Genomic DNA, 138,355 nt, shown 5'->3' on the forward strand with positions numbered 1-138,355 from the left:
TCTTTCAGTACTACAGTTGAAATTATATGTAAATTAACATATATAATAAAAAATAATTATTATAATGTACCTAGAAAGCCATGGATTACTTAGGGATTAATAAAATCATCTTATGTTAAAGAATGATTATATAAGCTATGGTAAAAAATATAAAAAACTAAACAATAAAAAACTCATACAAAAAACATGCTAAAAAATTTAATTCATTGTTAATAGCAAAAATGGAATACAAAAAGTCTAAATTGAATGAGTATAAAAGTGTTCCAAAAAGGACAAGGAATTTTGTGAACAGTAAAATTGGCAGAGGAAAATATTCAGTAGGGAGTTTGATTCTATAATAAACAAAAATAATAACAATGAACGTTTAACCGAAGCAGCTAGTATAGTCAATTATTTCAATCATTACTTTGGAAATGTAGGAAAAGTTACAGCAGGTTCCATTAAACAGCCGGCCTCTGTGATGTGAATAGTAGCATCTTGGCGTTTCATTTGGAGGTCTGGGATTTGAATCCCAGTCAGGCATTGTATTTTTCACACGCAATAAAACATTCATCTCATTCTCTGAAGCAATACCTAACAGTGATCCCGGAGATTCCATTAAACATACCCAGTTGTATAACTAAACATAGAAAAACCACCACATTAAAAAATAGGTATATTTTTAAAAACAACCTCCCTATTGAAGTTATACATACAATAATGTAACTAAAAAACAAATCTGGTGGTGTACACAACATCATGCTAAAATCATACAGGAAATTGGTGCATATAATACGAATTCTCTAGTATTTTTAATCAATCTAATATTTGAGAAAGGCATCTGTCCTAGTCATTCCAAATCAGCAGAGGTAATTCCTGGTTTTAAGTCAACTGATAGTAAATTAGCTACAAATTATAGACCTATATCATTGTTTTTGAACTTTACAAAAATATTTGGAAAAATATTGCAAACAAAATTATCAAACGTTTTTGAAAAGTACAATATTATATCTAAAGTCTCAGTTTTGTTTAAAAAAAGTTAAAGGAATAAAAGATGCCATTGCTGAAATTACGAAATCGATTGATGAAAATTTAAACAGTAAAAAACCAATAGCTGCAATTTTTGTACAAATTGCAGATTTATAAATGACAAAGGCTTTTGATACTGTTAACCATAAATCACTTTTATAGAAATAAAAAATATAGGTATAAGAGGAAACGTATTATAATTAATAAAAGATTATTTCTATAATAGAAAACAAATTGTGAAAATTATAAATATCAAAATTCTATACAATAAATATTTTTTTTTGTCAATATAACAATAGATACTGGAGTACCACAAGGTAAAATACTTGAGCCTTTGTTATTTACATTATATATAAATATTTATACCCGTTTATATTGCCCGTTAGATTTTTGTCAGGCTGCGTACTGATGCTTAAGCATCTCTGCACGGTTCAATGTATAGTTATGTATTGTATCTTATTCTGTAATGTATAAATGTACTATAAATATATTGTGTCTTATTCTGTAATGTATCGTATTCTGTAATGATCAATAAATAAATATTAGTTTCTATTGTTCATTATAAAGTTTTTAGTAAATTGAACGGATTTTGGTATTTATAATGTGTCATTAAATCAATTTTGACTTTTTATTTGAACTACTATTTTGCATGTTATATATATTTATTTTATTTTAAACAATTTTGGAGTAATAAATCATATTTATAAGAAATTTTTATATTTGTTAGCTAGTCTCTAAATATCCTTGTCAAACAGCATACATGGGGGCAAAATATTTAATTACAATTTAAAACATTAGTAATATAATAATTTATATATTAATTCACAAGAAACATGTCCCAATTATGGTAATAAAAATTACTTTGTAGGGATAAAAGTAGAATTGACAAAAATGTCAAAACCCATAGGGAAACTAGATTAAAGATGAAATAATTTAGGAGTCAGAACATTAGTCTTTAATACCAACTGAGTGCATAATTAATTTTGTCTAATCTCTTCTAAACATTCACTTTTTTAGATTTATAACAATTTTTTTAAACTTAAATTAAGACTATACTGCCTCAAACCAGGCACACAGAATTTGAAAGTTAGCTTAACCTAGTTCCAGACTCATCAGTCCTGAGACCCTACCAGAATCCTAATTAAAATGTTAATAATAGTACATCACTTACTCAAATAATGTAAAGTGTTATGAAGTTATTATGTTCCCTAAGTTTATACATTTTATTTAAACTATTATCTTAAAAAAAAAGAAAATAATAGCAATTATGAAAATAAAGAAGATATTTACTAAAATATTTTTCACTTCTTGGAAATCATCACTAATCAGAATTTGTTAACAAGGTACTATTACTTTTCAGATAGTATTCTGATAACCATGCAGGTTACGATAAGTTACAAATACGCAAGTGTTCATTGTCATTTAATAATTGCAATTTATGTGTTCATACAGAACACTCACATGTACTTCCTTGATTACAACATCCAAATTAATTTTGTTAAAAAACAGTAGTTTATATATTACTGATGGTGAGGAAAATGTATTATTTTTTGTACAATCTAGATTCATATTTTATGATTACACATGAGTCTTTAAAAGACCATTTCAAAAACAAATTCTATAATGCTTTTGAATAATTACTAAGATTAAAAAAAAAATCAAGTAAGCTTTGCCATTGAAAAATGTTAACATATGTTTTATAAAAATTATCTGAGATTAACTTGCATTTATAAGCATGAAGTTTGTGAAACTGTAAATTTCATAAAAGATTGACATTGAAATGGGTTAACAGTTTTATAAGAAATAAGATTAACAAAATAATTCGGGAAAATCATTAAAATAGATAATTTTACTTTTTAAAAAAATTAAATGTTATTTTAAAATATATTCTAGATAAAACACTTCTTCAGTGAGGAAAAATCAGCTGATAAGTGGGTTCCTCAATGAAAAATTCATACTTTGTTCAAAATCAGGTTAAATTATTCTTTAGTTAAACATGAATGTTTATATTACTGGGATAATTTACTCTATCACAATTAATGTTTATAACTGTTTCTTTGGAATGATCAGCTACACCCTGAACAAGACCAACTGCTGAACAGTAATTGGACTTATACAGCCACATAATCTAATATAAACAAAAACATTACAATTTAAGATAAATTTTCATTCATAATTTGAAGCTTCTGCAAATAGCAAGAATATCCATTATTCTTAAGCCTTATTAGTAAAACTTTTATATAAATGTAAATCTTTAAATAATAAACAATATAATTCATTAATAGTAACTCTACATATTTTGTTAGTGCATTTCAAACTATCACTGAAGAACAAATATTAATTTTAAAATTTCCAAAAGGTGTGTAGTCAACTATTACATCATTATTATTATTTTTTATGTAAAACAATATCTTTTGTTGATTCAACAGAATATCTAATTAAATTAAACAAAAATTACTATTATTATTTCAATTATTTATTTTGCATTATTTTTTGAAAATAATATTCAATTGTACATTTATGTACGACGTGTTATATGCACAATGTTTTATGTTGAAATTTGATTCATTCACTAAAAGTAAACAGGAAAAACAAATAATTATAAATGGGTTTATCAATATAAGGGAAGTAAGGGTTTGAATAATCCATTAGTCACATAATACATTTAAAAAAAATAACAATTTGTTCCTTGATGTCACAAAAGAGTGTATATATATTCATATGTGTGGGTGTATATATATATATATATATATATATATGCATTAAACACAACACAAATAGTTTTATTAACAAATAAACTTAAAACATTTTAAGAAAAACACATTAATCAAATTAAAAATAATATTATGACAGAAAAACTGTATAACATATTTTAACTCCTAAAGAATAGTTTTATTGTGTTTTTTTTAAACAATGATTTATTATTTTATGTTTTTTTTTAAATTTCTATATCACTATTATTTGTTAAATTATTTTTGCATTCTAAATACAGTGGGAAAAATAAATGTTGAATACATTAGCAGTCTTATTTGTAAATTCATATTATTTTCAAAATAATAATAATTTAGTTAATTTTGAATATTATTAACTAAACATCAATGGATTGATAACATGAAAAAATAATTAAGGAAAAGATTTTATAATCTGGATAAAAATACAATAAGAATTCACAGTATTATAAACAATTTATAAATATATATTTATATTATTTAATTATGTAACTGGCACTGAATTTTATATTTTATATCATGACAGAAAAGTTCTTACAGTTCCTAGAATTTCTTTACGACATAAGGGACAATCACTCAGTGAATGTGCACACTGAACGCAAGTGACGAGATGGCCACATGGTAAGAAGACTATCTCTATTTCTCTATCCATACAGATCTTGCATAATCTTGCTTCTTTCAGTCGTCTATTTTCTTCCTCCAATGAGACTAAACAATAAATTATATTTTACATTACAATTAAAATTCTATGGCATAAAATAATTATTCTAGTACTGAAATGATAAAAGATTATATTTTTCATTGGGAGTATAAAGGGGTTTTTTTAAAACAAAACAGTAATATAAAATAATACAATAGTCTACCAAATATCACAAGTGATAAATCTTAAGACCTACTACTGATAGACACAAACTCATGGATAGGAGAGAGAATTTTATATATATTATTAAATACAAGATTTGTCCAAAAGAAACCTGAACTTTTGACTCATATTTATCACCTTTGAAGTAATAATATCCGCTTTTAATACACCAATAGCAGTAATTTTTTCAATATTGGAATAGATTTTGGAATATGTTTTGAGGAATGTTCTGCAAGCCCTACAACAAATTTTCTTTAATATGAAAAATGTATAATTTCAGGGTGAAGGCAACTAAAAAAAAAAAACAAAACCTCTGAAAACAAAAAAAAATAAGTCACAGAAGCTACATCAGGTGTACAGGGGACTGGGTTACAAAGCTGTGCTATGCTTCACCAAAAAACACTCAGGTGGCTTTAACGTGTTTGATTTGAAAAGTTGTTACCAACTTTAAACACTACTTTCTTCCACATAAGCTTCTTATAATATTTTCAGTGTTTCTGTAAATGTCTTGTCCAACTGAAATAAAATTTCAGAAAACATGGTGTACTTTTCAAGAATCCTTATTTTCTTTACATCAAAAGATTGACAAAAGTACAAAATACAACCTTACTTATAAGCTTAGACCACATATTATTAGAAATATGTATTATATTATATATTCTTCCACTCTTATCTTATATTTTTAATATACATCAATGTATACTAAACGTCAGGGAAAGTATCTTAATGACTATTATTACAAATTAATATAATTAATTGTTGAATTTGAAAAAAATTTAATAAATGATATTGTGTAAGCAATATATTTCAAGTATATGAATTATTACTCATAATCTATCAGTAATTTGGAAAGGTAACAAATTCTGGGTGATTTGTTATATGACAGAATGGTTTATTAATCAAAATGGTAAATGTCAGTAAAAAGGTAATACAGTGTAACTGTAAAATAATAGTGGGATTTTAAATGGTTATAGCTTCGTTACAAAGTATTGTAGAGATATAAATTATATGTTAAATGAAAGAGAAACACTTCCAAGTTTCTTACCTGTTCAGTAGATTTCGATGTGTGCTTCCTTAGTTGCCCTGCAGACATCAAGACAATATTCAGTCTATTGCCATATATGGCAGAGAACATCCAGCATGATAGAGGAAACAGCTTCAGCGATCCTTTCTTTTAAATGATCCAGATTTCAAACTTGAATGGAATACACTTGTATTTTTACATAACTCCAAAAACTAGAACTCCATGGGGGTAAGGTCTGGAGACCATGGGAGCCAGGCAATCCAGCCTTCTTTCTCATCCAACCCATCGCTGGGAAAATGTTTTGTGAAGAAACTTTTGTGTGATTGTGGCAAAATGTGGAAGAACTCCATCTAACTAAAAAATGCAATTCTCCGGTATTTGGGGTGCTGCATAACTTTCTAACATATCCAGGAAGGCGTTCTCTGTTATTGTTTTTTTCAGAAAAAAAGAAGGGGCCAATAACTCTGTCTTGTCCAATAGCGCACCACACATTCACTTTTTCACTATGAAGTCGATGTTCAACAATGGCATGAGGAGGTTCAGTGCCCATATACAAACACTATTATGGTGTACTCATTCAGAAACATGAAACATTGCTTCACCACTGAAAATGAACTTGTTTAAAACACAATCATCTTTCTACTCTTATCTATCCAGAATGTCTATAGCAAAATCAAATTGTTTAATTTTGTCCTGTGAATAATATTGTTCTAACACTTGAATTTTGTACATAATCAAGCATAATCATCTTTTTAATACATTGTCAACAGTTGTTTTAGGAATCCCCAACTGTTGAACACTTCCACATGGATTTCTTCAGGATAAGCAAGAAATTTGTTCACTTTGCTTCAATTGTTTCATCAAACAATGATAACCATCCTGGACATGTTCATTTCAGTAGGCTGCCTGTTTCCCATCATTGAACATAATTTTCATGTGGGGGGGTCTTCATTTTACAACGATGGTACGCCTAATACATGCAACCGACTCAAACATAGCAAGCCAAAACACACATTGAACATTTCTCTGCACTGCAAACACGATGACTAACACGCACTTGCTGCTTGCATCTATTGAAAATACAATACACGTGCGCTAAAACTTTTGCAAACATAAACTTGGAGTGTTTCTCTTTCATTTAACACACAGATCATCTCTCAACAGTGCTTTGTTCTGAAGCTAAAACTATTTAAAACCCCACTATTATTTTATGGAGACACTGTACTTGACTGAAAAGTACACCATACAACCTCAAATTAAATTAAGTAATGTACAGATAACATTTTTACTGCCAAATACAACTTTTACTGCCATCAAGTGGAGCAAGGCAGAAGTCAATTTCAAACTTCACAAAAGGAAAATCTAACTATGCAATATTTGCTCTTTGAACGAATCTGTCGCATTTCTTTACTCAATTACATTTATAAATGAGCAAATTAGTTTTTAATCAGTAACTATTCCCATCATTCAAAAATGTATAAAGTTATTCTAATGAAAAATATAATCTATTAAAAATTTTCTTTAAAAAAATTCTAAAATTTACAATATGTATATACATAATAAACAAACTTAGAAGTAAATAAAAAACAAAATATTTCCTTTTATCTTTTCTGGTGATTCAAATAATACGTATAAAATTATATAAATAATCCATTAAAGGACTAGGCAATTTAGAATTAAGTAAAGTATTCTGAGTTAAATGAATATAATCTCACACAGAGAATGTATTCTGAGCAAATTAGAAAGAACAACTTGAAAGAAGAGCAAACAAACTTTATACAATTTTAATATATTCATCAAGACAAAAGATATATTGGATGTCCACGGAAAAATGATTTTAATATTGTGAACTGTAGCAAACAGAAGCTTGTTGTGAAAAGCGAAGACCATTAAAGGATTAAGGATGGATTGAACAAAAAAGTCAGTATCTTAATAACTACAACACATCAAAGAATGCAAAAAGAAAAACATAAAAGATACAACTCATGAATAAGAAGAGTTTTAAGCAGGAAACTGAAGAGATGAGATCACCAAAGGAATTTCCTCTAGAAGCTAAACAAAACATATTCAAAGTGGTAGTTCTTTGCTAAACACACTAGGTCTTGCATATACATTAAAAAAAAGTTTATAGATATAGATAAAATCGACAAACTCATCCTTTTTTTAGTTGTTTAAAAATTAAATGGTAACTAATTTAATACAATAATTAACAATTAAATGAACTGCAAAAACCTTTCATAAGAAATACATATAAGCCTAAATTCATTATAATACCTTTTTGTGTAGTGTCTTCTGGAGTAAAATTAGATATAGGAGGGCTAGCTCTATCCCCTGCCCCGATTACAGTTGGTGCTTCATCTACTTCTTGCCTAACTTCATCATCAATAACTCCATTTTCAATTTCATCATCAGATGGTGGTTCAATAGGAGTTGGAAACTGATCATCACTGAAATATAATGGTAAATAAAATTTATCAACAAATCCTTATATTTATTACAGTTCATAGTTATTCAAACCATTAAATTTTACCAGCTCAAATAGATGTTGATAATTTCATTAGGAATTATCTTTTTTTTTAAATGAGGACTATTCAGAATGTAACAAAGCGATTATATCTTTGCACAGTTGAATAGCCTGGTTCAGTGCAGTTCTAGTACTGTTACTGGAAATATTACTCACTTGTTTGTTCCTGTAAAACTCTTGTTCAAAATGGCTACTGTCACAGAAAATCTTACAGATATGAAGTGCGTGCCACCATCCATGACGTATCTCATAATATTCATGATATCTCATACCTCATGATATTTATTCCCTTCACGCAAAAAACTTGTCAGCTGCTGAAATTCATGGAGAACTTTGTGCAGTACATGGATGAATATCATGAGTGACAGTGCGGTAAGACAATAGTGCCATACGTTTTGGGAAGGTTGAACAAACATTCATGACAATGAAAGAAATTTTGACCCTTAATTGTCACAGATGAACTTATCGCAAGTGTTAAAATGAAAATTCGAGAATACTGTCAATTCATAATAACAGAATTATCCAAATTTTTTCTTCACTTACCGCAAGATTGTGAACAGATTGAGAAGGGCCAAACAAAACAAACAATGTGGCATACTGAGTTCAGGCACTGTTTTTCTTCATGACAATGCTTGCCCACATATTGCAGTAGGTACTCAATGCCAAGTCGATAGTTTCAAATGGGACTTGTTCAACCATTCTCCATACAGTCCAGATTTGGCTCCCAATGATTATAACTTTTTCCCAAAAATGAATAAATGGTAAGCAACTCAGCGTTTTGTCAATTACCAGATTACAAGGACTTGAAAAACGGTGTTACTACCTAGCTTAACTCACAGGTGGCAGGGTTTTATGATAAGGATATTCAAAAACTTGTTTACAGATATGACAAGTACCTTAATTTGGATGGCAATTATGTAGAAAAGTAGCTACAAGATACATACAACAAATTGTTTTTTTACCACTTTATCAATTGGTTTTTTTAAATAACAAATCTAATTTACTTTACAAATAGCCCTCATAAATAATATGAAATTACAGATTAAATTAAAAAAACAACAAAACATCTGGCTTTTTCCCTTCTAAAACACCAGTAAATTAATAATTCATTACAGCAATTATCTTTTACTGACATTAAATTTTTCTTAAGTCGCTGATATATCTTACAAGCTTCAACACGTAAGTCAATACTGAACTGAAGAATACTACTCGAATTGCTAAAAAAATATGAACAGTAATTACAATTCAAAGGATTTTGTTTAAAAACATTAAACAAGATCCACTACACAATAAATAATTAACAATACCTAATTAATGAGAAAATTAATTTTTAAAGATATTACAGGAAGGATCATTGGGAAAAAAAAGATGAATGGATGAGTAAGGAGAGAAAAATTAAAAACTGATTAATTTTCATGTTAAAGAGCTCAGAAAATTACAGCTGATGTACAATTTTATACATAAGTTACAATATTTCAAATCTACTTAACAGAAATAATACACCCTTAATTAACCCATTCTATTAGTCTCATTAGCATGGCTACCTATAAATTCACTCAGTCTTCTACTACCTTGATAGGTCTAACTGGGAGCTGTACCATATTCATCTATGTCAAAACAAAGTTTTCAATGTGTTTTAAATTAAATTATAATTTATGGTAGTTCTAAACACTGCTCCTGGATGTCAAATAAAATATAAAATAGAAGTGATGAAAAGTATTATGATATCAGCTAAATCCCTTTTCATTTATAAAATGTTATCAAAATTTTAATAAATTTAACAATTTAATAAAATAACTTGCCTAACCTCTTTTATTACAGTACATGTGTTTATTCAGTAGTATACCTAATCTACTGTTATTCTATTAGTACTCTATAGACATTTTTAAGTGATTATTTTATTTCTTGTTTTATAAAATTTATCCATCAAATAAACACAAATTAAAAAATCTTATTTTAAACTTCCTATTAGTGAAAAAATCTTTCCAATTCAGAATGAATTAGTGTAAAAAAAATTAATTTTGCAGTATAAAACAAGGGAGATATTAGAAAATATAACCCTAGTAAATGCTACAGGGCATTTATGTTGATTTACGCTACATTTTACTTAAAAAAAAACTATTTTCCATACAATATAAATACAGTTTCTTCACATTATTTTTACTATAATTTAAGTTCACTTTAAACCAAATTTCAGGTAGTTTAAAAATAAACATACGTCAGAGCATAGTAATATAGGTCTAATTTTGTACCCTTCTATGAAGATCCTTCTTTCTTTAGACAAGAAGTACTTATAAATATTATCATTATAAATGGCTATGTTTTTATTTTGATGGTAGCATTTTTTCTCATGATATTACTGTGTTTTTCATTTTCCTTAGGTAAATATGACTAGCAAATAGATGCATATGTGTATAGAAGTATGCATGTGTTTGTGTATATGTATATATATTGTATGTATGTGTATGTTATCAGCTGGACTAGACATCTCTCCTATCAATACACATTTTAATTAAATTTAAAAATATTAACCTGAAACTTATAACTCATTACTGCAATTGTATTATTCATATTCATAATTTGTGACTGAATTGTATATTGCACTGTAATATTAGCATACGTATTAATTAATTTTTTTTATTTTTAAATGTAATTTTATTAGCTGTTGGCTGAATTAATTCCTCCATGTAAATTTCATATCCATTCAGGAATTAATTTCAGCAGCGGAAATGTTTAATTTGTACTAAGTGTTTGAAATTATAATTATTTATATTAAATAAACAAAATAATTAATTTCTGATTAATGACATGAGTTACTTTAGAGATAAATATTGTTGAGCTAACTGGCTCATAAAATAAAACATAAAAGACATATCAAATTACTTTACATTTCTCTATGCAATTGTATGTAAAAATTGGTTACTTATATAAGAGAAAAAGCTTCTTGGAATTCTGATCTTAAAATTTTTACTGGAAATGAAATAATTGAAATTATTCAAGATCAATTAAATCATAATTTAACTGCTTTATCTGCACAAATATTTGTTCCACAAGTTTTGTATAGTTGAGAATTAAGTACTTATGTATTATAACAGTGCCAATTTGGTTGGAAGGTAATATATAATAGGTCTGTAAATTTATGATGTTAGGAATAAAGTAGAAACACAAAACTAGAAATTGAATTATTTATTCAAATTAACCGTTTTTTCTCGTTTAGCTTTCAGGAATCATCGTCAGGTATTACTTCAAAGAATGAATGAGGATGATATGTATGAGTGTAAGTGACGTGTAGTATTGCACAGTCTCAGGTCGACCATTTCTGAGATGTGTGGTTAATTGAAACCCTACCACCAAAGAACACCAGTATCTACAATCTAGTATTCAAATCCATATAAAAGTAACTAGGATTTGAATGTTGGAACTCTCGACTTCGAAATCAGGTGATTTGCTAAGACGCATTTATCACTAGACCAGCCCGGTGGGGTATATTCAAATAAACCTAACCTAACCTAGAAAAATCTAACAGCTTCCACAACATGGGAGATCCCAAATTCTAAGTGCACACATTTTATTTATAAGTCCATCATTAACTTTAACAAATATTTTTATTTTAACGTCTTACTGACAAGAAGTAGAATGTGGTTATCACACTGGTTATAACCTCCCAACGATAGTGGCGCCATTATAATACAAAAGTACCAAGAATTAATCTGCATAGGTCAGAAGTCTGAATTTTCTTCAATTTATTACAACATATCAAACGAAACTTAAAAAATCTCAAAAGTCAGTCACTTGAGGCAAATCGGAACCAAAAAGGGGTGGGTTTAGCAAAACAGTCTTTTTTTTTTCTAACAAAGGAATAATATCCCTCATCACTTCGTAACCATCAGTCAGTTATGCAATACTCAGATATTTATGAAGCAATTTTTATCAAAAACTTTCCTTTAAATAAATTTATTAACTGCAAAAAGTAAACAACAGTAATCTGTACATCTAAACATTAATTCAAAAATGACAGTGCATAATAAAGAAACTCATTAAAAGATCCTATTTTGTAAATTTTGTTTCATGAAATTCTTAGAAATACGCTTATATGCTATGAGGGACATTCAGTAATTAACGAGACAAATTAATGTAGAGAAAAAGTGATTCATTCAATGACAATGAAACTTACAATACTTTTCAACATAGTCTCCAGCAACATTTGGACACTTGTCCCACTGTTCTGTGAGCTTTCTGATTCCCGCAGCAAGGTAAGTCTTTACCTTGGTATTTGAACTATTCATGTATCGTTCTTTTTACTGCTTTGTTGTTGTGAAACTTCTTGCTGCGTAAAAAATCTTTGAGCAAGCCAAACAAATGAAAATTGGATGGAGGCGAGATCTGGGCTGTAAGGAGGATATGGCAACACTTCCTAACCCAACTTCTCAAGCATTTCTTCCACTCTCTGAGCAATATGGGAGCACGTGTTCATGCAAGAGAATTAAACCTTTTGAGAAAGCACCCTGACTCTTCACCTTATCGCAGGTCTCTTTTTCTATTGGAGCAGAATAGTACTCACTGTTCACGGTACACCTGTCTTCGCGAATAAGATCATTTATGTGATTTTACAGCGCGGTAGTTGAAACTTCAACTGGTCTTCCAGAGTGATGGAGATCAGTTACACTTGTTCTGGCTGAATTAAAGTTTCACAAACTTATACACGTTACTGTGGTTTAAATAGTTTTCACCATGCTGTTTCAACATTTTTGAGTAAATTTCCGCTGGTTTCACACCTGATAACAAAAATCTTATCACTTAACATTGCTCTTTCATGTACATGTTTCAAGTGGAGCTAACATTCTGAAATCAACAAAGTGGTTATGTTTAGATTAATTATGATCGAGCAGCTGATTAAATGTATTCCCAAGATTGCCAACTTGATCCTCAAAAAGTTTCATTGTTATTGAATGAATGTTTTTTTCTCTACATCAATTTGTCTAGTTAATTATTGAATGTCCTTTGTATTAGGATGATTGTTTTGATATCAGGGCCATATAAAGGTTTATAAATCAGGGCCGTATAAAACTTTCATTCCAAGAGATCAATCCATTTCAAACTCAAATTTATTTATTAATTAATTAAAATGAGTAATACAATTACAATATGTTCAATGCTACAGAAATATATTTCGGTATTAGAACCATATAGTATCTTAACTTTCATTATCAGAGATCAATTCATCTAAAAACTCAAATCTGTTTATTAATTATTTAGAAAGAGTAATAATTGCAATACATACAATGTTGCAGACGTATAGTCTACAGCATCTTCTGGCTCTGTGGCATTATCTTCTGATGCAGTTTCACTTTGTGTTTGTTCATTACATCGTGGCCATAATGTAACAGGAGAACTAGGAGGAGTACCCCTAAAAGAACATGAATATTATATTAAAATTAAAGCTAAATGCAGATAAATAGTAATAAATAGATAAATGCAAATGGTGATTTACTATACTAGATAACTCTGAGATTCCTACCTAATGCCTACATAATTAAATTACATACAGCAGATCTATCAAATCTACAGTGGACTATTTCCTTTGTAGACTATTAAATTAAAAAACATTAACATTTTAAAAAATAGATTTTACATACAAAAAATAAATAAATCCTATCTCTAATTTTTGTTTAAGATTTAATAAGAACCTACCGATTATTTGTAGATGTAACAAATAATGCTAGAAATGAAATAATCAAAAACAAATCATCAAGCCAATCTAACAACATTGTAAAAACATATTTTTATGATTCATTCTCAAACTGATTTTATTCATTTAAAATCTTTATTTATTTACTAAATTAGTAGTAGATAACTACTAAATATTATTAACTTTTTGTAAATTGCTACACTGTAAATTTAAAAATAAAATTAGCAACACATGTGCTAATTTTTTTTATTTTTATAATGTCACATTCTATATTGAAAAATAAATAAAAAACAAATTATTGGAAAAAGGAGAAAATTAAGACTATATAAAATAGATTATTTTTATTTAAGTACAACATGGCTCACTGACGGATATAAACAAAAAACGTTGAAGATGGGAACATGAGACAAATTAGGGTCCTAAAATATTAGAAAAGGAAAGAGAAAGAACCGTACCTGACTTGAGAAAAATGGAAGGAGGTCAGTAATGATGAAATACCTATTAAGGTGACATAGGTGGACATAGATAAAATATTAGGCAACTACAGTGGGAAGAAATATAAAAGCAATTATGCAGATTATCAAGCAGTAATAGTAGAAGTAAAGCAGAATTATAAAGAATGATAAACTGAATACAAAAGAACAAAAATGAGAATACATAGTGAAAAGACAAATATTAAAATTTCAAAATGATTGTATTTTTAGACAGATGTAGAAATAGAGATCAAACAAGTGGGAGTAAGTACAGTGTTTATTTATGAAGCGCTATTACATGTAATGGTTCAACTAAGTATGAAGTAAAGGACAAGATAATGCATGAAAGATTCATGTTTTTGACAGTAAGAAATCTAGTAATAAATAAAACCATTTGAAATTGAGGAGTTTTATTTAATGCTTTATGTAGAGTATAATATTATATGGTTGCAAAATTTGTGAAAGAAGAAAAGGAACATTTGGAAACTTTTTGAGATCTTGGGTGGTAAAAGATGAAGGAACAAAATAGACAAAATAGCTAATGTAAAAAAAAAAAAAATAAGAAACTATATTACATGTACTAAGAAAAAACAAAAGAACCAAAGGGAAGATCATATACTTTGCAAAAAATAAAAAATAAAAACCATCACATATTTCAGTGCTGTGGGCTACACTAGCCTCTGCCTCTGCTGGATCATGCAATTAATTTAATGTGATACGGTTTTGGTTTTAATAATGAGACTGAATACACTGTTGAGTTTTTGTTTATTTTTCTAGTTTTCACCATGGCTATGTAGTTAATAATAGGATGGTAAGTTTTTATATTCTAAAATTAGTTTCCTTTTCTATGAAGTTTTGTATTTTTAAAAGATTTCATTACATTTTTTACCATTCTATGTTTTTATCATATCATTTCATTAATATAATTAAAAATAATTTTTAATATTTCATTTTATTAATATAAGCATTAAAACATTTATGTATCTCTTACCCATTTAACAAAGTTATATTAGGCCAAATATAATATAGTATGTTTTTGAGCCAAATATTTTGTCTTTTACCCATTTTTCTTGAAAACTACTAAAAATACTATTCTAGGACCTGGTTTTTTTCAATTTTTCAGGTTAGATTTCATATAAAATCATTAAATTTATTCTTAATATGGATCATGACGATTACTGTATTAACTTAATTTTACCAAAAGTGCAGAAATTAGGGCAAAATCTTTAACCAGCCAACGTTTGCTAAAGAAGTGTTTTTGAACCTATGAGGTGTGTGAGAAAAGTAATGAGACTGACTTTTTACTTACCAAAGTTTTTATTTTTTTCAAACAATATTATCCCTTCAAAGTAGTTCCCTTTGCAGCTAAACACCGATGGAGTCGTTATACTCACTCCTGGTAGCAGTGCTGGAAGGCTTCAACTGGTAGGGCTGGTCGGTCACAGTCTTTTGAATGTTCTCCAGAGTTCCAAAATGACATCCTTTTAAGGCATGTTTCAATTTCCGGAAAAGGAAAAAGTCACAAGGACTCAAATCAAGTGAATAGGGGGGTTGAGGAACCGTAGGAATGTGTTTTGAGGTAAAAAATTCCCTGATGGAAATGCCCGTGTGACACGGGGCATTGTCATGATGAAGCATCCACTTGCCTGCAATGACTGGTCTCACGCGAATCACTCTTTTCCTGAACCTTTCAAGGACACCTTTGTAAAATACTTGGTTGACAGTTTGTCGTCCTGGAGGAACAAATTCTTTATGCACGATACTCCTTCTGTCAAAAAAGCAAATCAGCATGGTTTTGATCTTTGATTTGCTCATTTGACATTTTTTCGGTCGAGGAGATGATGGGGTGTGCCACTCTTCACTTTACTGCTTTGTTTCAGAATCATACGCAAATATCCAGGATTCATCACCTGTGATCACACAATTGAAGAATTCTTGGTCATTGTCAATACTCTCAAGAAGATTAACGCACATGTTTCTTTGATTGTCCTTCTGTTCCGTCATGAGATTTTTCAGCACTAATTTCGCACAAACCTTTCGCATGTCCAAATTGTCTGTCAAAATTTGATGTAACGTGAAAGTTTTTAAATTTAACTGTTCACTCATCATCCTTATTGTTAAACGACAGTCTGATCTCACAAGAACTCTCACATGCCCAACATTTTCATCAGATTTTGAAGTTGGAGGTCTCCCTGAACGAGGTTGATCTTGAATGTGTTCTCAGCCTTCCAAAAATGATTGTGCCAGCAGAAAACTTGTGTTCTTGATAAACAATGTTCCCCATAGGCCTGTTTCAACTTTTCAAAGGTCACACTTGCGAATTCTCCAAGTTTAACACAAAACTTGATTGCACAACATTGCTCTAAATTCCGATGCACAAAAATAATGTGTTGGCTGAACGGAGTTAAAACTCATACTGAGCATGTGGAAGGGATGAACAAACCGGTCTAGCACAGACCAGTAGACAGTGTTGCCAGATCAGTGTTACCAATCTCATTACTTTTCTCACACACCTCATATATTTATACTGTATTTTTTTATGTTGTTAATGTTCTATTTTGGATAAATTATCATAAGGCATTTGTAAATGGAAGTATATTTCAATCAAAATAAAATACAGACAGAATAAAATATTGTAATGCGACAGATTCTAAGACATTGAATATTCTAACTTTTATAATGTTCTGTAATTAAAAATCTACTATACACAAAAAATTATTTTTGACAAAAAGAACACAATCATATAACAAATTTCAATAACTTTTTCAAGGTAGATAATAAAAGAAATATGTTATAAATTTTAAAAAAAACATACCAAGCTTCAGAGATTTCTGGTTCAGGTACTTCTTCAAGTTGTACATCAAGAGCAGCATTTATAAGTGCTTCAGTTGAATGAAATGGTAGGCCACCAGTTTCAGCTCTCTGTCTAAGGGCAACCTTCACCCTTGAGACTTCAAGACCAACCTGCAGTGCAGCCTGTAAAAAAAAAAACATTATAAAATTACCTTATGTAATGTATTTTATAAGCTATTAACAATTTTTTATTTATTTATAATTTTTATTATTATATTAACCAAATCATAAATCTGCTGAATGAGTAATCTAGTGCAAAAAAACAAGAATTATTTCTTTGTCAGAATATTCGAAGTACATGTGACAATTATGTTCCGTAACTGATATATTACACTTACATTCTTCAGATTTATACTACTGGTTAAAAAGAACAGTTTTTTATGGATGAAAGTTTCAACCTGTTCAGCTGATACACTTAAGAGTAATAATTGTTATAGCAGTGTTTGTTTTTTTTTGTGTTTAAGTTTAAAAATGGAACAGAAAGCAGTGATTAAACTTTGTATAAAGTTACAGAAAGTAACTATCAAAACATTTAAAATTCTATATGGTGAAGAATCGTTATTGAGAATAACCGTTTTTGAGTGGAATAAACAATTTGAAGGATGAAAGTCAGTAGCAGATGATGAACAAATAGGACATCCTCATTCAACTTCCTGGACACAAAAATTGGCTACTACAGTGATTCAAAATCATTTGACCGATGGTAAAACTTCTGAATGTTAAGATGTAAGAATAAATAACAGATAACAGGGATTAATAGAAAGACAGACAATAAGTATCAATGTAACTGAAGATCTGAAAAAGAAAAAGCATACACACTTTGTTCCTCATTTGTTGACATCAGAATAAAGATGTCATGTGTCTACTGAATATATTAAGATGGTTGAAAATGAGATACTTTTTAAATTAGACTGTAGTGCAGGATGAAAGTCAGAACTTCATCATGTAAGATCCCACAACAAATATTATAGAGTATTTGGCCAAAATTCAAAAAGTGAAATTGCAAAATCTTGATTAAACAATGCCGATTGTAATTTTTTAAACAAACTTTAACATAAATTCAAACTGGAAAATCAAACTGTAAACAATAGATTTTAAGCAGCCAAAATAAATTAAATAATGCTAGTGACCTCTTGAATTCATCATATTCGATTTGAATTTCCGAAAAATGGGTTCTGATTTCTTCAGAAAGACAATTCACCAGCACAATCTTCAATCATTACCCTTTCTATCTATGAACCAAATTTATTACGGTAAATATGTTTTTCCTAAAATAAAAATGGTGAAGAAAGGGATCAAAAGTTCAAGGATGTCTCATTGATCCAGAAAACAACTTCAAAGGAAGCATTTTTTATTCATTTATGTATTTTTTTAAACATGTTTACTGTTTATTTTACATCTTAGATGTGCATAAGATAACATTAACATAAATAATATTGTCAATAAAAAAAACCTTCATTGATTTGTATATCTAATTGAATAACTGATTTGAATATCTAATTAGGCAACCCAAGGTCCTATTTTAATTAAATCTTTGGTATTTTTTATTTGTAATATAATAATGGGTACATGCCCTTTACTAATTTTTTATGAAAGTAAGGTTCCTTGCATTAGTTGGAATAATGGGTAATTAACAAATAATTGTTCATAACATTTTTATTTTAAAATTGCAGCCAGTACATCTGTTGGAAATACCTGACTGTAAGCCTTAACTCACTGAATCACTTTTTTCATACTGTTTTGTAAACATTAATTTTGTTATATATTTAATGTAAGCTGTAGCCAAAAACATTTTACAAATTGGGGATATAATGAAAGTACAACAACATGAAAGTTCTCAACAACCATGTCAGTGATGTCTAGTGTTTCTAAATATATATTGCTTATGATATTGTCTATGTAGCAAAATCATTTTTACAACTGGCTAAATCTACAGTGAAATCTGTTTTATAATAAATTTTAAATTTCACTTTATTAATTCAATTTTGTTGTACCACGCAATATTCTGAAATAAATTTAGAACTCATGTGATAAAATAGCAATTATTCTAATAGTACTCACATGAGAGTATACATAATAACTACACAGTAACATTTGTCATTGTTTAAAATAAATAATTATAATATAAAAAGTGATTCAGGAGGCAAGGGAAATAATTTGGGAACTGATTTTAGAACTTGAAATAAGGAAAAGTTCATACAAACATTTGTCTGAAAATGCTTTTTTATTGAGTTATGGCTAAAGAAAAATTTTGCCTGGATTTCAGTTCCCCTGGAGAAATGAGGTCATATTGAAAATTTTAAGATGTTATATAAGGGTTAAACCTGATGGTCTCTTATGTTTGTTAAACTGAAAAATCAATGTTAAATCCCTAAGAAATGCATAAATTTTATTATGAGAACAGAAAATTCAATTCTGAAAAATTAATTTAACAGTCTATGAAAATAAAAATATCAACAACTTTTATTATTAAGAATAAAACACAACAAAACTTACAGAAAAATTTTATGAATTTGCAGAAATTAAAAACAACTGTTTTTATTACAATAAATTTAGACCTTTGAAAAATTAAAATACTTTTAATTTACTTACTAATCAGTACTAACTGGTCATAGATCTGCTAACTTTTTTGTTTTAAAATTAAAATTTCGATTACAGGACAGAGATTTGAGACAAATAAAGGGTCCTTGAAAGAAAATTAGTAGAATGCCGTGAAAGGTTATTCGAAGAGTGCATTCTAGACCTGCTTCTTAACATGGAAGGGACTTCAGGAAAAGTGTGCAGAATGGGAAGAAAAGCACTTAAAAAAATATTAATCATATAACAGTGTAAGTAATCAATAAATCTTTTGTTGTTAGAAAAGGTTTGGTTATATTTTTTTAAAGAGACATCGTATACAGTGATTTTTATTATCAATAATAAATAAAATAATATAAAAATATCACTTACTGCTTTTTTTTGTTGAAAAAATTCACATTAGCGCTTTCATAGAGCACACTGCTTCATCAGATATTAAAATTTAAAAAAAAGAAGGATGTTACCCATTCTAAGTTAGATGGTAAAAAATGGTAATTTTTTTATTCTCCTAATGTGTACATTGCAACTAAACTTGTGTAGTTTATATTGTGTACTCTATATTGTTCAACTAATGAACAATAAGCAAACCCCCACAATGGCTAAATGAGATGAGAATAATATGTATGACATGTAAATGAGGTCTAGTTTTGTACAGACTAAGGCTGATCATTCCCGAGACGTGTGGTTAATTGAAACCCAACCACTAAAGTACATCGGTATCCATTGTCTAGCACTCAAATCTGTATACAGCAAATAAGTTTTAATAGGCTTTATAACTCAGAACCTCCCACTTCAAAAATAGCTGTTATACAACTGATTTGCTACGAGTTAACCACTAGACCAGCCCATTGGGTTAAATGGTAATTTGAAGGAAAATTTATCACTGATAATAATATACACAGCTATCTATTGGATGAATTTATAATTATATAAGTTCTACTAATTGTTTAATGTGTTCATAATATTCAAAATTCACTTGCTCATTTATATATTAATAACACTGTACTTTATTACAAATATTTTTTCAAGAAACTGTGTTTTTGATTTACTATTACTAATTTCTAATACTTTTACATTCAGTAAATTTGAAAATGAATGTCTGTTGTATTTTATGAGATCTGCCTAGTTTGATTTATGTTTATTACATTTAAATGCTTGTAAGTGTTCCTTACATTTTTTTAAGTGTTCTATTCATCATACCTGTATAGAATTTATTACAATTCTTACATGTGGTATTCTGCCTGTTGGCAAGTCCCTGGCACTACTGTTGTCTCCATCTATTTCTGTCCCAAGCTTTTCTTTTTGCCTCATCATAACCTTTTATGTCATTTATTAACTTCAGCCTCTCCTTCCTTTTATTTTTTCACCTTCATTGAAACTCAACCACCTTGAAGTTTCTTGAAGGCTCTGTTCAACAATAGAGCCTTAAGGAAATGTATTTATTATTCCTTTTCCTGTAATTATATGCTCAATCCAGTTTCCTTTCCTCCTTCAGATAGTCACCAATATTGTTTTATTTTCATTTCTTCTTTTTAATATTTCTACGTTACTTATTCTGACTCATTTTATCTTCTCCATTCTCCTCCACACCCAGATCTCAAAAGCCTCATTCCTATCTTTTTCCTTTTCCCCCAGTGTCCATGTTTCACAACTGTATAAAAGTATACTCTAAACATAGCACTTTACCAATCTCTTCCTCAGGTTCAGATCCAAGTTGTTGAAGTTTTTTTCTAAGGAAAAAAAGGCTCCTTTGCCATTAGAATTCTCATCTCAATCTCTTTACTCTTCCCATTTTCAGTTAGTACTGTCCTGAAATACTTGAACAAGTAAAAAGATATATCTCAGTCTTCTGCTGTTACAACATCCGTAACTTCCCTCTCATTCACCTTTATAACTTTTGTTTTCCTCACATTTATTTTCATCCCATATTCCTTCATCCCTATTCCTAATGCTTTTATCATTCCTTGTAGTATCAGAGTATCTTTAGCTACAATCAGCAAAACTGACAATTTATATTTCTTCCATCTATGCTTGTTATTCATGTCTTTAATAGCTTGTACAACTTCAGATCTAAAAAATTGGTGGGCCTTTCTTCTCTTCTATAAACTTTTCTCCCACCTCAGCTTCCATTTCCTTCTCCTCTACATGCAGGTCCTATATATGAATGACATCATTTCTTTATCTCATCTTCTTTATAAATGCTTTTACCATCATCTTTCTTCTCAATTTCTAACATTTTATAAGTAGGATTCTTCTATCCCACGTGACATTTTTTATCTTCTTATGCAACATGTCGTACTTCCTTTCTTTTCTAAATCTTCTATGTCTTTACATTCTTCTTTTAGCTAACTTTCCCTAACTTTATTGTTTCTTTCTTTAATTCGTTATGCAATCTTCAATAGACTGGTCTGTTGTACTTTTTCCTTATTTTTATATTTTCTTCTTTCTTCCATTTTTCATATTATTTCTTGTTAGCCAAGATTACATTGCCTAGGATCCTTCATAGAAACCAATTCCTTTCACTGCAGCTTCCTTTCCAATAATGTGCATCCAAGAAATGCACTTTCTAAAAGATATGGTAGTACTAGAGGCTATTTCTGTGAGAGATGCGACTGACTGTCTCACAGAGACAGCACCACAGCAGAGAAAGTGGTGGAGTTGCTATTTTCATGCAGAATGAGGTGTCGGATACCACTAGCTACCCTCATTCCTGCTGCTGCTGCTGCAAAAATCTCTGACTCCTTTAAATTGCATATCTGCAATCTGTATCTCTCACCGAACTCTGAGTTCAATTCTCTAGACATATCAAATCTCATCACACAGATTCCATTGCCATCATTAATAGTAGGAGACTTTCTTTAATGCCACCACATTTCATGGCGCTCATCTTTTTGCTCCTATCAAGGAAAAATGATTAACACAGTGAGACAAGACTTAGACTTCTGTCTACTAAATGATGGGTCATACACATTCATGTTGTTATTGTCTGGTACACTGTCCAACATCGACCTCTCCTTATGCTCACCAGTTTTACTTCCTGGTCTTAATTGGTCTACTTGTGATGACTTATGACAGTGACCACAGGCCAATTATTATATTTTTGGTGTCAAACGCAGAGTGAACAAAAGAGAATGGAGATGGATTGGTGAAAAATCTAACTGGAACGGTTATCCTTCTCCTTCACAGCCTCCTCGGTTAGCCTTTTCCTTCGGTTAGCCTTCTCATCACAGTATGACGATGGTGCTTAACTTACCTCTTTTACATCCCTGGTACTTGAGAATGCTAATAGATATATTCACAAACATCTGAAAACAATAGACATCCTTCCATTTCTTGGTGGAATGATGACTGCCAAAATGCTATTAGGAAACAGTGCAAATTAACCAACAGGCCTACAAATGAACATTTAAATTTGTACCATAAGGCTACAGCGGTTTGCCATTGGGTATTCTAGACAAAATATGTGGACATCATCTCATGCACTGCTCCTATGTCTGCTGTGTGAAAGAAGCGTTGTGCAATCACCGAAATTATTTTGTGCAGATCACTGAAAAAGTCCATTCTCGAACTCATTCATGAAGGAGAACTCCTTTCATAATCTTCTGTTGTGGCAACTACCTTAGCAGATTCTTTCTGCTTGGTGTCTCTCACTTCATCATACACTAACAAATTTCAGACGTACAAGATACAGATGGAAGTATTATTGTTAAACGCAGCTGATTTGGTCGGTACATTAAATGCTCCATTTACATTCAACAAATGTAAATTTTTAAGTGTCACACATGCTTAAAAACTTAAGTGACACCTCTCCTGGACATTCGCCTCAGTATGCATGCTCTCACACCTTATCCATTTAGAGATACAATATCTATTGCGTACTTATAGTTGTTTATTCTCTGCACAAGTTTTCCCCCCAGTCTAATCAGAAGCCACTGTCGTACCAATACTTAAACCTGGAAAAGACAAAGCATGCTCCTAAAGCTACCGCCCTATCTCCTTGACAAGCATTTTATGCAAACTGATGGAGAGAATGGTGAACTGCAGGTTTACATGGTACTTAGAAAGCCATGGCCTCTTATCTACAGAACAGTATGGTTTCTGCCAAGGAAGATTTTCCATTGACCATTTAGTATCACTGCAAGTTATTCAAAATGCTTTCCTACTCGACCAGCACCTTGTTGCTATCTTTTTTGATATCAGCAAGGTGTACAACATGGCCTGATTTCGTATTTTAAACACTCTTAAAGAATGGGCAGTCAGGGCAATAGGCTTCTATTTATTAGGAGTTTCTTAAATGACCAAACTTTCTGTGTTCGTGTAGGAGATTCTTTATCAGGTAGCATGCTTATGGGTACCTTGGAGAAAGGAGTGCCTCAAGATAGTGCATGAAGTGCCACCTTCTTCGCTATGGCCATCAACAATATTACTGAAAGTGTGCAATCCCTATTTCATGTTCTTTATCTTTTGATGATTTTCCTATATATATTATGTCCTGCTCAACAGCCACAGTAAAGAGACTACTACAGAACACTACATCTCACCTTGAAGCTTGGTCCAAAGTTACTGGCTTCACTTTTTCACCCAAGAAAACAAAATGTGTAGTCTTTTCTCACATGTGGGTCCCTTTTATACCACACATTTTTCTAAATGGAGAGCTAATTGTCTCCTGATGATGGGAGAGCTGCGCAGTCAGCTTCTAGGTGGAAGTGACGCTTGTGCAGGTATGTATGTATACTGTACTCCCATTTACATCTGAGCTGCTAGCGTTGCATTCGCCAACGTGAAACTCAGCATGTATGTGGCAACAAGATCACTAGCCCGTCACTAGCATACTTGTTGAATGCAGTGAAGCATCACTTTGGGATAGATGGGACCAACTTCTAGCATCTTACTTTGCATGTCTTAAAGGGCAACCGAATCATCCGGCTTTTAACACAGTCCTTGCAAATCCTAATTTACGAAGGTATGAAGAACATCCATGTTATACTGTACCTATGGGTGTGTTATCCGACATTTACACCTAATAAATATTGATACACCTTCTATTTTTCCAATGTATCTATGTTCATATTCTCCGTGGAGAATTAACCTTATAAATTTTTTGTTTGACCTTTTATGATATATAATAAAGAATCAAAAAGGACGAAATGATTCCGGAACCGATTTAAACTTTCTCCATACTTAAAATCTCAATTAAAAAAAATCGGTTTGCGCCTCCACGTTGGTTCGTCTGGATAACCAGTTAGAAACGTGGAGATTTCTACTGGTGAACTAAATCGGAATCACCTCTCTGGATCACATCCAGAGTTGTAACTCAGGAATTTATTCCCACCCAAGGCTGACTTGCCTTTGAAAGTCAAATATGGAAGGTCTTTTAAGAAAAAATCCACCGTCTGGTAAATACCAGAGAAGGCTGCACTCGGATCCGGTGGGCAGCTGCTTAAAAGATAACAATGAATCAGAGCGTTTGGAAACACCCAAAAACAACACAACTTCAAAATTGAGGATAAGACACAAGCAAATAAACTACATTGCCACTCACAACATTAATTCTCTAACTCAACCCGGCAAACTAAAAACTCTAACAGACATAATGGACAAACAAAATATCCTAATCGCAGGACTTCAAGAAATGAGAAACACCGATCGACAGCCGTTTGAATCTCAGGGTTACAGAATTTACAAAGGAATCCCCGGGAAACGTGTGATGAAGAATTGCCCACAGTTCGGAACAGGATTTGCAATCAATCTTAAAATAATTGACTCAGTCGTAGAATTTAAGTCTTACTCCCCCAGGATTTCAACCTTAACCCTAAAATCAGCCAATAAATTCTACACCATAATAAATGTCCATGCTCCCACCAATGACAAAAACAATCTTAAAAAAGATAGAGAAGAGATGGACAAATTCTGGGAACTTCTTGACCAAACTGCAAACAACATAAATAAGACCCACACGAAGATTTTAATAGGGGACTTTAATGCCCAACTTGGTAAAGAACGAAGATATCGTGATATTATCGGAAAATGGCCTGCCCAAAAGAAAACTAACAAGAACGGCCAAAGACTTGTCGAATTTTGCAGAAACCATAATATGATCTCAAAATCCACCTATTTTATGAGAAAACCAAACAAATTGAAGACTTGGAAACACCCAGATTGGAAAAAAGGAGAATGGCAACTGGATCATGTTTGCATGGACCGGAATTATCACAAGGAGATTTATAATGTAAAAGTCTTGAGAGGAACAGATACTGGATCGGACCATTACTTAATTAAAGTTAAAATAAAATTCACCCCGCATAAAAAGAAAAAATCCCAACCTAAAAACAAAAGAGCTTATGATCCACATAAATTAATAAACAATGCCATCTTTGAAGAAACAACAAAAAAAATCAAATTAACTAATAATTTAAAAGAACTGACATCCCAACTGAAAGAAATAGCTGAAGAACTAGCCCCTATAAACCCAAGAAAAAAACACCAATGGTGGAATGAAGAATGTGACAAAGCAGTCAAAGACCGACACCGGGCTTGGATCAACCACCAAACCCAGAAAACTGAAGAATCTAACCATGAATTCACCAAACAAAGGAAAATAACTCAGAAAATTATAAGAGGAACCAAACGACAAGCCCAAAAAAACTTGATTCAGCAAATAGAAGAAAGTTCCAAGAAAACTAATTTCCGAGACTATTATAAAATTTTTGATCAGGCTCTTCAAAGATATGAACCACCCACCCTTATGCTGAGAGGAAAAAAAGGAAATATGGCCCACACCAATAAAGAAAATGCTGAAATTTTGGCAGAAACCTTCAATAGAATCCTCAACTGTGACGACCCCCCAGAGCTTTTTGAGATTGACACTGAAACTCCAGTTAAAACTTCACCAGTAAATATCAACCCGCCAACAATTCAAGAAGTTCTCGCAGCCTTAAATGAAATAAAAAACTACAAAGCAAGCGGAGAAGACCAGCTTTTCGCAGAACTCTGGAAACACTCATCAGTTTATTCAGTCAAAACTTCCCTACATCTATGCCTCGTGAAAATATGGAACGAAGAAAAACTTCCAGAACACTGGACCACAGCCCTCATCCATCCATTACATAAAAAAGGGGATAAAACTAATCCTGAAAACTACAGAGGCATATCTCTCCTGGATTGCACATACAAAATCCTGTCGAGAATCATATACAACCGATGCAAAGACCAACTTGAACTGGAACTTGGGGAATACCAAGGGGGATTTAGGCCATGGAGAGGTTGCCCGGAGCAAATAATATCCCTAAAACTTATGATGAACTTATATAAAAGACGGAAAAAACAACTAATAATCACCTTCGTCGACTTTAAAAGGGCCTATGATTGTATACACCGACCATCCATGCTGAATATTCTGAGAAACCTGGGCCTTCACCCTAAACTCGTAAACATGATAAAATTAACTTTAACCAATACCCAGTCCAGAGTGAAATTCAGAGGTGAACTCTCTCAACCCTTCTACATAAAAACTGGATTGAGGCAAGGAGACGGCCTCTCACCACTCCTTTTTAACTGCGCCCTTGAATTTGTCATGAGAAAATGGTATGAAATAAATCCCAAAAATATAAAAATGGGTACTAAGAAAAACTCCATCACACTAAATTGCCTAGGATTTGCAGATGACCTCGCTCTTTTAGCAAATAATATTCAAGAAGCCAAAACACAAATCATGAGCCTTCAAAACCTAGCACAAAAGATAGGTCTTCATATCTCTTTCGAAAAAACTGAACTAATGGCCATAGATCCTCTGGTAATAGAGCACATTACGGTAAACAATCAGAAAATTAAAATAGTAAAACAATTTAAATATCTAGGGGAAATAATAACTTATAATTTAAATGAAAAAGTGACATGGCAAAACAGGACAAATAAAATGATTAAATCCCAAAAATTAACTTGGTCAACATATAACAAAAAATGCCTTTCTGCTAAAACAAAACTTAAACATTATAAAACTGTAGTACAGCCAGAAGTCACCTACGAAAGCGAGACCCTTTTCAAAATCACTCAGAAAAACCGAACTGAAAAAATTCTGAAAATAGAGAGGAGAATTGTCAGAACGTGTATCCATAAAAAACACCAAAAAGAAGGCCAATGGTGGATTGTGCCAAATGAGGTGGTGTATCGAGAAATAGAGCCTGTTACTGATACTATGCGGAAAAAAAGAATCTCTTTCTTCGGTCATCTCATAAGGACACCGCAAACAAGACTGTCAAGAAATATCATTGAAAAGCTCTGGTTCCAAAAGCTAGAAGTAGGATGGATCAAAGAAATTAGAGAAGATATGAAAGAATTGGGAATTTCCCTGACCGACCTACAGAATAAAACTGGAAAAATTACAAAGCTAAAAGATAAAAGCATTAGATTTAAACAAAAGACAGACAAACGACAAAATACAACGAAGAGGGTGTTTACGGATGAAGAAAAGAAAGCAAGATCTGAACGGATGAAGAAATACTGGGCAGCTCGAAAGAGTAAAATAACACGCTTTTCTCAGAAAAGATCCAACTAAAATCGACTTAAGTGGTCCCATGTTGGCCGTAAAAGCATAATAATAATAATAAAGAATCAAAACCACCTATTATCTTTTAGCAAATGTTTCTCCATATTCTCTGCAAAATAAACCCAGACACAATAGCATACACAGATGGATCAAAACAGAATGATACTGTTGGATGCGCATTTGTTGTTTGTTAACAACAGAAGCTGTATGTTTGGGCTCCCTAATATTATAAGTGTATTTACTGCTGTACCGTACGTTACCAATAAGGTTTTGAATATCATTAACCCAAAATACTGTCATATCCTTATCTGTAGTGATGCATATAGTGCACTTTAAGCTCTAGATGATTTGTACTTGATAGACATCCTATTGTCACTGAAATTTATAATGCAATTGCTGAGTTGAACTATTGCAACAAACAAGTGTGTTTTTGCTGGATCCCTAGCCACATGGGAATTCCGAACAAGGAATGTGCAGATTCTGCTGCTAAAGATGCATATAGTCAACCTGTCCTTCACCACTTGTTATTACATGTGATTTTATTAACTGTGTAAAACACAGTCTTCAAGCAAAGTGGTAAGGTGACTGGACTGGTATAGTCGATAATAAATTCCGGCACATTAAAGACAATGTGTTGCCATGGGAATCCTCACGCAGAAAACTTTGTCAGGAGAAAGTGGTCATTTGAGTTTAGGCCATACCATAACAGTCAATCACAGGAATCTAATGTCAACAGTAAATGCACCAATCTGTGTATGATGCAACAGCCACTTGACTGTGTGCCACATGCTTGTGGATTGCATATGTTGTGCAGCCTTGCGTTGTAAATTTAAATTGCCCAAGAACATACGTCAAAGCCTGGGCAATGATAAAAAGTTAGACAGAGTGTTTTTATTTCTGCGACATTAGTATTTTACATACCTTTTAATGTTGTTATAATTCTTTTTTTAATAATTGTTATAAATTTTGTTAGAACTTTATTCTTTCTGTTATCCAAGAAAGAGCCCTTTACACTCCTCTAGGACTTTGTTTTATATGTAATTTTTCAGTTAGCTGTGACAGTAGTTGTACGTTTTATTTTTTCAAATTTTAATTTTTATATATTGTTTGTTATATTTAAAATTTTTGTTTTCCGGGCAATGATAACATGAAAATGGTTTGGCCACAAAAAAAAATTGCCTTTGTGCTGACAAAAGTAAAAGTAAAAGTGGGTGAAATGCTGATTTCACCCACTTTTACTCTCCCTATGCTCTCTATATTCCATTTTTTTACCTTTATTGCAGTTTGAATTCTTTTTAATTTTATTTTCATTTCTATCATTAATAGTTAATAATCACTTCCTATGTCGGCTTCTGGAAGCCTATTTGCCTTAACAGCGTTCATGTATATATTTTCAACCAAAAAATGATCTATTAGAAAGCCAAATCCAATTGTCGGTCTTGTCCAAGTACACCTTCTTCATTTGATTCTTAAAAAACTGTATTCATAATGAACAAATCCTTCTCTTGGCAAAATTCAACCAGCCTGTTTCTTCTTTCATTTTGTGTTCCCAATCCAAACTTACCCACTGTCTTTCCATCTTCGTCTTCTCCCACCAGCTGGGCGATGAAAAAAAAAAAAAAATTCTTTCACCAGTGCATTCCAGTTCCCTATAATTATTTTACAGCAATCCTGTTCATTCTCTAATATCTCCTCAATGTTATTGTACATCTTTTTAATATCTTCATCCTTATATTCAGACAGCAGCATGTAAACTTGAAAACTGTTACTTCCTTTGGCAGCATTCCAATCCTTAAACCTATTACTCCATCATCCAGATAAATTACTTTTTGTACTTTTCTTGCTACACTATTTTTTTTTACAGCTATTTCTACTCTGTTTTTTCCTCTTTCAATGCCTGAGTAACATAGGTAATTTAAACACTTCTTAACTCTCCTTTTCCCTCCCATCTAACCTCGCTTATCCCTCCCACATCCATTTTATTTGTTTTTATTTCTCTCTTCACGTATTCCAACTTACCTGATGACAATAATGTTCTTACATTCTGTGTACCCAATCTCAATGCTTTGTCTTTTCTTTCACACTCCTTCTGCTGCTTTCACTTGAGATCCAAATGGGAAGCCAATTTACCTATGGAATATTTAACAAAAGAAGACATCACCATGGTGTCTGATTAGGAAAAAGTAATATAGTGGTATTCCATTGCTTTCTGTATCCTAATGCTGTTGACTTCCTATAGAAATTTCTTCTGCCTTTGGAGGCAATTTCTGCCCCTCATCTGCCCACCAGAAAGACTGTTGGTATTTGTAGGGGCAGAGCTCCTTATCCAGAGTGGTTTCTTTATTTGTTAGCTGCTTGTATATACCAACAATCAACTTTAATACACACACTCATTGCCCCTCTACACCGTGGGGAGGTGAATTTCAGGATTTTCCCTTTATGAAATCTAATACCTAATTAACATTTCTTAGATTCTCTAGTATTTTTAGAGAGGTCAAATCTTATAACCACAAATAATTCTACACACACCTGGTTAATCATAACTAATTTTTTGTAATTAGTTTTAGGAACTTTTTTATAAAAGTTCTGAGACATTTTAAAATTCATGGAGTTTTTTGTTGGCTGATGATTAATTCACTACAAAAAATTCAAAGCTTGTGTTTGGGAATACGAAATGGGTGAAAAAATGTCATTTCTCAACATGAATTGGACTCGGGAACTTCTGGATAAATAAAAAAAAGCTACTTGGTCGTTAAAACCAACAGTGAAGAAAACCCAAAAAAATGAATACTATAATAAAAATAACCTCTAATATGACAATACTATGTACAAAAGGAAATACATTCATAAAATAAACTAATAAGAAAATAACACATAAAAACTATTACTTTATGGGTCAGGGTGACACAAAGAGGTTAATACTATTTTCTTGTACAAAAAGTTATAAGGCCACGTCAGATCAGTTATATCTCAATACTGCCTCCTGTTATGTCAATACTCACCTCCTGTTGCTGTTGTGGTTAACAGCACACCCGGCCTGGCTATTCTGGGTTATAACAAACAATAGCTACATTCTCTACACAAACAAGGGATACATATGCCAATGGATCCAGATTCAAAAAAAGTGTTCATATGATATTTGACTGACAGGAATCAATTACTTGTATAATAGAGAACTGACCCATTCAAAATTTCTATTATGGTTACCTACATAGAAAAATGACAATATTAAATTAACAGAATTACTAATACAATCTTTTATAACCTTACCACAGCCTCTGGTGAACTTAAAAGTTCTTGTAGCTCAGCTTCTGTAATTGGTACAAGAGGTCTTGGTGGATGTACAAAGCTTCCTTCACGTTCATTTTGTTTTACTCCTTCCAAGTGTGCCAGCTGCTCAACAAAATAATAAAATTTAATACTACTTTTATATTTACTCTAGAATACAACACAAAAAAATGAATAAAAAAAATAATACATAAAACTCAGATAAATAATAAGTTTAATTACTTTTTTAAATTTATATAAGAATAGTCACTTGCTTAATAAAAGTTATTTTATTCCTCTCATATGACTGAACACCCACAAATATTTAATGGAAATTTTCCAATGATCTGCAATGACCATTTTACATCATCAGAAATACAATATTATAGAGCTGGTCTAATTAAAAGCCAAACTATTTTTAAAAACTAACAACTACTTAGAATGGTAGTGATGTAATTAAAGTAATTCTACAGTTTTATATCTATTGATGCAATCCTCGACTATAATATCATCTATTCTAGTGTTATGCGCGCACACACACACAAAAAAAAAGGTTTTACAAAAAATACATGGAATTTTTTAATTTTCCAGGCTGTATAAGTCAAATTATCACAATTTTTTTTGTGTTGATTCACTTGGCCCTAATGTATGTTTACATTGATATCCATATTGGAAGCTTAATTTTAGCTGATGAAAACATCACATGTGTTTTGATATGGTCAGCAATTTTTAATTTATGGAAAAAATGAAACAAAGAATTTGCTTTAATAATGGAACAGAGTGCAGTACTGCATTGGAAATACTGAATGTTGCTTTTGATGATTTTTCTAAAAATAAAACAAGCATTTACAAGTGGTACAAACATTTCAAAGAGGGCCTTGAAGACATTGAAGATGATGTACGCCCAGGATGTCCCAGCATATAAAAAAAACCGATGACGTCAAAAAAGTGAAGAAAATGATTATGGACAATTGCCAAATCACTATCAGAGAGTCAATAAGGTTTATACCTGCAAGCTCTACACCGTTTGTGTGAAACAATCTGAAGAAAATGCTCAGATCTGTGGTGAAACAATTCATGGCAATTGAACCATGATAATGCACCTGCTCACACTAGACTGCTTCTTTGTAAATTTTTGGCCAAAAACAACAATGTTATGATGCCTCAACCTCTGTATTTGCCCATCATGGCTGCCCCGGACTTCTTGCTAATCCCCAAGCTGAAAAGAACCATTAATGACGACGCTTTGCCAACACTGAAGAGATAAAGACAAGATCGCTAAAGGAGCTAAACGCCATACCGGAAATTGCATTCCAGAGATGCTTCGAGAATGGAAAAGTGCTGGCACAAATGTATATCTGAAAAGGAGTACTTTGAAAGTGACAAAATCAGTATTGATGAATAAATAAAAATCTTTTAAGAAAAACTAAAATTCAATGTATTTTTTTTTATCAAACCTCATATGTATGCAGATATATATATATATCATACACAATGGCCACTAATATATATATTATGTGATTTTTGCTTTGTGAAATTTGTAATTTCTTTCATGAAATGAAAAGTATTCTAAACTTTGTTCATTTGTTATTATGATTTGTATAATTTTGTTTTGACTGTTAAATATTTTATTTTCAAATTTTAAAGGATTAAATTAAATTTTTAAAAGTTTATTTTTATGTATTTAATATTAATTTTCTTATTTTTGTTTTTAACTTGATGTAAATTTGTTTGATTAACTATTATTCATCAATTCTATATTTACTTTACAGTACAGAACATTTTATTTTAGTTTTGAATAGAATTCTTTCTTTTCATTCGTTCTTTCTTACATTTAACTGGCCCCCAATAGTTCGCTAATAAGTATTGTATCCACTGCAGACCATTAAGGTTTTCATTCTTTCTCATAAGCATCTCTTTCACTTTTCCTATATTTTCTTTGAATAGTTTTCACCAGCTGGGTCTGATCATTTCGTTCTTACATCCACAATGTTTTGCTTCATTGTGTCAGTGGAAAGAAGCATTTATTTTTCAGTAAGGTTTTGAACTCATACATTTATTTACCTTAAAAACAATAAAATTGAAGAATTACAATTGCTTTTCTTTTTAATTATAAATGATGGATGTATAAATAATACATAATTTTTCTAAAATAAATTTCTTTAAGCAAATGGAAAATATTATCACATCGGAAATATTACCTCAGAATTACTGCCACTTCATTTTACATTTTAATAATTTTTACAGAAGGTTAGCTGTTTTTTCTTTTTATCATAACTGCTTTCTTTTTAGATTATTTGTATTCTTTGTTTATCTTTGCTAAACCTGGGACATTTTTTTATTTTAACATGAAAAACACATCATCCTCCATCCCAGTATTGAGCTCTGTTGGAGTAGTAGTAGTGTGGTGGAGACTAAGGGTGAGTGAGCGAGTCGCGGTCCAGATGCCGGCTCGGACAGTCCAGTGCTGTTATTAAACGTATTCTAAACGTAAACTTAAACGACATGCTGTTTCATATAGCAGTCGCGGACTCGCTGCCATGGACTGCAAACGTATATCAATCTAAAACAGATGTGTGTAAACGCAGTATTAAACTTATACTTATGTTATACTTTATGTTAAACCTTTTATACTTTATACTATGTCAAGCTCAAATAAACTGTGGAACTTAAACGAGTGAATCTTATTTCACCTGCATTTTTAAACTATTAACATGGTGAACTCGACGTGATTGATTACGAAAACCTTTTGTGAATGTGAAAACCTTTTGAGTGATTCGGCAGTCTTCAAAGTTAAACGTAAGCTTAAACTATTATTATAAACTATAAACAATTCGTAATTTATACATTCTTAATTGTGGTGATGCACTGAACTTTAGTTTGAAAACATTAAACCAATAAATGTTATCGTTATTTAAACATCATTATTGTATGGGAAATCTTAAACTGAAGGTATTTTAATTTTATATTATTTGTATGCTGATTTGTGTGGGGCTACGGATCATTCCACTGCATTCTACGTTGACTACGTACTACGATATCATCAGTTCGCACTCACTGAGGTATATCATCAGCCGACGTATGCTTCGCAAACTGCTTGAACTGCGTTTCGCTCATGATAATTTGTATCCTCTTTATACACATTCTACTGAAATTAATAGTTATGTGAAAACTTTGTTTTCTTTAGGTTAAGATGTTTTATAAGTAATTTATCGATTTCATGTTTATGCGCTATTATATTATTTTGGTGTAATGTCAATCAAAGTTGTGAATTTGTTGTATGTTGTTTTCAGTTAGACACCGATATTTTTTATTTTTGTATGTTGCCATTTCACTATTAAGTAAAGTAAACAGTTATAGGTATTTTTTATTGTTCGAATGTATTTGATGTTTTTGTTAAAGGCACAGTTTTTGCTATAAATACGCCTACAAGTTTTTAAAAGTAAAAATCATTCATTAGGTGAATTTCAGGTTATATGTATTATTGTTTGTTTGTTATATGTTTCGTTATGAACATTTGAAGTATTAAAAAATATGGTTATGTTGCATTTTTATGTTATTTAGAGTAGAGCCTACGTGTTTAACCTACGCACATTTTAATTTATGTTTATTATCAACTCATTCTTGTGCACTTACGCTTATCAGTTTCTTAATGATCTTATGTTTGTTTTGTCTAACTATAATGTCCTAATTAATATATTTTTAAGATTACATAAACCTTCAGAATTTATTAGTCATTAGTAATCTTTGTTTTATGTTATGTACAAGCATTAATTCCAAGAATTTGAATTAAGGATTTCACTTGTTAACATTTATATTTGTTTAGTATTATTCTTAAATTCTTTCATGGTTATACTTAGAATAATTATTCAATCATGCTACTGATAAAAATACTTATTTTTATTTTCACTGTTTATTTTTCCCGTATATTTGACCCAATTGGTCTTGTATCACCTATTGTAATAGCAGCAAAATTATTAATGCAAGAAATTTGGATGAACAAAGACCTCGGTTGGGATGAATCAGTTCCTGATAATATTAAACAGAAATGGAGTGCATACAGACAATCACTTATCTCATTAAATCAGTTAACAGTTGATAGAAGAGTCCTCAGTGGAAACAAGGGTCAATGATTTGAAATACATGGGTTTTCCGACGCGTCAGAGAAGGCTTTTGGTGCTTGTATATATATTCGTACGATTCAATTTCAGTTAAATTACTCTGTTCCAAATCACGAGTAGCTCCGATAAAATCAGTCTCGTTACCACGGCTAGAACTATACGGAGCGCTACTGGTTGCAGAACTGCTCCATAAAATTCGTGACTCCATTAAATTGAACATACATTCTATCACTCTTTGGACGGATTCAACGATAGTATTACATTGGCTAAATTCACCAGCAAATACATGGCAAGCATTTGTCAGCAACAGGGTGGCTCAGATACAAGAATTAACTGGTGACTGTATTTGGAAACATGTCCGCTCACAGCATAACTCTGCAGACTTAATATCAAGATCAACTACGCCAAGTATACTTATCTCTTCATCTCTTTGGTGGCATGGACCACATGGGCTATCTGAAGCTGAAGATGAATGGCCTGAAGCTCTTCAAACAATTACTATCAGTCCAGAATTAGAAGAGCGTAAAAAGACAAAAGTTGTAGCAATATTTGTACCTAGCTGTTGACTTAATGAACAGATTTCCTTCTTGGTCTAAGCTGTTACAAGTCACTGCTTTGTGTCAACAGTTTACACATAACTGCAGAAACTCTAAAACTAGAAAAACTGGTCATGTTGATGCTAACAACCTACAAAATGCAGAAATCCTTTGGATTAAACAGGTACAACAAACATTTGATGAAGACATTAAAAAAAAAGATTGGAAAGATCGTGAGTAACAAAATTAAATCATTAAATCCATTCATTGATGAAAACAATATTCTTCGAGTAGGTGGAAGATTAAAAAACACTCTAATCGATTCAAATTACAAAAATCCAATTCTTCTTCCATATGATCATACTATTACTAAACTAATATTTAATGAAACGCACATTAACACACTACACGCTGGCATTATTTGGCATTTTATTCCTCCTAAATCACCTCATTTTGGAGGTATTTGGGAAGCGGGAGTTAAAACTGTAAAAAAATCACCTTAAACGAGTGCTAGGAAACCATATCTTAAAGTATGATGAACTAGAAACTTTATTCATAAAGATCGAAGCGTGTGTAAACTCTAGACCTATGACAGCTTTATCTACTGACCCAAACGATTTAAATCCTTTGACACCCGCTCACTTCCTAATTGGACAATCTTTGACATCCTTTCCTGTTCCTGAAATGATCGATTTAAACATAACCGACTTGACTACTGGCAACGCATACAACTTCTTTACCAGATAATTGAAGTTTTCACCTTCAATGGGGGTGGCATGTTGGAGTAGTAATAGTGTGGTGGGGACTAAGGGTGAGTGAGCGAGTTGCGGTCCAGATGCCGGCTCGGACAGTCCTGTGCTGTTACTAAACATATTCTAAATGTAAATTTAAACAACATGCTGTTTCTTATAGCAGTTGCGGACTCGCTGCCGTGGACTGCAAACGTAGGTCAATCTTAAACAGATGTGTGTAAACGCAGTATTAAACTTATACTTATGTTATACTTTATGTTAAACCTTTTATACTTTATACTATGCCAAGCTCAAATAAACTGTGGAACCTAAACGAGTGAATCTTTTTTCACCTGCATTTTTAAACTATAAACAAGCTCATTGGGTGTTTGCCTCTACATCACCATATGTCTGGAAAAGTATTACTTTGACTTTATGTTGATAAAGTATTATGGATATGAAAACTTACTCTTACAGAATAAGCTGGACATGAATTTTGAGAAATATGTCTCATTTAAACTTCTTAATTGATAAAGATGCAACACTGACTTTACAAATTTACTAACTTTTACTTTTGATCCTACTAACATTATTAAACTTCTCATAAAATAATCTTACATTTTAATTTCATTTTAAAAACAATAAATCTAAAGCATCCACATAACTTTTCTTACTTCATTTTTAAAATCCTTTTTTAAGGGTTAATTTATAACAAATTTTATTTTAATTTAAACAGTATTTTGTAAACAAAATTGCTCAATCTAAAACCTACATCTTTGATTTTATTTTTATTTTTACTGGGAGTGTACTCATTTTTGAATGAATATTACATAGTTAATTTAACACAAACTTTATTAATTTTGTTTTAAAATATATTTGAACTAATGCTATTTATTTTACATTTATTTCAGCCCTTTCATTCACCCTGAATGACTATGGTGTGTGATATCCAAACATAACATTATCACTCCTTATTTTTTTTTGAAGAGGAGGGTGTAGTGATAACAGTGAACTCCGATTGCTACACGTACATAACAAACACCTCTTTTCTGCCAGAACTACAAATATTGAACTCAGATCGAGATGTGAGGCTCCGAGAAGGTAGGGCTATAGCCCACACCACTAAACATTCCATGAACATCCTATGGTGAATGTTTCCTGGTAATCTGATTTCCAGGTTTGGAGATGGACCTTGGCCTCCTCGATCTCCCAACCTCAGTAAGAGTGACTTCTTTCTGTAGGGGTATTTACAGGAGCGAGTTTACATTGAAAAAGAGTTTACATTAGTCAAACATAAAGCTATTCATAGAGAGATGCAGCAAATCAGTCAGAAAACACTGGAATGCATATGGAGCAGCTTCACCTCTCAACTTGAAAATTCCATTATGGATGATGGACATCACCTTCCAGATGCGATTTTTTCTACACAACAAAAATGGAATTCCTTCCCACACCTATTCAAATCAAAGTAATAAAGTTTGGTGTATAATTATATATGTAATGTTCATTCAAAAACGAGTACACTCCCTTGTGTCACCTACATAATACATAAACTATATTCTTTATTATTTATTTATAATTTTTGTTATCTAAATTCTGGATACCAAAATGGTGTAATTTTTATAACCATAAATTTGTGACTTTCATCTCCTCTCTTTATTATCATGTTACAGAATATACGTATACAAATAAGTTTGCATATTTCTATTAAACAACGGATGTTTATGTTAAAATATCTATTAACAAAATAACCTAGATTTTCCCCATCTGAGTTGAAACAATTTATATAACATATATTCACAACAGAAACGAATACATTATTTTGTTACTTTACTACACTATCTGCCCCATTCTTTCTTGTAGCTGCGACAGATGTAAAGCAGGTGTGTTTTATAAGAGGCATCAATCAGCGTTGTTTTCACTGAGAGTAATGAGATTTACCATGTAACTGTCCCTATCGTGAATAGAGTGAAGTTACTTACAAGTCTTAATTTCATCTACATTTCAATGAGTTTTGCAAGCTGAAATGGAACTGTACATTTGGCTCAGTAAAGAAGGGAACTAATTTACTTTCTATATACACCAGGCAAGGAATATTTGCTATTCTTAAGAATGCCTATATCACCTTTCAGGAATGGCTCACGTCAGGTCAATGATAAACATTAAGGTTATGAAATTTAATGTATAAAAATAATAATTAACTTTTTAACATATTTAAAAATTTAATGATTGAATAAAATTGTAAATTAAAAATAAGCAGAATGAATAAATAATTCTCTGAACATAAGAAAAGAATAAAGTAAAATAAAAGCATGAAAATATAATTGGTGTTTTACATGAGTATTAACTATACCAAATAAATAAATAATTTACTTATCATATAACAAAAATCTACTATAGTTGCTGCAATGAATCTTGAAGCTTAGACTACGACAGCTAGTACAATGCATGTTATCCAAACTGAAAGCATTCATTTTAGTTCATTTTATTTCGTTTTTAATTTTAGGTATTATGGATTACTTTCAAATATTTCTAATTTTGCTGTTTATACTTAATAATGAAGTATTTTGCCATAAAAAGAAATGTTACAGTATATTTTTAAATGTTACAAAAATATAGGGCTATTCTCAATAATTATTATAATTTCATTAGCAGACAAACACTAAATGATAAATTTTAACTAACATTACAATAGTCCAATTATAAACATAGTTTATAATCTATTGTGATCTTGTTTATCATAAAAGTAAACACAGACAAGCCAAGTATTATAACTCTAGAACTGAGTAACCTTTCTCAGAATTATATCAAGAAACAATGTAATTACATTGTTTGCTATGTGCTCACAGTTTTCAAATACAGCCAGGCTAATGAAAAGATAAATAATTACTCATAAGCCTACATTATTGAATAGTATAATACAATTGACTCGAAAATGTCATTGCCAAGGTACTGAAGATGACCTCCGGTAAAGCCCATAAGGGCTAGGTATGGAGGGGGTGGCGTGGCGATCAAAACCACCACATGAAGGGTGACTTCCCCTATGGGATCAGGATGTCTATGTGTTTGACAAACTTTTACAAAAAAAAAAGAAAGGAATGATGTTCTCCAACTACCTCCATACCACATAGATTTAAATCCTGTCGAGATGCTTTGGTCAGAAGTTAAAGGATAAGTAGCATAACTTTTGATACCAAAGATGTTCAAAGGCCATGTGAAAATAAAGTGGCTGACAAGAATGAAAAAATTAAGAAGCTGTATTGTGAAAAAGTCAAAGAAACAGTAGCTGAATACATGCAACAAGTACACAATATTGACAATAGTATGGAATCATTTATTTCTTTGCAAGTGAAAGTGACAGTGATGATTATGATGATGATTGTGATGACAGTAACCTCAGAAATTCTGGTATTTCTTGTGATATGGATGGCATTCACCCTTTTTAATTAATATGATTTTATTTTGTTCTAACATTTAAAAATAATTAAGTTTCTTCTATAATTTCCAATTCCATTATTTAATGTATTTAATCATTATCTTTCATTAACTTTTGAATATCTGTTGGAAACTAAAATGGAACACCAGCAAACAATGAAGGTAATAAATTTTGATTAAAACACTTTGTGTGTAGGCCTATTATTGTACAATTCTCAGCTTCATATAAGTACTTCTGTAATTCTTGTCGTGTTTACCATTTTGAAAAATGCATAATAATATATTTTTTTTGTAGAAAACGATCAGATATATTCACTAAAAATTTTTCAGTGAGCCAATTAAATTTGACATTAACATATATAATATACACACACACACACACACACACACACACACACACACACACACACACACACACACATTATTCTACTGAAATTAATATTTTTAAGATTCAAATTATTCCTCTGTGCTATTAAATTATATTTAAATTCTACTAAATAAACCATCTAGTACAGAACATTGAAAAGATAATCTTATCTTAATTTTTCATGAAATTACAGGATACAGGATCACATGAAAGTACTAGATATAATCTAGAATGACATTTTAAATTATAATAATAATTTAAAATAACTTTCTAAATAATATCCTTTGGAACCGATTGCCCCTAAATTAATTGGACTACCAAAAATTCATAAATTACACATCCCAATTTGACCTATAATCAATTTTAAATCTGCCCCCTGTTATATCCAAAATAATAGATAAAATTCTTAGGAATAAAATGAACTTACCTAATACTATTAATACAAAAAATGGTTTTGAATTGGTAATTAAATAGTTTAAATGTAAATAAGGGCACTAAACATTCTAGAATGTTTAGTTATTAGGGATTTCCATATCAGAAATTATGTCAAAAATAAATTTACAAATTTTGTGAGTACATTAGTAAATGGCATCACTCATACACATAAAATATTTTAATGTGGACATGGTATGTTGATGATATTCTCATTATATATAACCCGGTAATAAATAATAAACATCCAATAATATTAAAGAAATTAGATTCATATGATGCAGTCTATGAAACCATAACATAAGTCAGCATGCGTTATTTTGCAGCAGGACAAAAATTAACAAGTGAAAAAAAACATGAAATTAACACGTGAAAAAATTTATTTTTAGGTTTTAATAGCATCTGTTGAATGAATTCAATAACTAAACTTTCAACTAAATTCATACGTTGCCAACAGCTTTTAAAATACCAAAAACGGATCTTGAAATACACACTACGCATTTTAGAAACCATGCCATAAGTCAGTAATGTTAAAACTCCATTGCGACTTATGACATGGTTTCTTCAGAGCTTGTTGCAATGAAAGTACTGTAATATTTATTATGTTAATCCAGTTTTACAAGATTTAGGAAATTATTTTTTAAATAAAAAATATTAATTACAATTTCAGTCAATTATTTTGCACAAATTTTACTACTACTTTTTGTAAAGTTGGTTACAACAGCCACATGTCTCCATTTCTTGTTTATGTTGTGTAGAGTGATGTTCATGATTTTTTAAGTAATTTTTTATAATAAGTTGTATGGTTTTGTTATTCATTTTGTTTCACTTTATTCATAACAGTAATGTCGCTTTGTATTATTAGTAATTTTTTATTTGTTTCTTTGAGTTCAGTAAATGAACTGCTAATGAAATTGGAATTTTTTAAAAATTCTGGAATTCTTGATGTGAAAATAATGTAATTTCTTCAGAACTTCCTACGATACTTCTTTATTAAAAAATGTTAAAATGATTCTGTTTATTTTTTTAGAATATATAACATAATTCTATACAAAATTCTGAAAATTTTAATAAAATATTCTCATGGAAACATTCTTTCTTTCCTGAGTTATTGAATTTTACTTCTCAAAAACTTTAAATGCATTTTCCTGAAAATCAACATTTCACAAAAACGAATTTGAAAAATCAAATAAAAATTTCGTATTTATGATAGAAGATTGATTATAGTGTCAAAATTTTCAGAATTTTGTGTTTATTAGAAACAGTAAAAACCAGAAAATGATTTTTCCTACTTATGGCATGGTTTCATAGACTGCATCACATATAATGATAATAAAATTCACATCTGAAATAGATAATAAAATGTTAAATTATTTAGATGTCAATATTGAAATAAACAAGGACAACCAAACCAAAACATCAGTAAATAGAAAACCTACATCAAATAATATAACAATTCATAAAAAATCAAATCACCCTTGGCCTCTCATAAAATTAACAGTTAACAAATATGATTAATAAAGCAATAAAAAATACACACAAAGAAAAGTTAAATAATGAAATAAATATCATAAAACACATAGTGGTTGAAAATGAATATGATTCTACTTTAATTAATAATTTTTATAAAAAAACAACTACTAAAACAAAATAACTACCTTACAACCAATACGTAATAAGACAAAAAAGAGTGAATAAATATACATTAAGTATTGAAAAATATACACTAACACTATGAATGAAAACATTACTAAAATTTACAATTAAGAAATATTTAAACCAGCATACAAACCTAACGCCACATAATAAAGTATTTAAAAAACAAAAATAATAAAGTAAATAATCTGTGTGGAATTTATAATATTAAATTTAATGATTATAATGATATTTAAATAGGAAAAACAAATAGATGCTTTAAAATTAGATTTCTTGAACGTAACAGAAATTATATCAATAATAATTTAGGTTTATCTAATATGGCAGAGTATCTAATAAACAATAAACATTCCATTTTAGACACAAACACAAATTTAGAAATTAATAAAGATGACAATAAATTACGTATACTTACTAAATTAAGTATATTAGGGCAATATTAATTTATAAATACACAAAATTTCAATTTGATAAATCATCAGACAGTGTTTGAGGCAGACGACCTTATAAAAACAGCAACAGATAACAGCATCCATATAGATTAATAGGCAATTTTCATTATTTTAGTATTTTTATTTTAAAATTTTTATGCAATAATGGAATTATTTCAATAAATATTCATGGGATGCAGGATCCTGTGAAAGTACTGGGTGATTACAAATGATTCACTGGGTTTTAAAAATCTGTATTTAAAAAAGTGGCAAGCATAAATTTATGAATGATACATGAAAATAAACAGAGGCTGTCCAAGTTTCAGGCGATTCAAAGTGATCACAGACAGGTAGCAGAAAAGTTTCAGTTTCTAAAATCGCGTCTACGCAACATTCTGTGTCTTAGAGTATGAGAAATGTTTATCGATTGTTACCATGCAGCATTTATTCCAGAGACGGTTTGAAACAGAACCACCGGCCACCAAAGCATTCTAAGATGGTATCGACAGTTTAAAGCTACTGGTTTTTTTGTTCAAAGGTAAAATCACCAGATGCCCAAGCATTTCAGATGAAACAGTGGAGAGAGTTAGGGCAAGTTTCATTCCTAGCTCAAAGAACTCAACTCAACATGCTAGTAGTGAACTTGATATTTTGCAGCCAACTGTCTGGAATATTTTGTAAACTAAATTACGACTGAAACCGTATTGTTTAAAGTTATTACAAAAATTACAACCAAATAACTTAAACAAACGATACAAATTTTGTAATGACATGCAGGAAGCTATAGAGGATGATAATTCTGCTAACCGTCTGGTGTTTAGAAACGAGGCAACATTTCACTTAAATGGAAAGATGAATCACCATAACGTCAGGGTATGAGGTACTGAACAATCTAATTCTGTAGAACGTGAATGTAATTTCCCAAAACTTAATGTTTTTGGCACAATTTCTAAAACAAAGGTGTACAAACCATTTTTCTTCTCAGAGAATAACATGACGAGTACTTCATACCTCAATATGATGCAGTTGTGATATTGTTTCCTCAATTGAAAGATGACTCCAATAACTTTGTATCACAACAAAATGGGGCTTTGCCTCACTGGCAGTCCCTCACTGGCACTGAAATATGAGGCTTCCTGAATGAAGAACTCCCACGCCACTGGATCGAGTGATGTACAGATGATGACTTAGTGCTCTTAAAATGGCCTCCTGGTTTAGATTTTTTTCCTTTGGGGATATGTTGAAGACTGTGCTTACATGCCACCACACCGAATAACTCTAGCTGAGCTACAGAAATGCATTACAGCTGCATTTATGACCATCAATAGGGATATGTTAACACGTGTGTGAGCTGAACTGGACGACCGCATAGATGTGTGTCATGTGATGAATGGAGGCCATAGGTATGCCTGAAACTTAGACAGTTTCTTTTATTTTCATCTATCATTCATAATTTTATGTGTACTTCTTTTTAAGTACAGATTTTTAAAACCCAATGAATCATTTGTAATCACCCTGTACTTTAATGAAAAATTAAGATAAGATATGTTTTATCTCAACTACGCCCCATTCGCTGTTAAATAATGAAGCAAATGTTAGTCATGCTAAAAGGATAGTAGAATGATTTGAATTGGAGTAGTTGCTGCCGTGGAACCAAGCATCAAGATTCATTGCACCGCCTGTACATACCTCTTCAGCATCTAATGGTGGATAATCTTTTAATACATTTTCTACAAATGACTGACCCTTAACAAGTATTATATAACCACATTCTGGATACCATCTGGCATGTTCTACCCACGGATCATCATGAGGATCCCACATCCGAAGACCGCCATCACAGTGAAAACATTTTACTTGATCACCACAACCTGTGTTAAATAAATAGTGACTGCTTTAAAAACAAAATGTGCAGTGAAATAAAAAAAAAAAAATATTTATCACACTTACCTCCTTTCAAACAGGAAAGATTTTTTTATTGAAATTTTTCCCATCTAGAAATAATCTTAATAAGTGAATAAAGTAAGTTAATTAAAGCTTCAATAAACTATAACAGCTACAATAAAAAAGATTTTATTATGATACATATCCCCCAAAATTGCTTTTTTTTCAACAAATAACTACAATCAAAGAAACAGCAATGATAAATGTTTACCGAGATGAAATAACCAAGGGAAAAACACTCAAGAACTTTGGCAAAAAAAAATCTATAAAGGACGTGCATTATAGTTATTAAACAAACATTATCAATAGATACAGTGTAGCCCAAAAGCATAATTAGTTATATTTTTTATTCATTTTACAACTCTAGGTAGTAACAATTATATAAACAAATAGCATGATATGGTAATGCCACAACCCAGAACCTAGACTAAACTGCTCTTATAACAAGAAGGAGCATCTCTTTATTATGGTTTACATTAAAAGAATCACAGCAAGAAGCGATGTTTATATGCTACATCATCCAAGGTCTACTCTCCTACCAAGTTCAGAATTTATGGGGATACTTTCTGATTAAATGGGAGCCATCCTAACAGAGCGCACTGTGACTGTTAGGTTGAGGTTCATTTGCTATCTATGTTGAAGAAAATACTCTTCTTAATAGATTGGCGCTTATTGTGGTCAAGGTCAAGTTAGGGCCAAGGTTATTTAGATTCGTATCTGGCTGAATACATGTGGCGATCAGTGGCCGGAGGCAAAATATTCAACAAGCTCCTCAGCGACATTGTTGTTTTGGGACTCTGTTCAAGCACAAAAGTAGTTCATGAAATTTTGAAAATTTTGTATGATATAAATGAAGGCCTATACTGAGTGTAAATGCTTGAGTTTTTTTTTTAAAAACATCATTCTTCTTTCTGAAAACAGATGGCCTCCATTTAATAAGAAAAGTACCTTATTGGGTTCACCTGTCAGTTTCAGTTATCTTTGCACTTGCACTAAATGTAGTTGTGTTAGTGAGTTGAAGTTTGTACTCTTACTGAATTCTGTGTTGTGCTCTGAGTAGAAAACAGAATAGAGTTGTAGTTTCTCTTAAAATGAAATTTTTTGTGATAAAACAGTTGGGACAATGGCAAGTCAATTAAAAAGGTCGCTGCCAAAGTTGGAGAAGTGACCATTAGGGATTGGAGACTTAACTCGAAAGAAATTGAAAAATTTGTAAACAAAAGTGTGAGTGGAGTCGGTGGTTTGAGTCAAAAAACTTTGAACAGGGCAACTAAGAGCGGATGCCTGAGGTATTTTTTCTGTGGCTCTCATGGCTGCAAGAGATGGGAAGTCGTATAAGTGGGCCAATGCTTCAAACTAAGGTGCTTGAATTCCACAAGGTGTTTAATGACGGCGAAGAAACACTCACTGCAGTGATAGGTGGCTTGTCAGGTGGAAGAAATATGGTACAAGGCAGCTGAATATTAGTAGGGAGAAACTGTCAGCTGACTCATCTGCAATTGCAGAATTTCAGTCTAAAATCGAAGAAATTGTTTTCAAGGAAGGATTAACATCTGATTAAATTTTTATCTCTGACTAGACTGATCTTAACTTTCAAATGCAACCTTCAAAAACCTTATAAGCAAAATCTGAAAAAAATGTTCCTGGATTTAAAAAAGTAAAGAGCGAGTCACAATTCTGGCTACCTGCAATGCTTATGGTTTTTTTGAAACTAAGGCCTCTGCTTATTGGAAAATTTAAAAACCCATGGGCCTTTAAAAATATCGAAGTCAACTGTCTGCCAACAATGTACTGCAATGAAAGAAGTGAATGGATAGAAAGCCAAATTTTTAGTGACTGGTTTTTTAATGAATTTGTTCCCACCTCTAAAGCATTTTTAAAGAAAAGTAAGCTCCCCAGGAAAGCTATTTTATTATTGAACTATGCACTGTCTCACCTAGATGCCAAAGAACTATGTAGTGGTGATATTAGTCATATTTCTACTCCTAATGTGACACCACTTATACAACCTTTAGACCAAGGGGCTCTAGAAATGATGAAGAGAAATTACCTTCAAAGGCTACTACAGATGTTGATTGCAAGATTAGACGAAGGAATTACTGTTATGGAGGCTCAAAAAAAAGTAACACTAAAAGATGTAGCATATTGGATTGGTTCAGCGTGGGATGTGGTGAAAACCACTACCATTCAAAAATCTTGGAAGAATTTATTTGGCTTAGAAAGAATTTCCAATAAAATGCCAGAACAGGACAATGCAAGTTAACTAGTGCAACTAGCCAATGAGCTATCTGTTGAAGATCAAATCAACAGTGAAGATATTCATGATTGGTGCAATAAGGTGTGCAGATGGAGATCACTGATGAGGCAATTATCAATAGGGTGGTCAATAATGCTAAAAATAGTGAAGAGGACATGATACAGAGGAGATAACCCCCAAAGATATTACACTCTGTTAGGCTGAAAGCAATTGAAGCCATTCTTGCTTACACAGAGCAATAGGAAGAGTGCATGCCACATGATATACTGTCTCTACAGCATTGGGGTAACATCACATCGTCTAAGAGAGCACAGAGGTTGACTTAAAAATCAGAATTTTTAAAAAAATTCTCCTGTTTCTATATGCTTACAGGTCTGTATTTATGTTTACATTCTTTCTTGCAATAAACTAATTCTGTACATTTTTAACTAGTTTTTTTATTATTTTTAGCCCAATAGCACCTAACCTCCATATTGTTTTTCCATATCCAAGGCAATCTTGGTCCCAATTACCTTGGATAATCACTAGTCTACTGTAATAACAAAAAACTGAAAAATAAAAAATAATCTCACTTAACTGTGGATGGCTCAAATAGTAAAAGGCTCAATGAAAAAACCAGGCCAGTAAGTTAACAGTTCAAGTAGTAATGACCATTATTTTTTATATTATCTGTTTTCCATCAACCTCTTCACACATAATTTCTGCTATTTTTAATTTCCTGGCATCATAACTGTAGAGCATTTGTTCTCAAAGTGGGTGATAGTTCCCTTGTGGGCGCTGGAGGCCTTCAGAGGGGGGTGGTAGAAAGCCTACAGAAAATTGGGGGCCTTCAAGCGATCTAGGAAGGCGATGGCTGATTAAAAAAAGGCAAAAATGATGTTTTCCTGATATTTACATGGATTTGAATACTAGATCGTGGATACCGGTGTTCTTTGGTGGTTGGGTTTCAATTAACCACACATCTCAGGAATGGTCGAACTGAGAATGTACAAGACTAACACTTCATTTACACTCATACATATCATCCTCATTCATCCTCTGAAGAATTATCTAAACGGTAGTTACCGGAGGCTAAACAGGAAAAAGAAGAAGAAGAAGGGGGTGCTAGGAAATTTTTGATTCTCAATGTTGGTGGTGGGTGAAAAAGTTTGAGAATCAATGCTCTAGAGCTATGGTGTAAAGAGGAAAGTATGGTAATCAGTCAAAAAATGGGGTAAAAATGGGGGTTTTGTTTTTCTTGATAATTCATGACCCAGGATTCCAAAAACCAAAAAAAGTGAAGAATAATGTTCATATTTACATATACTGACATTTTGAAGCTTGATAATGTTTGACTCGATACACTAATTTTGATGAAATTTGGTGCAGAAATTCATTTATATGAGGAAATTTGTTGTAAAATTTTGAGATCAATATTTCCAGGTGGTGGGAGGGGGTAAAATTTCTCAAAATTGAAAAAGCTACATTTTTATTTATTGCATATTTTTTAACTGATTTATATGTCTTCCTAGGCATACTAGTGGTGCAAGTGACCCCAAAAAATACTCTGAGAACAATATTGAGGATGGGGGAGCTGATAAAAATTCAAAGATATCAATTTTCTGAACTTTTTAAAAAGTTTTTGATTAAAACTTAATATTATAAGATTACTACTTAATCTTTAATATTAATATTACAATACAATTTCATCATAATTCACCCTCCCCCATACACAAAAAAGAAATCTTAGGAAACTTTTATTGGTTGTACATTTTTCAGTAGAATTTTTTTTTAGTTTTTACTATTTAACACAGTAAATGTAGGAAAAGTTTCTTGAAAGGTGATTTTGGAGGTGGGACAGCAGAAGAGAAAAATTACTATCAATTACTTGAATTTTTAAAACTTTTTTTGGTTATTTTAACATATAGTGATCATTTTATCATAAATTACCCATAAAGCAAAAAAAATCTTGGGTAACTTTTTCATGTTATCAATCTAAGAACAAATAACCATAGCCAGGAAAGTATTACAACTTTGCACTCAGTTTTTTTAGTGTAGCCTTACTTAAATAAATACAACTATAATTTCTGTGTAGGTATATAAATTACTAAAATTTTACATATCAAATTTAGAATTAAACACAGAAAAATTTTAAAATGATTAAATCTTTTAAAAATAACTTACTACAAAAAGCAGCTGAAGAATACATAAACACATTATTTCACAAAATACCTGCATAATAAAATCCAGCTGAAGCAAGATCATCTGGAGTCTGAAGAACATCACCCGGCCAGTTGACAAATGTTTGAAGTCGCGCTTCATGCATAGAATATTTAGGGTGTTTAGCTCTTTTATGGGATTGCACACCAAGATCTCTCAAACTAACAGAATCACCTAAAAACAAAAAACAATGAACATAAGCCAAAAGAGAAGAGATTTAATTTTTCCTATACAATCTTCTATAACTGCTGTAAAAAAACTCCTTCCTTATCTTTGGTTAATTGCACTAAAACAAATCTCCCACAAACATATAATAGACTTTTCTTCTTCTTTTTCTTTGTTGCAATAAAATTGTAACTTACAACCTGAAAGCATTAATTTTTATCTCATTTTACTCTTCAACTGTAAAAAAAAATCCTAAATAAGGTATAAGTTAAGAGTTACAGCCAAGTTGATTCCTTTCTCCTACACAAAGTAGGAAGTAATGCATTGGTACTAATAACTAAAGTAAATGAGTTTGTTCAAAAAGTTCTAAATATGCTGCCATTGTAAAGTCACAGTATTATACTGTAAATGGTACTTCATAGTAGCTTGTTTTATGATTAATCAACTTCATGATTCTACGATGGACATTTACTAAGCTATAGCTGTCTCTTTACATTTATTTAACATGTTTTATGATATTCAAGATGGCTGATATTAAATGCAGTGAATCAACACTAAAATTGCTTAAAACTTAAGAAAACAATTACTGAGAGATGTGAAATGTTGAATTAAGCTTATATTTATCAGTGCATGATCTGTACAGATTGTTATGAATAGTTTTGGGATGTAAGGTGTCAGTCAACAGATGAAGATCGGCCTTCAATATCATATGATGATGTTCATGTGTGAGTTCATTAAGTTGTATGTTAAGATACGCTCCAGTAAATAGTGCAAAACCACAATGACCATATAAGTCTCAACATTATGAAAAATAAATCAGGTACAGAGGTGTGAAAATTATTAGAATTGGGAATCTTTGAAAAAAAAGAAAAGAGTATCATTCCTTTACTTAAAATTAAAAACACATTAGTATCCAGTTCTTTGCTCTTTGTGAGAGAGTCAATGTGTTTTGGCATGTTTTCCACAAATTTTTTACGAGTGTCTTTGATTTCATCATCATGTGCCAAATCTTAATAAGTTTTATTATAGATTGATCTTTGTTGTAATGCTAATTTTCTTCTCTTCACAATGGACCAAAGGTTGTCTAGAAGGTTCATATCTGATCTATTTCCAGGCCAATTCAGGGTTTTTATGTTGTTTACAGTTAAAAACCTTGTAACAGACTTAGTATTATGGCACGGTGTAGCATCACGCATGAATACGAAGTCATTATCTGGGAACCATTTCTCAAGCGATAATAACCTATTTTCAAGTACTTTTTTGTACTGATGCTGATTAATATACCATTCAAAATGCATAAACCTTGAGCTGAGATTACACTCCAAACCATCACCAGGGTAGGATGTTTGATTGTTAATGCTATGGACTGAGGCGAGAATTCTTGATCAGAACTTCTCCTTACATACTGACTGCTTTCTTTTGATTTTTTCAAACATGGATTCATCAGAAAAACAAACCTGAAAGATAAAAATGTCCTTCATTACAGTATAAATCACAATTTAGCAAACATTAAAAAAAAATCCTACAGCAGTTGTACTGTTAAAACTTTAGTCAATACTTTTCAATACTCTGCACGTTTTTTTGGAAAAAGTGAAACTTTAAATTTAATAAAGGAAACTTAGTATTTCTTACCTTGCTACAGTTGTTTCTGAATTGTACTTGTATTTACTTGGCCCAAGCAAGCCTCTTCTTTGCCATTTCAGATGTGATTTCAAAAATAGTCCAGCAGCAATCAATACTTGAAGAATCACAAACACTCACTCCACTCATTTTCAAGTGTTTGCTGGTGGCTGTTCTGTTTTTCTTAGCAATTTTAATTTGTTTCCCTTCTGCTCTTGGGCTAAATTTATTTTTCTGACCACATTTTCCTACACGAGAGAGTGAATATTCAGTGCCAGAGTCTAAAGACTTCTTCAATCTACACAGAGATGTTTGCAAAATTTTTAACCTACCACTTCTTGCATATATTGTTTTAATTGCAGAAGACACTTGGCCGTGCCAGCTTTCTAAAATAAAAATCACTTGTCTTGCCCATTGTCTAAAAATTCTTAACTCACAAAGATGTATAGAGTACAACAATTAACTTAAAAGATGTGAAAATTTATGGTAAAACTTTAAAAACGGCACAAAAATCTCCTGGTAATCTGTAACAACATGAAATAAAACTGTAACACCAAAAAATAACATAACCTCACTTTGAAAATTGTTTGTTAACCAGTTGATTTCTCTATTCAGTAATGATAACATGACATTTATGAAAATGTTTTCTCAAGTTGAAACCAGTCAAAATTAAAAAAATATATACACCAAATCATTTTTAAGAGATGCAAAATGATACATACTACAAAAAAGATACATGTCATAAAATATTTACAATTATTCTAATAATTTTCATACCTCTGTAGTTGAAAAAATTAACCTACGACTGACTTTTAAGAAAAATCAATTGCATTGCCATATCAGTTCTTATCAATCTACATTGCCATATAAAGTTTTATCAATAACTATTAGTCTATGCTAATTAAAATGAGAACCTTCTAAAAAGAATTACAATAGACATAAAATGCATGTTTACGAATTCTACGCAGAATAAAAAATGTAATCAAAATGGATGAAAAATAATTAGCAAGACTAAAATATATAAGAGATAAAGTAAAATGTGAAAATCATGGCAACAGGTTTTTTTTAATATTAAAGGTGTTTTGCATCAAGGGTTCCTACAAAGACAAACTGTTGTAATCTCAAAATAGTATGGGAAGAAGAACCGAATAATGAAGAAACATTTTTTACTTTTTTGGCAAAAACTAAGAAAACATTCCTTTCTCAGCCACCTGAGCTTCGTCCAGCAATTTTTTTTTTTTTTATCAAACTAAAATTCTCTAAGAAAGTATGGAAACACCTTTCTGCTTATACAGTTCTCAAATCTATTATGGGATAAGATATTAAACAAAATTCACACACAGACCGTACAAAATTCTGAAAGTTCTACAAGAACTATTTTAAAAGTAGTAAGTTTTGAGAGTGATCCACCACCATAGTATGTGAGTACTTCATGAAAGGTAAGAATTATTAATAATAATAGACATCTTCAAGATTCTTATATTTTTCAACCTTTAATCTAATATGTACTCAAATACACGATGTCCTCCTCAATATTTTATTCTTCATTACTTAATAATAAAGAAATTCATTTACTTAAAAAATGAATATTTAATCATTTTAAACCAAATAAAATTGCTGATCATTGTGGCGTTCCTACGTTTGAATCCTGGTCTAGTATGGCATTTTTCATATGCTACAAAATTCCATTCCACACACAAGCTTCAAGCTTAACTTAAATAGTGACATCATCAAGCAACAAAAAGAGATTTATGATTCATTAAACTTACTGTAAACGTTAAAAATAACAAATTTTTGTAGATGTAGAGGTAAATGTTAATATGAGGGTTTTTTTTTTCAAGGTCCGATCGGTCACGAAATAAAACCTGCACAAAAATCAGATAAAGCTTTGCGTATATGTGTTGCGCAACGTCTCTAGTATGGCCTTCAATCTCGCTGTGTCACTTCGTTTAGTTCTGAACACACAGTTAGCATATAAACATGTCTACAACAATAGCATCTCCCGCCAACTGTGAAGTGCGTGCGGTAATTCGATTTCTTCAGGCTGAGGGGTGTAATGCGGCTGAAATTCATAGACGAATAAGTAATATGTACAGTGAAACTTCAATGAGTGACAGCAAAGTGAGACAATGGAGCAGGAACTTTAAAGCAGGACGTACAAATGTTCATGATGGAGGCAGTCAGGGAAGGAAGCGAGTGTCAACCGATGATCACGTTGAGCGAGTGGATAATGAATAATTATCGTAACAATAATGAATAAAGTTAAATAATGATAGTGGTTTTTTTTTAATCAACACATCAATATGAGATCTGTTCAGAAAATAACTGAACATTTTTAATTACATGCCAATATCAATATTTAGAGACGTGTGGTTGGCAGCATTGTGTTCCACATAAACTACTCTGTTAACTACATGTTCTTGGACTATTCCATCTCGTTTAGTTTTCATGTTAATGTTGTCTGAGTGTATTCCATCTCGTTTAGTTTTCATGTTAATGTTGTCTGAGTGCAATGTGTTTAAATGTTAGTAGCAATTTCTAGAAGCAATGACACAACGTAAAATTTAATGTGAAACTGGGGAAAACTTTCAGAGAAACATTTCAACTTTTGAACAAGTTTACGAACATGATACTCCGGATCGTACACAATGAGTGCCGATTGAATGTCAGAGAACTTGCAGAAGAGGTTAGCATTTCGATTGGATCATGCCAATGAAATTTTGACTGAAAAATTGAACATGCATCAAGTTGCAGCAATGTTTATTCCTCATTTGATGATGACCAAAAAACAAAAAAAAAACATCAAGTGGACGTTTGTCAAATGAACAAAACAATGACAATGAACATTCATGCAAAGAATCACAATGAGATGAAAGCTGGCTTTACGGCTACAACACAGAGATAAAGGTTCAATCATCACAATGAATTGCCAAACATCTCCAAGCTCAAGAAAGTATGTCAGTCACGATCCAATGTCAAAATGATGCTCTCTGTTTTTTTCAATTTTAATGGAACTGTGCATTTTGAATTCTTACCTCAAGGTGAAACAGTGAACTGTGCGTACTATGAAGGCATTATTTTACAATGGTTACATGAAAAAATCCGCAAAAAGATACCAGAGTTGTGGAGAGACAACTCACAATACCTTCACCATGACAATGTGCCCGCACAACTCAGCTATGTCAATTCATTAGTTTTGTGCATCCCTACTCGTCAGACCTGATTCCTTGCGATTTTCTTATCTTCAAAATTAAAATCAGTGATGAAAGAACACGGTTTTGTAACTACTGATGATATTAAAGCAAATTCATCATGAACCTTAAAGGCCATTTCAAATGGACAGCTTCACAAACTGTAAACACAGCTGGGAAAAGTGTGTTGAATAGGGAAGGGGAGTACTTTGATGGAGGCAAGGAACAGTAATCTGTAAAATTAATAATAAATATTAAAAAAATTAATTTTCTGAGCAGACCTTATATAACCACAAAAAATTAAAAACCACCCTAACTGGTTTGTTCACATTAAAAACCATGTAAACCACCAAATTTGCCACTTAATTTGTATCCTAATAATTTTCAGTATGGCTTCATTTTGCCCTTTGAGAAGTAATCAAGGTGAAATATTTTACCAACTGTAACTAAGAAATAAAGCACTTAAGAACAAATATATGTAATAAGAACTTTTTTCCTTACATTAAAATCCAAAATCAGTTCCTGATGTACTGTGATGCAATTTTAAATTATTTAACTAGTTAGCATTATGACTAACATACAACATTTGTTATGAAATATAATGACTAATATTTCTTTGCTGTAATTTGCATACCATGACCCACAATTACACATTAAAATTTACATAAAATGACCTAATTTTATTGGTGCAGTATCAACATTGAGATTAATACAAAATATTAATGAAATAGCTAATTTAAACAATCTAACCTTTAAATACGGAATGTATGAAATGAAATCGTATATTGATAATAATATAACTTAAAAGAATTAAAGTATCATTAACTAACTCTATTTAATGTCTCTCCACTCCGTGGTGGAGAGAAAGTGGAACATTTACAATAACTAGAGGAAAATATATTTTGTAATTTTCCTCTTCAAAAAAATTGAAAAAGTTACATTAGAGGCAACTATTTATAGATTACATTTCACAGGGATTTTTCAAAAAAGTAATCAATGCAGAACAATGGGACAAATTATTTTTTTAATTCTTTATGTAAACTACATCTAAAAAATTAATTAAACTTATATTTGTGTAAGTGTAGAACTGCAGTACTTTACATTTGAGGTCAGAAAGAGGGAAATTTTTTGAGTAGCCTTCATATAAAAAGTAAGCATTTCTGAACCTAATTTTTATATAAATTTTTTTTATTGTTTTAATACAAGATTAAACCTGTAAAATTTGTCAGGAATCTTGTATTGTTTATTTATATACATTACAAATACAAGTTTTAACTTTAAAAAAAAAATGTCATGTGAGATTATGAAAAAAATTACTTAAGGTAAAACTATCCATACTGGATGCACCTTCAGTAGAAGTAAACAAGAATTAAGGAGAATAGATAATATGAATAATAATAAATCAGAAGAGATAATGTGATAAGAAATGTAATTTGCATACTACAACCGTGTTAACAAAATTTTTTATATCATAAATTTTATAAAAGTTTTATTCAAAATTTGATGGCTCATAATAATACAGTTGAAACTCGATATTACGAAAACCTCAATTTTACAAATTTTTTACTGCACCGTGACATTTTAATAAAACTATTGGTCTAAGATCCGGCAGCTGATTTCTGCAGCTACCTGTGTTTTTTAAAGAAACTTGATTTAAATGAATGATTAATGATAATTTAATATATTACTGCCGGATTGTCTAGCAAAAATTGGCCACAATTACCTTAAATTAAATATATTGTAATTAATTTATTTTAACGAATTGCAGCTATATTTTTTTAAAGAGAAGTAAACATCATTTAAAAGAAAATGATGTGAAGAATGTAAAAAAAAACGGTTGCCAGCTCTCAGTCAGCTGTAACCTCCAAGTTGCCTGGTGTGAATAGGTATGTTATTGTTAATTATTTACACTCATCGTGTTTTTCAAAAAAATTATATACTAAATTGCTGATTAATTTTTTCTGTACATGATAACACATGGTTGAATGTAAAAAAAATGGCTGCAAGCAGCAGTTGCCATTATTTGAAGTCTAAAATTGATTTTCAATGTCTTTATTTGAAAAAAATATATAAACATACACTTATAACAGTTGCTGTGCATTCTTGTTTACAACATGAAGCAGTGCATGCATTCCTTCTCTCATTCACTCATCCAGACTGAAAGTAGTCAGTTCAAATGGTTCAATGGATCAGGGGGTAATTAAAAATCTTAAACTGCACTACCAAAAAAGAATTCTGAAAAAAGTTGAAATATATTGTAGAAAATAATGAGACTATCCCTGATAATATTGTTGACTTCTGGAGGTACATTTCTGAATTATGAAAAGTATGGACCAATGATGTTAGCAATGAAACAATATTCCATTGTTTTTGTAAAGCTGGTTTCAGTACGGAATAAAGATCATATAGCACTAGTGCAGTTAAAAAGTCACTGGAATTTATTCCAAACAACTGGAAATGTCCAGTAACGAAGTTTCACTGGAAGATTTTGTCACTGCTGATGGACAGGTTACTATTGTTTCTGATTTTCCAGATGAAGACACACTTCATAGTGTTGGTAAGTCCTCTGAGCCAGTTGAAGAAGAGCTGATGATGACAAAAATTGCAAAGACTAGCAAAAGGAGAGAAAACCTACTGATGATGAGGTTTTGGTGAATTAAAACAAGCAGACTTGGACTACAGCTCCGGGATGAAGTACCTAACAATATTTTTGAGTATTTAAGTATATGTGAATCGTTTTTGAACATAGTACCTTATTCAAACACAGAAAACAAATGAAAATTACTCATTTTTTTGAGTAATAAATTAATAATGTATTAAAAATTATATGCTGTAAACATTACCTATCAGTATCTATCAAAAACTAAAGAATGCATTAGGATTAGTGCTTTTTTAACCAATTTAAAAAAAAAATGTTAGTGTATTCATTTTTTGAGTTATCATTGTGAAAAAATTATGTGCTAGAAATAAAAATACAGTTAACATACAACTGAATACAACAAGCTTTTAAGAATAGCCTACATCCATTCAAAGTACAAGGTATGTCCTTACCTGAGATACATACTTTTGTATCTGTAACACATAACATAAAAAAAATACATACACATTTTTTTTTCTACAGTGCTATTAAAAAAATAACTGTACTTAATTTTAATTCATCATAAAACGGGATAAAACATTTGTAAAAAGAATTAGACTGGGAATTCTTGTTACATCTATATAATAAAAACCTCTATTTAACAGATTTTTTCCAGGATTTTCGATTTTCTTATATGGAGGTTTGACTGTAATAGAAAAAAATTCAATAAAAAGAATTTTTACTTATTCAACTAATCTAAATTTATTGGTCTCTTATACTTAGCAAGGGTTAATTTCAATGTCAAAATTAACAAAGAATAGTTATCTATGTTCTGTTGCCAAGCTAAGGTAAATAACAAAATGGATGTTCATATAAAAACTGAGCAATGAATCTGACTTCAAAATTCTGAAAATAAACAAATCTTTTAAGCATACTATTCAATTTAAACTAAACTACTATCAAACAATGCTAAAAATTAACAAAAAAGAATGAAAATTTCATATTTAACAAATTTCATTACCAAAATTATTCCTGTATGTTATTATCCTATCGACTGTAAAATGTAAACTCATTTTCACTAAATAACAAATCTTAATGGCATAATATAATCTGAAAACAATGAGGAAGGAACTGGGAACTAATATTACGCGGTATAAAAATCGTGCAATAAATCTTCATTGATATGAACAAAATGGTAAATTACAGAAAGTAACTATTGTTTACATTAATGATTTAACGTGGAAAATATTAATGTTTTCCTGTAGATATGAGTTTAGTTGATAACAACTGAAATATTTGAAAGCATGGTGGGATATATACATTTTATACCTGTTTAAAAGTAACTAATTGACTATTAATAATGCAACCATATTAGCTAGAAAGGAACAAACGGAAAGATCACACAATGGAACTAATAGAATACATCATACAACTAAGCAAGAAAATGAATTCAGCCTTTTCAATGAAATTCTGAAAGATTCAAAAGGCTTTATCCATTTAATTAATTATATACTTTGCTTATTCTTTTTGTAAATATTGCATTCTAATAATAAGTAATCCAAATTAAGCTAAGAATGCATTCAGAATAGAGTTAGAATATTAGCTAATAAACCAATTAGGGCACCTTTTAAGTCTCTAAGTACGGTAATGTCCCTTTGACTATTTTATTATCATATATTTTAGACTACTCTCTTAATAAGAATCTGACAAACGGACAAGCTTTTAATGTTATGTACAGAAATTCAATGTGTCCAGTTTCCCAAGTAGTTTATGCTCTTGAAAGCTTTTCAACTCACAGGTTCAAAAAATGTATTTTATTTGCTACTAGAACCGAAGAAAAAAATATAAAAAACAAAAAAACAGTTCAGAAAAAAGATGAGGCAGTGGTTTTTAAACCAGTATTTTATGCCACTAATAATTTTTTAATTCCTTGGAGTCTAAATTTGTCAAGATTTTCTTTTGTTTCGTGAACATTTAAGATTAATAATGCAATTTTTAGTTTCTATACTTGTTTTTGTGTAATTAGTTAACTGCTGGGGTCAGGTTTTGTGATTAAATTTTACAGAAGTAGACTAAATAGTGCATTTATTATATGTAAATGTTCAGTATATTTGTTTAAACCACCAAGCTACTGTTAAAAAAATTAAGGGAATTAACTGCTACTGAGTAGTTAAAAAGATTCCTAATTAAGACAGTTTTGGATGTACAGGATGATTCAAAGAAACGGGAAATTTTGAAAGTTGTGTTGGTAGCTGTGGGCATTGGTACCACTTGATAAGTGGCGCCAGCCTCTCTAACCTAACCTGCCATTTAGTTTTCATGGATCCTTGGAGTGGTGCGCAACGTGCATTTGCTATCAAAGCATTTTACAAAAACAATGTCAGTGTGGCGGGAGCGCGTAGAGAATTTCGCAGTCATTTTAATCTGGGACGGCACGACTGTGTTCCATCAGCACATGCAATTAAAACATGGATATCTAATTTTGAGGAAACTGGTTCGGCAATGAAAAAGAAACTTCCAGGCCGTGGGCGAACCGTCCGTACACCACAGAATGTTCAAGCTTTACAAGATGCTGTCACACGAAGTCCACATCGGTCAATCCGTTCGTCTCTCAGCATCTTTACAATTGCATAGTTCAAGTGTTCGAAGAATGTTAGTGAAGGACTTGCAATACCAGCATTACAAGTTGCAGATCATCCAGGAATTGAGACTGAACGATGCAGTTGTGCGAGCACAATTCTATAATGTAATGCTTCAGAAGATAAATGATAACGAAGAGTTTCTTCACGAACTGTGGTTGTCAGACAAAGCGCATTTCCACCTCAGTGGATTTGTTAACAAGAAAAATTTCAGATACTGGGCACAAGAAAATCCTACGCAGCTACACCAGCGTCCGTTGCACAACTAGAAAGTGACCGTTGTGCTACATCATCTATACGGTGTTATAGGCCCTTATTTTTTTGAGGATGACAACGGTCTTGCGATTACAGTGACGTCGGCTCGTTACGTAGCCGTGCTTGAAACCTTTGTTGTGGAACAACAAAAGAGATTTCCACCGATTCTTAACACAGCCTGGTTTTAACAAGACGGAGCAACATCACATACTGCACGAATATCGATGGCAGCTGTACGCCGATTGTTTGGACGTGTCATTTCATGAAATGGTGACATTAGATGGCCTCCCAGATCGCCTGATCTCTCAGCTTGCGATTACTTTTTGTGGGGTCACCTTAAAAGCAAAGTTTTCCACAGTAGACCTGCTACAACGGAAGAACTGAAGGCAAAGATCCGAGAAGCAATTACGGAAATTCCAGTTGAGATGTTACATCAAACCATGAACGATTTAACGAAGAGACTTCGTGAGTGTTTACGTAGAAGAGGAGGTCACCTGGAAGATGTCATCTTTAAAAAATAAACTAAAATTTATGTATCCTAAAATGGCAACATTTGTACAATTACATGAAATAAAATTCATTTTCTAAAAAAAAATTTTTCATTAACGTTATTTAGTTTTTTAAATTTCCCGTTTCTTTGAATCACCCTGTATTAGAAGATGCTATCATTTTTTTATGAATATATTGCAAATGCCCATTTAATTAAAAGAGGCTTTTAAATAAAATTTTATTTTAACAAGTACTTCAATTTTAAAATATTGTAAATTGTTAATTATCTAATTTCAGCTTTTTTGTTTCTCACTTGTAACTAAAGCTGGCTTTCCTTAAGTAATAATTTAGTGTTCTATAATAAAACTTTAATGATGATGACTGTCAGTAACACTATGTACACATATACTACGTAATCAAAAAATTGTAAATAAATTAATAAAAATATAAATTACAGTAGTCCCCCCATTATCTGTACCCTGTTTAACTGACTCTCCGGGTTAACCACTGAACCCCCTAAAATTACAGTTTAATTGTCTCTTTGGTTAAATGGCCCTCTAATTTTTTATAAAATAATTAATCTTTCAACTTATTTTTTATGATTTAGTTTATATGATTTAATGTAATTAGACCCTATAGAGTACAGTACTGTATTAGTTACATGTAATAATAGCTATACCCACATGCAAAGGAAAGATTTTTTATGAAATGTAAAATACGGTACACACGTAGACTTTATACGCTACTGTATAACACCATGTCTGATTTGTACATTTCCTCAGCTAGCCTGACATAAATAAAAAATCTACGCTGTAATCTCTTACATTAATTTCACACCATTGATACATTAAGCGGTTTTATTTAAAAACTTTTTCAACATGATGATATCATAACTGGGTTATAATCTTGAAATGAAGACTCATAAAATCACCACATCAGTTGTGTTTTGAATGGTATGATGTAAAGTGGTGTCCACAGAGTGAAAAATTATTTTATACAGCATGTACGTATATATTATAGCGTTATGAAAAATAACTGCCTTTTAATTAACAGATGTACAGAGTGCATAGAGTATTTTGTTCATTAAACTTTAGTGTAAGTTCAGTATGGTACAGTAATTTGTAACCCACCGGGTTGGTCTAGTGGTTAACGCGTCTTCCCAAATCAGATGATTTGGAAGTCGAGAGTTACAGCGTTCAAGTCCTAGTAAAGCCAGTTATTTTTACACGGATTTGAATAGTAGATCGTGGATACCGGTGTTCTTTGGTGGTTGGGTTTCAATTAACCACACATCTCAGGAATGGTCGAACTGAGAATGTACAAGACTACACTTCATTTACACTCATACATATCATCCTCTGAAGAATTATCTAAACGGTAGTTACCGCAGGCTAAACAGGAAAAAGAAAGAAAGAAGTACAGTAATCTGTAAGATTCCTATATAATTTCATTTATTCAGTATAGTGTAATCAGTTTCTTATGTATCAACAGCTACAAATTTTTTAGTTTTAGCTAACCTTTAAAATTCCACACAGTTTACTTTTTACCTGTACTTACAGTTACGAGCTGCAAGAGAAAACATGAGGTAGTTTTGACTGAAACTAAACTGTGAGCATTAAAACAATTAAATAAAATTCAATCAGTAAAATCATTGCATTATATTTAGGTGTTGGTGAAACTACGGTTAATGATTGGGAAAAAACCGTTCACAAACTGTAGCATATAGCACACAGCAAGGCAGCCAGATGGCTCTTCAGTCAAGGTGTACCTTAAAATACCTGTACTAGAGTTACTAGACGAGGCACTGTGGATGCGGTTCCTTCAAGAAAGAAAACAAAGAACAACTATCAGCAGACCTTTGTTAACAGAAAAAGCTATTATTCTGAATGGAAAACTCACTTCAGGAAGTGCTGGCAGCAGCTGTATTAAAGACTCCTTTACAGCAAGCGAAGGATGGTTGGTTAAATCGCTGGAAAGAGTGCTATGGAGTCCATACCATTAAATTCATCTGGCGAAAACTTATCTGCCAAAAATTATCAGACCAAGCTGCAGCAGAAAACTTTATAAACTTCATAAAAAAAAATCATCAATGGAAAAAGTTAGTTTAGAACAACTGTATAATGTTGATATGACAGGGCTCATATATAAGGCGCTGCCAAATAAAATGACGGCCATTTGAGCATGAATACACTGCTCCAGAATGTAAAAAATCAAAAGACTGGAACTATAGCCATAAGCTGTAATGCAAGTGGGACTTGTAAACTTCCACTTTTTCTAGTAGGAAAGTTTAAAAATCCAAGGTCACTGAAAAACATTAATAAAAAGATGTTACTGGTGTATTACACAGCACAAAAAAATTGCTGGATGAATGTCATTATTTAAAAAATGATTTCAACATGAATTTGTTCCTAAAGTAAAACAACAACTAAGAAAATTAAATTTACCTGAAAAAGCCTGAACAATTGTGTCATCCTGCTTCTAATAAGCTTGTAGAAGATAACATTAGGGCTCAGTTTCTACCGCCTGATGGATCAAGGGGTAGTACCCATCATACGTTACCTTTTAGTTTTAATAGGGTTAATTATATCAAAAGTATGTCATATATAGGGCCTTAATTTTTTTTTTTTTTTGCTTGATGTTCTAGCCACATAAGTTTGAGGTTTCTCCGTGGGATATGGGAATGGAATGGTCCAAAAACTTTTTTCGGTTTAACCGACTACCCGTCAGTCCCGACTAAGTCAGTTAACAAGGAAACTACTACTCAAAACCCTTGGCCTAGTTTACCAAAATAGTGCAGCCTAAGGGTTTATACAACAAAGATCAAACCCACCTGTAGTCTCAACCTCACGAATATATTTTTTTTTGTCTTCAGTCATTTGACTGGTTTGATGCAGCTCTCCAAGATTCCCTATCTAGTCCCAGTCATTTCATTTTGGTACACCTCCTACATTCTACATCCCTAACAATTTGTTTTACATATTCCAAACATTGCCTGCCTACACAATTTTTTCCTTCTACCTGACCCTCTAATATTAAAGCGACTATTCCAGTATATCTTAATATGTGGGATATAAGTCTGTCTCTTCTTTTAACTATACTTTTCCAAATACTTCTTTCTTCATCGATTTGCCGCAACACCTCCTCATTTGTCACTTTATCCACCCACCTGATTTTTAACATTCTCTTATAGCACCACATTTCAAAAGCTTCTAATCTTTTCTTCTCAGGTACTCCGATCGTCCAAGTTTCAATTCCATATAAAGCAACGCACCAAACATATACTTTAAAAAATCTTTTCCTGACATTTAAATTAATTTTTGATGTAAACAAATTATATTTCTGACTGAAAGCTCATTTCACCTGTACTATTTGGTGGCATTTTATGTCACTCCTGCTTCGTCCATCTTTAGTAATTCTACTTCCCAAATAACAAAATTCTTCTACCTCCATAACCTATTTTCCTATTTTCACAATCGGTGATCCATCTCCATTATTTCTACTACATTTCATTACTTTCATTTTGTAATTGTTTATTTTCATGCGGTATTTCTTGCATAGGACTTCATCCATGCCGTTCATTGTTTCTTCTAAATCATTTTTACTCTCAGCTAGAATTGCTATATCATCAGCAAATCGTAGCATCTTTTTATCTTTTCACCTTGTACTGTTACTAGGGATCTAAATTTTTCTTTAACATCATTAATTGCCAGTTCTATGTAAAGATTAAAAAGTAACGGGGATAGGGAACATCCTTGTCAGACTCCCTTTCTTATTACGGCTTCTTTCCTATATTCTTCCATTATTACTGTTGCTGTTTGGTTCCTGTAAATGTTAGCAATCGTTCTTCTATCTCTGTATTTGAACCCTAATTTTTTTTAAAATGCTGAACATTTTATTCCAATTTACGCTTTCTAATGCCTTTTCTAGGTCTATAAATGCCAAGTATGTTGGTTTGTTTTTCTTTAATCTTCCTTCTAATATTAATCTGAGGCCTAAAATTGCTTCCCTTGTCCCTATATACTTTTTCTGAAACCAAATTGGTCTTCTCCTAACACTTCCTCCATTCTCCTCTCAATTCTTCTGTATAGAATTCTAGTTAAGATTTTTGATGCATGGCTAGTTAAGCTAATTGTTCTGCATTCTTCATATTTATCTGGTCCTGCTTTCTTTGATATCATGACTATAACACGCTTTTTGAAGTCTGATGGAACTTCCCCTTTTTCATAAATATTACACACCAGTTTGTATAATCTATCAATCGCTTCCTCACATGTACTGCGCAATAATTCTACAGGTATTCCATCTATTCCAGGAGGCTTCCTGCCATTCAAATCTTTTAATGCTCTCTTAAATTCACATCTCAGTATTGCTTCTCCCCTTTCATCCTCTTCTTTCTCTATAACACCATTTTCTAATTGATTTCCTCCATATAACTCTTCAATATATTCCACCCACCTATCGACTTTGGCCTTTCATATTATAAATTGGTGTACCATCTTTGTTTAACACATTATTAGATTTTAATTTATGTACCCCAAAAGTTTCCTTAACTTTCCTGTATGCTCAGTCTATTTTACCAATGATCATTTCTCTTTGCACTTCTGAACACTTTTCTTTAATCCACTCTTCTTTCACTAGTTTGCACTTCCTGTTTATAGTATTTCTTAATTGTCTATCGTTCCTTTTACTTTCTTCATCATTAGCATTCTTTTATTTTCTACGTTCATCCATCATCTGCAATATATCGTCTGAACTCCAAGGTTTTCTACCAGTTCTCTTTGTTCCGCCTACGTTCGCTTCTGCTGATTTAAGAATTTCCTTTTTAACATTCTCCCATTCTTCTTCTACATTTTCTACTTTATCAGACCTCTTGCAATGTCCTCCTCAAAAATCTTCTTTACCTCCTCTTCATCAAGCTTCTCTAAATTCTACAGATTTATCTGACACCTTTTCTTCAGGTTTTTAAACCCCAATCTACATTTCATTATCACTAAATTATGGTCGCTATCAATATCTGCTCCAGGGTAAGTTTTACAGTTGACGAGTTGATTTCTAAATCTTTGCGTAACCATGATATAATCTACCTGATACCTTGCATATCGCCTGGCTTTTTCCATGTGTATATTCTTCTATTATGATTCTTAAACTAGGTGTGGGCAATTACTAAATTGTAGTTCGTGCAAAACTCTATAAGTTGGCCCCCTCTTTCATTCCTTTTGCCCAGCCCATATTCACCCACCATATTTCCTTCTTTGCCTTTTCCAATACTTGCATTCCAATCTCCAACTATTATTAAATTTTCATCTCCTTTTATGTGTTTAATTACTTTATCAATTTCTTTATATACACACTCTACCTCATCGTCATCATGGGCGCCTGTAGGTATATAGACATTAACAAGCGTTGTCAGTTTAGGTTTCAATTTTATCCTTATTACAATGATTCTATCGCTATGCATTTTGAAATATTCTACTCTCTTCCCTATCTTCTTGTTCATTATGAAACCAAAAGTCATTTTCCTCTTCCCACCGAACTTTGCTAATTCCTACTACATCTACATTTATCCTATCCATTTCCCTCTTTAAATTTTCTAACCTACCAACCTTTTTTAGACATCATGTATATAATAAGAAATATAAATTAAATATAATTTAATTTCTATTTTCATATTTTGAAGGAAAATAAATCATTAGAAAAAAATCTTAAATTAAGTTAATATCAAAATTGCAATCTTATGAACTAAAGCTTGACAAAATATGCGTAACTAAAGGTTAAAGAAATTTGCCTACAAGTCATTAATCAATTTTTAAACTTTAATATTTTATTAAATACCAGTATCACTGTTCAAACACGTAGAATGTACATGTAACTGTCTTTCTGAAATAGACAAACAGAAAACTATACAGCCAATTTTCCATACTTAATTTTTATTTGGTTGTTAGGAAATGGTTTTGAAAGTCTGTAATCTAAAATTTAATCCATCTAAACAAATTCACTATTAGAATAAATAAATTTTAAGAAATTTCATTGTTTGATCCTACAAATATCAATCTTATACCTAAAAAACAATCCTTGAAAAGGCCACAATATGTTGTCAGTCTGATGATTTGGTTAGAATCACAAGAGTTATCCAACCAGAGTTTGTCTAATCACTGGTGAGTTCTGAATGATGCAGTCTTTTTGCAGACAATAGACCTCTCAATATTATCAAAGAACAACTGTTACTAGCAGAAGCGACAGCACTCTCTCTCCCTCACAGCCTTGTGTGCAGCTTCCTATGGAATATGAATATTTCCTAACGGAAATATCCATCTTGACCATCCTTGAATCCATTTTGACTAGTTTTGATGTGATGTCTGTACATAAGTATGTATATATCTTGCATAACTCAAAATCAATTAGCCGTGGAAAGTTGAAATTTTGGATTTAGGACTAGCTATGTCTGTCATCTAATTACGCACTTCCCCTTTTGATTGCAATCAACTAGACCAAAGTACCCAATATCGAAAAAATTTGGATTTAGGAATTTTTCTGCAGTAATAAGCCTTCATCAAGTGCTTTTCAACAATATAATAAGTGACACTTATTTTCATTAGTTCCAGAGTTATAGCCAAATAAAATTTTAATTAATAAAATATTTGGATCTTGGATCTGGATTTGGATCTTAAGTCATAATAACCGTTATGTCACAACAATATACTATAAACAACGTACATACTGTATTTATATATTAACAGCATATCAAATCTACCAAGAAAGAAATTTTTGGTCACTATATTCGATATGTCATATCTGATGTCACTATCAATGATACTTACTGTACTACATTACTGATAAGTCACTTCTGTCCATCATTATAAGCGATAAAATGTTGCACTGCAGAAAAAAATAAATCATAATAACCGATACATCACTACAACCGATGTAATTATAAACAATATACATACATACTGTATTTATGTATTAACAGCATACCAAACCAACCAAGAGACAAGTTTTTGGTCATTACATCTGATGTCACTATAAACGATACTTACAGTATATGTAATTTAATAGGTGTATAAGGAAGTCATGTAGTGTCTACATCAGATTTTGGTACTAACGTATTAACGCCACTGCAGCTACAGCTTTATTTAAAAACAAAGTAGTCAATTGAATTTTGGTGGAAAATGAAGTCTCTTTATTAATTTTAATAAATGGTTATTTATATTTATTTATTTTATAAATATAATTTAACCAAACTTAACCTATGCTCGCTAACCTTGACTAATTAACACCGTAATTTTTTGAGTATTTATTTAATAAATTCAGTAATTATTGCAATTAATTTAAATAATCAAAACACTCCTGTTAATTAGTCAAGGTTAGCGAGCGAAGCGAGCGTAGGTTAAGTTTGGTTAAATTATATTTATAAAATAAATAAATATAAATAACCATTTATTAAAATTAATAAAGAGACTGTTTTGAATCTATGTTAAACTCTATATTGGCCCATTTTCCACTGAAATCCAATTGATTACTTTGTTTTTAAATAAAGCTGTAGCTGCGATGGCGTTAATACGTAAGTATCCAGATTTTTTAATTTGTAATTGTGCATATTTTCCCAAACTTCTACACTTAGTACGTAACTATATATATATATTTATTATCAATGCATGAAACATTACCATTTTCACTTGGTGTCCTGATTGTAATTCCATCAGGTGGGAAATCAACAAATTCCTGGTTTTCAGTTTGTGGTGGTATAGTCTGAATAGCAAGTAAAAATGTACAGTCTGGAAAATGTCTCCTGTGTTCAGCTATTGGATCATCTCCTTCTTCCCAATGACCAACCATAACATTGCAGAAAGCACATTTGACCTTAAACAAATAAATTATAATGAAAACGATGTAACATACTAGACTATATTTTTTAGGAGGCTTTAGTATTACTGTCTTTCTGTTATTAAATGATTTAATAAATTTATTAAATGATTTATTTAAATGATCTAATTTATTTCATTAAATTATAATTAAAAGAAAATAAACATTTGGTTTATTAAAAAATAAATAAAATAGAAGATAAGAATTAACTTTTTTTTATTAACTTTTGTGGATTCACCATATTGGGAAAAAACATAATTTAAAATATTTCTGATAAATAATATATATATATATATATATATATATATATTATTATATATATATATATATATATTATTATATATATATATATATATATATATATATATATATATATATATACATAGTCATGTACAAATGTAGTGTTAAATTTGTACATTATCTCTATTTTTACATAATCTCTAGATAATATATTTTTATTGTAATAAAACAATCAAAATACAGTAAGAAAGAGTATTTCAAAACACTCACTTTTAGTTACTAACACTTCAGCAGCTTCCTTACATCTTCAGCTACTAAAGTACAGTAATATCAATTATTTAAGAATTCAAAAATAAATTACATAATACAGAAAAAAAATGTGTTTATTGAGTATATTTTAATGATGTTTGTGAAGATGCTGATATGCTATAATAACACAAATAACAAAGGGGAAGTGTTCATATAATTAGACAATTAATAAACACCTTGAGCAAACTAGTGTTGATTTTTAAGACATTCTCATATAAAATTAACAAGTTTTCTTCACAGAATCAATATTAATTAATTTTTTTTAAAATAATACTAATTAAAATATAATTTTAAGTATCCTGAATTTGGCATCAATGTGCTGAATGCATAAATATATATACATTATGCAAAATACATATACATGTGTATTTATGTGCATAATGTAAATGTAATTTCCTAAATTTATTTTCTTTTTTTTTTACAATAGGTTATTTATTACCATATATTACTAATTTTTCAACAATTTTTTATTTTAAAATTGTTAATTTTATGATGCTGCTCTGATTAAGGTTTTATCACAGTCCCTTTAATCCTTCCAGGCAAATGGTGAGATATATATCCTTGGAGTAGCCCTCATTTCTGATGTTACCTATTTATACAGATTACATTATTCATGTGTACATATCAGTACTGATCAAAATGAAATATTTATTTGCCATTTTACAAAATTTATCCTCATTATTACAATGTATGTGACCTAAGTGAAGTACCTGATATGTACTTAAAAATATATATGATTATATGTATATTTAATATATTAAATATATATATTATATAGAAAAAATACACCAATAATGTTGTTCTCTGTGAAAATAGTAACTTTCACAATGGCTTAGTTTTTTGTGAACAATTATGTTAATAGGACTGCACCTGCACTTCCATTTACCTACTATGCTGATTTTCACTGCTCAAAATTTTCAAACTCTGAGAGAAAGGAAACAAAAAGCCTTTTCGCAACATATCTGAAGGGGGCACTTAATTTTCATCAGAACAGCCATACTACATTCAAAACTCACAAAGGGTCAGGTTGAACATTTTATATTTCAGCTTATAAGGAGGTTGGATACCTCCTTATATCAGTCATACATTCTGTGCACAGACAGGTTGTTCCTTACAGATCTCCGGACCCATTCTTAGTGGTTCTTAATTCCCAGAGGAAGAAAAATTTTTATTGTAGCATATATTTAAGCTGATCAACACAAAATAATTGACCAGTAAAGTAATTCCCTGATTTCACAAGTAATTGCAAGTAGGATACATAAAGGTCTTGTGGATACAAGCTGACCCTACAAGATTCTTCATGCTGAGGTGCCAGAATTTGAAGGGCCAATGTAACTTCAATTTTATACGGTATGCAATTACTTATGGACTGGCTCAGGAACTTTATTTCCTGTTCAATAGCTATACAATAAAACAAATGGCTGAAATGTCAGACCAAATAAACATAGTAGCTCTGACAAATTCATGTTCTAGTTTATTAAGCCTGGATAATAAATAAACTTTAAAATTAAGAAAATCTGACTGTCCTTTATTTAAAGACCCTATCTCTATTAAAGTATCTCTGGTAGAAGAGATAATAACATGTTCTTACATAATTACTAAATATTGAATCAGCTTACATTTCATTAGTATTCATTATGTAATCCATAGTGTAACATACATATTTCACTTTGCCCACTCACATTACTCATTCTAATCTAGAGGAACTTTTAATTTTCAAAAATTAAATAAAAAAGGTAAAGTAATACCGTATCACTCTCCCGTGTGTAATAAAATCCAGCTCTTGCCAAGCTTTCTGGTGTTACAATGTATGGTTTGGGCCAGGATTCAAATGACTGCAATCTTGCTAATTCATTTTCCTGGTACATTGTTCTCAAACTGCGAGTTATTTGAACTGAAATGTCTCTTCGGATAATTGAAGGTGGTGATGAATATTGCAATCCTGGAGAAGTTGGTGAAGACACCAAAGAATCAGTTCGATCAGAAACTGGCAACAAGGCTGATAAACTACTGCTACTGCTTCCCATACCTTCAATAGGAACATTTCCAGAATTGGCTGGATTAACGACGAATGGGCAACGAGGATCAAGCCATCTGTGCCTGGTCATAACCTTATCACCATAATTCCATTCAGAAATTCTACCTCCACAACTAAAACACTGCACTTCAAGTCCTTGTCCCATGTAATAAAATCCTGCTTTAGCAATTCTTCTAGCATCAACAACTGCGTTGGCAGGCCAATTTCTAAATGTTCTTAATCTACTCGACTCAAAATTCATATTGAAATTTTAGCATAACGCAAATGAAGAAATCGATTCTGTGAAAAAATAATTTTTAACTGACACTAATTAACACTATTACTTCCTTAAATACTAATTTTAAAAAACGTAAATAAAACTTTAAGGCTACATCTGAAATATGCTTGATGAAAAATTATAACGCGAACTAATAAAGAAATAATACTGAAGTAAAATAAACACGACCGTAGTATACTGAATCCCAAAAGATTTTACAATCACGGTAAAGGTTGTAAATAAAAATACTGTATACTTTGAAAGACAACGGGTTAACCTAGCACTACTAATCTAAATAGCAACTATACAGAATACCAAATTCAAGAAATATAGAAAAAAAATGTTTTGAATCTTAAATTTAAATATTCATTTAAACTGAATAAATTCAGAAATTTAATGATCACCCATAATATGATGATTTTATTATATGATGTAATATTATTAGATATGCAGTTCATAATACAAAATTACAAATATAACAATCAGGATTTAATAAAAGAAAACAGTTTATATAATTGTTTATTCCATAAATTCAGACTTCTTATATTTATATGACTTATTACATTTTACTTCCATCTTCCTTCAGTAATTTATTGAAATTTAAACTTTTACAAACAATATTCCACTTGCAAATGTTTATGTTGCCTTACTTGTTTAAACGTAGGTTATGTTAGTCAATATTTTTATAGGTTATATTTTGTGTAAGATATTGTGGTGCAGTAATTAACTAGTAATACGGTTGTCCGTGTGTAATGAGTTATTTGGTTATATCAAATGTTTAAATTTTTATTAAACGGTAGTTAATTATGTAGTTATAGTGGACTATGTTAATTTTTTTTTGAAACTAAAAGGTTAACCTTAACTTTTTTTTAGTCATTTTGTGTTCGATTGTTGCGAGTGCATTGTGCAATAACAAAATGAGATGCCATTACGAAGTATTAAATGTCTCTAGAGATGCTACTCTTGATGAAATTAAGAAAGCATATAAAAAATTGGCCATTACATGGCATCCAGATAAGAATCTGGATAATACAGAGGAAGCTACTGAACAGTTTCAGTTGATTCAACAATCTTTTGAAGTTTTGAGTGATCCACATGAAAGAGCATGGTATGACGACCATAGGGATGCAATCTTAAGAGGTAAAGTTGGTAGTCAATATGAAGATGATAGTTTGGATGTTTACCAGTATTTTACACCATCATGTTATAAAGGGTTTGGTGATGATGAGAATGGATTTTATTCAGTTTATAGAGAAGTATTTAATAAAATTGCTGCTGAAGATTCTGAATATCAAACTGAAGGAGATAGTGATTTTGATTTACCAAATTTTGGTAAAAGCAATAGCCCATTTGAAGATGTAAAATGTTTTTATGGTTATTGGCAGAGTTATTGTACCAAAAAGTCTTATTCATGGCTTGATCCTTATGATGTTAGAACAGCACAAAACAGAAAAGTTGCTAGGATTATAGAAAAAGAAAATAAAAAGGCAAGGGATAAGGCTAAAAAAACACGAAATGAGGAAGTAAGAGAATTAGTTAATTTTATTCGTAAAAGAGATAAAAGAGTGCAAGCTCATGCTCAATATCTTCAAGAATTATCAGTAAAAAAGGCAAAAAAATCAGAAGAAAAACGTCGTGAAAAAATCAAAGAGCGTAAAGCAGAAATTGCTTCTCATAAAGAATCTGAGTGGGCAAGATTTTCAAATTTAGAAAAAGAATTAAAGGTTATCGAAGCCAATCTTGCCTCAGAGTTTGGTGAAGAAGTGTTAGATGAAAATTCGGAATCTGAGGAAAATGAGATAGATAAAAACCTATATTGTGTTGCATGTAATAAGTTATTTAAAACTACAAAAGCATTTCAGAATCATGAAAGTTCTAAGAAACATAAAGAAAAAATTCAAATTCTAAAAGAGACCATGCAAGATAGCTCTGATGATACTGGTCTAAAATCAGATAGCGAATTAGAAGATGAATATAATGAAATTACATATGAGAATGATTTTGAAGAAGAAATTTTAAGTGATGTAGAAATAGTAAATAATTGTAACACTGGTGAAAGTGAAGTTGAAGGAAATTCTCTTTATTGTAAGCCTTGTGAAAAATCATTTAAGACATTAAAGGCAATAAAAAATCATAAACTTTCAAAGAAACATATTATTAATGAAAAGCTATATGATGACAATATTAACGAAATTCTAAACTCAACATTAACATCCGAAGAAGAAATTAGTGATGAATTTGATTTAAATGATTCTAAAAGAAAAAGCTCAGATGAAAATTTGTATAAGGAAAAAATCACTGTAAATGATGGAGAGTTTATGAAGGATATAGAAAATATTTGTGCCGAAATAGATGAATTGTCAAAGAATGTAATAGATGAAGAAAATGTAAAAAGGTTATGCGATGAGTGGGATGAAATAATAAAAGGTGAGAGTGAGGAAGAGTTATCTCCCATGCACGACTCTGATTTTTTGGCTGATGAAAGAATTTCATCAACTGAAAATTTACTCAAAAGTGATAAGAAAGATAGTGAAACCCTCAACAAAAGTTATAAGAAGAAACCAACAAAAGAAAGCATTTTTACAAAATTGGAAGATAGTGATGATGATTTTGATTTTTCCTCCAAACAATCTAAAAAACAAAAAAAGAAATCAAAAAATAAACAACAGATACTGCAAAAAAATAAAGAAACATTAAGTAATAGTGTTGATGGTGTTCAACAAAACAATTTTGATGGAAAGTCAGATTTAAATAAGGAGAACCCATTTTCTTGTGACAAATATACTACAGAAGATAGTCATAGTGTAAGTAAAGAATTGAAATCAAATAAAACATTAAAACATACTGCAGCTTCTTCAAATGCAAATACTGTTAAAGTTAAGAAACAAAATAAAAATGATATTTCTGTAAGTAGTGTAATTGATACCAGTTCATCTTGTGTAATTTGTAAAGCTACCTTTCCATCAAAAAATAAATTATTTCAACATTTATCTGTTACCGGACATTCAGTTTATATACCTCAAAAATCAGATAGTCAAAAAGAAGCTGATAGAGAAAGTAGTAAAAAGAGTAAAACAAAAAGAAATAAAAAATAAATTTAATTAAAATATAATTATTTACATTAATGTAATTACTTGTTTGTATATTTCAATTTTATGAGCTGTATTAAAATTAATTACAGACATATTAAATGTGAATATTTTTGTTGAAATTTAATAATCTTTTCTTTTTTTTTCTTAATTACATTTCACTTTCTATTTGATTTTAAGTATTATCACAACTTTGTATCATGGCATGACAATATTACGCGCTAAAATGAAAAAAATTACTACACGCTGGTTCATAAAAAAAGAATGATGTATTTAAAGCATGAATTAAATATAAATACTTACATTATTTTATTTGTCAATTTTCCTACTCAAATAGTTTTGTTACATTCTCAATAAATTTTAATATGCTTGCCCTTCATCACTTGGCAAATGCCCATTCGATATTCAGTTTCTGTCCATACTTGTTGTACATAACTTATGGTTTGTTGAGATGGACAGTGCCTCTTTGGCCTGCCCATCTGCAATTTTTTTTCCAAAATTTGTTTAATACATTAATTAAAGTGTGGGTGCACCATCTTGTGGGAAATAAATTTGAGTTATTCAGATGAGCAAAATTATAGCCATTTAACACACCATAATAAAAATGTCCCAATTACATGAGCTTTCATTAAACCAAAGTAAACATTAACTCTAGGTGTGTCGCTCTTTCTCAAAGATTACGTCAGTTTACAGATTCAGATGTTTATGAATTGTGGCTCTTAATCATCCATTAATGTGAAATGTAGCTTCATCTATAATAATTATAAAATTTTAAAAATTATGCATTGTCAATAATTTTATATAAAATTTCTACAGCAAACTGGAAGTCTTTGTTCTTTTCCATTAATTCATGACCGTTTTTAGTATCACTAATGCAAATGCCATGTAATTCATTTTAAATATCTCTTTTGCAATTAATAAGTTTTATATGATTTGTATATTTAATGTTAATTAGACAAGATTAGCAAGCATTAGGTTACATTGATATCATATGAAGTTCAGGACACGGATTTGTTAGTTACACTATCTAACCTAGCCTTATGTACTAATCTAGATATAATTATCACATAAATACAGTATGTTAAATATATATTGAAGTAAAAATTTTAGGTGGTAGTGAATTAACAGAAAAGAACCAAACTTTTTTTCTATATCTTATGGTTTTATTTCTAGCAGTAATTTAATTTTATATGGTTATGAATGTTAACTTTTATGTAGATTTTATTGACTGATTATTTTTGGAACTTCTAACTGAAGGCTTCAACAAGTGATAAGATTTATTAGAACTTAGGATTGTAGATTGTTTAATTCATTCATTATTTCTTTTGATGGTGACTGTCCAGGCAAATTTTATTTGAGAACAGATCCTGTTTCTTTGAATCAGCTTCATTTATTGTTTTCATGGGCTGACTCCTTTTCAAATGTAAGTCTAAACACACATTGAAGTAAAATTATTGACGTCAGTTTGACGTGCCAAAAATATTGTGCTTTTACTTAAACAATAAACAAAGAAAAATATCTCAGCAACAATACAGAGACTAATGCAATGATTAAAATGACTGCTACATAAACTTTTCATTTGACTACTTTCAGTGCTGTTTACATAATTTCTCAAAATGCTCCTAATTACTTGTTCTGAACTACTCAAAACACACCATTCTTTTTTTATTAAACTGTATAGTAGCAGTGATTTTTTAAATGTATATTTCCACAATAGAACTAAAGCATTAGTATATTACTTTTAAAGCATTCAAACTGGATTTAAATAATATTAATCCGTTGTGTTAATATGTATATATATCTCAACCAATTTTACAGCTACTGCTGGGTTTGAGTGAGTGCGTATATACAAATGCAATTACTGCCACCACAGCTTGCAGGCTCGACATAACTGCAGATGTAGTATAGTGTAAGTGTAAATGTACTGGTAAACATGTAGTCAGGGACAGACTCATGTCCGTTACTGAGACGTGTAGTTAATTAAAACTCAACCACCAAAGAACACCAGTATCTATGGATTAGCATTCAAGTCCACATAAAAACAACACTGCTTTTACAAGAACCCAAATTTTAGAACTATTGATTAAAAAATCAGCTGATTTTGAGATGACGAGTTTAACCAGTGGACTAACGCAGCAGATAATTGTGTAAATATCAGATATAATTTTTTAACAAAGTATGTCGGGGTCTTTAATTAATTTTAATTATTTAACTCTGTTTATATTTCTTAGTCATTATACACAATGTAAAACATCCCTGGCAGAAAATTAATGTTACCCCACTGTTTTATTAATGAAAATCAAATCAAAGGAAATTACTCAGTAGCTGTTTTTCACAGTAACATCTTACTCACTTTCAAGAGTTACACATCTTAAGACATAAAAAAAATTTATTTTATAATTTTTAAAATGAATTATTGGTATATGAGGTATCTGTTAAATAAATAGATCAATGTGGAGAAATATCTTTGTTTGCATGTATTACAAATCAATGCTTTCCCCTTCATACTTACACACTGTTGTTTTCTACTGATCAACGGTGTAGAGGTGTTCAGTTCTGTCAACTGTTTTCTTCTATACTGCGTCAACCAACTCAAGACATGTTTCTTTAATAACATATTTCACTTTCGGAGAAGTTTCTACTTTCCAAATGTGGTTTAGTATTTAGGATGTTCCCATGTAGTAATGTTTGTCAGCCAAAAACTGCTTCCAAGAAAGTGCTGTGTGAGCAAAGCCATTGTCTCATGAAGAATAAAACCGTTTTGATCATTTTCACAGACTCTGTCAGCTTTGTCAAAACAATGCAGGTTCACTGCTGTGCATTCTTCCTAAACCACATCTTTGACATAAAAAAAACACAATGAGATTGGTTTGAATTTGCATTGAGAAATTTTTCTCATTTTTGGTGATTGTGTTTTCCAGTACACTGACTCGTTTCACGTCAGGATGATACTGGAAGATACAGCTTTTTTTTAAGTAATGATTTTTTAAAAAAGTTGGAGTCAACATCAAGTTGTTGCAGCATGTCAACACATCTTCCCTTGCAGTATTTGTTTTTCCTTTGGTGTGAAAATCCTAGGAACCATCTTGGCACAAACTTTTTTCATGTTGAGTTGCTCATGCACAAATTCCTACTCAGCGTCTGTCAATGCTCATAGCTTCAGCTCATTCAAATGCTGAGTCAGCAGTCTTCTTCGACAATCTGGCAAGCTTTCCTACATTTCCTTTGATTCTTGAAGGTCACCCAAGGCTTCATTAACTTCGCACTCTGATGTCCCACTGAAATTTTTTGTGCTGCTCAAATTCACACACCCAAACAATGCAGTCTTCTGCATAAACCTCAGAAAGCATTTGAAAATATTCTGTTGCAGTTTTGCAAGAAATTTCAAATTGAGGTTTCTCAACTTCTAAATTTGCATTATTCTGGCACATAACTGTACTAAATAATGACTCAACATCAACTAAACAGCCAAAAATGTTAACGTTTGTTATGTAGGTTCAGACACATTCAAGATCTTTTGCCAAAGAGCTCATCATCAATTCTCACAGTTTTCTGAAGAGATAGATAAGTAGTCTCAATATGTAATTAGCACACCTCGTAATAATATTATTACAATATTATTTGTAATATTATTACAAACTTATTTGTAGTATTATTAGAATCTTAATGACAAATCATAACTAAATATAGTTTGGTGATTTATTTTTTATATATACTTATTTATTTCAGCAGAAATTTAGTACTGTTACTAAAACAATTGCTGTCTGACAAATTACCACTCTGTTTTAAAAAAACATGATAAAAAAATTTTATCATTTGATATATAACTCCAATTTTCAAATGTTTATTATTATACTACTACCATTACTGATACAGTAAACTGAAATTACAAATGTTTATACGGTGAGGTAAAATCACAAAAAAGTAAGAAAGGTAATTATTACCATCCAGAATGAAGGCCATCCATAACTATATATTGATTGCAATATTTCACAAGTAATGTGGTGAATGAAGTATTTAAAGAATTTCTTCTTCGATTATTCTTTTAAGACCTCACCAGAAACAGATTAGGTCTTGTGTTCTGGGTAATGTCCAATACACACTTCAGCTGGTAGTTTGGCCATTTATGCAACCCCAGAACAGGAAACATTGGCATTTTGATAGCTCCACTAATGAGCACTATGTACTCAATTCTCCATTGAGCCCCAATCACACTGATAAACATAATTTTTGTTTCCTAACATGCGATACGATTTTAATCTGAATATGAACTCAGAATCTTTCTATCACCCACAATTTTTGAAAAATTTTAATTAAAGGATTTTTTTTTAATGTATAGTTAGCATTTTAAGCTCTTACATTGTGTTTTGTTAGCTCATTTTTTATTGTTTAACTTTTTTAACATAATTTGTAAGCTATAAATAAATAATACTAGACAAACAATTAGATCATATCATAGTCACATATTATGACATATCTAATACTGAAAGAGTGAGTCTTCATGGACAAGATTAATCATGTCTGTGCAGGCCAAAACATATAGCTGAAAACACAGCTGTGTTGTTTGTATTACGCACTGGATTTAGGAATGAATTAATTTTTTTCAATCTTATTGCTGTCTTAAATTTTTAACAGTGCTGTGTCATAATGCCTTGAAATTGTGTAAATGATGTGGATGCCTTTTGTTATGTATGTGCTGAGTTTACTGTAAAATCAAATAAAAAAAACATTACACCTTTAATTAAAAAAGCATATCATTTGTACTTTCAGTGTAAAATTGGTGACAGCATAACACGTGGGCTCCTCATATAGTATGCACTAATTGTTCTGTATATTTAGGAGGATGGTTGATAGGTACATGGAAGGCTTTCCATTTGATTGATGTACCTATGGTTTGGCGTGAACCAAAGGATCATGTAACAAATTGTTACTGTTTAACGTGTGTCTGGAATTTTTAAAAAATTTAAACATACTGTAAAATATTCTTCATTGCAACCAGGCCTGTACCTCACAGTGAATGTAAGTTTAGAAAGAAGCGATGTAGAATCGGGCAGTACTGAAGAAGACAATGATTTTGATTTATTTTACGTCTTATATCACAAGGTGAATTAAATGACTTGGTTAGGGATTTAAATTTATCAAAAAATCAAGTTGAACTGTTAGGATCATGACTGCAAGGTTGGAATTTACTTTAAAAAAAAAAAAATTTCAGGCTTTCGAAGCCGACAAAAAGAACTTTCTCAGTACTTTAATGATGAAAATAATTTGGTTTATTCCACAAATATTGATGAGCTTATGTTGCACTTGCGATAAGTTCATAAACCTGAGGACTGGCACCTTTTCATAGATTTGCCCATGTATAGTTTAAAAGTGGTTCTACTATACAACGGTAACAAATATCCTCGATACCAATCACTTATGGTATTAATTTGAGAGACATGCGATGTGATGAAAGACATTCTTGAAAAAATGAATTATAAAAAACATAGCTGGAACATATGTGGTGATTTTTGAAAGTTATGGCTATTTTGTCAGGTGTGCAGTAGTAGGCTGTACTAAGTACATGTGTTTTCTTTACGAATGGGACAGCCGAGCTAGGGATAAACATTATGTTACCAAAGAGTGGAAGAAATGAGACAACAACTCCAAATGGAAAAATATTATTCATGAGCCCTTAGTTACACCCAAAAAAATATTTTTACCCCCTTTCCATATCAAGCTAGGACTAATGAAAAATTTTGTAAAAGCAATGAAGATGGATGGATAGTCCTGAAGTTTTGTGCATAGTCAAAAATTTTCCTTCACTTGAAAGTAAAAAATTACTTGAAAGAATAACATACAATCAACACTGAGAACTATTGTGAACTTTACATCCTAAAAGACATTATCATGCAGAAAATTATTTATTGTGCATGCTAATACCTCCCCCACACCATTTAAAAAACATTCTACAGTCTGATCAGGAGGTATTGCCCACCTAGCAACATCAATTTTTTTTGTTCTTTCCTAACAAAAAAAATCGGGGAAAGCTGTTCAAATATCGGATTGCGAAGTATTGCCATATCTACCTAACAACCCGATCTTGTACAATCAGATTTGTTTTTGTTTGGTTCTAGGTCCTTTCAATATTTTACATGGCATCAATAAGCAGATCAATAATGCAATAAAGGAATGGCCTAAAACACCACAACAAACAATTTTTTACTATTATAAGAAATATGGTATAATTGCTTAAATGTAGCTGGGGATTATTATGTTGAAAAGTTCATTTTTCATCATTTTTCTATATGCAAAAAGTACCACATATAAATAAAACAATAAAAAAATTAACCAATTGACTAAAATAAAAATAATAAATGTTAAAACTTGAGCAAACAGCAGAATGAAGTACATAAATGAATAAAATTATAGTATGCAATCTACTAGTTATACAGAAAAAATAATAAATGAATTAAGTACTGAGATTGATATGCTGACAGTTTTAATATTACTGATAGATCCATAAGGGTCAGTAAACTTGACATTATAAGGGTTAGTAAACTTTCTAATATAAAACTAAAACAAAAAAAATTCATTAGTTTTAGTAGAAGGTATATTAATTTTCTAGGTTGGTTATCATAACCTAAAGATTCTAGGTAACCTGATTCAAAAATGTAAACCATGAATAATAAATAAAGATCCAAATTATGAATCAGAACTGTTCCATACCAGGTTTACTAGAGGAGGGATTTCAAATTGCTACTTTTTCTAACCAAATCTACTGTTAAATACTAGTATGCAGTTCTTCAAAACACAGGTGATATTCAATCTTATAAGCAACAACTTCACTCAGTTCAACACACACATACTGCATAATGAACACATCATTATTCACAAAAAAAGCAGAGAGTATTTAGAAAAAAAATCTAATAAATCCCTTTCTAAAGAAATAATGCATAATTTACATTGACTCCAACTGGTAAGAGAAAATAAAATAAAACTGTAAAAAGAATATAAGGTACTAATTAAATGTAGTAGGCTTAGGAAAATAAAAAGAATGAATGGACTAATTTAAGAGTAAATGGAATTATTTTTATTTAATTAATATCAAAATTATAAATATAATCTAACCAAACTTAATCTATGCTCTCTAATCAAGGTTAGCAAGTGTAGGAGGTTAAGTTTGATTATATTACATTTATAATTATAAGCATGAGGAACATTAATTTATTCTTAAATTAGTTAATTTATTCATTCTTCAATGGTGTCTTCTACTAGCTAACTATAGAGGCATAATGCCTAGTACATTAATACTGAATATAATATATATTACACATTAGAACTTGTTACTAGGGCTGTACATGTCTTTCTGTCAAGAAACATATACAAAAAATAAGAAACACAGGTATGATCACAAATATATAAATCAATAAATGTATATTTTTTTAACAAATGTACACAGGTTTTATTTCAATTTGTGCTGAGTAAAAATATCTACAATTACTACAAAAATGTGTTACAACACTTAAAAATAATAATTATAATAATACAAACTATACACAATATATATATATTTTTTATTTCATAATATAAAAATTTTTAATGACACAATTGACAAATTTTCTTTAATAGTGTTTCTTAAATAATATAATATATTCATTTAACAATATCACATCAAAAATATTCTTCTTATCTTTCTTAAATTTAATTTCAACATTTATTACTTATAATGAAATTATAACAATCTATTAATAATTATTAATAAAAATATAAACAACATTGGAAGTTCTTTGATATATAATTTATATACACAGATAGATCACTTACAATATTTAGTAAAAAACAAACGAAATATATACAACTCAATAATTACTACAAAAAAAAATAAAAAATGAACTTTAATAATACTAAATAGCCTAAACAAATAATTTTTATCCTTAAAAAATGTTTTTAAATAATAGTCAGTAAATAATAAATCAGCAAATATGAATAAATTTCCAGGGTTATTATATATTAATGAATATTTACACGAACATTAAAAGCTTTATTATACTCACAACTACAAAACGCAATCAAATACTACAACAGCAAACAAACGAACAAACAGAAAAAAGCAACACTGAGATCACAATTCATGTATTAAAAAGAAAAAACTGTTAAATTAAGATTATATTATAAATTAATAATCCATGTTTGTACTGTAATGTTCCTCTAACCTACAAATTATTATTTATTATAAAAATATTACCAGCACCGATTTATTATTTTTTAGCGATGCCAGTAATTTTTAATCAATTACACATTCTTTAAATATTAAAAAATTAAGCAATTTTTTACAGCATACACTATACTTAAACATTTTCTCTCCTTTTTCTTCTTCAATAACCCAACAATGTATTAAAAAAGTAAAACATAAAAACTGCCAAAAAACAATTTAAGCTAATATCAGAAAATAAATAAATAAATATAAAATTATTAATACATAAAAATAAAATTTTTACTTGATTGGTTAAAATTAAAGATACGAAAATAACTATTTGATAATAACATTCCTAAAACTCTCACAGAAAAGGACACTAGTAAATTTTACTTAAGATTTGATGATACTTCTTTAGTATTAATAATATTAACAATAATTTAGCAATATATCCTACCAGAACCTTTATAATTGGTGTACTAGTTATATTTTTAAAATTAGTTTAACTTGCTTTCACAGAAATGTTTTCTAGTTGTTATATCATCTAAAATTTTATTTTTAATAATAACACACCATTTCTAGTGCTTTAATAATACTTAGTATTGAAGTATTACTTAACTAAACAAGAAAAATATTTTACAATATTTTACAGAAAAAGATAAACTGTAATATGTAGAAGTTACTTAAGACTTCTTTTAAATAACAAAGCATATGGTTTCAGATAGTCAAAAATTTAGATATAAAACATTAATTAAAATTTTTTGGTCCATGTGTGAAAAATAAGAATAAGGTCAAATTTTATTGAAATAATAAAGTAACTACTTACTATATAAGACAAGTGAATTTATTAGAAAAAAGCCATCAATAATGAATTGCATAGTTTTCCAGCTATGCCAGAAAGTTTTTTCAATTCAATTGTTTGTAACTTTTTTTTTTAATAATTTTTATGTAAAAAATATTTATTTATAATTTGCAAAATTTTTAAATGTGAGAACTCCCTCATCAGGAAATTGATATTAAGTTATTTTAGTAATTACTCTTTATGTTTTGGGCATTAAAAATTTTAAATTGTGAAGGAAGCATTCAGGTAAAATTAATCTTTAAGAAAATAATCTCTGTGGTGTTAATAAATTTAAGAAAGAAAATTTTTAAATTGTTTAAAAAACAACAAAAAAAAGCATAAATCTAAACAAAGTGTGATTTTCTAGGAAAGTGTGAAAATGTTTGGCTAATTTATTTTCTCAAGAAATATTAAAGAGTAATGTCTATGAAAGAATTAAGATTTTAAATTTTAAATCCAATGAATAATTAACATAAATTTTTAAATTTTTTTTTTAAAATAAAAAGTTTTACCACAGATCATTGGAGAGGTATAGGTAAAAAGGTTTTATAATGGTTTCAAGGCATATTGATGCAAAAAAACTTCCATTTACTTCTTTTCTGAAGCAAAATTTAATTAAAAAGTAATTTTTTGAAGACAAGGTAAATATTAAATAATTTTTTTTTTATAATTGTGATCTTTATAAAAAAATGTTTTGCTAAGTGACCTTGTTAGATTTGAATTTTGTTACAGCCAAAACACCCCCCACACCACTTTTCCAATTTTTGCAAGATTTTAATATATTATTTTCTTTCTGAAGTACCTGTCTACCAAGTTTGAAGAAAATCTGTCAATGAGGTCCAGAATTAAAAGACCAAATACAGATCAATATGCATAATAACAAACATCTGACAAAAAAAATTTATTTTGGAATTGGAACAAAGATGTTTTTGCAGATTTACAATTATTTTTAATTTTTGTTTTGTAATTCTTTTTAATATCTCCTTAAGGCACAAAATATAAAAAAAGACCAATCTTTTACTTTTTGTTTTCTGACCGCTCTATATAATATTCCATTATAGCTATAGCTGAGAAAATAAAAATGATGTTACCATTCCTTTCAGATATATAATTATATACTAGTTGCATATTAGTTATAAATTATATTAGTTATCCACATTATAGCATTGTGGATAACAATGTATACTGTAATTATCAATCAAATTTTTGATTAGACTTAGAAGCCTAAATGTTTTCATCAATGACCAAAGGCCATAACTCACCAATTTATAAGTTTCCATTCCATTATAAGTTTTTAACTGCATATTCTCATTGTTAAAGTTTATAGGATTGTTCTTTAATTCATTTGGAATCTTTTTTTAATGCATTCTACCAATTCCTGAAGAAAAAAAAGGAAGAAAACATGAAAGAACCATTTATTAAGTATGAATAGTGGTTGTGAGTAAAGTCATTGTCACTGAAATTATATTCTTGTGTTAAGTTAATTAACATTTATTATTTATTTTACTATTATTATTATTTTAAAGTTGGGCAATGTATGATCAAAAAACAATAAAAGTGATTTATTTACAACAGCTACTGATGTATTAAATGTTTTTGTTTCTACATAAAATATTTAATATAATTAATTAAACTTTAGTGTATGGTGATTCAAACAGTATATATCTGCCAATTTTTTAGGTAGACTTTTGAGGCAAGTAATTATAATAATACTCTTGGAAGAGCATTCACCAATCCTGCATAAAACTCTTTAGACCATATACATATCAATATTTAAAACATGCTAAAAAATTATAAAATGTTACTAAAGAGATATCATTACATCTTAAGCCACTTGAAAACAGCAAAAAGATGGTAAGGTGATCCATTAATGTACACCAAACAAAATAAAAAAATAATAAATAAAGTAAAATAATGCCTTAAAATTGTTAAACCAAATAATAATCTGATCATAAAAATCAGAATAATTAAACTTAATAAAGACTAGCAAAACTGGCATATAAAAAAAAAAATAGTAACAAACTTTCTTTCAGTTATTATACCATAAAACCTTTCATTTTTTTTTAGTAAATACATCCAACTTACATATATATATTATATACATAAAATTCAACAAATCTCAAGTAAAACTGAATAAATATAAATGATATATATATATATTCAACTTTACTTGTTTCCAGTGATACGTTAAAATATCTTTGTGCCTTTATAAAATTTGTCGTCAGGTAAAAATTAATTTGGTCCCATGGATCCGATTGATATCAAAACTTACTTGATAAAAGAAATATTATTATTAAATTTTCTAGTTGATTTTTTGAACAAAACAAACATTTTACGAATTAAAATTATTAATATTACAGTAAAACCCTGCTTCTTATCCAGAACTTTGGTTAAATCATTTAAGCCTTATTTTCCCATTACAGATAGAAAATTTAAGCAGCATTTAAACATTTTGTTGAATAATATAAGTAAAAAAAGTTCTTCAAATACATATAGCAAAAACTACTCTAAAATGTTGTTTATTTACAATATACTGAGGAAAATATGAATAAGATTAAACAAAAAATTTATACAGTCATGCTAGAACACTGCTTCGTTAGTTATGAAAGTCATATAATTGTATGATTCACAGCAAAAATACTAAACTACAATATTTTTAAACCAATGTATCAACTAAACTAATTTACTAATATGCATGTAAATGTACTACTAATTTAAAATGAGTTTACTTAATATACATATATATGTTTTACAGTCTGTTGTGATGAATCATAAAACATTCTTAATTCAATATAACTCTAACCCATCCTGCTCATTTTGATAGGTCAACCTGTCCAGAAAATTACAATTGAAAAATATAAAAATGGGTACACCCATCTTTAAAAAAATACTTCTTTAGATTTCATCGAAAATAAAAGTATTTTCTGACTTCTTTCTCTAATTCTACAAACTCCAGAATTCTACAGAACATAAATATTAATCACTCTGTACTACTTTTTCATGGCAACAATGCACAGTGATTTATCCAGCAGTGATCTAGGTTGAAGGTAATTGTAATTTTTTTTTAAATTTGGTTTGGGGTATATATATATATATATATATATATATATACATACATACACACACACACACACATATATATATATATATATATATATTATACAGTTTGTTAATTACATGGAGACGTTTTGATTATAGTTTTATATAAGAAAACTATTTGTTGAAAAAAAAAGAAAAAGAAACACAAAAAAGTTATTTAGAAAATAAATACTGTAACAAGACCCATTATGTTTTCTGCAAAAATTAATGAGCAAATGAGTTAAGGTTATGAATAAGTTTTTAATCTAAAGAATGTTTTAGATTTATTTAATGGTATGGCAAGACTTAAATAAAATAAATATTTTAGGTTCAAGTAAAAATAGTAATTATTAATATTTATCTATTAATCAATACATTCAGACTGTCTAATATATAAATATTCATTTTTAAGATGAATAAAATGACCCAATACTCATAATTTATATGAGCAACCACTTTTTATTATAAAGAATAATTTTAATGTGCATTTTATTAAAAATCAAATTATATATTATTTTACACTGATTACTAAATACTCAAGATCTGGATAGATGGGATTTTACTGTATAATCAAATTTAATCTGCTTATCAGATTTTATCAAAGATAAAAATTATACAACGATAAATTAAGAAAAGTCTGACATGATATTTTGTTATAAATAATAAAATGCAGCTTTCAATAAAATAAAAAATAATATTATACTTTTTTCTTATTTAATACAATTACAAAAACCAGTAACAATTACAATAAAAGTAATAAGCTGTCATCTTACGATCCAGTGGACATTTTTAAAAAGTTAAAAACCCACTTTATAGGATACTACAACTACATAATTTTTTTTTGTAAATAATTTTTTTTTTTTTTTGTTTTTTTGCTTTACAAATTACATTTTTCAATTAACTGCAATAGATTCAAGCAGTGCAAGAAGATAGGTGTAGAGGGACTTCTAAGACAAGACGAAATATATATTTTTAAATACACTTTTCAATATTTTGTTGTTTTTTCTTCTGTAATATTTTCTTAAACGCTTCCCCAGCTGTCATCAGAACTACTGCTGCTTCCTCTTCTGTGATCAAAAAAATAAGAAATTAAACTGATTACAATAGATGAACTTCAGTAAAATTTAATTAAGGGCAGAGATAAAATTAGTATTACTACAAAGTTGCTAAGCATAAATTAAGGTAGCATAATTATGTCAAAGATATAATTACCTGGCTCTTGCAGGAATATGAAGTTGACCGTGTTCTGCAATAGTCGGCAAAGTTTTAACAAGTTTATCAGTTGGACGCAGGTAGCGGAGAGTACGTTGAGATACACGCCATACAAGCCGCTGACGATGTGGCATTTGATATTCACCGTTATAACGTGCTACAACAGCTAATACTGCTTCATGGCAAGCATTAAAACTACTCTCTGGAATCTACAACAGATTTTAAAAATTAACATACTTTAATTATTTTAATGATCTATTTAAAACTCATTTTAAACTGATTTTCTATTGTCTGGACAAGTACAAACAATAGAACATGTACAACCTAAATAAGAAAATATCCAGTCTAACAGAAGATAAAGCAACAAATAATTAGTAGACATTAAATAAAACAATCTGTGCAAGTCAGGAAAAATTATGTTATTAAGTGTGCAAAAAAAACACACACACATACATAATATTATACATTTAATTATGTATTAAATATATGTATAAAAATTTAGTGGTGTACTGCAGTAACAGATTCACATTTAATACTTTTTCAAGCAGAAACTACCAATTCCTCTGAAATTTTACATGAACAATGTTTTACATCTGGAAAGAAAATAGAACTATTGTTGTTACAAAGTGTTTGAGTGTTTCAAGATGATGCCCATTTTAATGGCTTGTGGTAACAATCGAATGGATATGTTCTTTGTTGATATTCAACTTTACTATGGTCAAATGAACATAGAGACCACCAGCAGTATTTGAAATTAAATTTTCTATAAAAAAGATTCAGTCTTTTTCAGTATCTCTTTTGGTTATCAAGAAAAGTAGCGTTAAAGGTGCAACAGTGTATTTGTAGATTCCTTAGACTTGCCCTTCACTTTCAAGAAAGTCTCTAGTTTCCATTTAAAGTTGTTTTTTCAATAAAAAAACAAATATCTCACAAGGGCAAATACTTGAAGTGTCTGGTCTCCTCTTGGAGAATCAATGCTTCTTGTATGGGCAATGTATGCAGCTTGCACCAATGTCTCCTATGGGAGCAACCTGTGTGTGTGTGTGTATATATATATATATATATATATATATACACACACACACACTCCAGAGAGAAAAGTTGTAAATATTGCTTCACAAGTCCTTTAGTTCTTTAGATTATTTTGATTTAACTCTTTTTGTGGTAACACAAAAAGTTGAGTGAAGCAAGCCTTGACCAGCCAGTATTATATAATTACACTGTAATATATCATGCTGTAAAAAAAAAAATAATTGTTATATAGTTCATATTAATTCTACATATAATTAGAAAAATTATGTCAAGAACACATTATATATATATATATATATATATTTTTTTTTTTCAATTCAATTCTTCTATTAAATAAACCACCTAAAACAAATTATTGAGATAATATCTCAACATTTATATCTGCCTAAATTTTTCATGAAAGTACTTTTGCAAGATCCCACATTCTCAGTCGATTGAAATACTTCCATTATTGCATAATAAATTTTTTTAAATAAATATACTAGAATAATGAGATTGCATATTAATTTAAACGAGTGCTGCTACCTGTTGCAGTTTTTATAAAACTGTCTCCTTCAATCACTCACTAATGACTTACCAAATTAAAATTTTGTTTGTGTTTAAATATATAATATTTTTCTAATATACTTACATCTTATGTCATCTTTATAAATTTCTAATATATTTAATGTGTATTAATATCAGAAATAGAATGTTTATAGTTTATTAGATAGTCTGCAGTATTAGATAAATCTAAATTATTGTTTTTGTAATTTCTATAATGTTCAAGAAATCTATTATTAAAAGATCTACTTGTTTTTCCTATATAAATACCATCACAATTATTATATCTAATTTTATAAGTTCAACATAGATTGTTTATTTTATTATTATTTTTATTTTTTAGATATGAGAGGTTATCTCTGTTTCATTGTAAAAAAATTTATTCTGAAAACTTTATATATATATTTTATTTTTCTTAAACTACACACCTTATACTAATTCTCTACATAATTACCACATGAATTAAGACATTTATCAAAGCGATACACAAACTTTAATATAGCCTCATCATATTCTTCTGCCACCAGTTCATTTAGCCACTGATTAACAGCATTTTTAAGTTCATCGTCATCCGCAAATTGCTTACAACTCAAAATTCTTTCAATTTCCAAAAAAAAAATGGTAATCACAAGCTAAGTCTGAAGTATATGGTGGGTGAATGTAGATTTCCCATCCAAATGTTCTCAGTAAATCACACGTCGAACCTGCAACATGTGAATGTGCAATATCGTGCAGCAGGACGACGCTGTCACTCAGCCACCCAAGTTGCCGATTTTGATTGGCGCACCATAACTTATACAGAGTTTTGCATGGGGCTTCTGCATTTATAGTAGTTCCACATAGCACGAAATCAATCAGTAGCATCCCAAACTGATCCCAAAAGACTGTGGCCAACAGTTTGCATCCAAATGACTGTGGCTTACCTTTGTTGGTGATTGAGGATAACACCATTCACCTGACTCGTTTTCTCTCTGGCATGTAAAATGAAATCCATGTTTCATCACCAGTAACAATTGAATTAAGGAACTCATCACATTTTTCTGTCGCGTATCAAAAATTCCAAAGCAGTCCTATTCGGATTTTTTTAATGACATTCCATTAAGACGTGCACAAACCTTTCTGAAGCCTAAATGGTCATGAACAATGCAACCAATAACAGCTATTGAAACAACAGGAAAAAGAAGGGCCAGGTTGGAAATCGTTGAATGATGATCTTTTCTGATTTCATCATAGATGTGTTTCAACAAGTCCTCAGTGATTATTGAGGGCATCCCCACATGTTCTTCATCATGCACATTAATTCTGTTATTTCTAAACCTTTCACACCAGTTTTGGATGTTTCTTTCATTCATTATATTATCAACATACAAAGCAACCACTGTATGAATTTTTGCTGGCTTAACGTTTTGATGGTTTAAAAAATGTATGACTCCACATATTTCACAGTCGGTGGCAATATCGATTTTCCTATTCATTTTATAGTAACTCACATGTAATCAAAGATACTACAACATGTAGTATCTTATTACACACTGTAATGTACAGTGTGTACATTACTAGCATGGCCATGTATGACACAGGTTCACCAACCTTAAGGAGAAAGATTTTCCAGCGGTCTTTACGTTAGATATCCCTCGTATTTTATTACCTGGTTATTAGGTTTGTATGTTGACTTAAATACTTTCTTTACTTAGTAATGTTTTCAAGTTTTTACAAATGTTTTCAATGATACAGTGTTTGGAAAGTTGCTCTGCACTGGAATTATTGAAGTGTAATGATGAAACTAACTTAATTATTATTTTATATTTTTATTTCATTATTTTAAGAAACAGATATTACAATAAGTGAAATAGTTTATAAAAGGTGGTGAAAATGACCTCCTCCAACATCAATATAATATTGCATATGTTCCAAGTTGTTTTCAAACACTTAACCAGCTGATGTACTAGATGTCTCATATGTATGCCTTTACTGCAGTTTTTAGTTTTGTCAGTCATGTGGGTCTGTTGCAATACACTGCTTGTTTCACTGCCCCTTCCCCCCAATAGAAAGAAACCTGGAGAGTCAGATCAGGCAATTGTGCAGGCTATAAACCCCTTGAAATGATTCGTTTACCAAAGACTTTTCGTAAAAAAAAAGTCATTGGCTTGTTAGCTGTATGGCCTGTGGCACCATCTTGCTGGAGCCAATTGTGATTAATTTATATATCTGCAAACTGACTAATGAAGTTTGTAAACAGCACGGTAACTATCACTATTAACTATATTTTCAAAAAAGATTGGATCCACAATGCTTGATCTATTCATACCGACCCAGACTCCAAATTTTGTTTAGTGGAAAGACTGTTCATGGGGGTTAGTTGTTGATCAGTCATGTATTTTGTGAATTAATATACCTTGGAGGGGTATATATATTTTATAGATGAAACCATGTTTCATCTATAAAAAATGTAATATCAAAGGTACGTACAGAATTTTGTTCAATAAAATGTTTAAACTACCGATAATTATTTATTCTTTTGGAATTACAAGTAGGTATTACTCTGCAGGGGAAAAGTTTCAGTTCTTTTCTTATAGCTTTATGTGCAGTAGCAAGTCCAACATCTTGCTGGTATGTTAACTTACAGACTGACTTTGACAAACTTTCAGCCATAGCAACCGAAATATCAAGCAACTTCTGTTTGTTTAGTTTAGGTGGTCAACAACTGACATCGCAACACCCAATTAACCCACACAGGATAACCAACCTAATGATGAAAGAACAGAATGCACCACATAATTCTAAAGCAAACTGCACAGCAACTTTCCGAACACACTGTTCTGAAATATACTAATGTATATTTATACTAATGTATAAATACTTTACGTATCTGCTTTCACTTTTCTGTGTCTTATTATGAATTGGTTGTAAGGTAGTAAAATTTTGTTATAGTATATAATTGTAATTAATATACACAAAAAAACCCCTTATCAACAATCGAATTCGAAGTGTTCAAGCACAGTTTTGATAGTTGTTTTTTATGAATATTATCAATTAAAGTAGTATCATATGCTTTTTCAACTGCTATTATGTTTTTTGATATTTATTTCATTAGGTTTTCTTTGTTATTATGTGTATACTGGATTGCAAAATGTAAATTTTATGAGATCAAGGGTGATTTGATTTTTTATGAATTGTTATATTATTAGATTTAGGTTTTCTATATACTGATGTTCCAATCTGGCTGTTCTTGTTTATTACAATAAATCTATTTCAAATGTGAATTTGAAATTTTTATTGTAGGAATTTAATTTGTTTGATATTAGATGTTCATTGTTATTACTGGGTTTATATAATGAGAATATCAACATACTAAATTCATATTAAAATTTGTATGAGTGATGCCATCTACTAATTTACTCTCAAAATCTGTAAATATATTTCTGACAGAATTACAGATAGTGAAAAAATGTCATAGATAAGGTATTTTTGTGCATATCTGTTATTAAATTCAAAATAGTTTTGTTAACATATATTTCTCATTATTGTGATAATAAATAAATTTTATAAAAATAAATTAATAAATTAAAATAAATAAATTTTAGATCTTCTTGGTTAATTTTCAATTTATTTTTTATTATTTTTATAGTATGGTCTGTAGGTATGCTAGGACATACGTTAATTATGTCACAACTAGCCATTCTAGCATCTTTATTTACATTTAAGCTATTTAATTTATTTACTAATATCATAACCATATTTTTATTAAAAGTATAAGTAAATTAATTTTATTTCTAAGAATTTTATCTACTAATTTGGAGAATTTTATCTACTTTTATCTACAGGGGGCAGATTTAAAATTGATTAAAGGTCGCATTGGGTTGTTTAATTTATGAATTTTTGGTAGTCCAGTTAATTTAGGAGCAATCGGTTCAAAAGGATATAATCTACAATGGTATTTTAAATTATTATTATTATTATTGCAATTAAAAACTGATCTGAATTTTTTTATTACTTTTAGAAATTTGTTAATCAAAATACCTACCGAAATAACAAAATATCTATCTTGCAAAAAATACATGACATACAAGAGTGAAAAAATATACATTAAGTATTAATACACTAATAATATAATTAAAAACATTACTACAACTTACAATAAAGAAATGTATAAACCAGAATACAAACCAAATAACCATATAAGATATTTATATTATTCTATAATATCTATAAGATATCTATATTATTCTATTTATATTATATTATTCTATACTTATATTATTCTATTTATATTAAATATCTATTTATAGATATTTATATATAAATTCTATGTTATTTATAATAACATAAGACAAAAAAAAATAATAAAATAAACAATCTAGGTGAAATTTATAAAATTAAATGTTATGATGTGATGATTCTTACATAGGAAAAGCAAAGATTCTTTAAAATTATACTTCTTAACATTAACATGAAATAACAAAAATAATTTAAGTTGGTTTAATATGGCAGGACTATCTAATTAAACAATTAACATTCTATTTCTGACATTAACACAAATTTAGAAATGTTAGAAATTATTAAAGATGACAAAAATTTAAGTACATTAGAGAAACATTATATACATAAACACAAACAAAATTTCAATTTGATAAATCCTCAGACAGTATTTGAGGGAGACAATCTTATAAAAATTGCAACAGTCATGTAAATTAATAATATGCAATTTTAATATATTTATTTTTAAATTTTATTACACAATAATGGAATTATTTCAATCATGACTGAGGGTGCAGGATCCATGATAAAGTACTCCATGAAGTACTTCCATGAAAAATTATCTAACATAAGGATCACAAAATCTAATGGAGATTAAGCAAAATCCCACAGTAAAACATTTCCTTGATGTTCTTATCAACATTGTTATAAAAAAAAGATTTTATGTTGACATGTCTTTGAATTATTGAATCCTTAATATCTGTGTAGTTCATTTAGAGCAGCTCTGCCAATAGATCTATCTAAGAAAGATCTTACAGCTAACATGATGGCTGTATAACAACTCCAAACAGTGGCTGAAGTACTTACTGCATAAAGTAGGATCTAATATAAAACATATTGTCATTCCTAATATAATAAAATACAAATCCTACAATATGATGTAATACATGATTACTTATAAATTTATATATCGCTATAAAAAAAATTAATGTCTACTAATTAGTTCAAAAAACACAAAATAGTGAATTATATATATCTAAATAAAATTTACATATTAATCTTTCTAAACGCATCAGAGGAAAATCAAATATATTTTTCATTGAACTAAGATCACAGTTCTGACAGAGGAAGAAGGAGAGAAAATATTAACAATAGCACTTTTAAATACCTTGCATAAGTGCTGTAAATGTGATGCAAATGTTATAAGTCGCATAACATCAGCAGCAGATGGTGGAGGCTGCAACTGCGGAACTGTTGAATCCATCTGACAACATAACAGAACAAGTGCAACTTCACATGGTCTAAAATTTGCACAAACTGCGTCACATGCTATAATTTCAAGACGTTGCCATATGTCATCCTCACCACCAACGCACCTATGATCATAAAAACTATATACTGTAGAAAAAATATAGATTGAAATCTAAAATAAACAAAGCAATCAAAAAATTCCAAAACATCATATCTACACCCGTTCAATGAAGTTGTATAAATTTCCTATATTTAGCTCAGATCTGTACTTTGTCTTCAAAGCAGCCAGTCTCACAAAGGTAGGATGTTGAAAATGTTGATAGTATATGAAATGCTCTTGTTTTCAGTGCAGAAAACTCATCATCCACCCCTGCCCTAAATTCAAAGAGTGATTTACTCTTTTGATTTCACCATTTGCTGTGAAGTCTATGAAGATTTCTTCTTTGGCAGTTGAGAGCCCTTCGGGAGTATTTTGAAATGGATCCCAAACCCCCTCATAACTTGCTACTAAGTTATCAGAAAGAAATTTTTTTTTTAAATTCTTGGCCAGTATGACTAAATTATTTTCAATGGTTACAAAAACAACTTTCACATGTTATTCTTCATCCTTGTAAGTTTTAACACATTCATCCACATTTGTAAACATTTCTTTTTCTTAAATTTCTGTTCCAAAATTCCAATTTTCTCCAAAAAGCATTAACTTTATCACTTGTATCCAACATATGTGTATTTGCTCCTTGGAGTTGAAGATTCAAAGTATTTAACTTCTCAAATATGCCAACCAATTAGCTCAATTCCATCACAAATAAACCATCTCAAAACTTCTTGGTTTTTCTTCTAGAATAATGGCAATTTCCTCTCTTAATTCATAGATACATTGCAAGAATTTTCCATGTGATAACAATCTTCCCTCTCACAATAAAATAGTAACGCTGAATGTACTGCATCCATGTCTCTAAAAAGTGCAGAAAAGATTGTTAATTTTAGGGGTTTCATTTTTATTTAATTTACTACAGTTACAACCGTCATTCGCACAATATTCAGACCAGGACTCATGTCTTTGTAAGCCAAAGCTTCTCTGTAGATCATGCAATGTATCCAGATACACTGTAGAGATTTTTGTTTCACAAGTGCTTGGATACATTGGAATCTTCCAGACATTCAACAAGCACAATCGGTGCATATTCCAACATAATTTTTCCATTCTATGTTTGCCTTGTTTATAAAATCATTTAATAGCAAATAATATGAGTGCTGTTGCTTTTAGTTCTATTGGTTTGCAGAAAAGTAGTTCTTCTACTGCTGACAAACAATCACAAAATTAATCATAGGTAATGAAATGGGCATCTTTATTACTATCTGTTGCCTCATCAAGCTGAATTGAAAACAATTTGCATGCAACTTTCTGCAAACCTGATGCTGTACATCTCAGCTATATCACCAATTTGACAGGCAACAGTATCATTTGATAGAGGTATGGACTCCAATTGTTTAGCAAAATTTTCTTAGTTTCTACAATCTCAATTGCAGCTGGCAAAATAAGCTCTACCCCTAATGGTGTGAGACTTTTTATATCTGGCTATTTTATGTGAAATTCCTAAAGCTTTTTCATTCACAAAGTTTTTTTTTTAAATGAAGTTTGCTTTTCAGATGATTTTAATTTTAATTTGAAGAATTCTTGGGGTTTGTTAACATACTCACTATGAAGCATTTCCAAATGTAATTTAAGTTTATTAGGTTTCATTCTGTCTGCTGCCAAAATTTTTGAGCAAATGACACACACAAGCATTTCTTCTTAACTTACATCAGTATTGGTAAATTCAAAATCTAAGTATTCTTGAGAATATTTTCTTGATTTTATTTTCAGAACCACGCTCGTCTGTGCACTTCTTGATGCTTCAATATTGTCTAATGCTCGCTTACGCACACTTAAAAATTTATCCATGATTCTGTATAAATCTACTGCCATGAATATTTAATACTGTGAATTCCAATTAACAAGCAAAATACAACATACCCATTCAGGATAGATTCGATAGCAATAGAAGGATAGACTCGACTGAGACTGACTGGAATTGAACGAGGTGCAGCATTTATTCACATTTGCACAGACATTCCAGAATGTTCGAGACAAATCGGTATTTCTCACAAAGCCGTGTGAATGTCTGATATGGTGGATGTACAACAGACAGCAATAGAGAGGCATTGATTCTGGTTTTGTCAATGCAGCGGATCAGTGTTGCCAAATATCAATAAATTCACCTATTCTTGGTAATTTGTGAGGTTTGTAATTAAGATTGTAGTGTAGCTTTAGCATCAAAATACTCAAAATACATTATTATTGTAAGGGGGGGGGGGGGTTGAAGAAAATTATGATTGAAAATTGGATCACAAGTATTGAAAGGTTGAGAAATACTGCCGTAACTAATTCTGGTTGTTATTGGTGCATCTTGCTACACTTTGAATATCTTTAAGGATCAAGAGAACAAACGTTAAAATTAAGAATGTGGCCAAAAATTAAACAAATTTTTAAATGATTGAAATAAAAATTATATGTTCATATATTTTTTAATGAAAAATTTAATTTAATTGAAACTACAATTAAGATTATCATAATTTTAAAAATCTGATCTTAATTGGAAGACTTTTTGTAACTGTATTAAATATTCATATCTGGTAAAGTAATCAATTGCCTAATCATTGCGTTACATCAAATTTCAGAAATAATATATCATCTAGACGTTAAGTGTAAGTAAGCAATAAAAACATAACTGCACTCTAAAAATAATTAAGATTTTCAAAAAATGATTAAATTTTAATTTTGTTTGTCATGAGAAGTAAACACTACAAAAACCTCATAATCTCTCATGATTATCATTAAATTGGAAATAATAATAATATATTCATCCTTCTAAAACAACAATAATTTTATTTTGTTATTTCGCAATTTGAGTATATACAAATTTTATTATCTTCTCTGCTTCCTTACTCAATTTGTATAGTTATTTTCACCTTCTTTCTATTTACTGGGAGGGAGGTTCAGCTTCCAAAGACCTCATGCCAACAATAGTTATGCACATCACCGAAAATAAAATGTATAAATAAATCTTGCTAGGTGTTTGAAATGCATTCATAAATTTCTTAAAACTCAATGTAAATTTTTACCTTAGGTCAGCAAGATTTGATAATTCTAGTCTTGCATAAACAATCCTTAATAAAAAACAAAAACCAAGGAAAATGTGATATCTGACGATATTGGTCCAGTATGATTGATCTAAAGATCAGGAATCAATAGTTGAATAAAATAGCTTAGTTCAATAAAAGATTGCTTAAGAGCACAATCTAGTTATCTAGTTAGACAAAAATTTCCGATTGAAGAATAAATAGCTGTAAGAAGGCACATTTGCTTTCCCCCATTCAACTACCACGAAATGTTGTCTCGTACATTAAAAGACTAACGTTATCATTTTTATTTTACCTAATATAAAGACAACAAAAACTGGACCTTGTACATGAGCTAGACTTATATACTTATCATATGAGGTTCTAGTCCTACCCATTGCTTTTTTCTATGCGGACTCCCTATTTACTTTAAGCTTGTTATATTACACACAAATAATCAGATGACGTAGATATGTGAGCTTTCATATTGAATAAAATAGTTACACTGCATTTGAATGTAATACTTTAATTCAATAAGCCATTCTACACATTGTACTTTCTCTGGCTGACTCCTACATGTAACACTGCCACAGGCATCCCACCAGTACCATATAAAACTGTATGAATTTAAAGTTCAAAGAAGACTTTGAGTTAATTATTTATTCTCTATGAAAATCAAAGACATAATTTAATAATATCAATTACTTAATAAAATAATTTAACATCACGTCACTAAATTTTTTATGATTTTTGAATTTTAAAAATCGGTAATCTAATAAGGAATATATTCTATAATTTTTTTCAAAAGACTTTTATAGGGAAAAAGCCTTTTAAATAAATTATATACTCAAACATTCTCTGTAATAAAACAACTGAAATGTTCTAATTTTGCCATAAATTTCTATTCACATATTAAAAACAAGAAATACATTTACCTGGCATAAACATGTCCAATATCAAGGGCTGAAAACAGGGAATGGAAAAGACGTAAAAAAGTGAGAGAAGTGATCGGTATGTTATTATCCTGGCCGAGTTTGTTGGCGATGATACCTTGCATGCGTACCAGATCACCCATTGTGCACTTGCACTGTGATATTACAGCAACATCTAACGGTTCACAATTACATACCACTCTGGATGCTAACTGAAAACTTGCAACAGAAATGCATGCCATGTGCTTTGGTTTAACCTGAAATAAAATATATGTAAAAATAATTATGAAGAATGTCTAATGGAAATTTATAACAAGGATATTCTCTCTCTGAAGTTGTAAACATATTTATACAGATACAATATACAGGTGCAGCTTGTATGTATACAAAGTGTTTCAACAAGTAACTATAATTTTAAGATTGTTCTAATTTTGCAAACTCTTTTAGACTAATAGGACATATTTTTTAAAAAAATACAGATTTTTATTTATCATAATAACAGTGGGTGCAAAGGATAATCTGTGAATGAAAAGATATTTCAATCAATCTAGCCCAGTTAAACATATCTAGCAAGTTAAACAGAGGTAACCAATATATAATGTACAATCACAGATAAAATAATAAATTACATTTTTTGTACATGTAAATCTTATAATATATATATATATATATATATATATATATATACGTGATCTTAAACTTAGATAAATAAATAATGATTCAATTCATAAAAAATCTAAAACTAAAGAATTGAAATTATCTAATATACAAAATAGCATCTTCTAATAATAATGATGGTTTCTTTTTTTAATCAAGAAACATATGCTACTCTAATGCAATTAATATTTATATCATAGTATCATGAAAAAAAATTCTATATCCTCATTTCAGCTAAATTGACAATCTTTGCAACATAGTTAGTACCTTTACTGGCAAATAATAAAAATATCTAAAAATAGATATCACGGATACATTATTTGCACAGACACACACATGTATAAACACAGATACACACACACTATCTCTCTCATCAATATACAGAGTGGGCCATGTTAAAGTAGCCCTGCCGGAAATGGAATATTGAACAGAACATATCATAAGTTCGTGCACAGGATATTGGCAAGGGAAATTGCAACAAACGAAGGGGACCCTATTGTGTCATGCAATCATTCCTCCCTCCTCTCCTTTCCATGCTCCTATAGTCAGTTGTCTACTGAGATCGAGAAGGTGAGCTATGCTGTGTTGTGCATGCTTTGCCGATGTATTCCATACCAGAGGTAGTAAATATTGAATGTACATAAGAACCAGTTCTATGAAGGAAACAGAGGGGTTAATCTATAATCCCATCCCAACTAAATTTGACATTCAGAAATTTGTGAAGAAATGGGCCAAACAGGTCTGTTGTAAATGCACTAAAGAAAAGGATCTATCTGTACTCCAGAACTTCATGCACCTGTTTCTGAAGTGATGCTTCATATTTCTTGGAAGTCTACCTGAAAAAACAATTGCAATAGATCGGGGTCAGTAGAAGAACCTGCAAATGTGTGCTGAAGAGTTTGAAGCTGAAACCACACACCATATTTGTGCAACAATTGAAGGAACCAGACAAAGAGAAATGTTGACTTTTTGTCACTGGTTATTGAATATGGTTGTAAATGGTCATTTGGTCCCGTTTATGTTAATCAAGCAAGACAAGGCATGGTTTCATTTATCAGAAAATCTGCACTTAATATACAAGGTACCCTTATATGAACAGTGGTGTGCTGTACTTGTCATTGTGATATTGGTCTAACATTTTTCAACACCACAGTCAACACAGATGTCTACCTGACTATTTTGGATGTGTAAAGTAAAAAAACTAACAAAAATCAATAATTGATTGGTAAAAAGTTTATTCTCCTTGTTTTTTTTAAAAATACAAACAATATATTTTGATAAACATTATGTCAAAAGTAATTAGATAAATCTTTATTTTGATGGAATATAAAAATACATTACAATAGACCACACGTCTATATGAAATAAATTATAAATATAAAAACAAATTATAAGATAAAAAATAGATATATTTAAAGTCGATATTAATACAAACATATGAACTAAGGTATTGCATTAAACAAAAAAAAATTACTATAAAATACTTCACACTTTAGTTGCCACTACTGAAAATTATTTTAGACATATTTAACAGGATGCAGATAAACTATTTTTTTTTTTTTGTTTTTAATTGTTTCAGGAAAACAAAATCTTTAAATTGTATTTTTTTTAAATTTGAAAGAAGATTTTTCAAATGGTTTAACAATTTATTAAAAATGGCAACCAAAGTGAATTAAGATCCTTTCTAGACCAGCCAACAGGGCTCTTTTCATGACAAAATTGTTACTCGGAAACTGATTGCGGGATAATTTGAAGTAAGTTTCATAGATGAAAATGTATGCGTTTTAAACTTGCAACTAAGTACAACAATTGTTTAAACAATGTTTCTATGGAAATTTTTTTTTTCGTTTTTGATGTATAATGTGAAAACTGTTGGAGCAATGACAATACATTCAAACAAAAGTTGTAGAAAATTAAAAAACCAGTAAAATCATACCTTACGCATTTTGACTGATTTCTGTCGAGAAAATCCAGAAAAACTGCTAAAAATGGTTATTTTTGTGAAAATTTCTCATGTAACACTCGAGGTTCGATTACATTTTAAATTAATTCAACGGCATTTAAATGAATGAAAGTAAATTAATGAATTGTTGTTTATCTAGTTTCCGAATCAGTCTTTAAATTTTCATTTATGCGACCATATGAGATAGAATGAATGGTGCAAGTAAAGGCGTGAAAAATTTAGAATTTCTATTGTGCACTAAGTATGCAACCGATAGAATCCATCTTCTGAACACATTTTCTCTAAGACATTACCTATATTTTCCCCAAAGGCTAATGTTTCAAAAGTAAAAACAGAGTTGGAAATTTTTACAAAAACCATTTTTACCAGTTTTTCTGCATTTTCTCAATGGGAAATGCATCAATCAAAACATATACGGTCTTATTTTACAGGTTTTACAATTTTTTACAACTTTTGTATTGAATGTATTGTCATCGCTCAAATGGTTTTCATTGTATATGCAAAAAACAAATTTTTTTTTTTGCATAAAAACATTGTTTAAACAATTGTTACACCCAGATAAGAGTTTAAAACATATATGTTTTCATTTTCAAAATGTACTTCAAAATATCCTGCAATCAGTTTCTGGGTAAACATTTTCACAAACTCAGTCCTTTTTGAGCTCTATTGACTGGTCTATTCTTGTAAACCAAAGTACTGTCCACTGTCTGGTTTAGTAAAGATGGATTTTTTTTTTAAAGAATAATTGACAATTCTTTTTAGCAAAGACTGCAAATAGTTAAATATAAATACAAGAATAAGCAACATACTTAATTATCTAAACATAGGGCAATACAATTCATACTTAGAGCACCAGATAAAGTTCTCACCGCCCATTTTTGTATCTTAAAAACTTGTTCTGACTTTTTGAGGGAGCCCCATTATATTTCATATGAAAGTATGTGCAGGTATAAAAAAATATTTAATTATGATAATAAGTTTAGCATTTTATTAAGATAATTAAGAGCAAAATAGTGCAGCAGCTTGATTTTGACAACACAATCCAACAAGAATTAGCATTCCACAAGAAATTGTCATTAATAAAGTACCCAGAAATTTTGCTTTGTGAGCAAAAAAATACTATTCTTATCATTAACGGAAATTCTACCCATGTGATCAATAATATTATGTTTATCTGACAAGCAAAATGCAATGGTTTTCTCCATATCTAAAGTTAGATGGGTACAATCCATCCAGCAAAATGCATCATAAAATTTTTAATTCCTTTTAAATAATATTCTTTAGCAATAGATACAGTTGTGTCATTTGCAAAATGGATTTCAATGAATTGTTTGAGAGATTTTGAGGCAGATCATTATTTAACAATAAAAAAGCAAGGGACCAAGAACACCTTTCTGAGGCACTGTGCGTACTACATCTTAAGTGAGAATCTAAATTTTACACCTGTATTCTGATCAAAGAATGAAATATATAATAAAAATAAATATTTAAGAACAATTAATATTATTATTATAAAAAATTCTTAAAATTTAGACAAACCTTCATTTTTGTAAGAAAACGATCCATTAGATTTAGTGCAACAAAGAGAACTTCTGATGGCATGTCATACCACACCTTCAAACAACGCAGGACATGGGCAGATCCATCTCTTATGCCAACTGTAACTTCACCACCCTGTTGAGAAATTTGTCATGTTAAATAATGATTAACTCAAAAGGAGGAACTACAAAAAAAAAAATCAGAAGGCCTACAAATGTGGTTTAAAATTGGAACAGAACGATTCCAAACAATCGTAAATTTTCCCATAAACATTTTTAGGTGTTCAACTTAAGAGGTCCACCATCACTCAGTTTTTTATACTAAATACATATTTTTGCTGAAATGCATATATTGGTTTAAGAATGATAAAAAGTAATATGGAAAAAGTTGATACAACTTGAGCTGGAATGGGGAGAAATGTTTATGCCTGTACATTTGAGCACTGCCAGTATGTTGAGCATTGGTTTTTGAACAAAGTAGTGTAATCATGTGTTGTTTTGTTTGTTAAACAAAACAGTTAACATTTTTAAAGAATGTGCATTCCTGATGGAAAAATATTTAGTGTTGCTATTTATCTCATGTTGTGTGCCAGTGAAAATTCAGGGAAAAATTTGCAAAAGAAGCACCAGGAAAAGTTTTATTCAGAAGTTAGTTAAAAATTTTGTGAAGCAGGTTCAGTGTCCGACAAGAAGCATACCCAACAAAGGTCAGTTTTAAGGCCATTGGTTGTACATGACAGTAATGCAGCAGTTACAAGATCTCATAAAGCTGGGAAAAGAGCATTTCACTAGGTTCAGCCACACTCCAGTGAGGAGAATGCTAAAATATTATCTGCATCAAATGCAATTTTCCATGAACTACTGTCAATGGTTCAAGAACTTCATTAGAAGTAACAATGGCATTTTCCATCAAGTTTTTTCACAGATAAAGCGCAGTTTAATCTTGGTGGATATGTATCAGAACTACCAAACTTGGGGTACTGAAAACCCGCACACTTTCTTTGAATCTACATCCACAAACAACAGGTGTATGCTGGCTGTGCGGTTTCAAGGTGACAAATAATAGAACACTTGTTTTTTTTTAAATCTGTAGCTGCTGCTATCTACCAAGAAGTTATCCAACAGTTCATAGCCTTACTGCAAGAGAATGAACATGACTCCTGGTTGCAACAGGACAGCACTACTTGCCATACAACTCACTCTACTATAGAGATGATACAAGATTTTTTTGGTGGAAGAATGATTTCTAAAGGATTGTACCCAACAAGATCCCCTGATCTGACTACTTCAGACTTCTTTCTGTGGAGTTACTTAAAAGAGATCTTTTATACGAGCAATCCACACACCCTGCAGGAATTAAAGACAAACATTACCAATGCCATCCAGGAAATAAGACAGGCTACAGCTAACAAGAGTGCCAGGAACATGATCAAACGAGTTGACAAGTGTATAGAAGTGGATGAACATCATTTTCAATACCTTCAGTAAATTATTATGTAAATGTTTGCCAATAAACTATTGTTTATCTTTTTACAATCTAACTATCTACTTTTTAATATACGATGTTAAAAAGATCTCTTGTAATAACCTACAATCTAAAATTTTCCTCCTTTAATAATACAGTTACAAATGTATGGAACATACATGGAAGTAACACAAAATTTAAAATATTAAAATCAATTAAGAATGTACATTCATAATTTACTAAACAATAATAAATTATAAATAGACAGGGACTTTTGCAGCTAATGACATTTCCAGAAAATTCAACTTTAACAAATAAATGACCAAGTAATTTATGCACATAAATAATTTACACTCATTGCATAAAAAATAAAAATTAAACCACTATATTAATACAAGTAGGTGGAACATATAAAGCACAATTTTGATAATAGATCATTTGGTACTTCAGTTTTTGACTAGAACCAAAATAAGAGTACTTCACTTCATAACTAAAAACTTTAGATAAATTTATAACAATCATCAAAATGTATGATGTTTTAAAAAGCTTTTAAGTCACGCATTTTAAAAAAGTATATAAGATGGTTTAAAATCATTCACACAACCGATGCCTAGATTTTAATAGTTAACTGTAAAAGTGAAATTATTATTTCATTATTAAGTAGCTTTCACAATATCACAATATGACTAGCAGTGTATTCTTATTTTCTCTATGTCAATGACAAGAGTTAGTTTGTGAAAGTGGTTTACAAAACACATGCTTGGAGACTGGAAATAAAATGTGGAATATTTTTTGTAAAGAAAGTAATTGTAAATATCAACACCCTGGTGTATTATTTCAAAAGTTTGGTTTGATTTGCATAACTTTTGCATCATGCACAAGACGGCTCAGTTTAAATGTCAGTTGCTAAATGAAATACAAACGTAAAGGTTAGTGTTTTGTTAAAAATGGATTTTTTTACAAATTCTTGCTTAAAAAAATATTATCAACAGATATATTAATGGTGCTTGAAAACACTGAGAAACAGTTCCAATAAAGCAGTTACAAAAAACCACAGATCTTATTATATAAATATGGATATAAATTATATACATTTGTATCAAATTTGATTATAATAGTTAAACATTAATGTGCTAGTATTTCATTTAATATAAGCACACATATACCTGTGACAGTAAGGCAAATATTTAAAGGCTTATTTTGAAGAATTAACCTATAATTAAATCTTCAATCTACAAAAACCAAATAAATTTGATTTTGGAAAACCTTTTTTGGATCCCAGATGGGAGTTATTTATTTTTCCTGTTACAAATAGTCAAAGGAACATATACGTATTTCAAAATTAAAGTTTTACAATGACTAGAACTGCACTATGAAGTTAACTGAACACAGGAACAAAGTTCTACAGATTTAACAGAAAAATATTCTGTATAAAATCATTCAAGTTAGTTATATAACTTATAAACACTCTAATGATAATCACAGGAACTAAACAATCCATTTAAACAACATTAATAAGTTATGTTAAAAAATTATTTATTATTAAGTGCCTCACGTACAATTACTCCCTTATTATCAACAATATTAATTTATGTTTATATTTAGTGGAATGGTAGCATATTATACAAAACATCTAATTAACACCACAATGTTAAACATGATAAACATAGGCTCATCATCACCATGATGATGATTTATTGGTTTAAGACATCAATGGAAATGTCGTTGTGGTATCTGCATCGGTGGTATCCTGACAGTGGCCAGACTGAGAGATGTCAATTGGTTTGAGAGTCTGAAGATGACCTCCAGTAAAGCCCATTAGGGCTAGGTACAGAGAGGGTGATGTGGCAATAGGAATTGTCACATGATGGGATCTTTCCCTTCAGGGTCAGGATATCCACCTTATTTTCTTCATTCTCATCTATGTTCATATTTCAAAAACCTCCTCCTTCATGTCATCTCTTCTTCTTTAAGTGTAATCTTGCATATTCCAAAAACTTCACTAGATAGTTCTTAACCCTTTAACACCATTTTTAATATATAATAACCATCTATTTCTAATGAATACTTGCTTAGCGATTCTGTTTTTTTTAGTTTCTTTTCTCTTTTTTTCTTTTGACAAATCTTCTAAGCACCTTATAGTTGTCCAATTCTTCCTTAGTTTTTTAAATATTTATTTGAATATATGGGTAATAGACATTAACCATCAAACTTTAACTAGGATTGCGGTGTATATAATGCTGCAATATAATCTCAAAGTAGAAGATTATACACACGCACACACAAAATTGTAGGAACTAATAAATATAAACAAATTGCTATATAGATAAAATAAACATTAACATATTCATAAAGGGAGAACAAATAATAAGAAAAATACCTGTGACAGCTGGGGAAGTTGCAGTTTGGGCTGGTATTTATATTCAAGGACAAGTGCTCCAAGGAGGGCATCCGGGGGGCCCAGATCGAGGTCCATTCCTGCGATGTCACCCACTGGCCAGTCACACCCCAAGAATGGCCTAGCTGGTAGCCCAACTAATCTGTAAGAAACAACAATAAATAGATTAAAAAATAACTCCAATAATAAAATAGATATAATCTAATGTGACAAATAATAAAAATGATCAAACATAATTAATTATAACACAACTACTATTTAATAAGTAATAAAATGGCTTCATTAACTGTTAACATTCTTTATAATTCTTGATTTTCAGCTCAAGATCTACTTTTAATATTAATATATACACACCACCCCCACAAACACATACACACACACACACACACACACACAGACAGACAGACAGACAGACAGACAGAGAGACACACACACAGACAGACAGACAGAGAGACACGGACACAGACAGACAGAGACAGAGATCCCATATAGAGAAACTTACTCAGTATATGAGTAAGTTTCTCTATATGGAGAGAGATAGAGATAGAGAGTGATAGAGAGAGAGAGAGAGAGAGTGAGATAGAGAGAGAGAGAGAGTGAGATAGAGAGAGAGAGTGAGATAGATAGATAGAGAGAGAGAGAGAGAGAGAGAGAGAGAGAGAGAGAGAGAGAGAGAGAGAAATAGATAGATAGATAGAGAGAGAGAGAGAGATATGGATCGTTCAAGGTAAGAAAGTACCTAACAACCTTCTGGTTCCAAAACAAATGGAACACTTCATAGAGTAGCATCCTTGTAACTGAAAGGTATGAAGTAAAGCTAAACTGTAATCATCCAAACTTGCAACTTATGGCTCCCTTATATTACCAAAGTTGTACAGTACTAAGTGGCTGTAAATTCATTACTGGCTAATGGGCTTAACACTCAATGATAAAAGAAATCAAATAGGAATAACACAGGAGGAATAAATTAGGTTAATTGATCACAAAAAAATAAATTTCATAGTTTAAAAGTTAGTATTTAATACATTACTTTTTTCTATTTAGTATTTTACTTTTTATCAATTATTATTATAGTCAGTTTCTAAGAACGATTTTTTTCTCATTTATGTATGTACCAAATTTTCCCAGTAGAGCTTACAGGAAATTCAATCAACTGAAAGAAATTGTAAAAATACTCAGATAAATAAAAAAAATTAACCAAAATAGGAGTGAGAATTCATTAATTGGAAAAATTATATTGCAGCTTTAAGAACTCAAACCACAAACAGCAACTGAAAAACTAAAGTTCAGATAAAAGCCTAACACTGAGATAATAAATTCAAATAATCTATCAATTTCAATTCTATAATCATACCAGTAATACTGTGTAAAAGACATAAATCACAAGTAAACACAATTTTTTTAAATGCAGATCTTTAACCTGACAAATGAATAATTCACTTAAAAATAAAATTCTATAGGTAAAGGAAAGAGATTCATGAAGTGCAATATCAACTAATAATGTTTTAATTTTTTTAATCAACTACTGTTGAAGTTCTGTTTAAAACTAACAGTTCAAACTCAAATGCACCCTTTTAACACTGAGCAATTAAGTCCCTCTTAATGAAAGCCTTCATTTTTCATAAGTTACGAAGGAGGAATCACACTTTCATACACCCAAATGTATGCAGCCTTTCTTTACGTGAATATCAACTCTTTACATTAAATAAATATACTAAATTAGGTGAAAGTATGATTATAATTGGTAACTACTCAAAATTCTGTTTAGCCAAAACTAAATTTGTTACTATAAATTTTTAGATAATTATACATAAAACATTATCATTTAAAAAACAGAAAACAAGAATAAAATGAAATAAAAGCAAGATGAAACAGTTACAAAAATCTGAAAGGTTATAAATAGATATTTGGTATGATTATAAAGTAGGTCACACTTATGTTACTCTCTTTTTCATAATTAATTCATACTGATATGTTTGAACAATTTTTTGCTACACATATTATAAAATAGTATTTACCCTCACACATACTTGGATGTGCATGTACACACATACACGCACATAAAAATATACATGAATATAAAGCAAACTGTAATCTTTGATGATAAGCTAACTTTTTTATCTTCTACATAAACAAAAATATAAAAACAAGACAATAATTTATATTAAAAAAAAAAACTTATAAAAAACACTAATTAATATAACATCAGTAAACAATCATATCATTGTTTTGTTCAAATTTTTCTATAATTAACTATATCAACACTTCTCAAAAAAACTAACAATAATAATCTGTAATTTTTAAGTCCACAGTCCCAGTCTAATGATATGTATATGAAAAAATTAATGAAAAATAAAAACATCAAGATAACATTAACAAATAAAGAGTAAATAACATTAATTATAATATAGTGCGACAGCAATAAATAAAAATAATAAAAGAAAAAATAATACACATATATTTGGCATATATAAAATTACATGTGACAACAATATCTCAAATAATTAGACAACGTGAATATAACATGATTGTATAATTAATAAAAAAAATATAAATCACACCAAACATTATATCATTTTATAAAAACATAACTATGGAATAAGTTCAGAAGTGGAATAAGGTATTCCACTTCTGAACATTGTAATCATTGTACAATATTAACTAAAAATGGATAAACTGTTGCATTTTGTTTCTCACACTGCTGATTGCATGGACCCCCCCTAGCGTTCATTAAATTCATGCTTGTGAGAATACTAAATAATAATGAATACAATTTAAAGCCTGTTCAATTTATAGAAACTATCGGTGTATTGTAATTTTTCACAGCAACCGTTTGGTCAGTACAGATTTTAAACTTTGAGTGACTAAGATTGTGGATTTGAAAACAGTCGGCCTCCATCTTAAAAATATTAACTAGTTACCTTTCATTACAAGTACTTTGTTTCTCACATTTTTTTTATTTTTTAATTACTTTTATGTTTTTCAGTCAAGTAACCAGAGAGGCCAGTGATGCAGCCAGTCAAGTCTACACACAGTAACAATGGCTGTGTTGGTTGAATTGACAAGCTGTATACCATTACACCCCTTAAAAAATCAAAATAAAAAACCTGAAAATAGTTTTTTGGATATTTATCTGAAGAGTATTTGCAAGCCCCAATCTAGTGATATATCATTTAGTATAGTTTGAAATGGAGAAAATTTGCAGGCATTGTTCAAATCGTTTTACACTTTTTCACTCCTTTCAAAGTTGAATTTCAAAAAATCTAGAAACTGGTTTTTAGATATTTACAAGAAAATTACACATACCAAAAATCAAGTTGATATCTTCATCTGTTACTGAAAAATTAAACAAAAAAAATTGCCAGGTTTCAAAAAAAAATTATATATTTTTTAAACCTTTAAACATGGAATTTCAAAAAAATCCTTTCTTAGTGTGCACTTACACTGCAAAAAGAACATGTATACAGATTTTAATCAATTTACCTTTAGTAGTTTTTGCTAGCCGTTGAGGAATAAGTCAGTCAGTCAGGACATGTTCTCTCATATAAATATATATATATATATATATTAAAACTTGAATTTTATGCTTTTAATATGCACAGATAACGCTCAATAATTACACATACCTTCTAAATTATTATTTTTTACTTATTTATAACACACATTTGTTTTACTATTAATATTAGATATATTTATTATTCGAAGTATTAATATATTTCTTTATAAATATACATGTATAAACAAAACAAAGTATTTTGTGATACTGCTCCTTTCTTCAACGTTTTACTGTGATTTTTGTCATTTCATTCTGAAAACCCTTGGGCAATTTCTTTCTTTTATTTATAAAATAGCCAACTTTCGTGAATGGCTATTTTACAGATGGTTGTTTTTATCATAAATTATTTAAATTAAAATTGATTGTTCACTAAAGCCCAAAATCCAAAAAAATTGGATTTTGGACTTTTTCTTAGCTGCAGTAATAAGTCTTCATTGAGAGCTTTTCAACGATATATCATAAGTGGTACTTATTTTCATTGGTTCCAGAGTTATAGATAAATAAAATTTTAATTAATGAAATATTTGGATCTTAGGAGAAGGCATATGGGTTCGAATCAGACTTCATCTCCTTTTTTTAACTTTTCTTTTTAAATTTAAATATATTGATTTATTAATTTATTAATCAATCATTGTGAAAAAAAATGTACGATGAATAATAATTCAATAATAACAAAAAAAAAAGAAATAAATCATAAGTTATTAATGAAATAAAATTTTATGTACTTTCATTTTTTTAAAAAAGTGAATATGTAATTTAATAGACATAAAGGAAGTCACATGGTGTCCAAATCAGATTTTTTTAAATTAAGCAGTTTTTCTGTATTTCAACAACTACTAATAATAATAATCAAATTACACAAGTACCTAATAATTCTCAGTAACTAAAATTACAACACTGAAAAATTAAAGAATAATATTGCAAAATTAAACAGTACAAAACACATCAGTGTATGTGTAGTTAGTTATATGTGAACTTCTAGAGCACTACTTTTATAATCTAATTTATAATACTAATAATAATTTTTATTGAACATGGCAATGGCAGCAGCAGTTTAAATGAGATAAGATCACATGTCCAAATCATGACAATAAATGTTTAATTACTTTTAACCAAACCACAATTTTGGGTTATATAATTCACCAAATTTAGTAATAATTACAAAACACATACAAAATTATCACACACATAATCTGATCAACGGATTTACGAATGTGTTTGAAAAATCTTTTTTTCCTTTAATTTTAGCATCTAGAAAGAGATTTCGGATGAAACATAAAAGATCCTGAAATTTGTTATAACTTCATTTTTCCAACTTCATTTGATCAATCCATTCAACAATCATGGATAAATTTCTGGTAGTTTTAATTTTTTTTTTAAATCTCCTATTATACTTGGGTTTCAATTTCTATTTTTAATAAATTATCTAACAATTTAAAATTCTTCTCTCAATTTATATAAAATTAAACTATATGAATTTCTTTTACAGAAACAATATTACTCTGTTAAGTAGCTTTAAAACAGTAATAATTAAAAAAAAAAACTAAATTTTCTGCAAACCAACTAAAGATGTATTCAAACGTTTCACAATAATTATTTACCTTGAGAATTGTTATTTTATCAGTTTTACATAAATATCTTCACACAGTTGAATTATTATGATTTCATATAATTATTACCTTTATGGGCTATTAATAATACATATTATTACTTATTAATTTTATATTTTGTAATGCTACTGTAATAAAGATTTTGAGTCTATGGGATTAGTCCCAAAAGCACAGTTAACATAATCTATTTATAAAAAACTTTAAAATTTTCACCCTTTGACCAGCAAAAAATGAATAAAACAATTGTTTGTAAAGGAAATGTGTTTTATTCCTAAACAAAAAAAAAAAGAAATTTTAAAGCCAAACATGAACTCTTACCCTACAATCCCTCACATGATTTTTTTTTAACACAGATTTAATCATTTCATGCCTAATATTACACAGTGAACTTGTACAATAATGAACATTATAAAGAAATCCTTTCAACACTTTATCTGCAGAATCGATTTCACAAACTAAATTCACACATTAATATTAAATTATAATGTGTTCTACATTGTGGAACAGGAACATGATTAAAAACAAAATTGTAATTATATTACACTGTGATCGGAGAAGTTCAAGACTTATTGAGAAATGTCATCATTTTTAACTATAATAAGCACTAACACAGCCATAAGTAACAATATTGAAAAAAGAAACTTAAGATAGCGGTTACTATTATCACAGTGACGCCAATGTAATAATGTAACAGATTAAGACAAACTATTAACTATGGCAGAGGACAAATATCCTTCCATGTAGATGCTGTTTGAATAGTACACCTGCCATTTTGGTGTGATCCGACAAAGGTCTTTAGAGTTTAGTATTTGAAAAAACTTCATAAAAAACTATTTAGTGATGATGCTGCATTAAAATTCAATACGATCGTTACATCATTAATCAATTAAAATTATAAATATTAAAAATTTTAGTTATTTCTCTGTAACAGAGAAGCTTCCAGCAATGTTTTAATGACTGTTTTCTGTTTTTATTCCATCAAATCTGAACTGTGTTCCCACTTAATGGTTTAATTAATTACCTACAAAATTTAAATGGTAGCAATCTTTTTCAAAAGTCCGATGATGTTATATAAATTTACAATCAATTCAATAATTGTCAATGCTAATAACAATCTGTGTGGCATATGTTCATTATAGATTCTTTTACTTTCAATTTTAATAATCCTCAGAGGATGGTTTTTAATACAGTTTGTAAAATCAATCTAAAGCTTTTCTTAATTAGAAAAGCAATTATAATAATAGATTCATTACCAGAGAAATAACTGAAAATAAGTCATAAACCATGTTTTTCAATGGCTGTTATCATAAGAGGCTGTGAGTGTTTTGAAAGATAACGATACATTTAGGTAATTAAGGTCATAATGTTTGAAACACCTCAACAACTGCTTGTTGGTATTTATTTTTATACATTTGAATGTTGGTGAACACATTTTCTATTTCATTTCATTTGAAATAAAAGAATTTTAAATCAATGGTTATTTTTTTCCTCTAACAGCATCGTTTCTACAAGTATATGGATTAGAAAATATTTAATATAAGTTGGAGAGTCACACACAAAAAATCAAACAGATAAGTATGACCAGGGTGGGTGAAATGTTCATTTTTAACAAACCACATTGAAGTAATTTCAAGTCTATGTGTTGAAACATGAAGCTTCCATTTTTACACTAAGGAATATAATAATTTTTATATAAAAAAGGAATAATTTTATAATTTTTTCATCCCCAGCTGAGATGTAACATCGCCTCATAGAAAACAAGTAATATTAATTGATAGCTTTACATTATCTGTCCCAGTCTTTTCTATAACTGTAGCTTGTGAAGCAGCCAAGCAATAAGAAGACACCAATCAGAGTTGCTTTCTCAAAGAGTAATGATGTTCACTATACATCCAATCCCTATGGTCAACGGAGTAAAGTTATCACATGTAGGGCGGGTGGTCATTTCAACGGACTTTGTGTTCTGATATGCAACTGTAAATTCACCTCCATGAAAAAGGCAATTGGAAACAATTTCACTCCTCACTTGTCCAATAAACCCTGAAATGGACCTTGTTATTTTTTAGAATGGCTGTCATTTTTGGTAGCGACTTGTGAATTAGATCAGGTTGCCTACAACCATTATGATTATGGCATTTTATGTACAAACATTGATTTTACGAGTTAACTAAAAGTATATACTAAAGATTAAGAAACTATTTTTTGTTTAAGCATAAAACATAATAAATACTTATTAAATATCGTTACATAAGTAATGAAAGCTACAAGAATCATTAATGCATGTTAACAACTAATGATATAGAAGTGTAATTAAAAAATTGAAAAACAAAACTTTTTCAGCTGTCTTGTATGAGTTCCTCCTTACACTCTTTACTCTAACATCATTCTATTTCTGTATTATTAGTAAACAAATTTAATGTATTATTAAAGTTTTAAAAAATAATGTAAAGATTTCTGAAAATGTTAGGGGAACTAACTGCATCAACTAGAAAATATGAAAATGCAAATAAGGTAATGTGAACCTTAAATACTATACAGTTCACAATCTAAATAGTAACAATGCTTGAATTTGTGACAGTTTTTGTTTAAAAAACAAATAGTAATTGTTTTCTATCATTCTCCATTTAACAACAGGAAAATAAAAATGTTTGGGCTCTTTGGTGATTTTTTGAGAATTTCAAATTTAATCAATGTTCTGGCTGGTGAGCAACAAGTTCAGTTTGCTTTTTTTATTATTCTTACTCTCTAAAATTATTTTTTTCACAATACTTTTTCTTCTGTATGATATTCATAATTTTTTTTTTAATCATGTCGAAGGTGTATTAAGTATATTTAATATTCCTTTGTTTAGTCAATATAAATAAGTGCTGAGATTAATAAATAATAACTGAATTTGGCAATTTAAAAAAAAAATTCAGTATTTTACAAGCAAGTGCTGGCTTATTTGTTAATCTAGTTTGATTATTTAATGTTAATAAGTGTACATGTTTTCAGATGTGCTAATGTTTTAGTTGCATTAGAAATCATCATACTCAACTTTTCTTGTAAAATATAAGTGATTATAAATGTAAGAAAAAGATACTAGGTGGCCATTTTACAACTACACAATGATTAATTGTTTATTATTTACCTACTACTTTTGATTTTTGCCAATTAATTTTTTTTTTTAATTATTTTTTTGCTTTTTCTTTAATTTTATGACAATACTTGTTATAATTTAATTTCGAATTTTACATAATCCATATTATCAATAATCATACTTTTTCATAAATTTGAATTTTGTCATATTTCCATCAGCAGTATAAATGGAATAAAAACATAAATACTGATACAACCATGAATTATTATCAGAAAAAAAACTTTTTTTTAACTAAATACAATTTAATCACAAGAACCCATTATTTTTGAAAATTAATATTATAATAATGCTGCATCAATATCAATCCAACCATTTGATTTCCAATTAAAACATATAGACATAACTTGTTCTTTTTTTGGTCCCAGATTGAAAATATCACAGGAATTCAGTAATGATATTTATGTGATGAAAAATTGTTGAGAAAAACACACGTCTTCTTCACAAATTTTAAGAAGAAAGTAAAATGCAGATCATATCAATTTTTTAAGATCAATTTAAATGGCAATGAAATGCCCTACTAACAAGTTTCTTAGTTATTAAAACCAACGAAAAACTAAAAGGCATTATTAACTATACGACCACTGTGTAATCAACTACATAATTTGATAACTGTAATCTTGTGTAAACTAACAACAGTAGGGAACACAAATGCTAATTTCTAACACAATCATAAATTCACAACTACAACAATAGGATAATCTAACAGAGTGAAAAATTTTCCATCATCAGAAGCACTTGCTTAGTAACATTTTAAAACATGTTTTAGAATAACAATTTATCTGAAATCATTACTGTTCACTGAGAAATAAAATAAAACATAATACAAAGAATGCACACTAGAAAGGAAAAAACTAATTTTTAAAATTTCTACTTTTAGATTTTTCGACATCAATGTGAAGAAGTGAATAGTATCACCAATAATTCAAAAAGATGTATTATATTACTTGTAATATTTTATTTCATAATATTTATAATACTACTTCAAAACTGAAATACTTTGGTTTAAGTACATGAATAAACTTTCTTGAAATAAAAAACTGCAAAACACTTCTTTGAAGATTTTTTTTTTTATTTGTAAAGAGCTGTAGAAGAAAGACGAAATAATTATGGCAAAAGTAATTAATTTCAACAGTAAAAAAGCCTAGAGAAAGGGAACAGAATAATCTGAAAAAGCAATGTGAGAAATAGCGATTACACAATACCTTTCTTTCAAAATTTGGTAATTAATCCTTGCTGCAATTTAAAACATTTATTTCTATTTGTGTAATGTTAAATATAATGAAAGATACATCATTTTTGGCTTTGTTGGAAGTATTATTTCAATTATGTAATTTATTAATTTAAATTAATTAAATTATTATTTCACTTAAGCTTAACCATAAAAGGCAAGTTGTGAATTACTTAACCAAAATAATTTACTTGTATATTTGCATAGATATTATATTTGTAATATCTCTACAACTATTTTAAATGCCATAAACACAATCCCACAGTCTGATAGTTAATGGAATATATAAAAGTTCTCTGTACATAAATGGAATGTTAAAAAAGTAAAGAAAATATATCTGTTTAATAATACAATATAAATTATAGTAACAGTAATGTAATGTAAATAATAGTAACTAAAGAATACATACGTTGGAGTTTCATCCTAGAAATCAGACATAATGCTGTAAGTATTACTAAGTTATTTCACTGTTTATAGTAAACACTGTTAGAATAAATAAAACATTTTTTTATAATATTGAACGAATTAAGATATTACAAAAACCTTTTTTTCTTTAAAAAAAATATCAAAAATAAAAAAATTAAATAATACAAGTTCTGTTTAATATTTTACACATGGATTCCCTCAATTGCATCATCATGTTTAACATCATGACTCAGGTAAGGCACTGCTACAGAACTATAAATGTTTCACTGCATACATATACAAAAACAGAAACATACATAACACGGTTAGAAAAAATATTATTACACAGTGCTATGATCAGCTATCACAAATGACTGATATAAAACATATAATTGTTTAGCATTTCCCCCACCACACCTCATTTACTTCATCTTCTGTATGATTTATTTTATTAGAGTAATTAAATGACAGGACATTTTTCTAAAAACTAAAAAAAATTCTTCAAAAAATTAAAAAATTTATTAAAATATTTTATTTATATCACAAGCAATTATTTCAAAATTAAAAAAATATAAAAGGAAAAAAAAAGTTAAACAAAAAATTTACAATATTAAATAATTACAGAAATAAGTAAAAAATAAAATAAAATAACATACATTAGCCATACTGCAAATAAAAAAATAATTAACTCAAACTAAAAATTAAAGTGTTAGATAACTTTTTTTTAAGTAATATAAATAAAACTTCACAAAAATAACAATTAAAAATAAAATACATTATTTAACCTTGAAATTAGCAACAAAATACAATTTTATTTTATTACTTTTTTTTTAAAAAATCAAATAAAATCCACAATAATTATAAATATTAGGTGACGGTTATTTGCTTATTTTAAATTAAAAATTATATTAAATTTAATAAAAACTTGTTTCTTTTGTACTTTTTTATTATTTTTTTAATCAATGTTTGTTTATCATTAAGGATAGATTTTAAGAATTTAATGATTAAACCAGATGGGCTTTATTTTTACTTTTACTATCAAGCTAAAAATATCAACATTAAAAATTACAGCACAGGAATAGAACTTGACCAGCTTCTAATATTTTGAAATAATATTTTTATCTTAACTTTAACTAGGCCGTACAACATTTACTTAATAAAACATCTTTTTTGTTTTGAGTTTAAAATTTTTTCACAAAAATTTTCCTTAAAATTAAAAAATTTACAATCTTTAATTAGTATAAAAAAAATTAAAAAAACTTTATAAGGAAAAACTCATTGTTATTTCAGTTGGGCATTTCCACAAATCAGCGGTCCTTTGAGGATTTTTTGCCCACTAATAACCACAGACCTGTGATAAGGCATGAGTAATTGCACCCTTAGTGTTAAGGGTGGTTTGGTGGGTGCAACTCTTACCTAGTCTTATACTCTTTATCTTCTGACTATACCAAAAACCCAACCTGAAGTCAAGATGCCTGACAGAAAAAGTAATCCTTCCTGATAAATACATATTAAATTATGTCAACACATCTATTGAAAATATAAATAAATTAATTTTATTACAGAAGATGAGGATAAAAGAAAACCACTAACTGATAGTAGGATTCCCTAATTCAGAAACGATTATGGGGATTTCAATGTTTAATATATACAGGGCGTTTCATAATGTTCTTAGGAGTTACAAAAATTCAGTACAAAAAAAGTATTTCACTTACCTAAATGAAAGTTGTACGAGGTGATGCAGGGACTCAAACGGTTTTTGTTAAAATCTATGAATGTTAAATATGTGCTCCTCTGGTGACAAGGCACACATCAACACGAAAGTCTAGCTCTTGCCAAACTCGTTCTAACATGTCATTTTCGATAGAGTTGATTGCGTTGATTATGTGATCCTTTAGCTCAGCGATATCGTGCGGCATCGGTGGGATAAACACCTTATCTTTCACGTAACCACAGAAAAAGAAATCACATGGCATGAGGACTGGTGATCTTGGTGGCCACAGCATAATGTGTTGGTCTTCTTCAGACGCACGTCCTGTCCAGCGCCGAGGTAATGTTGTGTTAAGGTACTGTCGAACCTCATTATGAAAACGGGCAGGACAACCATCTTGCTGGAAAATGAAGTCGTTGAGTAGCTGAGGCATAAGCCATAATTGTAACATTTTTTTTTTTTGTCTTCAGTCATTTGACTGGTTTGATGCAGCTCTCCAAGATTCCCTATCTAGTGCTAGTCGTTTCATTTCAGTATACCCTCTACATCCTACATCCCCAACAATTTGTTTTACATACTCCAAACGTGGCCTGCCTACACAATTTTTCCCTTCTACCTGTCCTTCCAATATTAAAGCGACTATTCCAGGATGCCTTAGTATGTGGCCTATAAGTCTGTCTCTTCTTTTAACTATATTTTTCCAAATGCTTCTTTCTTCATCTATTTGCCGCAATACCTCTTCATTTGTCACTTTATCCACCCATCTGATTTTTAACATTCTCCTATAGCACCACATTTCAAAAGCTTCTAATCTTTTCTTCTCAGATACTCCGATTGTCCAAGTTTCACTTCCATATAAAGCGACACTCCAAACATACACTTTCAAAAATCTTTTCCTGACATTGTACAATTGTAACATATCCAGGTATATCGTGCCGGTTACTGTCGTTTCCATAAAAAAAGAACGGCTCGGACACTGCCTCACGAGAGATCGCACAAAAAATGTTTACTTTCGGAGATTCCCGAATGTGTTCCACATAAGCGTGTAGGTTTTCAGTTCCCCAAACTCGCACGTTATGACGGTTTACTTTGCCGCTAATATGGAAAGTAGCTTCATCGCTGAAAATTATCTTGTTTAGAAAACCTTCACCTAACAACATCTTTTCCTGTAACTGTAAACAAAAATCGAGCCTACGTGTTTTATCTCCATCAGAAAGACGCTGGATTAATTAAAGATGGTACGGTTTGCATAATAAACGTTTACGGAGAACTCTCCACACTATTGTTTTCGGAATTCCTAATTCTCTGTCTGCAGCCGCAGTCGATTTTGACGGGCTGCGAAGAAACTTGCACGCACATGATCGACATTGACTTCTGAGGTTGATGGATGAACGGTCGATTTTCACTTGCACAAGCAACCAGTTTCACTGAATTGTTTATACAGTGCACGAACTGAATTGTCACTTGGTAGCTCCTTATGAAATTTCAACCGAAACGCATGTTACACAGAAATTACTGACTTTAACAAGTGAAATTCTAACACACAAAACGACTTCTCGATTCCAGAGGCAGCCATTTTCTCTACTGTCGACGCCTAGCGAGAAAATGGTTTACTAACTGCCTAGTATATGTGGAAAAAAAAACTATTTGAAGTACTCTTTCGTACAGTACTTGTTTTATTCTTATGAGTGAAATAATTTTTTGTTAATGAATTTTCGAAACTCCGAAGAACATTATGAAACGCCCTGTATTAGGGCATTAATTAATAAATCACCTATAAAACTAAAAAATCACAAAAAGATAAAATATTTTAAACAAAAAATCACTTGGTAATATTCTATGAATCAAAGTATTTTTTAAACAAAAAGAAAATTATTGGGAAACCTATATCAAAATATAATACATACTGCTGCATTCCTGAAAGTATTAGCTTACACAATCAGCAGCAATCTTTTTATAACATTTCTTTATATCACTTATTATTTTTAACAAAATGCAAGTTTTTCACATTTTGCATTTCTAGCGAGGAGCGTGTTCTTAATAGAAGCAACATTTTTTTTGTAGCCCTAGCCTTATTTAAAATAAAACTAAATGTAAAACAAAATAAGCTTAAAAAATATTTAACAATAATTCACACCAAAAATGAGAAAATAATTATTTTTTTAAAAATTCTTAAAATATGCTGACTTTTAAAATGATTATTTTGAAATCAATTTCATTTTTATTTTTTTAATTTATTAAAATTTGTAAGTTTTACAAACTGCTTGTTTGATATGGCCTTTAGGATCACTTAAATGCTAACAGTATGCAGTTTACCATCCAAAGGAAAATAGTACTAAGCATTTTTCAATTTTGGTAAGGGAACTCCATATTAAATCAAATCATCTAAAATTAAATGGTTGTAACACCATTTTTGATTTCTGTATTTTTTTATCTATTCATTCTCTCATATCTAAAGAGTTCAAATCCAATTTTTTTATTTTCAAAAAATGGTTTGTATGCATTAAGTTAAATTTTATAATGCCTCACACACCAATCTGCATTTTTTGCCATTTGTGGTTTTTCCAATATCTCAAAAATTAACTGACAGATTTAAAACAAAAATCATCATATTTTACACAAAAATAACTATATATTATGTTATATACATCATTTCCCTACCTTGTTTCTTTATGCCCTAAAATCAGCTCTTAATTGGATTATTTGAAAGATCAAATGTGCAGGAATTTTCAAAATCTAACTTATTTATCCCTTATAACTCACTGGGAAGATAATAAAATTTCAGAAATTGTATGGTTTGAAGCTCCATGCAAGTGGAATAAGGAGCAAAAATTGCACCATTGATATTCAACTGGTAAGTACAAAATGGCCAAAAATTTGTAAAACCAGAAAGTATAATTCTTATTTTAAGAACTAGATCTTACACTAACAATCAATTAAAATTTCAAGAATAACATTTTATTCTAGCCACAGAGCAAAGTTAATTTGATAAAAGTTCTTGAAATGTTAAAAAATAATTTAATTTTTTAATTAAATAAGAATTTTTTGTTACCACAGACCATTGGAGTAGGATGAGCAAAATATTTTTACAGTGGTTTGAAGGCTTATCGACACAGAAAATATAAATGCAAAAATACTCCCCTGTGAACTCCATTTCTGAGAAAAGATATAGATTTATGAGATGAAAAATGTAATGAGCAACACTAGAAAAAATTATTAATCAACTCATTGACAAGTACATAGTAGGAAATCTATATACAACCTCGTTTCACTAGGGCAGTCAGGAATTTTTAGTTTTTTCTCAGTTTTCCCCTAGCATCAGAAAACTATTTCTGTGACACTAAAATGTCCTGTATTTTAATACAATATTTTCTGATAAATTATTTTTGTCATAAGTCATTTGAAGCAATTTTCCAATCCCATCTACTCAATGCTATTCTCTAAAATTAAATATATCTATCATTAATATTTTTTTTTACTACTTAATTCTATCAGTATTCAACAAAATTTTGACCTGATATAAACAATTAAGAATTATTCTAATAAGTCCATGTTACATATTCAGTGAATAAGATCAGTTAAAAAGATTAGTCTAAGCAGATTGTAAAAACTACAATACTTTCAATTTTTTATTATTAACATGAAATGTAAAATTTAGTTAAGAGAAAATTAAAAGTATAGATAATTTTTAGGAGCAATCATGGTTCATCTTTTAAGTTGTTTTTTTTTTGTTAAATATACTGCTTGTAGGCAAATTGAGACGAAGCTTTAACCAAGCTGCTTGTTTAGTTTTTGTACAGCTCCAGTATAAGAAAAAGACTTCATAAGCAAAGCTGCCACTATAAGAGTAAATGGAGTTGTTGATGTATATTAATTCAATAAACTAAGATAGGTATCTGGGAAAGATGTAACTTATAGTACTTAGCAACTCTCCCAGCAACATAATTTCATAATTAAATACACTATATGCTAATTATAGATAATTTTTGAAAGTACATATACATAAATATATATTTTACTATAACTATTTAAAACGTTATAAATTTCTCTAACTAGCCTTGAAAATATCAATCTTAGTAGTAGAGTAAATCATCTTACTGATTACACCAATCACAAGCAATAATTCACAAAATTTTCTAAAAATTATATGAAATCATATCAAGCAACAAGTTAAAACATTAAATAAAATTAATAAATGAGGTAACATATTAAATATTACATAAATTTCATTAGGGATATCTGAATCGGAGACAATTTTCTAAACGTAAGTGAACAAAAAAATTCTGCAAAAAGACGTGTTACACACAATATAAAAACTTAATTTATAACATTTAAAAATAACAGAACTCTAAAAAAAATTTAACCACCGGGTCAAAAACATTGTCTACGACCAAACCTAATTTACTGTATTGAATACATCAATACGAAAAAAAAAATGCAAACTAAGTGTTTTATATACAACAAATAAAAAATTTACAAATATTATTTCTGGACAAACATTTTAAATGGATATTGATTTTACTTTCATTCACATCAAAAATTTTCTAACTCTTTATAAGTGAAAAAAATGCAGTAATGCTTACCGTAATCTATAAAATTTAGTGTTAAAAATTATCTATATTTCAATTAAAACAATTTCAAAATGTTTTAACTTTACAATATCAGAAAAGTCAGTAAAAATGCAACTTTTATATTGGTACTTTTGAAAGAAATATTTCTATAAAATAATACAAAAGTATCAAACTGCAACAGTGGTGTTCTAAAATTACAGTTACAGGGAATTGGAAATGTTCAAATTGATTTATACCGGCCTAAGATACATATAAACCAGTTCAAAACAGGCGTAGGAAAAGCAGGTTTAATATTCATGCTAAAACCTAATTAATTGACCAAAAATTTTAAAAACCAAACAGTTTCTCATTTGAAGGTAAAACAAAATTGAAAAAATAGAAATGGGCAAAAAATGTAAAAGTTTAATGCAGGTGTTCACAATGTTCTGATCAATAGCAAATTAATCATAATTCAATAACTTTAAGCTATAGCATAACCTTAAGTCAAACCGAAACCCTGACGTAAATTATTGCATCAGATAAAAATTCAAACAATCATAACGGTTCAAGAGGATTCGTAGGATAGTCCTTGGATTAATTTTGTATGGGTAATACTCAACAAATAACTACAAGTAACAGTATATGTAAGTTCAGTTATAAGAGTTATATTCCAGTACATCAACGTTATTTTAAGAAATTAATTTTATGTAAAATGGGAAATCCAATACAGCAATTTCTGAACTGCTTCAGCTAGTCGTACCTTCATCCGTCATTACATACGAACATAATACGGTTTAAGATTTCTTCGTCAATATATACATTTTTAAATATTACATTACTCTATTAGATTATGGAACAGCATGAAATTAGACGCGATAACCATTCATTTCGATATCTTAGCCTTGATAATATCAATAACATAGTCGGTAGACCAAATAGACAAAAGAAAAATAACAAATCGTTCCTTAAAATTAAAATTAAAGTAAAATTGACTTACCCGGATGCTTCCCCGACAAAAGATTTCCTAGTTTACCCTATTTTGATTATTTATTGACCTTTATTCGACTGAATAAATATCAAAATTCAGAAGTCAACAATAACACAGACTAATTCTACTGGAGAAATTGCGTTTGTCTTTGTTTTCATCGCTCAGCTGATCCCAATATACTATTTTTAGATGCCTCCGCAAAGAAAATAGTTCCAAATGAAAATGATGCTATCCTTTATTTTTTTCTAACACATTCTTGTTCAATAACATAAGCACAAGAATTACACTATTTACTGTTGAGTTATAAATTTGTTAAGTATTATAAATGAGCTGTATAAGATCATTCATGAAACGAAAATAGGCCTGTCAATCACGTAACGATTCTAGTGAATTCGAATTTTCATTCGTTATAAAATAATTTAACTGAATATTGAAAATTAGAATTTCTTATATTATACTTAACGGCTATGTAAATCTATTTAATTATTTGTTGTTTTCAAGGTTATGATATTAATCTTGGATGTTTTCTTAATAAAAAAATATTGAACATTCAATGAAAATTTACAATTATGCTATAGTAATTTTATATCAACGGTTCACCATAAATTGGGTTAAAATTAAAAACAATCATAACTTAAAAAAATAAAATATCGGGTAACTACATAATGTCAAGTTTATGTTTTTAGGTCATTACTATTACCATTAAGGCTATTGGAATTTTAAAAAAAACTCGTAATTGGTTTATATACTAATAAAAATCACTCATGATGTGCTTATTCTAAAAACCTTTTAGCTTCTCTAGTTTTTTAAGGCCAGTCACTTTCTTACTAGGAACTGAATTCTTAAAAACGTTTCTGCTTTTAAAAAATGTTATCTATATTAAACGTAATTTTTCTATTGTACCAGTAACGGAATTACTGAGAATTATTAAATTTAATTTAGAAACTTATCATTTTATTACAATATAAAGATAATTTTTTTTTAAATAATATACATTGTTAAATATGTGCATTAAAAATTGCCCACAACTGATTCATGAAAATAAGTTACTAAATAAAATGCAAGTTAACAAAATTGGTAATTGCATAACCAAAATAACATCAATTTTAGTATAAATCAACAAACGCAGGAGCATTAGCCTAAAATGGCCTTGAAACTCGCTAATGCTACTGCTACAAAACTTTGAGAACACTTAAGATGTTATCTCTTAACAACCCTATGCATAGTAACCTTTTAAGTTTCACATTTAATTTATATATGTGTGTGTAATTTAATATATTAATAATAAAAATATATATATATTTTTATTTTTTTTTTGAAAATTCAAATAATTCATCAACATATTGACCACTGTGGTAATTAAGTTCAATATTAACTGAAATTCAACCACCAAACGCAGTAAGAAATAATGTAAACTTAAAAACCTAGCACCACTAATTGACTTTATTATATATGCAGAAACCTGCAAGTCTATTATTGGTGCTAGTTTTTTAAGTTTACCTATTTGTTAATGTGTCTTGCGGTTGAATTTCAGTTAATTTTGGACATATATAAAACCACTAAAAAAATAAAATATAATACAAATCTATTAAAAACAATACCAGATCTCATTTCAACCAATTTCACAAGAATAATGGGTTCAGTACATCATCTGATTATATGATGATTTAAGAATTAATTAATAAAAATGAAGAATCTAATTTCAACAGTGGATGAAAATCTGATTCAATGGTTTGAGCACACAGATAAAAAACAGCATAAGAAAATTAAGATGATAGTTATATCATACTTTCATTACCCACAATGCATGTTTTAAAAAAGACACTAATGAAATTCAATAACTTATTACAAAATATAAAAGAAAAGTTAAGTTTACCATTTTTCAGCACAATAGAGCTCGCTGAAAACAATTCAACTCTAATTGTCCAACTTCTTATTAAAGGGCCATTATATATTAATAATGTCTGTGATTATTTGATAATTATTCTGGGCTTCTTTACAATTTCAAAAATTGCTTTATTAAATTTAAAAATGATAACTGGCTCACTCTAAAGTGTATACTAAAAATGACAACCACTTAGACTTACTGACCAACCACATAAACATTAATTTAAACAACAATTAGCATTATTTAAGATCAGTGTTTATTGAATGTTAATTTCTTGTTATACACTAAAACATTACTCCATGCTGCCTTTTAGAAGGGAGTGGGATTTCCTTTTGCCAGAAATACTGTTTGACATATAACTGATCTTTAATTTTCTTCAGGTATTTCTTTCAGTGCTGCAATTAAGTACTAGTACTAATAAGGATTCTGCAAGCATTGTTAACTATCAAGTTAGCTTCACATATAATTACAAATGTATTCTATTTCACCTATATTCTCATCTTTTACACATTTTTTGACACTAATAGCTCTGTGTAGATGCACACTATCAATGACTAGGATGAACTGATTTTATTCATAAAACTAGGGTTTTTTGTCAAGCTAATGAACACTTGTATGTCAACATTTTAAGGACACTGTAATGAAACCCTTTCAAGAAGAGTATTCTTTTTGAAAGAATTCAGTGCATTCTTTATTAATTACTGAATCCTTCCTGCATGTTAACCACTTCATTAATTGACAAGATTGTTGTATCTCTTTCAAGTACAAACATAATATCATATTTTTGAAAATTCAAATTATTCATTAACATAGTTAATAAAATTTATTATTATATGAAATATAAACCACCAGAATACAGTAATTATAAGTTTTGGAAATTAATATGGTAAGTTTAACTTATCTAATTACTGAGTTTTGGCGGTTTACATTTCATATATATATATATTGTGAAATCTGAGGGTGTAGGATGTAGTAATTGTGCTTAATATTAAAAATCCCTGCTTTTAAAATATGTTTTATATATGAGATAAAGTCAAAAAGTAAAGGAACATTTTATTTTCCTCTTAATCACATGCTTTGCAGTACTGACTGGACTTCCATAAATCATAACCTTAAACTATCTGTTCAGTGGAATATTATTTCACTGTTAGCTGTTCGTGGTTTCATTTTAAAATGAGTGTTTCTTTGTGTGACTGAACCATGGAAGATATGCGATCAACAATACGTCTTCTTAATTCATAAGAGATTTATTCTCCAGAGATTATTCATGCAATGCAGCAGCAATATGGAAAGAATTGTTGAGTTTAATGGATTGATAATTTTAAAATTATACATATATTTCTGATATCATCCTTTGATTAATGGTAATATCAAAGTGGTTTAACAAATGCTTCACAATAATCAATGAAATAAAATTGATGAACTTGTACACATGCATAATATAGGCCATGGATCAGCATCTTCATCATTATTTAAACTTTCAAAAGTCTGTGCTTACTGGGTTCCACATCAACCATTCAGATATTTGCAAAGAGAATTGTTTGAAAATGTATCTCAAGCTTTAGAAATGTTATAAAGATAAAGGAGGGATATGGAAAGTTGTTTTAATTTACTTCAACCTAAAGATAAAATGGTGAATAGTGAAAACTACTTTGAGTTATTGCAATCACTGAAGATAAAAATAGTCCAAAAGGCCAACAAAATAAATAAATCTTTCTCTGATCTGAAGATAAAAATATATTATAAAGATCACGTCAATAAAGTTAAATTATAAATATAAAAACAAATAAGATACAAAAATAGATGTTTAAAGTCCGTACCAATACAACCACATGAAATAATATAAATATATTAAACATAAAAAAATTACTGCAAAATAATTCACAATTCTTAAGCCGCTATTGAGAATTATCTTGAGCATATACCTTGTTTTTAATTAGTATTATTTAAAAATTCATCAGTGGAGTAGAGTAGTATTGTTTCCTTATAAGGAAATCTTTTAATTGTATTTTAAGTACGTTGGTGGGAAGATTGTTCAAATGGTTCGGCAATTTATTGTAAATGGGAATGTGAGCATAATAAGGCTCTTCTCATAAGCCTTCTATTATGCTGAGTTATAAAAAAAAATTCCAATGTCTGGCTTGGTAGATATTGTTATTTTCTGAGAATAACTGACTATACATTCTCTTTAGCTAAGATTGCACATTCATAAATATAAATGCAAGAATAAGTTAACATATGAAATTTTCTAAAAAAAGGTCCACACAATTCATACTTACAGGCACCAGATAATGTTCTGACAACCCATTTTTGTATCTTAAAACCTTATTCTGACTTTTTGAGGAAGCCCTTTGAGATAACATTATACTTTATATGAGAATATATGTAGGCATAATAGATATTTAATAATAATACACTTATTGTTTTATTAAGCTGCCTCACAGCCAAACAGTACAGCATGATTTTGTTACAGATGAAATCAATTTGATAATCCCATGAAAACTTATCATAATAAAACACCCCAGAAATTTTGCTTCGTGGGCAAAAATGATTATTATATGGGAAATTCTATCCAATAAAATACTGACCTGGCTTCAAATTATTTTCATGTTTCTGGCCCATTGAAAGAAGCAAAGCAAGAAAATCATTTTTGTTCTGATGAAGAGATCATGGAACTGTTACAAAATTAGCTAAACAGAAGACTGGAAAGTTTCTTCCAGGAATGCAAAGCTTGTTAAAAGATGTTTTAAATTTGCGGAATTAGCAGGGGATTATATTGAAAAATAATATTTCATTGATGAAAGTGCAAATAAAAATTGTAGAATTTTATTTGCCAACAAGATGGTGTGTCTCCTCATGGCATAATTCTGTTTAGAATTGGTTGAATGATTTTTTTTGACTGCTGGATTGGTTATCGTGGACCCATTGGCCTTTGAGGTCACCCAATATGACCTCTTTATAACCTCTTGCTATCCACTGATCTAACTGCTATGAGGCACAGAATTGAAGTAGCTGTCACTTGCATTACTCCAAACATGATGGTTAAAGAATGGGATAGGAGGAACCTCCTATCAGTAGAATGAATGTTGTCGCATGATGAAAAGTCCTCTCATTGAACACTTGTAGGGAAAACTATAAGAGTTACTGTTTCATTTTATTTGTGATTTATTACTGTAAATCTAAGTTAAAATATATTAAATAGTTTTAAAACTCAGACACTATTTTTTTGTACACTATATCTTGTAACACGCACAAACACTAAAATAATACATAAAACATTTTAATATTAAATAAAGAAGAATCAATGTTTTTATTATTATTTATTTTCCAATATTGTAAGATACAATAGTTATTCATGTTACAATATAATTTTTTTTACTGCAATATAAAAATAGATGAAAAGTGATATAATAATATTTATAATACAATTATATAAATATATAATAATCATGCAAATAAACTTTAACAATTTTACATATTAATTATTATTATTACTGTAACCTATCTGCTGCCATAAAGAAAAAGACAACAATTTTTTAAAAATTTTACCTTAATATAGATAATATAATTTCATTTATCATACACAGTATGTTTCTATTTAATCATCTTAGTAATAAGATACAATAAAAATAAAAACATGCAGATTCTTATTTTTGAATAAACTAAAAGTTAATGATCAATTCCGGTTTTAGTTAATAACAGAATTGTGATAATATAATTCTAATATTGATGTTATACTGTTTCCAAAAATAAATTGCATTCTTTAAAACTTAGAAAACAAAGTACCTTTCATTACATGTGTATCAAAACAGTTATCAAACAAATAAATAAACCAGGATACTTAAGAAATCTTTAATCTTTCTTCACATAAAGTTAAAAAAAATTGCTTTCTGATTTTCAAATGTTGTTAGTCTAACATCCGGAAGCTGATTTCTGCAGGTATCTATTTTTTTAATGAAACTTGATTTAAATGAATTGTTAATGATAATTTAATATATTACTGCCGGGGTGCCTAGCAAAAATCAGCCGCAATTATCTTTAATTAAATATACTGTAATTAATTTAACAAATTGCAAATATATTCTTTTAAAGTGAATTAAACATCATTTGAAAGAAAATGATCTGAAGAATGTAAAAAAAAAAACATGGTTGCCAACTCTCAGTCAGCTGCAAACTCCAAGTTGTCAGGTGTAAATAAGTATGTTATTGTTAATTATTTATTCTCGTGTTTTTTTAAAAAAAATTAAGTTTAATTTTTTTTGTACAAGATAGTTGTGCTGCGTTCTTGTTTACAACATGAAGCAATGGGCGCATTCCTTCTCTCTTGTTCGCACTCATCCAGACTGAAAGTAATTAGTTCAAATAATGGCAACCATTACTTGCAGCCATTTTTTTACAGGCAACCTTGCATTATTGTGCACAGAAAAAATTAAACTTCAATTTAGTATATAATTTTTTTGAAAAACATGATGAGCATAAACAATTAACAATAACATACCTGTTTCCAACTGGCAACTTGAAAGTTGCGGCTGACTGAGAGCTGGGAACCATTTTTTTACATTCTTCACATCATTTTCTTTCAAATGACGTTTAATTCACTTTAAAAAAATATAACTGCAATTTGTTAAAATAAATTAATTACAACATATTTAATTAAAGGTAATTGTGGCTAATTTTTGCTAGATAACCCGGCAGTAATGTATTATCATTAATCACTTTAAATCGAGTTTCATTAAAAAAAACCAGATACCTGCAGAAATCAGCTGCCGGATCTTGTACTTAGTGGGGGATTGGGTGAAAGCCACATTTCTTTTTCGAGTTCAGAAAATTAATTATTATACTTAATATTGTTAAATAAAAAAAAAACCTGCTTTATCTTACTAAAAATATATGATTCATTTAGTAATAAACGTTATAAATATTATATATATTTATTTATATAACTTTTTTGGCAACTGTTTTTCATTTTATTATATTGTATACATATTGTTAAGAAGAATGGTTATGGATTCAACTATTTGCTTTCAATTATATAAATAAAAAAATTCTTAAATATTTGCAGAACTAACTAACTTAACATTCACCTAACTTAATATTATTCAGCTTGAAAGTATCCACATTAAAAATGACTTTGAATACATAAAATCATTTTCTGGTAAAAAATTACATTGAATCAATTGAAAATCTTTAAAAATTACCTATAGTATACTTTATTTTATGAATGCACTAGGTTGGAGACATCCAGAATAATATAGGAATTGATGATAAAAGCATTAAAATTCTTCAGATCCTAAATTAATAAGGTCAAGCTTCTTCAAATGTAACATATGGCAAAGGACTAAAATCTAATACAGTACAAAACATTCAAAGACAATTCAAAATGTAGTGCTAAAAAATAAAAGAAATAGGTCAATATTGACATAGATTCAATAATGAAGAGTTAGCAGGAAAAATGACTGGAGATAAATAGTAGAAAAACAAAAATAGGATAAGGATACAATTAAGGTTAAAATAAATAACATAAAAAAGAGGCTTAAAATCTTCCAGAATAGACATTCTAAAGAAAAGTAAATAAGTGAAAGTCTTTCCCTTATTTTTGGGATAACAATAGAAATGGTTTTTATTACCCACAACATAAGGTAGGAAAAATGATAAAAAGCAAAAGGCTTTGTTTAGTAAAAGTTAATCTGAATCATATCATCAAAATTACCTCTTTTTACTATACTTATTACAGACATTGGAGTATAATTAGCAGGGTCATGGTCTAAAATCAATATCTCTTGAACAATACAAACAAACCCTGGCAGCAATGAAGAAAATAAATTAAAAATTTTTTTTTTTTAACTTCATTGCAAAGTTGAGAACTGGCAAGCCCTTGTGACAGGTAATTTAAATCATATCTGAGATTACTAAAAACAACCTACCTTTACAATATAGAAACTGATTTAAAAAAAAATTATGTTGTGAATTAATTAACTCACTTATTGTCTGTATGATACAATGCAACAATAAATTACTTGTTAACAACCAACCAATAGAAGTGCTATGTTAATACGTAGATTAAATCCATTGAAGCTTACTTAAATTTTAGTTTATGAAAAATAAATAATTTAAAAAATGTTTTTTGGCCCTTGCATAAACAGTAATTCACGTCTCTTTCCTTGCCAAAAAAATTACATCATTAACACCAGTTGGAGCTCATTAATAATTAATTTCAAATGAACTGTAACATAAAAAAAATTGGGCATTATGGGAAGGCAGATCAAGAACATATAAATGAGATAAGTCAGCTGAATGCTAGGAAGCCTTGATCAATGTTTCTGTTAATTTTTCATGCTCACCACTTTGTATTTAGTTTTATTTGTAATTCTGGCATACAAGCTAAGCACTGAATTTGACCATGTATACAGTTCCTGGTGAATTCTATAAAACAATACAATTGTGGTAAACTATGAACTCAATTTTACATTTGTATAAATATTTCAATTCTCAAAATTTTCTACTATAGTTTTTCTAATTAAATCTGAAATTGGTACTGTAAAAATAATTATAAGTAATGGCGTTAAAAAAATGTTATTACTGAATAAGATATTAAAAATCAAATGATTTATTAAAATTAAACTGGAAAATTATATGACAGAATAGAATAATTCATGGTGATAAATTACAAAAAAAAATCGTAATAAACATAAGTAATCATAATTTTCATTCTTTTAAAATAAGTTCATTATTTTGATTTATCTAAAGAATCTTACCATGAGTTAATGCAAACTATCAATGTAGCTATCATTGGGGTAGCTCAAAGGTGTAATTGCTATCATTGTAGCTAGTTCATAAATTATTTCAGTAGCTATTTACAGTATCTGCAAGTAATGAACTGGTTAAAACAATCAGTTTTTCTATGATCCACTTATCTGATGGGCAACGCAATTATTTAAAATGATTACAATAAGTTTCAAACGCAATATAGTGGAAACATTTACCTCTTTTTCTTTGGTAAAAAAACTGTACGATTTTTCAACATTTTTAATTCAAATAATATAAAGTGTTTTCTACAGCCTCCAAGCTTTCACTTTTTTAACGCTACTGATTACTTTCTTCTTTGTTTTTAATTACAGAAACACAGTAGCTTTTGTAATAGAATAGTCTATGAAATCAGAATTACAACTAGGCTTCCTTGTTTAAATAAGAAATAATACAACTCTATTTTATATATGATAATATTTCTAATATAATTTAAATTTTGTTGGTTTTTTTTCTTAACTATGGTATAAGTTCTTCAGGAACATCAGCATGCTGTGCACAATCATCTCTAAATGTATAATAAATTTTTGTTTTGTTGGCACCTTAAAACATACATTTTTTTTCACTTGTTAAATGAATGAATTCCACGGTAGACCTTATGTATTTTATCTTAGTCTGCAAATGATACAGCAGATTAAAAACTTGTATTAGAATTATTTATGCTGACATTATTTATATTTTTTTACTTAAAAAATTAATTTCTTTCCTTTAGATTATTGATGAATTAGTATTAGCCTTCTGTTTACCATATTTGATTGCAGCTTCAATTTTTACTATTCAAACATTTAAAGATACTTCTAGAATGTATAAGAGACTTCTAATAATAACCCTTAGTTACTATGCAGGGGTCTTAGAGACAGACCATGGGGAATTTTAGTGAGGGAAAAATAAAATCGCCAAATAAAACTTACAAACCTGCCCGCCAGTGTTCCAAGGTTAGTGAATGTTTAGAGCAAGTATCTATCGATTTGCTGTTGTTTCATGCTGTGTTATAATAGTTGAGTGATCTGCCAGATGTGGCATAGTGTTTTCGGTATGTGCTGCTAGGTCCAGTAGACCGAGACATATCAATAGCGTTACTGTCAACGGGGTGACAGATGTAGCATAGTAGTTGGGTAATGTAATTGCTATTTTTTATTTGTTTCTTCTGAATATTTTCTTATTGATAATCTTATTGTTAATTTTATGTAATGGATACTGAACTAGGACCCTTAATCCAATTTCAAGATCTACTATAACAGCCTTCTTTTCAAGTCAATTTCACTTGATTCAGGGCTCTAAGCAAACTTATACGGATTTCAAACATTTTGCTGTTAATATTTTGAATGAAAGTGACAGAGGAGATGAAATTGATGACAGTGATAACGACCCAGACTATGTGGAGGAGACTGACCACAACACTGAATTAGAACAAGAATGTGATTATAATCAGAGGGCTTGAAAAAAATATGTCAAGAAATTGGATACCATAATTTCTGAAAATACACTGAATACGGGCGCACCTGTTGATGAAGAAAGAAATGAAAAGAGAAAAGAAATAAAGGGAGTACATATTGTCCAAGTTGCTAAGGAGAATGTAAGTAACAACATTGAGGTGAAAATTTGCTAGTTACGCCTTGCATAAGAAGATGTGACAAGACTTATTTTTACGGTAGACAAACAATATATGTAATACAGAAAAATATACCCCCATTTAGGTAGAAAAAAAACAGCCTAATCAAAATGTACACACTAGGCAAGCAAACATTGTCACCCAGCTATTAGGTTTGGAGTCTACTGCCAAGAATCTGGGGCAAAATCCTGAAACTGAGGCTGTTTGGGGCTTACTTTTCAATGATGGCATTTTTCAAGAAATCATACATTTAACAAACAAAAAATTAAATGAATTAAACTACAAAAAGAAAAATCTGTCGTATATCCATGATATTGATTCAATAGAATTAAAAGTTTTCATTGGGCTGCTGGTGTTCTTAGCAATTTTCAAATCTGGAAATGAGTCTGTTTATAGCTTGTTTGTGACTGATGGCACTGTCAGAGAAATATTTTGATGCATCACGACAAAAGAAAAATGATTATTTCTACTATAAATTCTAAGATTCAATAATTATGAAGCTAAAGAAAGAAAGGTGATGCTGCAGCTGCAATATCAAACATTTTTTACAAATTCATAGAAAATCATCAAAAATGCTACAGCCCTGATGCTGTTTGTATTGATAAGATGCTGTCTGCTTTCCATGGAAGATGTAGTTGTAGAGTTTATATGTAAAACAAGCTGGTAAAATATGGCTGGAAGGTGCAATATTGGTAAGTGATTAAAAACACACTACCTATTCAACGCATTATTTGTACACAGGAAAAGGAAGTGATGGAAAATTATTCACAGATGATGAAAGAAAATGGTTACTATACAAACTCAAGCTGCTCTTAGATTAGTGAAACCCATCGAAGGAACTAGATGGAATATTACTGCAGATAATTGGTACAGTTCCAGACAGCTTGCCCAAGAGCTCCTCAAGGAAGATTTGAGTTTTGTTGGGACTCTTAAAAAAAGGATAACATTGAAATACCAGATGCTTTCCTTCCTGACAAGAATTAAAGAGGTCAATCAATAGTTCAATTTATGGTTATTCAGAAGACCTGACATTATTTTCGTTTGTTAATAAGAAATCCAAAGCTGTAATGATCATATTGTCATCAATGCATCATGGAGCCAGCATTGATCCATAATCAAATAAACCAGAAACAATTGCTAACTATAATAACACAAAAGGTGGAGTGAACATGTTAAATCAAATGTAAGCAAATTATTCAGTCATAAAGAACCAAGAGATGGCTGATGGTAATATTTTTTGCATTGGTAAATGTAGCTACAGGAGTGAACTCTTAACGTAATTTACAATTCTTTTAAAGACACACCAAAATAACTAGACTGAAATTTATGGAGAAACTAGCTAATCACTTATGTCCTCGCTTATGTTTCAGAGAGTTACCATTGGTTATATCCGACGTGAACTTTCTGAATATCAAGTGCATTCTCCAAATTATTGAAGAAGAGGTACAACCATCTGCAGGAAAGTGCTTTGAAAAAAGGAAAACCTGTGCTTTATACACCAGAACTGAAAGGGAAAACAAAATATCCGTGTGACAAGTGCTTCAAGCCTATTTGCTTGGAATGTTCAAAAAAGGTTTGCAATGATTGCGTAACAAAAATTATTGAATAGGTAACAAGAAGGTACATTTATTTAATTTTGTTGGTTTATTAAATTGTTTCTTTTAATTACATTATAGTCCCCTGAATTAAAATTTACTTTTGTAATAACTAATTACACTTCCTTTTTTTATATTTAATGTTAAGTTTTTATATTTAGCATTATTAGTGATGTTTTGTTTTAAATTTTAAGTTTTGTTTTGTTTTTAAGTTTTTAAATTTTTTTTACTAATTATGAATGAACTATTATGTAATTTTTTTCACTTAATTATACTGGACTTTTTCTGACCATTTTTATGTTTAATGATTATATTACAATGAAAACTTTCTGTTAATATTAAATTAATTAAATTTACTCTATTCACATCTAAAATACGACAAACAATATTTTGTTGAAGAAATGATTCATTTACATAATTGATAAATTTGAGAAAGTAAATGAAACAAAGGAGAAAATTAAAGAACAAGTTTTTTATCATAATTTTTGTAAACTGTGTTTTTTATAGTCATTGAAACAAAAAAAAAAAATTATTTAAGATAAGATAATTTTTTATGTTTACAGGCATTTTGCTACTTCTGAATTTTTCTATTTCTAAGGTTGAACAATTTTGTAATTTTTATACTAAATTTTATTATACTTTCGCTTATAATTACAGGTTTAGCGTAAAGTTGTTCTATTCATATTACAAATAGGATGATCAATATATTTTTGAAGAAATCATCTGTTTAAAATTGTTAAAATATGAGAAATAAAATGAAACAAAGGTGAAAGTTAAAGAACAAGTATTTATTATAATTTTTGTAAATTGTTTTCTTATAGTTTATGTAGTTTTAATGAACAATAAAGCATTTAAATAACAGAAGTGTGCCAAGTTTTATTATATTCTTAAACCTTGGTGTATAATAATGTTTAGACAACTTTTGTTTTTATTTAAGAAGTATGGACTTCAATTTAAAAAAAAAATAAGAATATAAAAAATGTTTCCTTTAAAAAACACAATAAATTAAATAAAAGTACTCTAATAAAAATATACAAATGAGATGTGAAACAAAAAAAAATTAATTTCACAGTTTTTACAAATTTTCTAAAAGAATACATTTTTTCAGACCTTTCCATTATATAAATGTGAAAATATATATATATATATATATATATTTCAATCTTAAATCTATTAGTTAAAACGTTTATAAGTTAGAAACTAGTTAATTAATTATAAGTTAAAATGTACAACAAAATTTCTATTGATCTAAAAAAAAGTAGGGTCTCTCAGATTGATGCCCCCAGTAATGTGGTATTTTTTTTAATGCATAGTAACTAAGTTAAAATGGACAATAAATAAAAACTTTTAAAAAAGAATTGTACATAAAATATCATGGGCATATTTCTGTAAAATGTAAATAAAAACAATATGAATATAAAAAACTATGCACATTTTCAAACAAGCTTATCCTGCTATCTTATGAAAAATGGACCATTTGGGATCAATTAAAACAATTTATTTGTTATAGGTAAAGTTTCCATATATGTGGTTGACTTTACACATTGTTCCTCCAAATTTGTTTGTTTATCCCTTTATAAGTCCTTTTTATTTATATATCTAAATTAGTTTAAATATCTAAATATGATGTGCTTTTATATGTCAAATGTAATGTAAAATAAAAAGTATATCTGTTAGATGATTCTGACACACATATATATATATATATATATATATATATATGCATATATTGACAGACAATCTCAGTCATTTGGTATGAAAGTAAGCAGACATCTCCCTCGTTCATATATTTAAATTTTCTATACTTTTCCTATGAAAATTGTGAATAAAAATCTGAATTACAATTTACAGACTATATTTTTATTTTGAATATATATACATATGAAAAGAAAAAGAAATCAATACTGTGTAACAGTATTCTAAAAAGTAATTGTTTTTAGCTAATGAAAGAGAAATAATTAAATCTGGTAGTATTAATTAAATTTTATTAATTTGATAAATTGCATTTTGTAATTTTGTAATTTTGTTTAAAAACGATAATTATTCTTGGAATAACTACCAAAATATTAATATATACATTTTCCAATTATGTAATGGTAATGTGAAACAAACCTAGTTTTCTTCTGTCAACTAATTTGATTATGGCTGTACGTAACTAATGAAAAAAAAAAACTTTAATAATCTTACAGAACTAACTGTAATTTAATTTACTGACTGGCAATAAATCCAGAACTAAATAATAAAGATTTATCTGCCAAGACTAAAGATGGAAGTAGAAAAAAATCTTCATCATTATATTCATTAAAAAGAACATAGAAAATTTATTTTTTTATTTTTTTTTGGTCCTTTTTTTCTTTATTTTTTTAAGGCAAAAAACACTTTCATGTTATCACCCAGAACAAACATAATACAATATTATAAAAAAACATACA

At 29.6% G+C, this 138,355-nt stretch overlaps 3 protein-coding genes across 5 annotated transcripts; 1 reads left to right on the forward strand and 2 right to left on the reverse strand.

Moving 5' to 3' along the window:
* Nucleotides 1-228: 228 nt before the first annotated feature.
* On the reverse strand, nt 229-71,594 carry LOC142327297 (death-associated inhibitor of apoptosis 2-like). 2 transcript variants are annotated; one of them, XM_075370207.1, is made up of 11 exons: nt 71,419-71,594; nt 70,758-71,326; nt 68,265-68,457; nt 49,673-49,834; nt 44,950-45,131; nt 31,555-31,677; nt 17,125-17,285; nt 13,429-13,554; nt 7,898-8,070; nt 4,276-4,445; nt 229-619 (listed from the first exon to the last, which is right to left on the reverse strand). In XM_075370207.1, exons 2-11 carry the CDS (start codon nt 71,286-71,288, stop codon nt 365-367), a joined length of 2,076 nt encoding a protein of 691 aa, XP_075226322.1. In that variant the 5' UTR covers nt 71,289-71,326; nt 71,419-71,594; the 3' UTR covers nt 229-364. The 2 variants fall into 2 exon arrangements, with proteins under 2 accessions (XP_075226322.1, XP_075226321.1); XM_075370206.1 differs by having other exon boundaries at nt 230-619; nt 70,758-71,594.
* A 379-nt stretch (nt 71,595-71,973) lies between these two features.
* Nucleotides 71,974-74,529, forward strand: LOC142327403 (uncharacterized). The gene has a single exon (XM_075370436.1). It carries the CDS (start codon nt 72,221-72,223, stop codon nt 74,396-74,398), a length of 2,178 nt encoding a protein of 725 aa, XP_075226551.1. The 5' UTR covers nt 71,974-72,220; the 3' UTR covers nt 74,399-74,529.
* Nucleotides 74,530-81,779: 7,250 nt separating this feature from the next.
* CycG (cyclin G) lies at nt 81,780-124,198 on the reverse strand. 2 transcript variants are annotated; one of them, XM_075371812.1, is made up of 7 exons: nt 124,034-124,198; nt 106,820-106,979; nt 102,976-103,110; nt 98,820-99,073; nt 94,640-94,847; nt 87,700-87,908; nt 81,780-87,554 (listed from the first exon to the last, which is right to left on the reverse strand). In XM_075371812.1, exons 2-7 carry the CDS (start codon nt 106,913-106,915, stop codon nt 87,509-87,511), a joined length of 948 nt encoding a protein of 315 aa, XP_075227927.1. In that variant the 5' UTR covers nt 106,916-106,979; nt 124,034-124,198; the 3' UTR covers nt 81,780-87,508. The 2 variants fall into 2 exon arrangements, with proteins under 2 accessions (XP_075227927.1, XP_075227928.1); XM_075371813.1 differs by lacking the exon at nt 124,034-124,198 and adding an exon at nt 116,780-117,124.
* Nucleotides 124,199-138,355: the final 14,157 nt, after the last annotated feature.

The sequence above is a fragment of the Lycorma delicatula genome, chromosome 7 (genome assembly GCF_047948215.1).
Source record: "Lycorma delicatula isolate Av1 chromosome 7, ASM4794821v1, whole genome shotgun sequence".
NCBI lineage: Eukaryota > Metazoa > Arthropoda > Insecta > Hemiptera > Fulgoridae > Lycorma > Lycorma delicatula.

What these genes read in the sequence shown, in the direction of transcription:
- LOC142327297 (XM_075370207.1), bottom strand. Translation starts at nt 71,288, where the DNA reads ATGAATTTTGAGTCGAGTAGATTAAGAACATTTAGAAATTGGCCTGCC. An exon ending in AGCTGGATTTTATTATGCAG is followed by an intron (nt 45,132 to 49,672) that starts GTATTTTGTGAA and finishes TATTTAACACAG; the next exon opens with GTTGTGGTGATCAAGTAAAA. An exon ending in CACCATTAGATGCTGAAGAG is followed by an intron (nt 31,678 to 44,949) that starts GTATGTACAGGC and finishes TTTGTTGAGCAG; the next exon opens with CTGGCACACTTGGAAGGAGT.
- LOC142327403 (XM_075370436.1), top strand. Translation starts at nt 72,221, where the DNA reads ATGAGATGCCATTACGAAGTATTAAATGTCTCTAGAGATGCTACTCTT.
- CycG (XM_075371812.1), bottom strand. Translation starts at nt 106,915, where the DNA reads ATGGACCTCGATCTGGGCCCCCCGGATGCCCTCCTTGGAGCACTTGTC. An exon ending in GTTTTCTTACAAAAATGAAG is followed by an intron (nt 99,074 to 102,975) that starts GTTTGTCTAAAT and finishes ATTTTATTTCAG; the next exon opens with GTTAAACCAAAGCACATGGC. An exon ending in CATATTCCTGCAAGAGCCAG is followed by an intron (nt 87,555 to 87,699) that starts GTAATTATATCT and finishes TTTTGATCACAG; the next exon opens with AAGAGGAAGCAGCAGTAGTT.